At 49.6% G+C, this 142,858-nt stretch overlaps 2 protein-coding genes and 2 non-coding genes across 4 annotated transcripts in view; 1 reads left to right on the top strand and 3 right to left on the bottom strand.

Moving 5' to 3' along the window:
- Window positions 1-18, bottom strand: part of TRNAP-UGG (transfer RNA proline (anticodon UGG)) — a 72-nt gene extending 54 nt beyond the window's left edge. Inside the window, exon 1 of the tRNA in view lies at window positions 1-18. This exon is cut by the window's left edge and continues 54 nt beyond it. This is a non-coding gene — a tRNA (tRNA-Pro).
- Window positions 19-83: 65 nt separating this feature from the next.
- Window positions 84-155, bottom strand: TRNAP-UGG (transfer RNA proline (anticodon UGG)). The gene has a single exon. It is a non-coding gene; the product is annotated as a tRNA-Pro (tRNA).
- A 69,791-nt stretch (window positions 156-69,946) lies between these two features.
- Window positions 69,947-86,921, top strand: MYL2 (myosin light chain 2). The gene is made up of 7 exons (XM_060249209.1): window positions 69,947-69,993; window positions 74,889-74,978; window positions 76,826-76,901; window positions 78,016-78,120; window positions 79,341-79,416; window positions 81,483-81,531; window positions 86,593-86,921. Exons 1-7 carry the CDS (start codon window positions 69,991-69,993, stop codon window positions 86,689-86,691), a joined length of 498 nt encoding a protein of 165 aa, XP_060105192.1. The 5' UTR covers window positions 69,947-69,990; the 3' UTR covers window positions 86,692-86,921.
- A 2,485-nt stretch (window positions 86,922-89,406) lies between these two features.
- Window positions 89,407-137,984, bottom strand: CCDC63 (coiled-coil domain containing 63). The gene is made up of 12 exons (XM_060249405.1): window positions 137,882-137,984; window positions 132,908-132,990; window positions 128,956-129,122; window positions 125,418-125,607; window positions 121,103-121,222; window positions 117,669-117,850; window positions 113,417-113,598; window positions 108,904-109,121; window positions 102,520-102,594; window positions 100,418-100,610; window positions 95,180-95,377; window positions 89,407-89,690 (listed from the first exon to the last, which is right to left on the bottom strand). The coding sequence occupies exons 2-12, from the start codon at window positions 132,917-132,919 to the stop codon at window positions 89,554-89,556; spliced, it is 1,674 nt and encodes a 557-aa protein (XP_060105388.1). The 5' UTR covers window positions 132,920-132,990; window positions 137,882-137,984; the 3' UTR covers window positions 89,407-89,553.
- Window positions 137,985-142,858: the final 4,874 nt, after the last annotated feature.

Here is a 142,858-nt window from a genome sequence, read left to right as displayed (position 1 = left end):
CCACTGAGCCACAGCCCCATTCATGGCTCTCCAGGGTCTCAAGCTGAGGTTTTTCACGCCTACTTGCCTGGACCCTTTTTAGTTGGAGATGCCGGGGATTGAACCTGGGCCCTTCTGCTTCCAAAGCAGATGCTCTACCACTGAGCCACAGCCCCATTCATGGCTCTCCAGGGTCTCAAGCTGAGGTTTTTCACGCCTACTTGCCTGGACCCTTTTTAGTTGGAGATGCCGGGGATTGAACGTGGGACCTTCTGCTTCCCAAGCAGATTCTCTACCACTGAGCCACACAGCCCTTCCCCATGAAGCTGCCTTGTACTGAATCAGACTCTTGATCCATCAAAGTCAGTATTGTCTACTCAGACTGGCAGCCGCTCTCCAGGGTCTCAAGCTGAGGTTTTTCACACCTATTTGCCTGGACCCTTTTTAGTTGGAGATGCCAGGGATTGAACCTGGGACTTTCTGCTTACCAAGCAGATGCTCTACCATAGAGCCACCCTCCCTCCCCCCCCAAAATCTTTTCACTTAAAAAAAGATTAAAGTAAGATTCAAAGATGATGCTAGCGCACTGGTACATTCATATGGAAAGATCCAGTCCTCATGGTATTCTGATCTCAGGCCCAAGATCCAAAGGTAATAAGCAGATATTGAATTACACACAAGGTAGCTTCCCATTTGGAGAGGCACTGCGGCTCAGTAGAGAACAGCTACTTGCAAGCAGAAATAAACGCTATTAAACCGGTTTTTGGAAATTGTAACGATCCAGAACAGCCACCAGCCACTAAACAGCAGCAAGAAGCGGCAAACGGCGCAGAAATTTTAAAAAGCCATAGAGGGGGGGGAAAGAGGCATAAGGCCAACAGACTTTGAATAAAACCCTCTCAAGGAATGACAGACTCCAGGGCTTGGGACCCCCACTCTGTGCGCCTACCAATCTGACGCTCCCAGTCCAACTGGTTCCCATTTCACAGATGGAAAATCCTAAAGCTGTGAACTGGCCTGGCTGAATTGTGAGTCCGTGGCAGAAAATCGAGCTGAAATCCAAAACCTGGGGGTCTTTTTCATAGAAAAAGAGGTGCCGGAGCTCATCAGCAAAACTCATTTGCATATGACACCACCCAAAGGCAGACTAAATTATATCAACTCAGCATCTACCTTCTTATTTTTTGCTTGGATTATAATTGCCATCATAAAACCTTACCCCCGTCGTACTTTTTAAATTCCTTTCTCCTATGCGGCCACAGGGGCATGACGACGATTTCCATCTGTCTGCTGTATATGTTTGGGTTATTTTCCCATTTTTTGTGGGGGGAAATATTAGAAATATTCTGGTCACCGCACCTCAAAAAGGATATTATAGCATTGGAAAAAGTGCAGAAAAGGGCAACTAGAATGATTAAAGGATTGGAACACCTTCCTATAAAGAAAGGTTAAAACGCTTGGGGCTCTTTGGCTTGGAGAAACGCCGACTCCGGGGTGACATGATAGAGGTTTATAAGATTATGCATGGGATGGAGAAAGTAGAGAAAGAAATATTTTTCTCTCTTTCTCACAATACGAGAACTCGTGGGTATTCAATGAAATTGCTGAGCAGCCAGGTTAAAACGGATAAAAGAAAGTATTTCTTCACCCAAAGGGTGATTAACGTGTGGAATTCACTGCCACAGGAGGTGGTGGCGGCTACAAGCATAGCCAACTTTAAGAGGTCCATCAGTGGCTATTAGCCACAGTATATATATGTGTGTGTGTGTGTATATATATACACATATATTGGCCACTGTGTGACACAGAGTGTTGGACTGGATGGGCCATTGGCCTGATCCAACATGGCTTCTCTTATGTTCTTAAAGTTTGTCAAATCTTAGAGCTCAGCAAAATTCTCCAGAGGGTTTGAACAATGGAGCCCAAAGGCAAGGGTGGGGTTTTTTTTTGCGGGGGGGGGGGGGGTAAGAAGAAAAAAAGGCAAAGATAGTCCGCTGTGCAAGCACCAGTCGTTTCTGACTCTGGGGTGACGTTGCTTTCACAATGTTTTCATGGCAGACTTTTTATGGGGTGGTTTGCCATTGCCTTCCCCAGTCATCTACACTTTCCCCCCAGCAAGCTGGGGACTCATTTTACCGACCTCGGAAGGATGGAAGGCTGAGTCAACCTGGACCCGGTCAGGTCGTAAGCAGAGGGCTCTGACTGCAGTACTGCAGCTTTACCACCCTGCGCCACGGGACTCTTAAGAATGAAAGAGCACAATAAAATTTAGAGGTTCCGGAGCTCTGACTCCTGTGAGCTTCTACCCAAAAACGTGGCCTTCACAAGACCCAAGCCCAGCTTCCTGTCAAGCTGCTCCACATCTGAGGAGAAGCGTCCCTGAACCAGTGGCATCCACACATCATCCAAACAGTGGTCCTCTCCGCCCAGCCCTCCATGTTAAGGGCAGGGTCTCCCAAGTTTCCCCAAAGTTAACGGGACTGAGCGCTTATTTACTGCCGTCATCCCAGATAAAGCAGAATTTTGACACCTTGTTAAATGACAGCACGTTTAGGTAAGTCAAGCTGCCTTTGCGTTTAATGGATGCCTCAGCCAGCTGATATATATGTAAAATTTATGCACTCCAGCATATCGCACACCGAGAACGTTTTAATCAACATCCCATCTTTTTACCCCTCCCCCTTAAAATTCCGCACAATGAAAACATTCAGTCACGCCGTTACGCACTCCACAGCCCTCCAGTTGCCGAAGAGGCAAAACGTGCAGTCAGAAAGGGACATACAGACGCACAAACACCTTCCAAATTCTCTGAAAAAAGAATGCACGCAACCTCCGTTCGAGCCCAGAGCACTTCAGAGAAAGAGAAATGGAAGCTCTAGGTACAGAAGCAGTCTACCTCTGAACCACAGCTGGGGGCACAAAGCTCAGCAGAGGGATTTACAGGGGTCACTTGGTAGAAAAATAGGTGGTGGAGCTCATTAGCATAACTCATTAGCATATGCTACCCCCACACACAACAACCAAAAGCAACCCAATGCAAGAAAAGAGAGCCCCGGGCGAGCGAGGCCTGCTTGGGCTGGCTAGAAATCCTGTCAGCCCAAGCAGGCCTCGCTTACCTGGGGCTCTTCTGGGCCGCCCCCTGTACGGTAAAAAAGCCAGCAAGCCACCCCCCCACACCAAAAATCACATCAGAAGTAGAGTAAGGGTGGCATGGGCTTCTCCAGGGTTAATGAGGGCTGCCGGGGGTATGGCAAAGCCCCTGGTGGCTGGCTGGCTTCCCGCTCTCCTAATCCAGGGATTGTTATGCAGCTGCACCTACTATTCAATGCGGGGGGAGATACAGGGAGAAAAGCCAGCCCAGGGCCGCTAAAGGCATAGGGACCCATCGGCCAAAGCCTACTTGGTCTAATTGTTAATCTGGGCCTGGTTGGAAGGGACCTCCAGGGGTCATCTAGTCCAACCCCCTGCACAATGCAGGAAATTCACAAATAAGTTCCCTGCACACCCAGTTAATGCCTGCTCCATACCCAGAAGATGGCAAAAGCCTCCAGGACCCCCGGCCAATCTGGCTGGGAGAAAAATTGCTGCCCAAAGAGTCAATCAGCATTTCTCTGGGAGTGTAAGAAAGGGCCACGAGAACGCAGCACTGATGCGGCCCTTCCTGCCCTCCTTCTTGTGCGCTGCCTAATTCCCAGAATCAGCATTGCTGTCAGATGGCCGTCTCAGCCTCTGCTTAACAGGATGTTAAAACTGAGTTTAGCTCTAGACTTAACAGGATATCTTTTATAAGAAGACGACATTGGATTTATATTCCGCCCTCCATTCAAGAGTCTCAGAGCAGCTCACAATCTCCTTTATCTCCCTCCCCCACAACAGACACCCTGTGAGGTGGGTGGGGCTGAGAGGACTCTCACAGCAGCTGCCCTTTCGAGGACAACCTCTGCCAGAGCTATGGCTGACCTAAGGCCGTTCCAGCAGGTGCAAGTGGAGGAGTGGGGAATCAAACCTGGTTCTCCCAGATAAGAGTCCGCGCACTTAACCACTACACCAAACTGGCTCAAACTACAAAGCCAACCAGAATCTGTTCTGGGCACAGGTTTGCCTTGGCCACCTCCTAAAATTTTTTTTTGGGGGGACACCAGGGAAGGTGCAGACCACACTGGGGACCCCGGTCCACTGTCATCCAGATTACCAAAGAAGAAGGCTGACGACTGTAGATTTATACCGCCCTTCTCTCTGAATCAGAGTCCTCAGAGCGGTTTACAATCTCCTTTATCTTCTTCCCCCACAACAGATACCCTGTGAGGTGTGTGGGGCTGAGAGAGCTCTCCCAGAAGCTGCCCTTTCAAGAACAACTCTGCGAGATCTATGGCTGACCCAAGGCCGTTCCAGCAGCTGCAAGTGGAGGAGTGGGGAATCAAACCCGGTTCTCCCAGATAAGAGAGCTCTGGCTGACCCAAGGCCATCTCAGCAGCTGCAAGTGGAGGAGTGGGGAATCAAACCCAGTTCTCCCAGATAAGAATCCGCATACTTTACCCCTACACCAAACTGGCTCTCTTACCAGCTTTCGTTTTGTTTAAATTGTATTAACAGATGCAAGACAACCTTACAAATAAAGTAGTTCAAACAAGAAAAGGGAAAAACCCACTTAAATGCACAGCAGTATAACAAAAATAAACATTATATATCAGGGCTGGCCAAACTGTGGCTCTTTCACACATATTGTGTGACTCTCGAAGCCCCCACTCCTGTTTGGCTGGCTTGGAGAAGGCATTTAAAGTTAAAGTTGCTTTCTTTCCACCTCTCTCTCACCTATTTTCCTTCCTTCCTTCCTTCTCTCAAACATCTGACGTTCACGCCTTGCGGCTCTTAAACATCTGATGTTGATTCTATGTGGCTCTTACATTAAGCAAGTTTGGCAGGAAACTCACCAGCACCTCCCCCTAAATTCACAGGATCTTCATTGCTGTCAGATGCCATGTAGCCTCTGTTTAGAAAACTCCAAGGAAGGAGAGCCCGCCACCCTCCCAAGGAGGAAGCCTGTTCCACTGAGGAACCGCTCTAATGGTCAAGCAGTTCATAGAATCACAGAGTTGGAAGGGACCTCCAGGGTCATCTAGTCCAACCCCCTGTACAAGGCAGGAAACTCACAAATGCCTCCCCCTCAATTCACAGACTGCAGGTACCCCGTAAAAAAAAAGTCTGCCGTGAAAACGCTGCAAAAGCAACGTCACCCCAGAGTCGAAAACGACTGGTGCTTGCACAGGGAACTACCTTGACCTTTGAAGAGCCCCGTGGCGCACAGTGGGTAAAGCTGCAGTACTGCAGTCCTAAGCTCTGCTCACGACCTGAGTTCGATCCCCGGCAGAAGCTGGGTTTTCAGGTAGCCGGCTCAAGGCTGACTCAGCCTTCCATCCTTCCGAGGTCGGTCAAAGGAGTCCCCAGCTTGCTGTGGGGGAAGCGTAGATGACTGGGGAAGGCAATGGCAAACTACCCCATCAAAAGTCTGCTGTGAAAACGTTGCGGAAGCAACGTCACCCCAGAGTCGGAAACAACTGGTGCTTGCACAGGGGCCTACCTAGCTGAAGGACCGTCTCTCCCTATACGAGCCCCAAAGAGCACTGAGGTCAGCAGGGAAGAACAAGCTGACTGTCCCTGGGCCAAGGGAGGCAAAATTACAGAGCACGTGGGCACGGGCTTTTTCCATGGCAGCCCCATGCCTGTGGAATCAACTACCGGAGGAGGTGCGGGCCCTGCGGAGCTTAGACCAATTCCGCAGGCCCTGCAAGACCATCCTCTTTAGGCAGGCCTTCCTAGACTGCTGACAGAGGATGGCCGAATGGAGGATCCAACAAAATGACTCTTTAATGATTCTGCCATTATTTAAATATGTAAATGGATAAATAACGCCTGGAACACCTCTGCTGTTGTTAAGTTACAGACTATATATGCTGGACTAGCTTTAAGATATGTATTAACTATGTATAATTTTAATGTTGTTTAATTATTGTATTCTGTATAATGTTTTATTGAATGCTGTTAGCCGCCCTGAGCCTGCCTAGGCGGGGAGGGCGGGATACAAATAAAATTTAATAATAATAATAATAATAATACCTTGACCTTTTAAAATTCACAGGATCTTTATTGCTGTCAGATGGCCATTCAGATTCTGTTGAAAAAACCTCCAAGGAAGGAGAGCCCACCACCTCCCGAGGAAGCCTGTTCCACTAAGGAACAGCTCTAACGGCCAGGAAGTTCTTCCTAATGTTGAGGGGAAACTCTTTTGGTTTAATTTTAATTTAATTCATCGGATGTCTTATTATGCTATACTGTGTGACTTACATTTGCAGTCTGCCTTCCATCTCAATGAGAATTATAAATAACATAAATAAATGAATTACATTAATAAACGAAAGCTGACGATGCAGATATCCAAGTACACAAATTGTTATAATGCTATAGCCATGTCAAAGGTATTTTTTTAATTAAATGCTCAAGAAGGTCCCCTAGTGGTGAGGGGAAACAGCAGCTGCAGGGAGAGCGGAAGCCAAGAAAACCATGCCAACGTTGCCGAGCCCTACAAAAACGCACATCGTCCAGTCCCCAGAGCAGAGGTTCTCCAGGTTGACAGCAGTGTTCCCTCTAAGTTAGTGTGAGCTAGCTCACAGTTTATTAGCCTGCAGCTCACACCTTTTTGTTTTAGCTCAGGAAAAATGGCCCCGGAGCAAGCTAATTGATGCTGTCGCTTACAACTGTAATGCCAGGAGCTCGCAAAGTAGAATTTCTGCTCACAAGGCTCCACAGCTTAGAGGGAGCACCGGTGGTCAGGCAGATGGCTTTCTCATCCTGCCGGATCGATCCCGGTGGGCAGCCGTGTTGGTCTGAAGCAGCAGAACAAAGCAAGAGTCAAGTTGCACCTTTCAGACCACCAAAGTTTTATTCAGAATGGAAGCTTTCGCGTGCTAGAAGCAGATTTTATCAGACAATAGTATGGAACGGCAAGCGATCCTAAATATAAAGTGGGCAGTGAGTTAGTATGCAGAGTCATGGAAATGTTTTGGGCAGATTAAAAGAATCAAAAATTGGGGTCTGGAAGTTAGTGTCAGCTGGGCTGAAACAACAACAATTAACTTAATTGTCGCTGTTTTCAGCCCAATTAACATAAACTAACCAACACCAGACCCCAACTTGTGACTCTTTTAATCTGCTAAAAAAACATTTCCATGATTGCATACTAACTCACTGCCCGCTTTATATTTAGGACCGCTTGCCGTTCCATACTATTGTCTGACGAAGTGTGCTTTTAGCACACAAAAACTTACATTCTGAATAAAACATTGTTGGTCTTAAAGGTGACGCTTGACTCTTGCTTTGTTCTCCTGCCAGAGCTTAATCGGAGATGCCGGGGATTGAACCGGCGACCTTCTGCATGCCAAGCAGATGCTCTACCGCTGAGCCACCCTGTCCTCTCCCCCCAGCTAGCTAACTCAGAAGAAATTCATGCCAAGGGGAAGGGGGGGGGGAGAAACACAGAAGACACACTAGGTGAACCAGTGAAAACTCATAACAGCCAGCTGAAAATAAGGCTGTGAGGGGAGGCATCTCGAAGAGACCTTGAAGGAACCTACAAGCGCAGGATTCAGCAAGGGAAGGCCGGCCATGCTGGGGACGGTCCCCTATTAAACAATCTCACCGCCAAACCAAATAAACCGACCGTCATCCCAGCTACAATTTTTATCTGTCCTCATTGCCGAGAGCGCTGCCATGCTGCCGAAAAACCAGCCAACGCCGCGATCAAAGCGCTTACGGGGCTATCGCATGATCAGCATGTATTACAGGCGGCCTCCGTTTGTCAAGGTTGTCCAGACGGCGCCTTCCCCCAAATCCCTGCTTGATGGATTCTGCCAGGAATGCCCAAACGCAGGGGAGGCGGGCCCTAGCGCTCAGGCTAGGAAGACCCGCTGGAAGCATGGGGTAAACCCCATTCCCGGGTCAGAAGTCAAAAGGGCAGCTGGATTATGTAGCCCAGGGGTGAACAGAGACTCTTCTCTGGGCCCTCCGTAGCCGTAGCCGTCTCTTCCTTTGGCAAAGCCACGGCAAAGAGGACATGCTCCGGAAAGGAGAAAACTGCATAAGGCTTTTCGCGGGGCAGAATTATTGGCTGTCAATTGCCCAGAGACTTGCGCCGGTAGGGAATGGGCGGTTCATAAACCGAATATATAAATATAAATCAGGACCTTCTGCCGGGTTCAGAGGGTTTCTGCTTGTTTGATTTCGAAGGGCGGAAGAAAGCAGCCCTTACTCCCCGCGGCCTCGGCTGGAGCCGACTTGTCAGGGCCGTTTCCACTCCGCTTGGCTCCCCCCTCCACCGACGTTCCCAGCAATGCCCTGCAAAGGACATGAATGGGGAACGGGGAGCCCTTGCCCCAACCTGGGAGGATGTGGCCCCCCCAGCCTTGCTTTCCCCCAGAGCTGCTGCAATCCGGCAGCCCCATCCGGTCTTGCGGAGTTGAGCATAGCGCTACCCCTGGTGATCTCTGACTATTACAGTTTATTTAATTACTGTCCTGCTCTCCCAGCCGAAGGCAGGCTCAGGGCGGCTCACAATTTAAGGATCACATCATCGTATCGGTGTGACCAAATAAAATAAAACAACAATACAAACATAAAAACAATTACTAAATTGACTAATTACTAAGCTGCAGTGCTGCAGTCGGAGGCCTCTGCTCACGACCTGAGTTCGATCCCCGGCGGAAGCTGGGTTCAGGTAGCCGGCTCCAGGTTGACTCAGCCTTCTATCCTTCCGAGGTGGGTAAAATGAGTCCCCAGCTTGCTGGGGGGGGAAAGTGTCGATGACTGGGGAAGGCAAGGGCAAACCACCCCGTAAAAAAAGTCTGCCATGAAAACGTGAAAGAGCCCCATGGCACAGAGTGGTAAAGCTGCAGTACTGCAGTCCGTGCTCTCTGCTCACGAGCTGAGTTCGATCCCCGTCGGAAGCTGAGTTCAGGTAGCCGGCTCCAGGTTGATTCAGCCTTCCATCCTTCCGAGGTGGATAAAGGAATTATTAGGAAGGAAATTGAAAACAAATCAGCCAGGATCATAATGCCCCTGTGAAAATCGATGGTGCGGTCTCATTTGGAATACTTTGTGCAATTTTGGTCACCGCACCTCAAAAAGAATATTATAGCACTGGAAAAAGTGCAGAAAAGGGCAACTAGAATGATTAAAGGTTTGGAACACTTTCACTATGAAGAAAGGTTAAAAGGCTTGGGGCTCTTTAGCTTGGAGAAATGTCGACTCCAGGGTGACATGACAGAGGCTGACAAGATTAGGCATGGAATGGAGAAAGTAGAGAAAGAGGTCCTTTTCTCCCTTTCTCACACTACAAGAACTCGTGGGCATTCAATGAAATTGCTGAGCAGTCAGGTTAGAACGGATAAAAGGAAGTCCTTCTTCACCCAAAGGGTGATTAACATGTGGAATTCACTGCCACAGGAGGTGGCGGCGCTACAAGCATTATCAGCTTCAAGAGGAGATTGGATAAAAATATGGAGCAGAGATCCAACAGTGGCTATTAGCCACAGTATATTATTGGAACTGTCTGGGGCAGTGATGCTCTGTATTCTTGCTGCTTGGGGGGGGGGGGGCAAAGTGGAAGGGCTTCTAGACCCACTTGTGAACCTTCTGATGATACTTAGGGTTTTGTGGTTTTTTGGCTACTGTGTGACACAGAGTGTTGGTTTGGCTGGGCCATTGGCCTGATCCAACATGGCTTCTCTTATGTTCTTATATGCCACAGAGTGTTGGACTGGATGGGCCATTGGCCTGATCCAACATGGCTTCTCTGATGTTCTTATGTGACACAGAGTGTTGGTTTGGATGGGCCATTGGCCCGATCCAACATGGCTTCTCTTATGTTCTTATGTGACACAGAGTGTTGGACTGGATGGGCCAATGGCCGGATCCAATATGGCTTCTCTTATGTTCTTATGTGACACAGAGCGATGGACTGGATGGGCCATTGGCCTGATCCAACATGGCTTCTCTTATGTGACACAGAGTGTTGGACTGGATGGGCCAATGGCTGGATCCAATATGGCTTCTCTTATGTTCTTATGTGACACAGAGCGTTGGACTGGATGGGCCATTGGCCTGATCCAACATGGCTTCTCTTATGTGACACAGAGTGTTGGACTGGATGGGCCATTGGCCTGATCCAACATGGCTTCTCTTATATTCTTATGTGACACAGAACGTTGGACTGGATGGGCCATTGGCCTGATCCAACATGGCTTCTCTTATGTTCTTATGTGACACAGAGTGTTGGACTGGATGGGCCAATGGCCGGATCCAACATGGCTTCTCTTATGTGACACAGAGTGTTGGACTGGATGGGCCAATGGCCTGATCCAACATGGCTTCTCTTATGTGACACAGAGTGTTGGACTGGATGGGCCAATGGCTGGATCCAATATGGCTTCTCTTATGTTCTTATGTGACACAGAGCGTTGGACTGGATGGGCCATTGGCCTGATCCAACATGGCTTCTCTTATGTGACACAGAGTGTTGGACTGGATGGGCCAATGGCTGGATCCAATATGGCTTCTCTTATGTTCTTATGTGACACAGAGCGTTGGACTGGATGGGCCATTGGCCTGATCCAACATGGCTTCTCTTATGTGACACAGAGTGTTGGACTGGATGGGCCATTGGCCTGATCCAACATGGCTTCTCTTATATTCTTATGTGACACAGAACGTTGGACTGGATGGGCCATTGGCCTGATCCAACATGGCTTCTCTTATGTTCTTATGTGACACAGAGTGTTGGACTGGATGGGCCAATGGCCGGATCCAATATGGCTTCTCTTATGTTCTTATGTGACACAGAGCGATGGACTGGATGGGCCATTGGCCTGATCCAACATGGCTTCTCTTATGTGACACAGAGTGTTGGACTGGATGGGCCAATGGCCGGATCCAATATGGCTTCTCTTATGTTCTTATGTGACACAGAGCGATGGACTGGATGGGCCATTGGCCTGATCCAACATGGCTTCTCTTATGTGACACAGAGTGTTGGACTGGATGGGCCATTGGCCTGATCCAACATGGCTTCTCTTATGTTCTTATGTGACACAGAGTGTTGGACTGGATGGGCCAATGGCCGGATCCAATATGGCTTCTCTTATGTTCTTATGTGACACAGAGCGATGGACTGGATGGGCCATTGGCCTGATCCAACATGGCTTCTCTTATGTGACACAGAGTGTTGGACTGGATGGGCCAATGGCCGGATCCAATATGGCTTCTCTTATGTTCTTATGTGACACAGAGCGATGGACTGGATGGGCCATTGGCCTGATCCAACATGGCTTCTCTTATGTGACACAGAGTGTTGGACTGGATGGGCCAATGGCCTGATCCAACATGGCTTCTCTTATGTGACACAGAGTGTTGGACTGGATGGGCCATTGGCCTGATCCAACATGGCTTCTTGTATGTTCTTATGTTCCCCTGGAGAAAATGGCTGCTTTGGAGGGTGGACTCTGAGGCATCAGACCGCACCAAAGTCGCTCCCCTTCCCTCCCCTCCCGAAACCCCGCCCTGCCCAGGCTCCGCCCTCAGATTCTCCATGTATTTCCCATCCCAGAGCTGGCAACCCTAGTGGGGAAGCCCCCTTTGGCCAAATGTGGGGACTGCTGTGGCAGCCAGGAAGGCCCTGCAGACATGAGCAACCCCAGATGGCCTGGGGGGTCCAACAGATCCCTGGGTACAATGTCCTAGCCTGGAGGGTGGGGCTGCACCTCCTTCCGTCCTGCGTAATGGGTTACTTATGGCCTGAAGTGTCCAAAAGCCACGTGAGTAAATTGCAAGCATTATTCAACTGAGGGTTACACAAATGGAAAACTGGCCATTTCTTTTCCCACCAATGATGCCAAACGTTAAAGCATGGGTGTCAAACGTGGTCTGGGGGCCAAATCAGGCCCCCAGAGGACTCCTATAAAGCCCCCGAGAAACTGGCTGTCATCTGCTTCCTTCTCCCTCCCTCTTGTTCCCTTCTGCATCACAGCTTGCTTTGCGAGGCTTGCTCCATCGCACAGGAGCTACAGAGCAACACCTCATCTTTCTCCATTGGCTGAGGCTCCTCCCTGTACCAGCAAGCGGCAAACAACTTATGGCAACCTCTCTATGGTGTTTTCAAGGCAAGAGATATGCAGAGGCAGTCTGCCCTTACCTACCTAGAATCATAGAGTTGGAAGGGACTTCCAGGGTCATCTAGTCCAACCCCGTGCACAATGTAGGAAACTCACAAATACCTCCTCCCCCACAAGCATACACCCATGACCCCTACTCATGCCCAGAAGATGCCATAGAAACCCTGAACTTCCTTGGTGGTCTCCCATCCAAATAGTAACCAGGGTCGACCCTGCTTAATTTCTGAGATGTGAGGAGTTCACACTAGTCCAGGCCCCGCAGGTCCTTGCTTCATCAGGTACTAACTGCCTTGCTAGAAAAGAGAAAGACCAGAATCACAAATAGCACCCACTGGGCAAGCAAAGAAGAGCCCCGTGGCGCAGAGTGGTAAAGCCGCAGTACAGCAGTCAGAGCCCTCTGTTCACGGCCTTAGTTCAATCCCAACGGAAGCTGGGTTCAGGTAGCCGGCTCCAGGTTGACTCCGCCTTCCATCCTTCTGAGGTCAGTGAAATGAGTCCCCAGCTTGCTGGGGGAAAAGCGTAGAGGGCTGGGGAAGGCAATGGCAAACCACCCCGTAAAAGTCTGCCGTGTAAACGTTGTGAAAGCGGCGTCACCCCAGAGTCGAAAACGACTGGCGCTTGCACAGGGGACTACCTTGACCTTTTTATGCAAGCGAAGATCCCAGTGTAAATTAGACACACGCACACATACGCGGAAAACCACGGAAGCCCTTAGCAAGGCCCACCTTGAACATAACTCAGAAAGCCACTCCTCGTCTTTGCAGTCGAGCACACAGCGACCCATTCAGTCGGAACACTGGCAAATTAGAGCGGTGGTCTCATCCGCGACGGGGCACAACAGCTCTCTGGCCCAAGGTTTCACCAATGCCAAATCCCGCAACCGCCAGGAAACTTTTCAGCTCCTCCTAAACTAACAAACTGCCAGCACTCCCCCTTCAAAGTCGTGCACAGCAGTCTCTCTGGCACAAGGCTCCGAGAAACATCCCAAGGGTCCCGAAACAGGTATAATCCCCTTTCATCAGACCCCTCCCCCCCATGCTGGCAAGAGCCGGGCTGAGCCAACAGTTTCGTGCACCTGGGAAATGCTGAGGCCGGGCACCGCAGCTGTATCAGGTAAGCTCCTTAAGAGATGAACGGCATTAAAGCCTCACACAGCCGATTCATCCCACTACCGAAGCATCATAAAAACATCCCTAAATTCGCTCACTCCCCTGAGAAGCATGCTACATCTTAAAGCTATTTAACAGCCACAGAAATCGCACCCTCCTCTCTCAGCTAGCAGTGCTGCGCACCGGCTCCAGCGTAGCTCAGTCCAGCGATGCACCCTGCAAGGGAAGCTATTGTGTGACGGCAGCCGCTTTCGCTGGGACCAGCATGGGCCGAAACATTGGCTGCACCCTCTAGCTCAGGAGCCCCATGTGGCTCTTTCATACATATTGTGTGGCTCCTGAAGCCCCCACTGCCCCGTCAGCCGGCTTGGAGAAAGCATTTCTCTCTTTAAATCACTTCTCCAAGCCAAGCCAGCTAGTAGCTTGGAGAACACATTTAAAGTTAAAGCTGCTTTCTTTCCATCTCTCTCTTCCTCCCCCATCTATTTGCCTTCCTTCCTTCTCTCAAACATCTGATGTTCACGTCTTGTAGCTCTCAAACATCTGACATTTATTCTACGCAGCTCTTTTGTTAAGCAAGTTTGGCCACCTCAGTTCTATTGGGTCCCACGGAACACAAGACTTCTTAATTCCCTGTATGGTTTCTGTGCGTGATCAGATATACAAGCTCACGAGTGTGCTGGGTGCAACAAAACAAGTAGCCAGAGATGCACTATTACACCACACGCAGCCGTTCCACAACCTGCGTTAGTTTCCTTGGGTGAGTACAATGGTAACATGCCAACATCTGCACATGGTAGATTGGGCTTTGGGAAGTTTCGAACCAGATCTCTCTGCACTTTCAACAAAGTTATACAACGCTTGTAGATTAACTGTCCAGAGTACCACTTTTAAAAGACAAGCACAGAGACACATGAGATTACCAGGAGAGAACGTGACAGGAGAAAGAAAATTAACTGACAAAGGCTCCTATAAGTATAAGCATTCGTCCACCAAGGAGGCTGACTGTTGTATCTCTGCCTGAGCTACTGCTTTGGCTTTGCAGAACTGCCCACCTCCCATCGTGGGAGAGATTCTGGAGCAATCACTCCAAATGGAAGGAGGCAGCCAGCATGACCTCCCCTTAGAGGAGGTTGCCTGTCGTGGACCAACATGAGTCACTGCTCTGAGCTTTACCTCTTCCCAACCCTCCTTCACTGTCTGGGGGTGGGGTGAAGTACAATATTTATTTATTATTACATTAAAGTTATATCTCGCCCATTCTACAGAGACTCAAAGATAACATTTAGACGAATGATTCTTGATACATTTCTGCCCTGAGATGAGTGCCCGCCGCTTCTCTGAATGAGTCTATCTATCGGCACACCTGTGGAAACACAAGCATGTGAAACCTTCTCCCAGGAGGCAGCTCACATGTCCTATCAAGACAAGTCTTTCTCTCCCCCCCCCCCCCTCCAGGATACCAGTCAAGTGAGGCTCCTATTTCAATTAAAAAATTTGGGACAACACCTCTGTGAAATGAGTAACAACTCTCAGCCATCACACCTTTGCTGCATTCCGCGATTAGGGCAGTCCAGAATGTTGCAACTGCAGCAATTAACACCAAGAGTGGCCCTGGTGTTGCAGCTGACACAAAAAGCGGCCCCTTCCTGAACCGTTAACCCCTTTGAACACCCAGGGATCCCAAAACCCTGAGCAGGAGAAGACGCGCGAGGAGGGGCGCATGATGCGCCATGCAAAGCAGGGGGGTCTCTTCACACCAATCCCCACAATCCAAAAGAGGGGGGGGGCAGTCAGTGACCACCCAAAGACAAATAAGCGCGAAATACCTGCAGCTTTCGTCTTGCTTCTCTGGATCCGACGGGCACCAAAACTCACCGAGAGGCGGCCTGGCACGGCTGCGCCATGCCTCCTGCTCGGTACTCCTGTCATACCTCATGTCACGGTGCATCAATCATAACTAAAGAGGAGCGGGTGCCCTCCAAGCGCGTGGGTCTGCCTGGAAAACGCCAGCAGCCACTGCCCGGGGGGCAAATGCCCCGATGCCCACCCAGCGCAAGCAGTATGGAAGCCTGGCACAGGGAGGGGGCAGTGGGACACCCCCCAAAAAAAAAACCACACACACTGGCATTTGCACACTTGCACAGAAGTAAGCCCTGCCACTGGAGATGCTGGTGACAAGCGTGTCTGTAGAGGAGTGCAAGTTTCTCCTCTTAAGCACCCCCACGGGGCTTTTGGTAAAAGAACACAGGCAGAACTCCCCCCCCCCCAGCCCCACCACAGTGCCAGACTTCCTCTTCTCTTTCCTTCCAAGCAAAAGTCCTCTTGGGTTGGGCACCAACAACCCCCCCCCCCTCCAAGACACGCACCCAAGAGCTCCTTCGCACCCTGGTGGGGAGGGGGGGGTGCATTCTTGCCCAATCTGGTGCCAACCTCCGAAGCGCCCCCCCCCCCTTCCCTCTTTTACCTGCTTCTTGCGGGGGGGGCGGTCGGAGAGATGAGGGCAGGGAAGCGGCCACCCCCTTCCAAGGGAAACGCTGGCGAGGGGGGGGGGGTCCCCAATTGCACCGGTGGAGTCCACCTCCCCCCACCCCCCACCCCCAGCTTTGCGCACGGGGCAGAGGCCCGCCGGAGCCGCGCTTGGGGGGGGGCAGCTGCGGGCTCGGGGGTTCCGTAAGGCAGCGACTGCAAATCCCCCCCCCCCGGCCCCAGAGGGGGGAAGAGACAGACGAGAGCGCCGGCGAAGTTGCGGGGGGGGGGAAGGGCAGGGATCCGGGAGGGGAGCAAACTTCGCGGGGGGGGGGAGCGCGAGAGAGAGCAGGGGCATTTTCGGCGGTCCCGCCTCCCCCCCCCCGGGAGCAGACCCCCCCATGCCCCCCAACGTCCCCCTCCCCGTATCCCCCCCCCCCCCCCCAGCAGGCACCTTGGCAGCGCGGAGAAGTTGGGCGCCGCGGCGGGCGGCGGGGGCTGGCGGGGGCGGGCACTCCGGGTCCGGCGGCGGTGGATGCGGCTGCAGCCCGCGGCTGCCCGGCGGCGCGTCCATCCAGCCCAGCCCAGCCCAGCCCAGGCGGCGCCGCTCCTCCTCCTCCGCCTCCGCCGCCTGTGCGTGATCAATGAGCGAACGGAACAAAGAGCAGCGGCGCTGGGGATCGATCGCGGATACCTATCGATGGGGGGGAGGGGAAGAGGGGGGAGGGGGAGGAGAGAGGGGGAGGGGGAGGGAGCCGGCCCCCTCCTCCCCCCCGGAGCCCGCGGGCGCCCCCTGGCCGCTCCCCCCCCCCAGCCCAGCTCACCTGCAGGCGGCCCAGCTGCTCCAGCCGCTTCCAATATTGAGCCATCGATCCCGCATCGGCGGCCATCTTGGGGGCGAGCAAGGAGCCCCGGCGCCAGCTCCCCTCCCCTCCCGCACCTCCCGCACCCAGAGCCCGGCGAGCGGGCGAGGGCGCAGCAGGGCTGGGCGGCTGCCCCCGCGGGTAGGCGGGCGAGCCCCGGCCGGGCGCGGGAGGAGCTTGCACCGAGAGAGAGGGGAAGGCTGGCAAACTTCGGCCGGGGCGGAGTTCGAGTCCGGCGGGGGAATGGGAGGAGGAGGAAGGGGCGAGTTCGTTGCAACCCCGCCTGCGGCTCGGGGGACTTCGGGGCGAAACTTAGAAATCAGGGGGAGGGGTGTGTTGTTCTTGCAAACCGGGCGCCTCGTGGGTTCAGGAGCGGGGGGGGGGGTCCCAAAAACATATTTCTCCCCCCCCCTCCCCGGGTATCGGGTGGCTAAAAGTTCCGTTCAGGAGGGGGGGGGGAATTAGGGTTCCCAAGCCCGACACAAGAAATACCTGGGGACTTTGGGGATGGAGCCGGGAGACTTTGGGGGTGGAGCCGGGAGACTTTGGGGGTGGAGCCGGGAGCAAGGCTGTGGCAAGCACGATGGAACTCCACAGGGAGTTCCGGCTATCACATTGAAAGAGACCGCACTCCTTTTAAACGCCTTCCGTCCATTGGAAATAATGAAGGATAGGGGCACCTTCTTTGGGGGCTGGTAGAATTGGACCCCCGGTCCAATCTTTTTTTTGAAACTTGGGGGTTATTTTGAGGAGAGTCACCAGATGCTATGCTGCAAATCCGGTGCCTCTACCTCAAAAAACAACTCCCCTAGAGCCCCAGATACCCGCGGATCAATTTCCATTATACCCTATGGGAATCGATCTCCATAGGGAATAATGGAGCGCCCAGCAGACATTTCCCCTCTTGCGCTGTTTTCTGATGACCCTGGAGTGGGGGAGGGAGGGCCTCCGAGCCGGGGGATCCCCTGCCCCCATCTGGGGATTGAGCAACACACAAAGAGCAACGGGGATAATGGAGCAGGAATTAAAGGCCATAACCCTCCGCAAAACCCAGCCTCAAATGACCAAATATTAATAACCAATAAATACAAATACTAGAAATATATACTCAGTTGTGCAAAAGCACTCCATAGACAAATGACAATAAAGAACATAACCCTTCACCCAAAGTCATTTAGAGACAAATCAATGTCCAGGAAATTCCAAGGGATGGATGAAGGCAGAAATCCAAACTGGTCTAGTCTTTCACGAAGAGCAAGGCTTCCAGAAGAAGGGGGGAGGGGGGTTGCATTGAAGAATTAGAGAACGATGCTCCAAAGAACTTCTCCTTTTGTACAGCGAGGCACGTGAGTTATGGAACGCGACGCGGCAGTGCTTTGGTCCCACGTTTCGCACTCGCTTCTACAAGCTTCTACAACTCTACAAACTCATTCTTGATGCTGCTGCTTGCAACAAATCTCACAAGGCACGGTCAATTTGGGGTTCAAGGGTTCACTAGTATTTGCGTTTATCGGTTGTTAATATTTGGTCACTTGAGGCTGGGTTTTGCGGAGGGTTATGACCTTTCATTCCTGCCCCACCAGGGGATTGGCAACCGTAGGGGGGGGGATTAAGATTTTGGGGGGGGGGCAAAGTGCAATTGTTGTCCTAGTACACGAGATGACTGCCACAGTTTCTCAGAGGTTGGAATCAGCGCCCCCCACCCATCCACCCCCGGCCGCAAAACGGTGTTTCTAGTGGAGGGTCTGCTGACACAGACGTAACAGCCAGGCTCCGGTGATGCCCGGTGGTGGTCTCCCAAAGACGGGGGGACGCTGTGGGTACACCGGAGGCTGATTCACACGTGCAGGGATAGCCTGTGCTCTGCCCCTGCAATTCTTGCCAAGGTTTCTGCTGCTCTTTAAATATTTGTAGCGTCTTTCTCCAAAAAGACCAGGACCCAAGAAACTTCCCCTCCCTGGCAAGCATTATCTAGGAGGCAAAATGATGCCCAGTTTGAGGGATGGCAAAACCACCCCTTGCCAATTTGAGAGGGCCCGGCAAACCCCAAAGCTGATTCGAAGAAGGGAACTTTTAATCCCGTCACTGAGCGATGAACAGGGAGGCGTTCGCTCTGCATTTCTTCACCTTTGTAGTGATTTGGAAACGGTCCCGGCCCAAGTTCTGAGCTGGTTTAACAGGCCTGATTTAAAATGCAAAAAATCCTTTCCCCCACCCCTCCCAAAGGTTCTCGGTCTAATTTAAGATTCTTCAACGGGGAAAAAAAAATGTGGACTGGGTTGATAACGTTGCCACTGTGATAAGACATAAAAATAACCTAACCTAAATCACTCTTAAAATACCCTAGTTTGCGTGCTGTTTAATTTTAAATATAGCTCATGAGCCGTCTTATCAGGTCATAAATCTTGACTGGCCTACTAAAATCATCCCCCCCCCTCAGAAACAAATCCAAAACTAATTTTAAACAGGACAAGAAAAGGCTCACTGATCGCTGCAGAGGAATGCATTAATTGCCTAAAGCTGTACTAGATTAGACTACTGTAATGCCCTCCACATGGGGATGCCCATGGACATTGTTTAGAAACATTTCATACAAATAGTTGAGGTCAGGTTAATTTCCAAAGTAAGCCAATACCACATGTGTTGAAATGCTTTCGCTGGCTGCTGATACATTTCCAGGCCTAATTTGAGGAACAGGCTGGGGCAAGTACAACTTTAAGCCACCTGCTCCCGTAGACGGGTCATTTCGTAGAAAAAGAGATGCCAGAGCTCATTAGCAAAACTGATTTCACATGCCACACCCCCCCCCCCGGACATCACCAGAAAGTGTATGAAACTGTATCAGCTATCTTTTAAATTTTTCTTGAATTATAACCGTCATCATAAAACCTTACTCCCACCATACTCTTTAAAGTACTTTCTCCTGTGGCCACAGTTGCATGAGGAAGATTTTCATCTGTCTGCTTGATATGTTTTGGGTATTTCCCCATTTTTGGTGGGGGGAAATATTAGAAAGTTTTGTCAAATCTTAAAGAGTTCAGCGGAATTCTCACAGAAGGTTTGAACAAGGGAGCCCTGTGTCAAGCATGGTTGACTATTATTGTCAATTGATTGTTTTAGGGTCCTGCCTAAATCTGATCTGTGAATTGTCATGGAGGACCCAAGTCTATTTGTTTGTTATTCTTTCCCCTTTCCTTGTCCCGCTTTATGGCTGTTAATTTAGGGTAGTGTGAAGGGAACAAAGTAATCGGCACCTTCCCATATATCCTCCGGAGGGAGGATGAGACATCTGGCGAAAGCAAGGACAACGTCCTGATAAACGTCCTGGGAAAGTAGCCAGTCTGCTAGTTTAGGTGTGAACGCTTCCCCGCAACCCCCTCCCTTGGAATCCTTTTGAAGTATGCCTTAAAAATATTGTATCAATGTATCAGTTTCATTACTCTCAAGAAATGGCTTTGGCTAAAGTATCGGCCTATCAATAAACGTAGTCTTTGTATCAACTTCGACTTGTCATTGAACCCACATGCTTGACACCCTGAAACAATTATTGGGGGGGGTGTTTAAGAAAGAAAGAGCACAATATAATTTAGAGGTTCCAAAATGAGGCCTGCCTATAGAGAATATGGCAACAAAAAAAAAAATCTGAGGTCAGCAAGAAGGACCCTGAAGCTTCAGAGACGACCCTGTGCAACACCAGGATTCGCTCCAGAGACACTAGTTCAGGGGTGGCCAAACTGTGGCTCTTTCACACAAATTGTGTGGCTCTCGAAGCCCCCGTTGCCCAATTGGCCAGCACGGAGAAGGCATTTCTCTCTTTAAATCACTTCTCCAAGCCAAGACAGAATGCCTACCTTAGGGACCGTCTCTCCCCACGTTCCCCAGAGAGTGCTGAGATCAGGCTCTCAAAATCTGCTTGATATCCCCGGGCCAAAAGAGGCCCGTCTGAAATCCACCAGGGACAGGGTCTTCTCGGTAACGGCCCCTTGCTGGTGGAACCAGCTGCCGGAGGAGGTGAGGGCCCTGCGGGACCTTGGCCAGTTCCGCAGGGCCCGTAAGACAGCCCTTTTCCGGCTGGCCTATAACTAACTGGCATTGGAAACTCTATAGAAGATTGCAGTGTAGTATTCTGATAGATCGCTTGTTTTTATGTTTTACCATTTTACTGTTTTAACGGTGTAATTTGTTGTATTTTAAATCCAAAACCTATGTTAGTTCTTATGTGTTGTAAGCCGCCCTGAGCCACTTTGGTGGGAAGGGCGGGATATAAATTGAAATAAACTGAAACAGCTTGGAGAATGCATTTAAAGTTGCTTTCTTACCACCTCTCTCTCTCCCTCCCTCCCCCCGCCTATTTTCCTTCCTTCCTTCCCTCAAACGTCTGCTGTTCATATCTCGCAGCTCTCAAACATCTGATATTTATTCTAGGTGGCTCTTACATTAAGCAAGTTTCGCCACCTCTGTTTTGGCCTTCTTCGTCACTGCTCTGAAGTTATATAATCTGTCCCTCCCGCTGAGCGATTCGTCTGGGCCCGTCCCTGCTGGCATTCCATTGGCTGATGGGGATAGACTGCAAAAATGTCACGTCATAATAAAAAGTAAAAGGGGAGAAAGAAGGGAAATTATCATTCTTGGACCTCATTCATTGCATTCTGTCATACAAATCCTTCTGCATTTCAATACTAAAAACAACTTGAAAAGAACTTGAAAAGAACATAAAAGGGGGAAAGAAACCGCTTATTAGCAATTATGAATCAAGCATTATTAAATGACTGTTTTGCGCTTGACAGCTAACTTCCAAATAATCTTGCTGTTAAAGGATTATTTTCAGCCGAAAAGTCTTCCAATTAATTAATTAAAAAAAATAATTGATCACTGGGCACCAATTAATCAGTCGGCGGCTGTGTGACTTGCTCACGTAATTCTTAAATACACATCAATATTATTTTAGAACAAAAAGAAATCTTGTTCCCGTTTGGCCTTTGGCAGGTTGAAACCTGCCCCCCCCCCACCTGCTTTTATGGCCCTTCCGTGCTTTCACCCTTCACTTCTCCCACTCTTTGTAAGGGGGATCGCTTTAGTATTGTATTTAGTATTTAGTATTAGGCGGCCCCTGGTGCAGAGGTAAAGCAGCAGTACTGCAGTTCTGTGGTCTGAACTGTCTGCTTACGGCCTGAGTTCTATCCCAGAGAAAGCCGGTTCAGGTAGCCGGCCCTAGGTTGACTCAGCCTTCCATCCTTCCGAGGTCGATCAAATGAGTCCCCAGCTTGCTGGGGGCGAAGTGTAAAAAGACTGGGGAAGGCAAGGGCAAACCACCCTGTAAAAAGTCTGCCATGAAATCGTTGTGAAAGCCTTCAAAGGGTTTGGAAATTCAGGCCAACTAGGAGCTAATCTGTGTTAAAAGGCAGCCCAATAAATGCCCCAAGAAACATCCTCAGGAACACCTTTCTCAGAAGCCCCTTTGACTAAGCTGTGGGGGAGAGGCAAACTTGGCAATGATGCCAGCAGCAGCCGCACCAGGCAAGCCGGGCAAAGAGCGACTCAGTTGCTGGTTGTGCGTGCAGGCTGGGAGGGCTGCGAGTAATGGGGTGGTGGAGCCAGCCCAGGGTCCCTAAAGGCATGGGGGCTCATAGGGCAGCGCCTACTTGGCCTAATTGTTAATCCGGCTCTGCAAAAGTGGGATCAAAACCGCTTCAAATTAGCACGTGAATAAAATTTGCTGACTCCTAATGGAAGCTGAACCCCCAGCCCCAAGATTTTGACCTAACTTTCAAAGCTGTGCACAAAAGCCGTAAACCCTACGAAAAGTTCTTCTCAATACTAAAGGGAAGGGAAGGAACAGCATGGCTTCTCTTATGTTCTTATGTGACACAGACTGTTGGACTGGATGGGCCACTGGCCTGATCCAACATGGCTTCTCTTCTGTTCTTATGTGACACAGAGTGTTGGACTGGATGGGTCACTGGCCTGATCCAACATGGCTTCTCTGATGTTCTTATGTGACACAGAGTGTTGGACTGGATGGGCCACTGGCCTGATCCAACATGGCTTCTCTTCTGTTCTTATGTGACACAGAGTGTTGCCTGGATCGGCCACTGGCCTGATCCAACATGGCTTCTCTTCTGTTCTTATGTGACACAGAGTGTTGGACTGGATGGGCCACTGGCCTGATCCAACATGGCTTCTCTTCTGTTCTTATGTGACACAGAGTGTTGGACTGGATGGGCCACTGGCCTGATCCAACATGGCTTCTCTTCTGTTCTTATGTGACACAGAGTGTTGGACTGGATGGGCCACTGGCCTGATCCAACATGGCTTCTCTTCTGTTCTTATGTGACACAGAGTGTTGGACTGGATGGGCCATTGGCCTGATCCAGCGTGGCTTCTCTTATGTGACACAGAGTGTTGGACTGGATGGGCCACTGGCCTGATCCAACATGGCTTTTCTTCTGTTCGAAGGACAGGCAGAAAGACACACAGAGATAAACTGCTCAAGGCAAACGTGATGCCGGGAGAGGGGGGACCCCTTTCGAGAGGTGAGGGCCAGTATTTTTTGTAAGCTGAGTTAGCTCGAGCTAGCTCACGGTGTTTTTAGCTCCCGGCTCACACCTTTTTGTCGCAGCTCAGGAAGGATGACCCCAGAGCACACTAATGTACGCAGCAGCTCACAACTTGGACGGCAGAACAAAATAGGAATCAAGTGCAGCTTTAAGACCAGCTTAGTTTAAGACCAACTTTCACGGCAGTAGCTCATGAAGTCAAATTTTTGCTCCCAGCTTAGGGGGGGGGAGCATTGGTGAGGACTGAGAATCCCACGGGGGAGGGGGCTTATCGGCTCAGCCTAGAAGGAAGCAGCAAATAGTTCCCCCAGGGGGAGGTCACCCCAGAGCCAGCAGCCACCCAGGGGCAGAAGGAACCCAAACGGCCCTGTTAACATCTCTTGGGGTGGCTCCGAAGGGCAGAAGAGAGGAGGTAATCAGAACTTTGTGACCTAGGGAGGGGGGGGGTGGAAAGTAGATGGGAAAGAAATATTGTAATTGAAAAAAAATGAGAGAGAAGATTAGCATTCCTTCTCTCCCTCTTCCTCTGTGGCCACAGTGGCATGATGGAAGATTTCCAGTTTGGTGTAGCGGTGAAGTGTGCGGACTCCTATCTGGGAGAACCGCGTTTGATTCCCCACTCCTCTACATGCACCTGCTGGAATGGCCTTGGGTCAGCTGCAGCTCTCGCAGAGGTTGTCCTTGAAACGGCAGCTTCTGTAAGAGCTCACTCAGCCCCACCTACCTCACAGGAGGTCTCTCAGTCCCACCTACCCCACCTACCTCACTGTTGTGGGGGAGGAAGATAAAGGAGATTGTGAGGGACTCTGAGATTCAGAGTGGAGGGCGGAATATAAATCCAATGCCATTGTCCATCCAGTTTCTTTCCTTTTTTAAAGCCAGGGTTTTAGTGCATATATTTGCAATCTAGTGCAGAACTTGCCTTGAAGTTCCAGGCTCAACTCCTTCCATGCCTCAGAGCTCCAACCTTTGGAGTGCTGACACAAGACAGCGAGCCCAGCCACAAAACGGATGCCACCGAAGCCCAGAGGCAAGGAAAGGAAAGGAAAGGTCCCCTGTGCAAGCAGCAGTCGTTTCCGACTCTGGGGTGACGTTGCTTTCACAACGTTTTCACGGCAGACTTTTTACGGGGTGGTTTGCCATTGCCTTCCCCAGTTTTTTACACTTTCCCCCCAGCAAGTTGGGGACTCATTTGACCAACCTCGGAAGGATGGAAGGCTGAGTCAACCTGGAGCAGGCTACCTAAAAACCCAGCTTCCGCAGGGGATCGAACTCAGGTCGTGAGCACGGACTGCAGTACTGCAGCTTTAACACTCTGCACCACAGGGCTCTTGCAAAAGGAAAGGAAAGGTCCCCTGTACAAGCACCAGTCATTTCTGACTCTGGGGTGAAATTGCTTTCACAACGTTGTCATGGCAAAGCCAACTGCAAAATGTCAGGGTGGGAGGTTATATATAACCGCCACGGTAACTCTTCAGCTACTGCTTCACGGACACGCACCTCGTGTATTGTCTGCATCAGTGGCTCCAAGCAGAATCCACAGGGAGAGGCCGAGGGAGGGGTTTGTAGAAGGATGGCACATTCAGGAGGGAGGGAGGAGAGGCCGTGGCTCCGTGGTAGAGCCTCTGCTTGGCACGAAAAAGGCCCCAGGTTCACTCCTTGACATCTCCAGTTAAAAAGATGGGGTAACGGGTGATGTGGAAGACCCCTGCCTGAGACCCGGATGGCTGCTGCTGGTTGGACCATATTGAGCTTGATGGACCAAGGGCTGGTTCAGCGTAAGTCAGGGGTGGCCAACAGTAGCTCTCCAGATGTTTTCTTTGCCTACAACTCCCATCAGCCCCAGCCATCGGCCATGTTGGCTGGGGCTGATGGGAGTTGTAGGCAAAAGACATCTGGAGAGCTACCGTTGGCCACCCCTGGTGTAAGGCAACTTCAGGAGTTCGTGAGGAACTCCTCCAGTAGACTGGTCGCTTGGCTGAGCCCACTTTCTAGAGCAGGGGTGGCCAAAAAGTGACTTGGGAGGCACATGCGGCTCGTTCACACGTGTGGCTCTTGAAGCCCCCACTGCCCTGTTGGCTGGTTTGGAGAAGGCATTTCTCTCTTTAAATCTCTTCTCCAAGTCAAGGCAGTTGGTGGCTTGGAAAATGAACTTAAAATTAAAGTTGCTTTCTTTCCACCTCTCCCTTGCCCATCTATTTGCCTTCCTTTCCTTCCCTCCCTCCCTCCCTTAGACGTCTGATGTTCATATATTTCAGCTCTCAAACGTCTGACATTTATTCTATGTGGCTCTTACATTAAGCAAGTTTGGCCACTCCTGTTCTAGAGAGAACCAGCTCCAGGAACGCAGAGTATTGCTGCTGCCTCCACAGCTAAGGGCTGTAAGAATGCAGGAGACGGGGTCCCAAAGGAAGATGACAGTCAAGAGGACGGTCCCCACTTCCCTTCTTTTAATATTCGTTTTTATTTGTTTTATTTGTTTCAGTTCTCTGCTTTTTTGCAATTGGATCTGCTGCTTGGCTTGAAAGATGCATACCAAAGGGGAACCTTAGAAATCAACAAAACGTTCAAGGTAGAAGCTTTCAGAAGCCCACGCTCCCTTGGTCAGATACGAGAATTTACTTGGAACATCCTTGATCCACGTGCAATGTGTACAATGCACCAAATGTTGCTAATCAAATGCAACTGGAAACCCCCCAAAATGGCATAAAATAAGAAAAAGATCTGAGTCACGCAAGGGGGGGAAAAGTCTGAAATGGATATTTCAGGTCAAAAGAGGCGTATTTGGGAGACATCGTTCAAAGTTATCCCTCAGGAAGACAAACTGTGATTGTTCTCCCCCGTGGCTGTCTGGGCAAGTTCTGTGGTGGCAATCTCGGGCAGGGGGGGCCAAGCTGCAGCTTGAGAGCCACACACGGCTCTTTCACACATATTGTGTGGCTTTCAAAGCCCCCACTTGCTCCATTGGCCAGCTCCAAGAAGAAGAAGATGAAATTGGATTTATATCCCGCCCTCCACTCCGAAGAATCTCAGAGCGGCTCATGATCTGCTTTACCTTTCTCCCCCACAACAGACACCCTGTGAGGTAGATGAAGAGATTGGATTTATACCCTGCCCTCCACTCCAAAGAGTCTCAGAGCGGCTCACAATCTTTTTTACCTCCCCCCCCCCCACCACAACAGGCACCCTGTGAGGTAGATGAAGATATTGGATTTATATCCCGCCCTTCACTCCAAAGAGTCTCAGAGTGGCTCACAAGCTCCTTTCCCTTCCTCCCCCACAACAGACACCCTGTGAGGTAGATGAAGATATTGCATTTATATCCCGCCCTCCACTCTGAAGAGTCTCAGAGCGGCTCACAATCTCCTTTACCTTTCTCCCCCACAACAGACACCCTGTGAGGTAGATGAAGAGATTGGATTTATACCCCACCCTCCACTCCGAAGAATCTCAGAGCGGCTCACAATCTTTTTACCTCCCCCCCCACCACAACAGGCACCCTGTGAGGTAGATGAAGATATTGGATTTATATCCCGCCCTTCACTCCAAAGAGTCTCAGAGTGGCTCACAATCTCCTTTCTCTTCCTCCTCCACAACAGACACCCTGTGAGGTAGATGAAGAGATTGGATTTATATCCCGCCCTCCACTCCAAAGAGTCTCAGAGCGGCCTACAATCTCCTTTCCCTTCCTCCCCCACAACAGGCACCCTGTGAGGTAGATGAAGATATTGGATGTATATCCTGCCCTCCACTCCAAAGAGTCTCAGAGCGGCTCACAATCTCCTTTCCCTTCCTCCCCCACAACAGACACCCTGTGAGGTAGATGAAGATATTGCATTCATATTCTGTCCTCCACTCTGAAGAGTCTCAGAGCGGCCTACAATCTCCTTTCCCTTCCTCCCCCACAACAGGCACCCTGTGAGGTAGAGGAAGATATTGGATTTATATCCCGCCCTCCACTCTGAAGAGTCTCAGAGCGGCCTACAATCTCCTTTCCCTTCCTCCCCCACAACAGGCACCCTGTGAAGTAGATGAAGATATTGGATTTATATCCCGCCCTCCCCTCCGAAGAGTCTCAGAGCGGCTCACAATCTCCTTTCCCTTCCTCCCCCACAACATACACCCTGTGAGGTGGGTGGGGCTGAGAGGGTTCTTGCAGCAGCTGCCCTTTCAAGGACAAAGCGGCTCACAATCTCCTATATCTTCTCCCCCACAACAGACACCCTGTGAGGTGGGTGGGGCTGAGAGGGCTCTCACAGCAGCTGCCCTTTCAAGGACAACTCCTGCCAGAGCTATGGCTGACCCAAGGCCTTTCCAGCAGCTGCAAGTGGAGGAGTGGGGCATCGAACCGGGTTCTCCCAGATAAGAGTCTGCTCACTTAACCACTATACTAAACTGGCTCTCCTTGTCTCTCTAAATCACTTCTCTAAACCAAACCAGCCAGCAGTTTGGAGAATGCATTTAAAGTTGCTTTCTTTCCACCTCTCCCTCCCTCCCTTCCAAACATCTGACGTTCATGTCTTGTAGCTCTCAAACATCTGGCATTTATTCTATGCGGCTCTCATGTTAAGCAAGTTTGGCCACTCCTGGTTTCCCCTGTTCACAGGCTGTGGGGAAAGCAGGAAGGAGGAAAGTCACTCCCTGAAAGAACTGGAGAACTGCTAGCAGCCGCATTAGACAAGACCGAGAAAGGTCGACCAGACTGGACAACGCACCACTTGCAAGCTTTTGTGTGCGTGAGTTCCCCCAGCCCCCCGAAGATGACAGACGCCTTGGATTCCCATGGAGCAAGTCGTGCTTGGCCCCGGATCCCAGCCCCAGATGCAAACCCTCCTCCGCCCTGGACTTATGAGATGGTTTGGCGAGGGCTTTGCTTTTGTTGCTTCGGAATCTCCTGAATAATTGAAGTCGCTGCTTGTTAACATCTCGGCCTACTACGGCAGGTGATTTACGTTCGCTCTTTGGGCCCTCTGCTCACCTGGGCAAGGTGAGCTTCCTTGTCAAAGTGGCAGCTGCTGCCAGGGCTGGATCTGGGGGAGGGGGCAGAGGGGGGGGGGTTGCCCCGGGCGCCAACGGTGGAGGGGCGCCAAATTGGGTATGGAGTCCATTGTATTCTATGGGACCATAAGACAGAATGGCCCAAAAGGGGGCATCATTTTTTAATTTTGCCCCCCTCCCTCAAAAAACGTGGCTCCAGTCCTGGCTGCTGCCCACGCCTAACGGGAAGGATTCTCCAACCTGAGCTGCGCAGCAAAAACAAGTCAGTTGGCCAAAAGCGCCACCTGGTGGTGCCAGTGCAGGCCTGCAGGCTTCAAGGTAGCGAGAGCTCAGTGACATATATTAAAATGAGGCATTCGCATCTCAGCCCCCCATCGCCACCTGTGGGACACAAAAAGACCCCAAGCAGTAAGGGCTGTTCAGCAGGAAAGCATTGAGATGGGAGAGGGCAAGGCTGTAGCGTGGCAGAGTCCACATTCAACCACAGTCCACATTCAACAAGTGTCCTGGCCCCACTAATGGACCTCCTGATGGCACTTGGGGGGTTTTGGCCACTGTGTGACACAGCGTGTTGGACTGGATAGGCCATTGGCCTGACCCAACATGGCTTCTCTTATGTGACACAGAGTGTTGGACTTGATGGGCCATTGGCCTGACCCAACATGGCTTCTCTCTTGTTCTTATGTGACTCAGAGTGTTGGACTGGCTGGGCCACTGGCCTGATCCAACATGGCTTCTCTTATGTTCTTCTGTGACACAGAGTGTTGGACTGGATGAACTATTGGCCTGATCCAACATGGCTTTTCTTATGTGACACGGAATGTTGGACTGGATGGGCCATTGGTCTGATCCAACATGGCTTTTCTTATGTTCTTATTTGAAACAGAGCGTTGGACTGGATGAGCTATTGGCCTGATCCAACATGGCTTTTCTTATGTTCTTATGTGACACAGTGTTGGACTGGATGAGCTATTGGCCTGATCCAGCATGGCTTCTCTTATGTTCTTATGTGACACAGAGCGTTGGACTGGATAAGCCATTGGCCTGATCCAGCATAGCTTCTCTTATGTTCTTATGTGAAACAGAGCATTGGACTGGATAAGCCATTGGCCTGATCCAACATGACTTCTCTTATGTTCTTATGTGACACAGAGCGTTGGACTGGATGGGCCGTCGGCCTGACCCAACATGGCTTCTCTTATGTTCTTATGTCTGAGGCAAGTGATGCTCTGTATTCTTGGTGCTTGGGGGGGCAACAGTGGGAGGGCTTCTATTGTCCTGGCTCCATTGATGGATCTTCTGATGGCCCCTGGGTTTTTTGGCCATTGTGTGACACAGAGTGTTGGACTGGCTGGGCCACTGGTCTGATCCAGCATGGCTTCTCTTATGTTCTTATGTCTGGGGCAGTGATGCTCTGCATTTTTTGTGCTGGAGGGGCAACAGTGGGAGGGCTTCTAGTGTCCTGGCTCCACTGATGGACCTCCTGATAACCCCTGGGTTTTTTTTGCTACTGTGTGACACACAGTGTTGGACTGGATGGACCACTGACCAGATCCAACAAGGCTTCTCTGATGTTCTTAAGTTGCGGAACTCCCCGCCGCAAGATGTCCTGATAGCCAGCAGCTTTTTAAAGAGGACTTTACAGGGGGTGTAGACCAAGCAGTGGATCAGAGGTCTCTCAATGGCTATTAGCTTTAATTTTCAGAGGTAGTTGCTGGGGCAGGATGGGAGGGGGGACAACAAGGAGTCTTGGCCTTAGAGCCCCCGCTTGAAGGCACCATCTTGGACACTGTGAGTAACACGGGGCTGGATAGATGGACATCGCTCTGACCCAGCGAGGCTCTTCCTCCTGCCTTCAAAGGACCTTCTGCATTCCCATCATGCCCTAGTGTCACAGACCCCCTGCCCAGACCGCCGCAGCTGGGTCAAGAGGGCCGCGTTCAGCACCCAGACCCCTGGCAGTCTGCAGCGGCAGATGTCAAATTGTTTCCTCCCAGCTGCCTCGCTTTATTTCTGCCATCTTCTAGCAACAATTAGCGCGTGATCTTTAATTAGTTTTCCTATTTGGCTGCTTCGATGCCGTCCTCTTAGCCACGGAGCTCTTCGGCGTCGGATCTGTGAGATTCCAAATCTCCCCGCGGCCAGAGGTTGAGGTCTCGCACACCGTCAACAGGCTGCTCAGCCTTTGGGTTGTCACCCCTCAGACCACGGTGGAGGGGGGAATTGAACAACCCTCCATTTAATAACCCCTGCATGTTGAAATTGAGGTGGTCAAGGAAAAGCCTTCTTATCAAAGATTTCAGGTTTTCACAGCTGGCATCATCATTAGGGTTTGTAGAATCTTTCGGGCTCAAGTGGCGTGTTCTACTGGAGAAAGTTTTTCTTCCAGACATTTCGTTCTCAGCTGCGGAGAACATCCTCAGTGGCGTTGCAGCCGGAGCAGGCGCTCTGACCTTCTTGGCTGCTGTGCATTGAGTGAGGCCAGGGCTGCTGGAGAGCTGCTATTTCTAGGCTGGAGGGGGTGTGGTGAAAGGGCAATTGGTTTGCGGATGTGCCCATTGTTTGGTGGGGCTTCCTGGAAGGGTGGTGATAAGGAAACTGGCTGTTGAATGTGACCATTGTTCTGTGTTAATTGCTGGGAGGGTTGGAAGGGGTGTGAAGATAAGGAAGATGGTTGTTGATTGTGCTGATTGTTCTCTGGAATGTGCTGGTTGTTCTGTGACCTTCTGCAATTTGTAGTCTGTAGGGTGTTTTGCAGAGCTGGATACCAAGAATGGTGGATGGAAAAACCTTCTTGCCACAAGACCCCTTGAGAGATTGTAGATTCAGGTGAGAAGCCTTGTGGGTCTGAAGCACTAGAACAGGGGAGGCCAAAGTTGCTTAATGTAAGAGCCACACAGAATAAATGTCAGATGGTTGAGAGCCACAGGACAGAGAAAGAAGGAAGGCAAACAGCTGGGGGAGGGAGGGAGAAGTGGCAAGAAAGCAACTTTAAATGCATTCAAGTCTGCAGCTGGCTTTGGCTCAGAGAAGTGATCCAAAGAGACAAGTGCTTTCTCCAAACCAGCCGAAGGGGTCGGGGGGGCTTCAGGAGCTGCACAATATGTGTGAAAGAGTCACATGTGGCTTTCAACCCACTGTTTGCCCACCCCTGCACTAGAACAAGGTTTGAGTCCAGGGACACCTTTAAATCCAGCAAAGTCTTATTCTGGGTATAAGCTTTTGGAGCCAGTTTGGTGTCATGGTTAAGTGCACCGATTCTAATCTGGGAGAACCAGGTTTGATTCCCCATTCCTCCACATGCACCTGCTGATGTGACTTTGGGTCAGCCACAAATTCTCTCAAAGGCACCATAAATTTTAATCAAGACAGTGTAATGTCGAGGTCAGCGGTGTTCTGACCATGCTTGCACCTAGAATTTCAAATAGACAAGAGTATGTAGCAAAAAGACATTCACAGAAGACAGTTCAAAAACAGTCTTTCCACTCACAAAGAAGTAACAATATTCCAGTATTTGGTTCATAGAACTAAAAGAAGCCCTTCCAAAGACGTCTGTTCTAGATATCAAGACATTCCTTCCATCTTTCTTCGGTTTGGAGGCTTATTTATCACTGGAACCCAATCTTTACAATACATTCACAGAAGACCAACAAGGTTCAGAACACGTCTGTAAGATTTCCAGGTTCTTACGCAGCTGTACGCTCAGATCCTATAGTTTCGCTACAAATTCTCTCAAGGCTGTTCTGCTCAAGAACAGTTCTGTCAGGGCTCTCTCAGCCTCACCTACCTCACAGGATGTCTGTTGTGGGGAGGGGAAGGGAAAGGAGATTTGTAAGCCTCTCTCCTTTGGCTAGAAAAGGGCGGGGTATAAATCCAGTCTCTTCTTTGTCTTCTTCTAAAGGCTGGAGTAGATCTAGTGTCCCAGGAGTAGATTCCAGTGTCCAGGCCCCACTAGCAGACCTCCTGATGGCGCCTGAGTTTTCTGACCCGCTGTGTGACACAGAGTGTTCGACTGGATGGGCCACTGAACTGATCCAGCGTGGCTTCTCTTATGTTCTTATGTTAGATCTGCCTTTGTCACTTTATGGCCCCGCACCAAATACTCAGATATTCTCACTGACATTCAAAGGTACATTTCATCTTTGTGCCTTCTCACACCCACCCCACCCACCTGCCCACCAACCCCGAGAGAGGAAGAAACCCATTTTGAAGCAAGGCAGGGATTTCTTTGCAGGTTGCATAGCAAGCTGTGCAAACAATTCTTTTTATTACAAAGGGTGATGATACTCCTTTGCATGAAAATGGAACTCAGTCACGCATAGCTGTTAAATTAAGCCTGCCTTTGCCCCTCAGGTACAACCAGGAGGTGTTCAGACAGAAAAGCCACATGATGGAGGGAATAGCAAGGTGGGAAAGGATGCACCTCAGTGCACTCAGACCCTTTTGGGAGGAAAAAAGAGGCTAAAAGTGGCACTGTGTGACTGAGGAAGCAATTCTCTGGAAGTGCTTGCTCATGAAGAGAACGAGCATGGGTTGTGCCCCAGGCCTGTAGCTACAGGGGGGCCTGAGAGGGGCCAGGCCCATACTTTCACCCCCCACCCTTCCAACTACATGCTGGGAATTATTAGGAAGGGAATTGAAAACAAATCAGCCAGGATCATAATGCCCCTGTATAAATCAATGGTGCGGTCTCATTTGGAATACTGTGTGCAATTCTGGTCACCGCACCTCAAAAAGGATATTATAGCATTGGGAAAAGTGCAGAAAAGGGCAACTAGAATGATTAAAGATTTGGAACACTTTCCCTATGAAGGAAGGTTAAAACGCTTGGGGCTCTTTGGCTTGGAGAAACGTCGACTGCGGGGTGACATGAGAGAGGTTGACAAGATTCTGCATGGGATGGAGAAAGTAGAGAAAGAAGTCCTTTTCTCCCTTTCTCACAATACAAGAACTCATGGGCATTCAATGAAATTGCTGAGCTATCAGGTTAAAACGGATAAAAGGAAGTACTTCTTCACCCAAAGGGTGACTAACATGTGGAATTCACTGCCACAGGAGGTGGTGGCGGCTACAAGCATAGCCAGCTTTAAGAGGGAATTGGATAAAAATATGGAGCAAAGGTGCATCAGTGGCTATTAGCCACAGTATACATGTGTGTGTGTGTACACACACATATATTGGCCACTGTGTGACCCAGAATGTTGGACTGGATGGGCCATTGGCCTGATCCAACATGGCTTCTCTTATGTTCTTATGTGACGCAGAGTGTTGGACTGGATGAGTCACTGGCCTGATCCAACAAGGTCCAACACTCTGTGTCACATAAGAACATGAGAGAAGTCATGTTGGATCAGGCCAGTGGCCACCACCTCCTGTGGCAGTGAATTCCACACGTTAATCACCCTTTGGGTGAAGAAGTACTTCCTTTTATCCGTTTTAACCTGACTGCTCAGCAATTTCATTGAATGCCCACAAGTTCTTGTATTGTGAGAAATGGAGAAAAGTACTTCTTTCTCTACTTTCTCCATTCCATGCAGAATCATGTCACCCCGCAGTCAACGTTTCTCCAAGCTAAAGAGCCCCAAGCGTTTCAACCTTTCTTCATAGGGAATACAACTTCACTTACTAGCATGGCTAACTACATCTGATCTCTACATGGCTATGGTTTACAACCCTTCGTTAGACTGCTTCTTCTACCCAGAAACACTTTAGGCAGGAAATAGCACAATTTCAAGCTTGCATGCAAGATCAAAGCTTTTCACACCCAATATGCTGTCTGGCCAATGCAATGTTTCCGTGTTTCCCAGGGGTTAGAAGACTCGGTCCCTAATTGGGTTTAAGCTACAATACATCATTTCCTCTTTCAGGTAAACAAACAGGTAACTCTGTAAGGCAGGGGTGGGGAACCTTCGTCCCGAGGGCCATCTACGGCCCTCGAGGTCACTTGGTGTGGCCCTCGGGGATTGCTGGGCCGAACCGAGCCATGTGGCAGCCTCCCTGGGGCCTGGCTGGCCAGTGAGGATCGTGGGGCCCAGCCGCGCTGTGCAGCAGCCTCCCCAGGGCCAGGCAGGGATCACGGGGCCCAGATGTACTGTGCGGTAGCCTCCCCGGGGCCTGGCTGGCCAAGCAGAATTGAAAAGTTACTGTCACAGTTCAGTTTGCACTTGATTATCCCAGATGGTGTGGCCTAATGCTAATGAGTGTGTGGCCTAATATGCTAATATTAGGGGATGTGGTCTAATATGCTACTGAGTTCCTGTTGGGCTTTTTCTACAAAAAAGCCCTGGACCTATGCATTTGCCTAGGGTAGGGTTGCCAAGTCCAATTCAAGAAATATCTGGGGACTTTGTGGGTGGAGCCAGGAGACATTGGGGTGGAGCCAAGATCAAGGCTGTGACAAGCATAATTGAACTTCAAAGGGAGTTCTGGCCATCACATTTAAAGAGACGGCACACCTTTTCAATTCCTTCCTTCCATAGGAAATAATGAAGGATAGGGGCACCTTCTTTTGGGGCTCATAGAAATGGACCCCCTGGTCCAATCTTTTTGAAATTTGGTGGGTATTTTGGGGAGAGGCACTAGATGCTATATTGAAAATTTGGTGCCTCTACCCCCCAAAACAGCCCCCCCCAGATACCCACAGATCAATTCTTCATGATTTTCATTGGGAATAAATCTCCATAGGGAATAACAGAGTTCCCAGCAGACATTTCCCTACCCTCCCCCTGCTTTCTGACGACCCTGAAGCGGGGGGAGGGCTTCCAAACCGGGGGATCCCCTGCCCCCACCTGGGGATTGGCAACCCTAGCCTAGGGTGGTGGGCCATGTGTGTGTGCACACGCCAGATTAGGTTCTCCCGACATGACTTCAAACAGAAAAACAATTATTTGCATCAATTTTGCTGGCCTGAATCCTTTTCCCTCGGTGGAGCACTGTTTTTAAGTTGATCATTTTTTATGGCCCGTGAATGATGTTATAAATACCCATATGGCCCTCGGCAGAAAAAAGGTTCCCCGCCCCTGCTATAAAGTCTGGAATGTAAATAACTTGTATTCCAACAGCATGACTTGGAGTCCAGCAATGCGCAAGCAGAAACGTAAGTAGATTTAGTGCAGTTCCACTGGCTCGAGCTCTTCTGCAGTTCCTATTGCTTTCCTCCCTGTACCTTATTAATGCCCAGAAATTGCTTGCAAAAGGAAACGCAGTTTGGGATATGCTACGCTTAGTTTAGCACATGGTGCTAGCGTGAGGGGTATTCCCCCCCCCCTGCACTTCCATTTGGGCAAAGACTTGGTGGATCCAAGTCCCTGGAAACAATAAAACAATGCAAGTCAATAAAGATGCCCATGAAAACAGCAAATAAAAAGCATGTGAAATGGAGCAGTTTAAAATTATATTGATAAAACAATCCTCAGGTTAGGAGGAGACCATGAAACAGCTAAAAATAGACAGGGCCCTTAGAGTTCAAAGCCTGGATAAAGGGGAATAGTTCAGCCTCACACCTGCTTTGTTCCAGGAGGCCTCGCAGGATGGGGGGAGGACCTTCCAAAGGCAAGGGGCCACCACTGAAAGAGCCCCTGTTACCATCTGCCCAACCTCTGCAGGTGGAGCACACAAATCTGCTCATCTGAGATCTCCATACCTGGTTAATATCTCCAGATTTAACATCAGAACCTCCTGCACAGATCTTTGCTTTCAGACTATGCAAAGAACTGTTAACCGGTCGGTATTCTCACATCCCAACATAACAATGTTTTTGCATCTGCAGTTCGCCTATGATAGAGAACCTTCCCCCATTATATTCTATCCTCTCCACTCTACAATGCCCCCAGAATTAAATTTCTGCCTGGAATACTAACCACCATAAAAGCACATTCTGAAACTGAAAAAAAATATATATTTCTGTTTTCTGACAATGATGCTCATGTATCCTATAGAGTCTCTTTGTTTGACCCTTGCAGCTAAGAAGATAAGAGCAGGAGTGATATCAAACGGTGTAACATCTTGAGGTTGGCCTTTCTGGGGAACTTTTAAGGTGTTAATAGGAAACTTTGCTGTTCGTGTTCTGCTCTGTAACAGCCAATGGCTATACACAGTAAATCTTTGACTGACTGACTACCAGTTAGAACCAACACTTTGAGTTGTGCCTGGATTGGAACGAGGTAGGCGAACGGTACAGATTAGGGGTGACCAAACTGTGGCTCAGGAGTCACATGTGGCTCTTTCACACATATTATGTGGCTCTTGAAGCCTCTGCCACCCCACTGGCCATCTTGGAGAAGGCATTTAAATAACTTCTCCAAGCCAAGGCAGCCGGCAGCTTGGAGAATGCATTTAAAGTTAAAATTGCTTTCTTTCCTCCTTCCCTCCCCCATCTATTTGCTCTCCTTCCTTACTTCCTTGCAGCTCTCAAACATCTGACGTTTATTCTATGCGGCTCTTGCATTAAGCAAGTATGGCCACCCCTGGTGTATATCTTTCCACACAGGAGCTATGTGATGGGCCAGGGGTGGCCAAAGGTAGCTCTCCAGATGTTTTTTTCCTACAACTCCCATCCGTCCCAGCCAGCATGGCCAATGAACAGGTCCTCTTGTGGATCAAAAACTGGCTAATTAATAGGAAGCAGAGAGTGAGTATAAATGGGCAGTCTTCGCAGTGGAGGACGGTAAGCAGTGGAGTGCCACAGGGCTCAGTACTGGGTCCCATGCTCTTTAACTTGCTCATAAATGATTTGGAGTTGAGAGTAAGCAGTGAAGTGGCCAAGTTTGCAGATGACACTAAATTGTTCAGGGTGGTGAGAACCAGAGAGGATTGTGAGGAACTCCAAAGGGATCTGTTGAGGCTGGGTGAGTGGGCGTCAACGTGGCAGATGAGGTTCAATGTGGCCAAATGCAAAGTAATGCACATTGGGGCCAAGAATCCCAGCTACAAATACAAGTTGATGGGGTGTGAACTGGCAGAGACTGACCAAGAGAGAGATCTTGGGGTCGTGGTAGATAAACTCACTGAAAATGTCAAGACTGTGTGCGATTGCAATAAAAAAGGCCAACGCCACGCTGGGAATTATTAGGAAGAGAATTGAAAACAAATCAGCCAGGATCATAATGCCCCTGTATAAATCGATGCGGTCTCATTTGGAATACTGTGTGCAATTCTGGTCACCACACCTCAAAAAGGATATTATAGCATTGGAAAAAGTGCAGAAAAAGGCAACTAGAATGATTAAAGCTTTGGAACACTTTCTCTATGAAGAAAGGTTAAAACGCTTGGGGCTCTTTAGCTTGGAGAAACGTCAACTGCGGGGTGACATGATAGAGGTTTACAAGATTATGCATGGGATGGAGAAGGTAGACAAAGAATTCCTTTTCTCCCTTTCTCACAATACAAGAACTTGTGGGCATTCAATGAAATTGCTGAGCAGTCGGGTTAGAACCGATAAAAGGAGATACTTCTTCACCCAAAGGGTGATTAACATGTGGAATTCACTGCCACAGGAGGTGGTGGCGGCTACAAGCATAGCCAGGTTCAAGAGGGGGTTAGATAAAAATATGGAGCAGAGGTCCATCAGTGGCTATTAGCCACAGTCTGTGTGTGTGTAAATTTTGGCCACTGTGTTACACAGTGTTGGACGGGATGGGCCATTGGCCTGATCCAACATGGCTTCTCTTATGTTCTTATGGCTGGGGCTGATGGGAGTTGTAGGCAAAAAACATCTGGAGAGCTACCCTTGGCCACCCCTGTGATAGGCCACTGGCCTGCTCCAACATGGCTTCTCTTGTGTTCTTATGATCTCATATGAAACTGCCTTCTACTGAATCAGACCCTCTTTGGTCCATCAAAGTCAGTATTGTGTACTCAGACTGGCAGCAGCTCTCCAGGGTCTCAAGCTGAGGTTTTTCACTCCTACTTGCCTGGACCCTTTTCAGTTGGAGATGCTGGGGACTGAACCTGGGACCTTCTGCTTACCAACCAGATGTTCTACCACTGAGCCACTGTCCCTGGATCCTGTCCCTGACAGTCAACTAGCTCCTGCCTTTTATGAAGTTTCCAAGCAGTTTGCATAGAACAAATTACAGTAGTCTAACCCAGCTGCAATCATGGCAGAGCTCACCATGGCCAAATCCCACTTTCTGAGAAACAGCCATAACCGATGTATCAGCAGAAGGCCAGGGCCGAGCAGCACCTCCAGCTACCAAACCTGCTCCTTTAGGGAGAGTTCAGCCCCCTCCAGGACAGGCCGAACCCTCAGTCTTCCAGTGCCTCTCTCGTTGACCAATACAACCTCAGCCTTGTCTGGATGGAGCTTCAGTTGATTGGCCCTCATCCATTCCATCGCCTTCTCCATGTACTGATGCATTTCATACTTCCAGAACATCTTTACTCTGCTCTGGTAAGACCTCACCTGGAGTATTGTGCTCAGTTTTGGGCAACACAGTTTAAGAAGGATTTAGACAAGCTGGAATATGTCCAGAGGAGCGTGACAAAGATGGTGAGGGGTCTGGAGATCATGTCCTATGAGGGAACATTGAAGAAGCTGGGCATGTTTAGCCTGGAGAGGAGGCAGCTGAGAGGTGATATGATCACCATCTTCAAGTACTTGAAGGGCTGTCATCTAGAGAATGGTGCAGAGTTGTTTCCAGAAGGTAGGACCAGAACCAACAGGTTGAAGTTAAATCAAAAGAGTTTCTGGCTAAACATTAGGAAGAACTTCCTGACAGAGTGGTACCTCAGTGGAACAGGCTTCTTTGCGGGGGGGGGGGGGGGGAGGTTATGATATTGGATTTATATCCCACCCTATACTCTGAATCTCAAGAGTCTCAGAGCGGTTACAATCCTTTACCTTCCCTCCCCACAAAGACACCCTGTGAGGTGGGTGGGGCTGAGAGAGCTCTCCCAGAAGCCGCCCTTTCAAGGACAACTTTTGCCAGCACTATGGCTGACCCAAGGGCATTCCAGAAGGTGCAAGTGCAGGAGTGGGGAATCAAACCCAGATAAGAGTCTGTGCATTTCACCACTACACCAAACTGGCTCTCTGGGAGGTGGTGGGCTCTCCTTTCTTGGAGGTTCCTTGGACTGTGTAAATTAGGCAGATCATGAGAAGGAGGGCAGGAAGGGCTGCATCAGTGCTCATGGCCTTTTCTTACATGCCCAGGGAAATGCTGATTACCACCTGCGGGGTCAGGCAGCAATTTCTCTCCAGGCCAATTTGGCCTGGAGGTTTTTGCTGTCTTCTGGGCATGGAGCACAGGTCACTGGGGATGTATGTGTACGCGGGGGGCGGGGGGGGGGGGAGTAGATATCTGTGAATTTCCTGCATTGTGCAGGGAGTTGGACTAGATTACCCTGGAGGTCCCTTCCAACTCTTATGATTCTAGCCACATGGGTTATGGAATCTTGAATGCATTCTTCAAGAAGAAGAAGATATTGGATTTATATCCCGCCCTCCACTCCGAAGAGTCTCAGAGCGGCTCACAATCTCCTTTACCTTCCTCCCCCACAACAGACACCCTGTGAGGTGGGTGGGGCTGGAGAGGGCTCTCACAGCAGCTGCCCTTTCAAGGACAACCTCTGCCAGAGCTATGGCTTACCCAAGGCCATGCTAGCAGGTGCGAGTGGAGGAGTGGGGAATCAAACCCAGTTCTCCCAGATAAGAGTCCGCACACTTAACCACTACACCAAACTGGCTCTCTGCGCAGGTTCAGGGACCTGCTACAACCTGGGAATGTTCGTATTTAAAATGGGCCTGGGACCCATCAGGATGCAGAATCTATTTTGAAAATCCTTCCACGTCAATTGGATTCCCCCATAAATCAGGTGAAGGGCCCAAACTGCCTCCGTTCCCCAGTGGTGGTGGGGGGAAAGGTCATGTATAGCCACCTGTGAAGCTCATCCTCAGTGTGCAGTACCTTTTAAGAATCTATCTCTTAATGTTTTCATATCTCCCCCCGCCCAACAGAATAATCATTACCGGTAAACAAGCCGACTGCCTAATGTACATAAGCAGCAAATTAAGTAGCTTCTCAAATTTGTCACTTCCAGCTTGCCCCAATTGGGCACAGACGCCGCTATTTGGGCCAGTATTGATTTCAGCAGACATATATTATTTTACACTGTAAGTACCAGCGGTTTGTTGTCATTAATGCACGACAGTTAAATTTAAAATGCATTAGTTTAATAAAAATGCATAAAGTCGAATAGGACTGCATTAGCTGCCCTGCAAAATTCAATTTCATAAATATTAGCTCATGTTAAAATGCATTGATTTCCAGTGAAATTGGATCGGTCCGAAGGACGTTGTATTTGGGCAGAATGGGAATATATCCATTCTGTATTAGTTTAGGCAAATGCAGTTGCCCGTAAAACTCACACGTACGTTATTACATACAAACATCTACCTGGGAAAGTGAAATGGTTTGCAGAGCAGCTGGAAAAGAGGGGGCTGAGCAAACAGCCCCTTCAATACACTGGCTTGGAGGAGACCTTGTTACCAAGACAAAAAAATTGGCTCGCGAGAAGAAAGGCCTCTTCAAAGAAGATAAATACGCAGCAGAGGACAGAGAGTAGAGGACAGAGGACAGTTTTAGTTAGAAATTGCCAAGAGAAAGAGAGAGAGAGAGAATTTATCTTCCATCTCATGGGGTAACAGACTCCATGACAACTGCAAGATAGATTCCATTTAGACGTTGCAGCTATTGTGACAAACCACCCAATTCCCAAATGACCAATGATGGGGAATCTTTCTACTTTGCAGCAGAGAGCAAGAAAGAGAGAGAACAGATTGGAAGGTTCACCCCAGGGCTTTTTTGAGCAGGAACTCACAGGAACGCAGTTCTGGCTGGCTTGGTGGCAGGGGGTGCGGCCTAATATGCAAATGAGTTCCTGATGGGCTTTTCTACAAAAAAGCGCCCTGGTTCACCCCAATGTCCTGTTCAGGCTAAGCTGAAAAACCAAAAGATTAATGAGGAAGGGATGGGAAGACGAGCCTAGCATAGCCAGAGACCTACCTGTAGCTGGTAAAAGAGCACCCGGTTGGTATCCAGAAGACCCCTTGGATAAGCATATGGAGCAGAGGTCCATCAGTGGCTATTAGCCACAGCTTATCGTTGGAACCCTCTGTCTGGGGCAAGTGATGCTCTGTCTTCTGGGTGCTTGGGGAGGGGAGCAACAGTGGGAGGGCTTCTAGTGTCCTGGCCCCACTGGTGGACCTCCTGAAGGCACTTGGTTGTTTTGGCCACTGTGTGACACAGAGTGCTGGACTGGATGGGCCATTGGCCTGATCCAACATGGCTTCTCTTATGTGACACAAAGTGTTGGACTGGATGGGCCATTGGCCTGATCCAACATGGCTTCTCTTATGTTCTTATGTGACACGGAGTGTTGGACTGGATGGGCCATTGGCCTGATCCAACATGGCTTCTCTTATGTTCTTATGTGACACGGAGTGTTGGACTGGAGGGGCCACTGGCCTGATCCAACATGGCTTCTCTTATGTGACACAGAGTGTTGGGCTGGATGGGCCATTGGCCTGATCCAACATGGCTTCTCTTATGTTCTTATGTGACTCAGAGCGTTGGACTGGAGGGGCCACTGGCCTGATCCAACATGGCTTCTCTTATGTGACACAAAGTGTTGGACTGGATGGGCCATTGGCCTGATCCAACATGGTTTCTCTTATGTTCTTATGTGACACGGAGTGTTGGACTGGATGGGCCATTGGCCTGATCCAACATGGCTTCTCTTATGTGACACAGAGTGTTGGACTGGATGGGCCACTGGCCTGATCCAACATGGCTTCTCTTATGTTCTTATGTGACACAGAGTGTTGGACTGGAGGGGCCACTGGCCTGATCCAACATGGCTTCTCTTATGTTCTTATGTGACACAGAGTGTTGGACTGGATGGGCCATTGGCCTGATCCAACATGGCTTCTCTTATGTTCTTATGTGACACAGAGTGTTGGACTGGAGGGGCCACTGGCCTGATCCAGCATGGCTTCTCTGATGTTCTTATGTGACACAGAGTGTTGGACTGGATGGGCCACTGGCCTGATCCAACATGGCTTCTCTGATGTTCTTATGTGACACAGAGTGTTGGACTGGATGGGCCACTGGCCTGATCCAGCATGGCTTCTCTTATGTTCTTATGTGACACAGAGTGTTGGACTGGATGGGCCATTGGCTTGATCCAACATGGCTTCTCTTAGGTTCTTACGTTCCAGTCCCTGTTAGAGCAGGGGTGTCAAACTCATTTGTTATGAGGGCCTTGTCAGGCCATGTGTGTCATAAAATATAACACCAGGTAGCTTTATAAAGGACAGAAACAAACACAATGAAAGATTTTTTTAAAAAAAATTAAAATATGCTTAAAAGATTAGCACTCTTGCAAGATTTTGTTTCTTCAATAGTTTCTGATAACTGACACCTCTTGCGCCAAATTATTGCATCAAAATCTGGAGATGATGTCTGTGCTGTAGCAATCATGAGTATGCTGTTCAGGTGTTATTCAGGTATGCGTCTGCAAGTTGCAAACCTCCTCTTGATTTATTGACGTTCATTACAGAAATATCATGGTTAATGTCCTGAGCTTAAGACCCAGGGGGAAACATGAATGGCTGGGCATTGCACACTTTTGTACCTAAGCTGCTTCACATGCTGGTTAGTCAGTGGAGAAAACAAAGGCTTTGCTCTGTAACCCCTGTGTGACTAAACAAGCCTGGCAAAGCAAGCTGTGATGCAGAAGAAAGCAAGAGAGGGAGAAAAGGAAGCAGATGACAGCCAGTTGCTTGGGGGGTGGGGCTGATTGGAGCCCTCTGGGGGCCTGATCCGGCCCTCAGGCCGCACGTTTGACATTATTTATTTTGTATTTATTTATTTAAGTATAGTTCTATTCTGCCCATTCCCTGTAGGGCTCAGGACGGAGTACAACATACGACAAAACAATAAAATACAATGCAAACATTTTATAAACAAACAAGCTCAACAGCACTCAGAAAATTTTCCGTATCATCACCTATTGCCCAGCCTGACCGCCTCACATCATGATAAGATGCTAACCCGTAGAGATGGCAGATATTATTCCATGTTATAGCACAGGTGACAGTGCCGGCAGGGGAGGCCAACCTGCGTTGGAGTAGGCCAGGTACCAGGGCTGAAGAGATTTCTGCTTGAGACTGCTGCTGGTGAGACCTAAATCTGGGCTCCCCAAAACGGTGTCCACCAAGTGTTTTTGGAAAGTATGTCGGGCTCATGCCCAGCAGGGCTTCTGATTGGTCACCGGAGAACAGACTGAATGTGCACAAGCAAACGAAGTCGTCTCAGCGACAGCTGTCACAACAGTATTGGTTTCATTCTCTCTCACTCATCTTTCCCCGCCTGTTTTTAAAATCACCTCTCTTCCCCACCTTCAGCTATTTTGTCGTTGTGCCCACCACCCGGGGTCCAAATTCCAAAGGTAGCCCACAAGCCCAAAAAGGTCAAAGACCTTCTAGCCAATGTTCTCTCTTAAGCTATGAAGTCTTGTGAGCTAATATTTTACTTTATGAGCTACTGGCATTAAAGTTCTGAACTTAAGTTTGCTCTGGGGCCGTTTTTCCTGAGCTAAGACAAAAATGTGTGAGCCGGAGGCTAAGAAACTGTGTGGCTCACATACTGCGTGGCTCAGCTGAGAAGGCATTTCTCTCTTTAAATCACTGCATGTAAAGTTGAAGTTGCTTTCTTTCTACCTCTCCCTCCACCGTCCGTTTTCCTTCCTTCCCTCAAACACCTGACATTCATATCTTGTGGCTCTCAAACATCTGACATTTATTCTAGCTGGCTCTTATGTTAAGCAAGTTTGGCCACCCCTGGTATAGCGAGTTCCTGTGTTCAGGCAGCTGTAAAGAGCAGGTACAGCAAATTAATGGCATTCAGGACCAAGGACAGCTCCCAGGCACTGCAGGAGGTTCGACAGGAATCCCAGAAAGGGGTGATTGGGAACCTGGAGAAGGATTCTGTCCTATTCCTTATGTCAAAAGAGGGCAAGAAGAAACACCCACCAAGAAGAGGGAAGAGGAGGCCTGACCTGGAGAGCTCAGAAAGCCTGATCTCGTCAGATCTTGGAAGCTATGCAGGGTCAACCCTGGCAAGCGCTTGGATTGGGTGTCATGAGCCCTGAGAAGGGGGAACTGGAAGCGTTAACAGACCCGGAAGAACGGCCTTCCAACACCTCAGGCCTCAGCCGAAGAAGCGACAGCTGTCCCATCAATCACTCTCCCCACATTCCAGGCACCTGCGCCGGCTGTTGACAATCAGTCTCCTCCAAGCTCTCCCCCTCCCATCTCAAGAATATCGGAGCTGTCTTCGGAAAAGACTCTCAGAATGCAGACACGAGGCACACCAATGCTTCTGATCTCTTAGCCCCGAATACTAGGAGAACTACGGCCACCCAGGGAGCAGGCTCATTGAGCCTCCCATATAACCCACACCCGGGACTTGCAACTTTGCAGAAGCAACAAGTCGATTCCCTGACTTGCATCCATGTTCCTTCCTGATTCCAGTTCCTGACTGGTTTGAACTCCTTGGCACCCTGACCCTTTGGCTTTGGACACTGACTTCTGGTTTGCAATTTTGCTGTGGTGACTCGGCTCCTGTTTGATTTCCCAAACTTTGACCTCAGATCGGCTTTGGACTCCTGCCTGCTTGCGCCTTGAGAACGTGACAATGGGAGACCTCCAAGGAATACCAGGGCTGGGATGCAGAGGTAAGCAATAGTAAAAGAATTGCCAATCCCACACTGCAAGTTTCTTAATTATCTTAATCCCCAGGTGGGGCCAGGGGGGTCCCACGGTTTGGAGACCCTCCCCCTCCCCCTTGCTTCAGGATCATCAAAAAGCGGCAGCAGGGGGGGGGAATGGGGGTAATATTTCACACCCTCCCTGAGTTACCAGAAATGCAAACATTTCCCACCCCCACACACCCCTGGTCCTCACACCACCAAGAAAGGCATCATGACCCACAAAGATGGTTCTAGACCCTGTCAGTCTCTGCTTCTACATCTCTCATTGCCACTTCTCCCTATTTGGCGCTCCAAACAACTCAGGATCCCACGAGGCCTTAACAGCTGATGATACAGATGGAAGCAGAAGAGCTAAGAAACAAAACAGAAGGCAGCTGAGTTTCTAACAGCAGCTTCTTGTAGTCCAGGAGCTGGCTGCCATGGCCGCTGCAAATACCGCTAGGACCAAAAGGAGAATGTTCCTCTTCTAATTTGAATGCAAAACTATCAGGAGTCTCCAGCATGCTCCAGTCTGAAGGTAAAGGCCAAGAGCAGAGGCATTTGGCCAAGTTTAATTGTTATGAGCTTCCAACCTTTTGGAGCCTGCAGGACCGGTGGCATTCTGACACAGGGTGGTGGGCGCAATCACAAAATGGCTGCCACAGGAGGTGAAGCTTATCACAAAATGGCCGCTACAAGAGGTGGAGCTTATCCCAAAACGGCTGTCACAGGAATCACAACCAACCACACAGAGTGAGATTTTATATAACCAGGGCTTTTTTGTAGCAGGAACGCCTTTGCATATTAGGCCACTCCCCCTGATGCAGCCAATCCTGCAAGAGCTTACAGGGCTCTTAGTACAGGGCCTACTGTAAGCTCTTTGAGGATTGGCTACATCAGGGGTGCGTGACCTAATATGCAAAGGAGTTCTGCTACAAAAAAAGCCCTGTATGTAACTATTACTGTTCAACATTTTAGGCAGATGCTCTGTTTAACCGGATGCCTTTTAACAAGCATAACCAGAAGCCCTATGGCATACAAGTCCCCCTAAGCCCCACCCAATTCCTAAAAGCACTTGGTGGGCACCAGGAATGGGGCTCACCCTGTTGGGGAACCCTCCCCTAAAGAACCCTGTGAAGTGTCATTTTGCAATGAGACTGAGCTCTGCCTATTGAATCAGGAGGTCCTCACAGAATTCAAATGACGATGGAAGCAACCAATAAATAGGTCTGTGGAGCCCGGGGGATTAGGCAGCTGCCTGCAGAACAATTCCCTGTAGAAAAGACAAGACCCCGGAGACTTTCTCCAAACAGGAAGAACCATCAGAATGGAATTTGTAAGAGGTGAACAAGGCGCCACCTACCAACAGGAAGGGGAAGTGAAAATTTACAGCAGGGAGAGGCCAAAGCTACAGTTTTCCAGAGATGCAGTCATAAAATGTAATGCCAGGTAGTGGAGATATAAACTTTATAAAGGACACAGACAAACACAATTAAAGATTTTTTAAAAAAAACTTAAAATAAACCATGCTTAAAACGTTAGCACTTGTTGGTCTTAAAGGTGCTTTCTTTGTATCTGTCACATGCAACCCAGGCTCTCTCAATCACACAGCAGAGCTACTGAGCCAAGCCTCTCTTCCTTCTATTGGCTGAGGCTCCTCCCCCTCCTGGTCCCTTGGGGAAGGAAGGAAAGAGCCAGAGCTTCCTTGAAGCAAGCTGAGGCCAATGGAGAAAATGGAGGTTTTGCTCTGTAGCTCTTGTGCAATTGAGCAAGCTTGGCAAAGCAGGCTGTGATGCAGAAGGAGCCAAGAGAGAGGGAGAAGGAAGCAGACGACAGCCAGTTGCTCGAGGGCTTGATAGGAGCCCTCTAGGGGCCTGATTAGGCCCCCGAACTGCATGTTTGACACCCCTGCTTAGCATTATACCCCGTTGAAGTCCCTCCCCTCCCCAAAACCTGGCCTCCTCAGGCTCCACCCCCAAAATCTCCAGGTATTTCCACCCTAGAGATAGGCATATGTTAAAGAAAGAGATGACATTCCTTCTAACAGCATCTGCTCTGTGCAGTTTCCTGTACTCAGGGGGCACTTTCTGAAATCTGTAGGACTAGAGGTAGGGTTGCCAAGTCCAATTCAAGAAATATCTGGGGACTTTGGGGGTGGAGCCAGGAGACCCTGGGGGCGGAGCCAGGAGCAAGGGTGTGACAAGCATAATTGAACTCCAAGGGAGTTCTGGCCATCACATTTAAAGGGACAGCACACCTTTTAGAATGCCTTCCTTCCATAGAAAATAATGAAGGATAGGGACACCTTCTTTTGGGGCTCATAGAATTGGACCCCCTGGTCCAATCTTTTTTAAACTTGTGAGGTATTTTGGGGAGAGGCACTAGCTGCTATACTGAAAATTTGGCACTTCTACCTCAAAAAACAGCCCCCCCCCCAGAGCCCCTGACACCCGCGGATCAATTCCCCATCATTCCCTATGGGAATCGTTCCTGGAGGTGCATAATGGCTATGGGGGTGGAGCTTCCCCCGCCGGCCAGCTGGCTGGGGGAGGGGGGAAGCCTGTAAAACCAGGGGATCCCCCGCTGGGACCTGGGAATTGGGAAGCCTAGCTAGAGGCCTTTTCTCCCACCTCCAGCCAGTGGTTGCTCTCTAAGCCTTACCCAGCATTGTGCTGTGGAAAGGCACTGAACATTTCAAAGCCAAGAGCAGCACCCACACAGTGTGGCCGCACTGCTGGGAAGGCGTGTAACCCAACCATGGAAACAAGGCTCGAACAGCAGGAGAATCAAGTATCTGCTCTTCTTATCTGCAAAGGACGTCGTGTTTTACATGAAAAAAGACTTTCTAATTAATAGGCCAGCCCCTCTTGCGTTTGATAAAGAGAGGAAGGAAGAAAAGATTTGATTAACCCGAGCATCTTTTTTTTTTTTTCAATTTGCCGTGTTCTGCCTGAGCGCAGCGGCGGGAGGAGACGCTCCGTCTTTCTGGCGAGGGCCGATAACATTCTCTTCCTTTGCAAGGAAAAAAATATATATACATATAGCGCAATCCAACCCTCTCCACCGCAGAAGTGGGAATTCCGCACTGGAGTCCCAGCGCTGGAAAGGCAGGGAGGTTAATTAGCTCGCCTGATTGCGTGTCAATGTAGCCGCGTGGAAAGCAAGGCAGGAACAATGGCTTTGGGTTTCCTCTGGCGCTGGGGACGCCACAAGGAGGGGCCCAACCGAGCCGGAAGCCTGCAGTGAGAACCCAGAAACGCACAGGGAGGGAACTGCAGAACAATTGGGGACACGAACCGCAGAACGCAGACATTAGGATTGCCAAGTCCAATTCGAGAAATATCTGGTTATTTTGAGGGTGGAGCCAGGAGACATTGGGGGTGGAGCCAGGAGCAAGGTTATGACAAGCATAATTGAACTCCAAAGGGAATTCTGGCCATCACATTGAAAAGGACCGCACACCTTTTAAATGCCTTCCCTCCACTGGAAATCATGAAGAATAGGGGCAACTTCTTTTGGGGCTCATGGAATTGGACCCCTTGGTCCAATCCTTTTGAAACTTGGAGGGTATTTTGCAGAGAAGCACCGGATGCTATGCTGCAAATTTGGTGCCTCTACCTCAAAAAAGAGCCCCCCCCCGAGCCCCAGATATCTGGTGATCAATTCTCCATCCGTCTCCACAGGAAATAATGGAGTCTCCAGAAGACACAGACACACACACCGCTTTCTGATGACCCTGAAGCCGGGGCAGAACCTCCAAACTCCTGCCCGCACATGGCGATTGGCTACCCTAGCAGACATGGAGGCAGGGGCGGACAGGGGAACACAGAAAGCGGACTGCACCTCACCCTGAACCAGGGCTAGGGTTTTGTTTTGTAGCAGGAACTCCTTTGCATATTACGCCACACACCCCTGATGTAGCCAATCCTCCGGGAGCTTACAGTAGGCCCTCTACTAAGAGCCCTGTAAGTTCCAGGAGGATTGGCTACATCAGGGGTGTGTGGCATAATATGCAAAGGAGTACTTGCTACAAAAAAGCCCCGCCCGGGACTGCAGCAGCCAACCTCTAGGTGGCATCTGGAGATCTCCCAAATTACAACTGCTCTCCGGGCGACAGATTCCTTTGGAGCAAACGAAGGGTTGCCAGGTCCAACTCAAGAAATATCTGGAGACTTTGGGGGTGGAGCCAGGAGACTTTGGGGGTGGAGCCAGGAGCCAGGATGCGACAAGCACAATTGAACTCTGAAGGGAGTTCTGGCCATCACATTTCAAGGGACCGCACACCTTTTAAATGTCCTCCCTTCATTCAGAAACAGTGAATGATAGGAGCACATTTTGAGCCTCACAGAATTGGACCTCCTGGTCCAATGTTTTTGAAACTCGGCGGATATTTTGAGGAGAGGCACTGGATGCTATGCTGAAAATTTAGGGCCTCTACCTCAAAATCAGCCCCCCCCCCAGAGTCTCAGATAACCACAGATCCATTATACCCTATGAGAATCTGTCTCCATAGGGAACAATGGAAAGTCCAGCAGACATTTCCCCCACACACACTTTCTGGCATCCAGTGCCTCTCCCCAAAATACTCTCAGAGTTTCAAAAGGATTGTACCAATTGTACGAGCCCCAAAAGAAGGTGTCCCTATCCATGATTTCCAAATGGAGGGAAGGCGTTGAAAAAAGGTGTGCTGTCCCTTTAGAGGTGATGGCCGGAACTCCCTTAGGAGTTCGAATTACGCTTGTCACACCCTTGCTCCTGGCTCCACCCCTAGTGTCTCCTGGCTCCGCCCCCAAAGTCACCAGATATTTTGGGGTCAGGACCGACCTTGCTGGTCTGTTTGTTTTGGGCACAGGTTCCTTGCTGTTCTCTGGCCAGAGCAGACCCAGGAGTGGAACAACTCCTGCTCCCTTGATTCCTGGCCATGGCAGATGAGGGTCCAATTCTGACAGACCCTGGCTGGGCCCTCTTGGTGCAAACCTTCCTTAGCAATAAGACGCCAGGCTCTTTCGCTGATTCACATAAGTGGCTTTTGGGGGGGGGGAGGGGAGGTGTCTCTTCCCCACCCCCCTTCTTGCATTCCTCGCTTCCCTGGCAAACGCTGCCGCTCCCCCCCCCCCTCCTGCCACTTGCTCGAGATGCTGGGGATTACGCCTGGCAGCCTACTAGAAATAAGCAAGGCAGCAAATGCAAGAGCCTTCCAATTACCCGGGAATCATCCCCGCCATCTGCAGCCGGGGGCCAGCCAGGATTGTGTGTGTGTGTGTGTGCTGTGCTCACCATATGCAATCAGATGGTTGCCGCAGCTGAGCCAGGTGGATCGTGTCTTCCACTTCACTGCGTTGCATGAAAGCGCAATCCACCCCTTCCAATAGTAAGTAGTCAGTCGGTCGGTTTATTATTACAGTCATTGACCAGAACATGTAAGTCATTTAGAACAACCTTGACTTGAGGGTTATAACAATAAAAAACAATATAAAAGGTTATTATTTAATCCTTTAAACTTTTTAAAAAGTCACTTTAAAAGTTGTCAAAAGATTTACAGTTTGGCCTATTTGTCTCGCTTTTTGCATTCTTTATAAACCTGGGAACAGAACCTAGCCACCTGTCTTGTTGTCTGGTGGTTCCTACTAAATACTCAAACACACCCACACCCACACACACACAGAGGTTTTGATCCCCGAAAGCCCCCAAAAGCCTGCCTTCTTGGTGAGCAAAGAACTTTTCAGCCAACAGATCTTCCCTGGAGAGTTTGGGGAGGGGACCTGTTCACACACCCCACCCCCAAATATTAGGGGCAGGGAAGTGCCAAAATTCCACTCAGATGCATGAAATAGTTGAAAAAAGGAAAACTAAGATTTGCCTGCCACCCAAGTGCGGGGTTGCCAATCTCCAGGTGAGGGCTGGCAATTCCCCAGCATTTTAGAACATCTCTCCAGACTATATAAATGTTTCTTTATTCTTTATGTAAAAAAATTATTTGACTTCTCCTACATGGCCGCTTGGAGGGTAGACTTGATGGCATTATATCCTACTGGCTTCCCACCCCTCCTCCAACCCCACCCTCTCCAGACTCCACCCTCAAATTGTCAGGTATTTCCAAACCTGAAGCTGGCAGCCCTTTGTGCTCTCTGGCCAGCAGGGGTCGCTGTGTGGGAGAGCAAGGTGGAAAGAAAGCAACTTTCCCTTTAAATGCCTTCTCCAAGCTGCCAGCTTGGCTTGCAGAAGTGATTTAAAGAGACAAATGCCTTCTTCTCTGTGCTGGCCGATGGGCGGGGGGAGCTTCAAGACCCACACAATTTGTGTGGAAGAGCCGCGTGAGCCTCTCAAATCACAGTTGTCCATCCCTGCCCTAATGCAAGAGTTTGCGTTCTTTGCCACTGCAGCACACTGGGTTGGGATTTTCACTGAGCTGTCCACTAGGACCCCGAGATCTTTTCCCCTCTCAGACTTGAGGCAGGACCTCTGCCTCGCCCCTGAGGCTGTAGCCTTTCTCCTCTGCAGCTGCCCTGTTTCACGGGGGGACTCTCATGCCCCTCTCTCCTCCCACTTTGCCGCGCTGTGTTCAGCTACCTGTGGCGGGCTCAAAAGGAGAGCCGGGGGGGGGGGGGGGCGGTTCACCGAATGGCAGGTATGACAACTCCCATTAAGGAGTCGCATGTTCCTTCCCGACATGTATAGATTTTTGCCTAATGCTTGAAATTAAGGTAATTGCGCCCGGGGCCAATTAATTTCTCTGAACTCTGGAGGAGAGCAAGAGGCAGGCAGCCGAGCTTGATTAAAAGCGAAGGCTTTGGAGTCGGCTTCTGCCGGGCGGGCCTGCTCTCGCGATGCCCCCTTTAGCCCAGGACGGCTCTTCAAAAGGCTCTGTGAAGCCGCAACACACAGCAGTCTGCAGAGATCAGGCACCTAGACCAGGTGTGCAGACATTTTGCTTGGCTTGGAGAAGTGATTTAAAGAGACAAATGCCTTCTCCAAGCCAGCTGATAGGGTAGTCGGGGCTTCAAAAGCCACAGCTTATCCTTTGGACTCTCTGTCTGGGGGAAAAGATGTTCTGTATTCTTGCTGCTAGAGAGGGCAACAGTGGGAGGACTTCTAGTGTCCTGGCCCCACTGATGGACCTCCTGAGGGTGCCTGGTTTTTTTGGCCACTGTGTGACACAGAGTGTAGAACTAGATGGGCCATTGGCCTGATCCAACATGGCTTCTCTTCTGTTCTTATGTGACACAGAGTGTTGGACTGGATGGGCCACTGGCCTGATCCAACAGGGCTTCTCTTATGTGACACAGAGTGTTGGCCTGGATGGGCTATTGGCCTGATCCAACATGGCTTCTCTTCTGTTCTTATGTGACACAGAGTGTTGGACTGGATGGGCCACTGGCCTGATCCAACAGGGCTTCTCTTATGTGACACAGAGTGTTGGCCTGGATGGGCTATTGGCCTGATCCAACATGGCTTCTCTTATGTTCTTATGTGACACAGAGTGTTGGAATGGATGGGCCATTGGCCTGATCCAACATGGCTTCTCTTATGTTCTTTTGTGACACAGAGTGTTGGACTGGAGGGGCCATTGGCCTGATCCAACATGGCTTCTCTTCTGTTCTTATGTGACACAGAGTGTTGGACTGGATGGGCCATTTGAAACAATGAAGGCTAGGGGCACCTTTTTGGGGGGCTCATAGAACTGGACCCTCTGGTCCAATCATTTTGAAACTTTGCGGGGGGGGGGGGTGCTTTGAGGAGAAGAACCAAATGCTATGCTGCTCCCCCCCGGAAGCCCCAGGTAACCATGAACATATGAAGCTGCCTTCAACTGACCCTGGGTCCATCAAAGTCAGTAATGTCTACTCAGACTGGCAGCGGCTCTCCAGGGTCTCAAGCTGAGGTTTTTCACGCCTACTTGCCTGGACCCTTTTTAGTTGGAAAACCGGGGATTGAACCTGAGACCTTCTGCTTACCAAGCAGATGTTCTACCACTGAGCCACCGTCCCTCCCCAGAAACCCTTGAATCAATTCTACATTATACCCTATGGGAATCGGTCTCTATAGGGAACAATGGAGTGAACTTAAGAGAAGCCATGTTGGATCAGGCCAATGGCCCGTCCAGTCTAACACTGTATCACATAAGAACATAAGAGAAGCCATGTTGGATCAGGCCAATGGCCCGTCCAGTCCAACACTCTGTGTCACATAAGAACATAAGAGAAGCCATGTTGGATCAGGCCAATGGCCCATCCAGTCCAACACTCTGTGTCACACAGTGGCCAACCCCCCCCCAAGTTCCATCAGGAGGTCCATCAGTGGGACCAAGACATTGGGAAGCCCTCCCACTCTTTCTCTTGCTTTCTTCTGCATCACAGCTTGCTTTGCCAGGCTTGCTCCATCACACAGGAGCTACAGAGTAAAGCCTCTGTTTTCTCCATTGGCTGACCAGCACATGAAGCAACTTGTGTACAAGAGCTCACAATGCCCAGCCATTTCATATTTTCCCCGGGTCTTAGGCTCAAATCATTGACCATGGGATTTCTGTAATGAATGCCAATAAATCAAAAGTAGGTTTGTAACTTACAGACACGCACCTGGACAACACCTGAATGGCATATTCAGGACTGCTACCCCACAGACATTATCTCCAGGTTTTGGTGCAATGATTCAGAGCGAGAGGTGCCAGTTATCAGAAACTGTTAAATAAACAAAATATTGCAAGAGTGCTCATCTTTTAAGCATATTTTAAATTTAAAAGAAATCTTTAACTGTGTTTGTCTGAGGCCCAGCCCGACAAAATCTCATTTATGTCAGCTCCGGCCCTCATAACAAATGAGTTCGACACCCCCGGTCTGAGGGGTTTGAGCATTCTGGTTTCTTCCTGGCCCTCCCCCAACTGCTTATCAGTAGCACTCACCACTCCATGTTTTCTGGGCATGCTCAGTCTTTATCATGACATTTTGGATTCTTGTTTGAGTTTAGTTCTTTTTCTGCATATTTAGTGCATCCCCTAGCCTGTGTGAAGAGCCCTGTGGTGCAGAGTGTTAAAGTTGCAGTACTGCAGTTTTAAGCTCTGCTCACGACCCGAGTTCGATCCCTGGCGGAAGCTGGGTTTTCAGGTAGCCAGCTTGAGGTTGACTCAGCCTTCCATTCTTCCAAAAGTCAGTCAAATGAGTCCTCAACTTGCAAGGGGGAAAGTGCAGATGACTGGGGAAGGCAATGGCAAACCACCCCGTAAAAAGTCTGCCGTGAAAACGTTGTGAAAGCAACGTCACCCCAGAGTCGGAAACGACTGGTGCTTGCACAGGGGACCTTTCCTTGCCCCCCCCCAACGTAAACAGGCCTTGAATTCAGTAGGAGCTCACAGGAGCACAGCCCCTGAACCTTTCTGAGGGTTCCCCCTCCTCCTCCCCACCTACCTTGTCCATTGAATAGGAGGTGCAGCTGCATAACAATCCCTGGATTAGGAGAGCGGGCAGCCAGCCAGCCACCAGGGGCTTTGGCACATCCCCAGCAGCCCTCATTAACTCCTGGAGAAGCCCACCCCACCCTTTCTCCACTTCTTATGTGATTTTGGTGGCGGGTGGTTTGCTAGCCTTTTGACTGTGTGGGGGGAAGTGGCCAAGGAGAGCCCCAGGCGAGCAAGGCCTGCTTGGGCTGGCTGGATCTCTAAGCAGGGCTTGCTCACCTGGGGCTCTCCTTTCTTGCATTGGGTTGCTTTTGGCTGGTGGCGTATGCTAATGAGTTATGCTAATGAGCTCCACCACCTATTTTTCCTACAAAACGACCCCTGCCTGTAAACATCCCTCACTTTAGTTTTGATGCTTCCCTGTTTATACCAGAGGCCTGGCATATGTTGGTATTCGAAGGAGCGTTCAGACAGTTACTATTGTAGGCTTTCAAAGTAAAGTTAACACACACTTCAATAAGTAAGCAACATTTGTGCGAGGAACAGGGAGGTTCTTTCGCCTCTCTTACCAGCCCTTCCTTCCTTGAAGTCTTGGTGCTGTTCCCTACTATCACCAAGAGAGGGCAGCCAAAGCTTACCTGGTGAAGTCTTAGAACAAAATCGGAGTCAATTGTACCTTTAAGACCAATTTAGTTTTATTCAGAACGTTAGCTTTCGTGTGCATGCACACTACACCAGTTTGGTGTAGTGGTTAAGTGTGTGGACTCTTGTCTGGGAGAACTGGGTTTGATTCCCCACTCCTCCACTTGCACCTGCTGGAATGGCCTTGAGGCAGCCATAGCAATCTCAGGAGTTGTCCTTGAAAGGGCAGCTGCTGTGAGAGCCCTCTCAGCCTCACCCACCTCACAGGGTGTCTGTTGTGTGGGGAGAAGATATAGGAGATTGTAAGCCGCTCTGAGTCTCTGATTCAGAGAGAAGGGCGGGGTATAAATCTGCAATTCTTCTTCTTCTTCTTCTTCTTCTTCTTCTTCTTCTTCTTCTTCTTCTTCTTCGGACGAGGAATGAGGTACAGTAAGCAGAGCCACATATAGCTGGTGGGGTTTGGAATGCCAAGTGGTACAAAGTTAGAAGAAGAAGATGAAAAAGATGAAGATGATGATATTGGATTTATATCCCGCCCTCCACTCTGAAGAGTCTCAGAGTGGCTCACAGTCTCCTTTACTTTCCTCCCTCACAACAGACACCCTGTGAGGTGGGTGGGGCTGGAGAGGGCTCTCACAGCAGCTGCCCTTTCAAGGACAACCTCTGCCAGAGCTCTGGCTGACCCAGGCCATTCCAGCAGCTGCAAGTGGAGGAGTGGGGAATCAAACCCGGTTCTCCCAGATAAGAGTCCGCACACTTCACCACTACACGAAACTGGCTCTCAAGTTAAAAACCAACAGGAGAATAGTAAAATCAACAAATTCAGAAAACCTTTGATCTGGGTCGCATCAGCGTGGGAAACCACAAAATAGTAACATGTCAGAATGTGAGAATGCCTGTTAATTATTCTATTGCTAATAAACCTAGGTCAAAAAGAAGGCATTTCTTTCCCACATTCTGACATGTTACTATTATATGGCTTCCCACACTAATGCGACCCAGATCAAAGGTTTTCTGAATTTGTTGATTTTACTATTCTCCTGTTGGTTTTTAACTGTGCCAATTGGCATTCCAAACGCCATCAGCTATATGTGGCTCTGCTTACTGTACCTCATTCCTCGTCTGAAGAAGCGTGCGTGCACACGAAAGCTTGCGTTTCGTGTGGTCTTAAAGGTGCAGTCGACTCCTATTTTGTTCTACTACTTCAGACCAACACAGCTGCCTATTTGGATCTATCTGATAAAGAGGGGATTGGATAAAAATATGGAGCAGAGGTCCATCAGTGGCTATTAGCCACAGTGTGCACGTGTGTGTGTGTATATGCATGCCACTGTGTGATACAGAGCGTTGGACTGGATGGGCCACTGGCCTGATCCAACATGGCTTCTCTTATGTTCTTATGTGACACGGAGTGTTGAACTGGATGGGCCATTGGCCTGATCCCACATGGCTTCTCTTATGTTCTTATGTGACACAGAGTGTTGGACTGGAGGGGCCACTGGCCTGATCCAACATGGCTTATCTTATGTGACAGAGCGTTGGACTGGATGGGCCGTTGACCTGATCCAACATGGCATCTCTGATGTCCTTATGTGACATAGAGTGTTGGGACTGGATGGGCCATTGGCATGATCCAACATGGCTTCTCTGATGTCCTTATGTGACATAGAGTGTTGGACTGGATGGGCCCTTGGCCTGATCCAACATGGCTTCTCTTATGTTCTTTTGTGACACAAAGTGTTGGACTCGATGGGCCATTGGCCTGATCCAACATGGCTTCTCTTATGTTCTTATGTGACACAAAGTGTTGGACTGGATGGGCCACTGGCCTGATCCAACATGGCTTCTCTTATGTTCTTATGTGACACAGAGTGTTGGACTGGATGGGCCACTGGCCTGATCCAACAGGGCTTCTCTTATGTTCTTATGTGACACAAAGTGTTGGACTGGATGAGCCATTGGCCTGATCCAACATGGCTTCTCTTATGTTCTTATGTGACACAGAGTGTTGGACTGGATGGGCCATTGGCCTGATCCAACATGGCTTCTCTTATGTTCTTATGTGACACAGAGTGTTGGACTGGATGGGCCACTGGCCTGATCCAACATGGCTTCTCTTATGTTCTTATGTGACACAGAGTGTTGGACTGGATGGGCCACTGGCCTGATCCAACATGGCTTCTCTTATGTTCTTATGTGACAGAGCGTTGGACTGGATGGGCCGTTGACCTGATCCAACATGGCTTCTCTTATGTTCTTATGTGACACAGAGTGTTGGACTGGATGGGCCACTGGCCTGATCCAACAGGGCTTCTCTTATGTTCTTATGTGACACAGAGTGTTGGACTGTATGAGCCATTGGCCTGATCCAACATGGCTTCTCTTATGTTCTTATGTGACACAGAGTGTTGGACTGGATGGGCCACTGGCCTGATCCAACATGGCTTCTCTTATGTCTGCATGCACACGAAAACGTCTGCCCAGAATTAAACTTCGTTGGCCTTAAAAGGCGCAGCTGGACTCAAAACTTCTTCTGTTGCTTTGCAACCCACCTGAACAAAGCTTCTTTTTATTTGGGAAGACCAGAACCCAGATATGTTGCCAGTTTGCAAGTCGACATTAGGGAGAGATCCCTGCAGTATGGACATGTGGCAAAATAGGCACGCATTTAGGGTTGCCAAGTCCAATTCAAGAAATATCTGGGGACTTGGGGGTGGAGCCAGGAGCAAGGGTGTGACAAGCATCATTCAAAGGGAGTTCTGGCCATCACATTTAAAGGGACCACACACCTTTTAATTGCCTTCCCTCCATAGGAAATAATGAAGGATAGGGGCACCTTCTTTTGGGGCTCATAGAATTTGACTCCCTGGTCCAATCCTTTTTAAACTTGTAAGGTACTTTGGGGAGTGGCATTGGATGCTATGCTAAAAATTTGGTGCTTTTACCTCAAAAAACAGCCCCCCCCAGAGCCCCAGATATCTGTGGATCAATTCTCTATTATACCTGATGGGAATCGGCCTCCATAGGGAATAATGGAGTGCCCAGCAGACATTTCCCTCCCTCCCCAGCCACTTTCTGGTAACCCTAAAGCAAGGGGAGGGTCTCTGAACTGGCGGATTCCCTGCCCCAACCTTTGGATTAAGACAGCACAACCGAAGTTATAGTGACCGAATAACTAAGAATGTATTGAAACAAAATCATACAAATATGTTCAATAGAAGACTAAGCAGCAATAGCAATTCCCCCAACGTTTCACAGTCCCATCCAAGGAGTCCCAACGAACAGGAGGTCGACTTGATTCTTCCTGCTTCAAATCCCCTTCTGGCATAGGAGGCTCCAACCACAAGGCTCAACCAAAGGCAAAAGCTCAGGAAAAATATCAAAGCCTTTCTGATGCATCAATAAATTGCAAAAAGTTGCAAAACCCACAAGGCCTTGAGCCTTTCGGAGTTTGGTGCCGTTTTGAAATCTTACTGGAGACTTTCTGTCCCATTTGCCCATTGGGAATTCTATGTGCAGTCTTTGGACACACTGAAAAAGGATCTCGTCGACCAGGGGTGTCAAACTCATTTGTTAAGAGGGCCAGATCTGACAAAAATGAGACCCCGTTGAGCCGCGCCATGTTGGGTTGGGCTGGCTGAGCAAAGTGTGTACCTATTTAAGATTAGGTAGCAGAGATATAAATTTTATAAAGAAAACAGGCAAACACAAATATATATTTTTTAAAAACTTAAAACATGCTCAAAACGTTAGCACTCATTGGTTTTAAAGATGCTTTCTTTGTATCTCTCCCATGGGATCCAGGGAACTGGGCAAAGGAAGTTCTGGCTCTTCCCTTCCTTCCCCAGGGGACCGGGGCGGGGGGGAGCCTCAGCCAATAGAAAGAAGAGAGGCTTGGCTCAGTAGCTCTACTGTGCAATTGAGAGAGCCTGGCAAAGCAAATTATTCCTCCCCCCTTCCTCCCCAAGGGAGGAGCCTCAGCCAATGGAGAAAATAGAGACTTTGCTCTGTAGCTCCTGTGCAATTGAGCAAGTCTTGCAAAGCAAGCTGTGATGCAGAAGGAAGCAAGAGAGGAGAAGGAAGCAGATGACACCCAATTGCTTGCGGGCCTGATAGGAGCCCTCCAGGGGCCTGATTCGGCCCCCAAACTGCATGTTTGACACCCCTGTTGTAGACTGTTTGCTTATCTGTGTTTTGGCCAGTTAGTCAGGTGACTTCTTTTGTCCAGGTAGAGAGGTCAAGGAGACAATCTTCACCATTAGCCATGTGTCTTTCATTGAATGTAGATCTTAAGAGTTTGCTGTTTTTTTATCCCAGTTCCCCCATCCCTGTAGTAATAAAGTTATGATTTTGTTATCCTACAAAAGGCTCTCATTTCAATCTCATTTTGATCCAAAGATCCATCAAACCGTTTGAGCCATGAAAACTGAATTTCAAACAGAAATACCTTTAACAAATGCTTTAACATGATGGACCTCCTGATGACGCCTGGTTTTTTTGGGCCACTGTGTGACACAGAGTGCTGGACTGGATGGGCCTTTGGCCTGATCCAACATGGCTTCTCTTATGTTCTTATGTCTGGGGCAGTGATGCTCTGTTATTCTTGGTGCTTGAGGGGAGGGCACAGTGGGAGGGCTTCTAGTGTCCTGGCCCCACTGATGGACCTCCTGAAGGTGCCTGGTTTTTTTGGCCACTGTGTGACACAGAGTGTTGGTCTGAATGGCCCATTGGCCTGATCCAACATGGCTTCTCTTATGTTCTTATGTGACACAGAGTGTTGGACTGAATGGGCCACTGGCCTGACCCAACATGGCTTCTCTTATGTTCTTATGTGACACAGTGTAGGATAGGATGAGCCACGGGCCTGATCCAACATGGCTTCTCTTATGTTCTTATGTCTGGGGCGGTGATGCTCTGTATTCTTGGTGCTTGCGGTGGGGGGGGGCAACAGTGTGAGGGCTTCTAGTGTCCTGGCCTCACTGATGGACCTTCTGATGGCGCCTGGCTTTTTTGACCACTGTGTGACACAGAGTGTTGGACTGGAGGGGCCATTGGCCTGATCCAACATGGCTTCTCTTATGTTCTTATGTCTAGGGCAGTGATGTCCTTTCTTCTTAATGCTTGCGGGGGGCACAGTGGGAGGGCTTCTAGTGTCCTGGCCCCACTGATTGACCTCCTGATGGCACCTGGTATTTTTGGCCTCTGTGTAACACAGAGTGTTGAACTGGATGGGCCATTGGCCTGATCCAACATGGCTTCTCTTATGTTCTTATGTCTAGGGCAGTGATGTTCTTTCTTCTTAATGCTTGCGGGGGGCACAGTGGGAGGGCTTCTAGTGTCCTGGCCCCACTGATTGACCTCCTGATGGCACCTGGTATTTTTGGCCTCTGTGTGACACAGAGTGTTGAACTGGATGGGCCATTGGCCTGATCCAACATGGCTTCTCTCATGTTCTCATATCTCATCTCAAATCCATGAAGATGCACTCTGACAATTCACACACACACACACTGATCCGTCCAGCCAGCTCCTGGCTTTGGAATGAACAACGCAAATGCGGGGGTTTATTCTTATCCTTGGCTCTTTGTCTTCCCTGGCTTAGCTGCCCTTCTATTTAAATCCCTTTTAAAATGCCTGGGCTCTGGCCTTCGAATAGCTGGCATAGTCTCCCTCCCTCTTTTGTTTGGCCCCCTCGGCCTTCCTCCTGCTGGGAAGGTGACACACAGTCACGTCCTGCCCTCTGTCTCCCGTGGAAGGAGGCTCTGGCTGCCCTCCGGCTGCTCTCCCTGCCTGTTCCTCACCTCCGCACCCCCGTGGCAGCGGCAAGGAACCTGTGTCACCGGCCGCCACCTGCTCCCCTCCTGCCACCTCCTCCGTTCCAGCCCTGCCTGTCCAACGCCCAACAAGCCGCATCCCAGGATAGCTCGGATGGCTGGCGAGGCCTCCAAAGCCCCCGTGAAATCGCATCCAGCTGCGGAGGAATCTGTTCCAAAGGAAAGGCCCCTGGTCGGGATATTTTAAAAACTGTATTTAAGTAATGTAGGTGGATCCAGCTGTGGGCAGCCATGTTGGTCTGAAGGAATAGAAGAAAGTTGGAGTCTAGTGGCAGCTTTAGGGAGGAGCCTCGTGGCGCAGAGTGGAAAAGCTGCAGTACTGCAGTCCAAGCTCTGCTCACGACCTGAGTTCGATCCCAGCAGAAGCTGGGTTCAGGTAGCCGGCTCCAGGTTGACCCAGCCTTCCGTCCTTCCGAGGTCAGAGTCGGAAACAACTGGTGCTTGCACGGGGGGACTACCTTTACCTTTAAGCACCTTTAGACCAATAAAATTTGATTCAGAATGTAAGCTTTCGTGTGGGTGCATGTTTCGAAATGTTCAATTCACCTTCTTTTTGATCGCAAAAGAAGTCTGACGTCTCCATCAGGAGGGCAGGGCGGAGCGATGCTTTGAAGGCAGGCTTGAAGGGAGTGTGTGTGTCAGAGAGGGGCATTCCGCAAAAGAAAAGAGGCCACCAAAACACACACACAGTGGTCTTTTGTGCATATATCCAATTGTGGCCTAAGAGAGCTGCATTTTAAAAAAACCCACAGTGACTTAAAGGGGATTCTGATGTCCGACAGGCCTCCGGTGAAGAGGTTTGCTTTGGGTTTTTTGTTTTGTTATGCTTTTTGCAATCCTGCATAGGCTTTCGAAAGCCCGAGAGACACAAAAAAGGGCTGCAAATTGCTTGCTATGCTAAATAAGTTTTGAGCCCAGGTTAGGGTTGCCAAGTCCAATTCAAGAAATATCTGGGGACTTTGAGATGGAGCCAGGAGACTTTGGGGGTGGGGTCAGGAGACATTGGGGGTGGAGCCAGGAAAAAGGCTGTGACAGACATCATTGAACTCCAAAGGGAGTTTTGGCCATCACATTTAAAAGGACCGCACACACCTTTTAAATGCCTTCTCTCCGCTGGAAACAAAGGATAGGAGCACCTTCTTTGGAGGCTCATAGAATTGGACCCCCTGACCCAATCGTTTTGATACTTGGAGGGTATTTTGGGGGGAGGCTCTGGATGCTATGCTAAAATCTGGTGCTTCTAACTCAAAAAACAGGGGGCCCCCCCAGAGCCCTAGATACCCGCAAATCAATTTTCCATTATTTTCTATGGGAATACGTCTCCATAGGTAATCATAGAGTTCCCAGCAGACATTTCCCTCCCCTCCCCTTCTGATGACCCTGAAGTGGGGGGAGGGCCTCCAAACCAGGGGATCCCCTGCCCCTACCTGGGGATTGGCAACCCTAGCTACACTGGATTCCAATCAGAGGGAAATACAAATTCACAGCCTCTGTTTCCCATGTTAGGCAAATGCAAAGCTGAGCGGGCATTTTGCCAGAGAGAACAGCGCGGGGGGGGGGTGTCCCTTCCAATGCAGACATGTCCCCAAACCAGCCATTTGCCCTGCAGAAACTCTTGCTGAAGTCAATCTCTTTTCACCCTTTGCTAAATGACTAAGTAATGCTTCAGCATTTGCCTGAAGTCTGTTATGGGTACCACGGTGCTGTCCTACCTTACAAGGTTGTTGGAAGGATTACAGCAATCAGGCCCGTTTTCTTCTCCTTTAAAAGGGTTCCAGGTCTCTATCACAGATGAAAGTTTCCTTCTTTTCATGGAATCCTAGAGTCGGAAGGGTCTCCCCAGGGTCATCTTCTCCAATCCCCTGCACCAGGCAGGAAACTCACCAACACCTCCCCCCTAAATTCCAGGATCTTCATTGCTGTCAGATGGCCATCTAGCCTCTGTTGAAAAACCTCCAAGGAAGGGGAGCCCACCACCTCCTGAGGAAGCCCGTTCCACTGAGGAACCGCTCTAACGGTCAGGAAGTTCTTCCTCATGTTGAGCCAGAAACTCTTTTGATTAAATCTCAACCCACTGGTTCTGGCCCTACCTTCCGGGGCCACAGAAAACAATTCCACACCATCCACTATACAACAGCCCTTCAGGTACTTGAAGATGGGGATCCTATCACCTCTCAGTCACCTCCTCTCCAGGCTAAACATACCCAGCTCCTTCAGTCATCCTTCAACCTTTTAAGTCAAAGTACAGTTTATTGAAAAAAATTAAGTCCTGTTTCTCTCCCTGATTGCAACCAAGGCAATCATTCCAATTGCTCAAGACCACCCCAGTACCATTAGGACCAACACAGGATTGCGCGGATCTAGCAAATAAGAGGAGCTCAGTCCTCTTGGGGAGGCCTCGTGGCCCTTGCAATTTGGGATGGAGCCCTGGGATTTGCAAGCCTCATCATGGATCAGGCCCCCACATCCCCGGCCAGTTGCACCAGCTCACCCCTCATTGGATCCAGCAAGCTAAGTCCCAGAACAAGGGTTAATGACAAGCAGGTAGGAAAAAACTCTGAATGATTGTTCTAATCGTCTTCCTAACTAACGCAGTCCCTTGACTGCAGTCTCTCTTTGACAGCTGAACAGATCTGTCTGGTCCTCGGAAGCTTTTCAAACCAAATCCTTAAATGTTGTCCAACAAAACTGCAAAACTTTGGCCAGGGGGTATTCCACCCCAGTGAAACGATCTCCTATTGATGCGTGCTGCTGTCCGCTGTGCCAGAGGGGCTGCGGTTCGATTGTGACCTATTTACCCTGCTGGTGGGATTGCATCTCAGGACTTTTTGGAATAAAGATTCTATACTTCGTTAAAGACTTTACTGGTGTTACAGTCCCCAGGGCTTTCTTTTGTAGCAGGAACTCCTTTGCATATTAGACTACGCCCTCCTGATGTAGCCAGTCCTCCAAGAGCTTACATGGTTCTTCTTACAGGGCCTACTGTAAGCTCCAGGAGGATTGGCTACGTCAGGAGGGTGTGGCCTAATAGGCAAAGATGTTCCTGTTACAAAAAACGCCCTGACAGTCCCTGATAATCCTGTATTAATTTTACTCAATTATTAGAACTTTGTTTAACTATTTGTTTTAACTATTTTAATTGTTTTAATGTATTGATGGATTTTAGTGTAATCATGGTGTAAACCATGTCATGTGAGCTGCCCTGAGCCCGCTTCGGCGGGGGAGGGCGGGATATAAGAATAAATTTATTATTATTATTATTATTAACTGCTTCCTCAGCGGAAATGCTCAATAGTTCTGCTCCTTACTGCAGCTAAAATGGTGACAGCCCAAAGTTGGGGGGAAGAAGAAGAAGAAGAAGAAGAAGAAGAAGAAGAAGAAGAAGAAGAAGAAGAAGAAGAAGAAGAAGAAGAAGAAGAAGAAGAAGAAGAAGAAGAAGAAGAAGAAGAAGAAGAAGAAGAAGAAGAAGAAGAAGAAGAAGGTGATGATGAAGATTATACTGGATTTATATCCCACCCTCCACTCCGAATATCAGAACGGCTCACAATCTCCTTTGTCTTCTTCCCTCACAACAGACACCCTGTGAGGTGGGTGGGGCTGAGAGAGCACTCCCAGAAGCTGCCCTTTCAAGGACAACTCCTGCGAGAGCTCTGGCTGACCCAAGACCATTCCAGCAGGTGCAAGTGGAGGAGTGGGAATCAAACCCCGGTTCTCCCAGATAAGAATCCGCCCACTTAACCACTACACCATACTGGCTCTCTAAACCTCTGTCTGTGGATCTGTGGCTCTCCAAAATATGGGATCACTTGATCATGGACAAGGTTTCCTCAACTTTGGATCGCTTTGGCCCTGATAAATCATATCAACGCTTTGTTACCAAACTGTTCCCAGTACTAGAGAAAATGGATAAGGGACCGTTGAATAACCCTGGTTATTCAGACTCCAGGGACCAGCTTCTCAAGAGGAAACAACAGGTTCGCTACCTGATGAACTCCCTCCCATTCCTAACTACTCCACCCCCCCAGGCTTTGCCCCCCCCCCCAATCTCCTGGAATTTCCCACCCAGGAGTTGGCAGCCCCAGGTGGAAGAAAGCAACGGAGGGCTGTGCTGGATGCCTCCCGTCTGGAGGAGGAGAAGCCCCTTGGCTGTCCGGCTCCCCTCCTTGTGGGGAGGAAGGGCATGGGGAGCGGGGGGTGGGGCCACCGGCCGAGCAGCAGCTGTTGGCCGGCACGTTCGTCCCCATCATGCGCTGCTGAGACAGCTGCAAGCAAAGGATGGGACCCGAAGGGTATTGTTTTTGCCGCGGGTGTCACCTTCAGCCCCTTCTCCCGCCCCCTGGTCGAAATGTCTGGGGGAGCTAAAAATATAAGCAGAAGACAAAGATGGCCCGGCTCGGCGTTCCCCTGCTGTCCAGAACCACAACCTCCTAGTTTCAGCAAGGGCTGTGTCGTGTGCCCTCTCATGGCACCGAGGCAGAACAGAGCCCACCACCACCCCAAGCTCCTTCTCCCCTGCTAAAGTACCCCATTGCCTGCCTGTCTGAGCGTCCTGGGGGCACTTTGCTTTGGAGCAGCTGGCATGAGAACCGCTCTTTGGGCCATGAGGCAGCACACGTCCTCTCGAAGGGCAGAGTCCCCTGAATACGGGTGTGTGTGTGTGTGTGTGATATATATATTATATTTGGGGTTCACAGCTTTCAAACTCTCCTTAGTGTTTTGGGTTGAATTCATGGAATAAGGCAGGGGTGGCCAACGTTAGCACTCCAGATGTTTTTTGCCTACAACTCCCATCAGCCCCAGCCATCGGCCATGCTGGCTGGGGCTGATGGGAGTTGTAGGCAAAAAAACATCTGGAGAGCTACCGTCGGCCACCCCTGGAATAAGGAATGAATGAGGAACTGGGAATAAGGAACCAACTTCAGCCTCCTCTCTCCCCTTCAGCCTCACTGTGGCCCAGCAAAGCAGTGGAGAAAGTTGGGCCAGAATTACCCTGTCAGTTGGTGGATGGTTGCTGCCAAGGCAGCACACATCCGGGGTGCTGAATGACCCGGTTGGCTGCTGGGGTGACTGGTTGGCCCAGTGAATCAGGTCAGTTCTCACCATGCCTGGGAATGCCCAGGGCTTCTTTAGTAGCAGGAACTCCTTTGCGTATTAGGCCACACACCCCTGATGTAGCCAAACCTCCAGGAGCTTACAGTAGGCCCTGTAAGCTCTTGGAGGATTGGTTACATCAGGAGTGTGTGGCTTAATACACAAAGGAGTTCCTACTACAAAAAAAGCCCTGGGGACACCACTCACCCCACCCTCTACTACCCCCAACCTCACCACACACACACACCCCTCGTGTGGAGAGGAAGGGAAGGTGACTGGAAGCTGCTTTGAGACTCCTTCAGGTAGAGGAAAGGAAAGGTCCCCTGTGCAAGCACCAGTCGCTTCCGACTCTGGGGTGACGTTGCTTCCAAAACGTTTTTAAGGCAGACTGTTTTTTGATGGGGTGGTTTGCCATTGCCTTCCCCAGTCATCTACACTTCCCCCCCCCCCCCCCCAGCAAGCTGGGGACTCATTTTACTGACCTAAGGATGGAAGGCTGAGTCAACCTCGAGCCTGCTATCTGAAGTCATGAGCAGAGAGCCTCGTCCTCAGTACTGCAGCTTTACCACTCTGCGCCACGGGACTCATTTAAAGACTATAGGAAAGGTCACCTGTGCAAGCACCAGTCGTTTCCAGCTCTGGGGTGATGTTGCTTTCACGACGTTTTCACGGCAGACTTTTTTTTTTGACGGGGTGGTTTGCCATTGCCTTCCCCAGTCATCTATGCTTTCCCCTCAGCAAGCTGGGTACTCATTTTACCGACCTCGGAAGGATGGAAGGCTGAGTCAACCTCAAGCCGGCTACCTGAAAACCCAGCTTCTGCCAGGGATCGAACTCAGGTCGTGAGCAGGCTTAGAATTGCAGTACTGCAGCTTTAACACTCTGCGCCACAGGGCTCTTTTCAGGTAGAGAAAAGTGGGGTACAAAAACCAGCTCTTCTTCTTCTACAGATCACAAGCTATTTCTTTTGAGCCCTCCAGGAAACCCATGGGGGGTCCAAATTCAGCTGATGCCACATTCTCCCAGAATGCCAGCACAATAAACTTTGAGTTGTCGTCCCTCAAGACAGAATACAAACAGCTTTCGAGGTTGCCCCCCAGGCAGCCTGACAGCATGGAGGAAATGCTGCTAAAAACATACAGCCCAAAGGTGGCATGCAGTGTGCCCTCGAAGCTGAGTTAGTGTGAGCTAGCTCACCATTTTTTAGCCTCTGGCTCACACGCTTTTGTTTTAGCTCAGGAAAGATAGCCCCGGAGCAAACTAATTGATGCCGTAGCTCACAGCTTTCATGCCAGTAGCTCACGAAGCAGAACTTTGGCTCACAAGACTCCACACCTTAGAGGGAACACTGGTGGCGTGGTAGAGCCCCGGGCTTGTCAAAGATCTCATCAGCTAAGCCAGCGTGGTACTTGGATGGGAGACCACCAAGGGAGACTCTATAGAGGCAAAGAGCAAGAGTCCAGGAGCGCCTTAAAGACTAACAAAATTTGTGGCAGGGGCGGAGACCGAGGAAGGCAATGGCAAACCACCACTTCTTTTCATGTGCCTTGAAAGCCCCATGCTGGGGTCACCATAGGTCAGTTGCGACCGGGTGACACCTGTGCACCTGTAAAAGTCTCCTTCAGTGTACATAACTTGCATGGCTCTTTGGATTCAGCCGAAACATCAGCCGAATGGATCGATCCCTGCAACTCTTTTCATCATAACTATTCTCCAAAGAGCTCAGGGCAGAATACAGAGTCCTTCCCTCCCCCCCCCCCGCCACACACACACACACACAATTGTATAGCCTCAATTGTATAGCCTGGAGAGGAGGCGGCTGAGAGGTGATAGGATCACCATCTTCAAGTCCTTGAAGGGCTGTCCTATAGAGGATGAGGGGTCTGGAGACCAAGTCCTATGAGGAAAGGTTGAAGGAGCTGGGCATGTTTAGCCTGGAGAGGAGGCAGCTGAGAGGTGATAGGATCACCATTTTCAAGTCCTTGAAGGGCTGTCCTATAGAGGATGAGGGGTCTGGAGACCAAGTCCTATGAGGAAAGGTTGAAGGAGCTGGGCATGTTTAGCCTGGAGAGGAGGCGGCTGAGAGGTGATAGGATCCCCATCTTCAAGTCCTTGAAGGGCTGTCCTATAGAGGATGAGGGGTCTGGAGACCAAGTCCTATGAGGAAAGGTTGAAGGAGCTGGGCATGTTTCGCCTGTAGAGGAGGTGGCTGAGAGGTGATAGGATCCCCATCTTCAAGTCCTTGAAGGGCTGTCCTATAGAGGATGAGGGGTCTGGAGACCAAGTCCTATGAGGAAAGGTTGAAGGAGCTGGGCATGTTTAGCCTGGAGAGGAGGCGTCTGAGAGGTGATAGGATCCCCATCTTCAAGTCCTTGAAGGGCTGTCATGTTGTGGAATTGTTTTCTGTGACCCCAGAAGGTAGGACCAGAACTAATGGGTTGAAATTAAATCAAAAGAGTTTCCGGCTCAACATTAGGAAGAATTTCCTGACCAGTAGAGCGGTTCCTCAGTGGAACAGGCTTCCTCGGGAGGTGGTGGGCTCTCCTTCCTTGGAGGTTTTTAAGCAGAGGCTAGACGGCAGTGATGGCAAACCTTTTAGAGACTGAGTGCCCAAACTGCAACCCAAAACCCACTTATTTATCGCAAAGTGCCAACACGGCAATTTAGAAAACGGGCAGTGGGGAGAGTGGGAGAGGCGAAAACGGGGGACAGCATGCCTGCCCACAGAGAGGGCTCTGAGTGCCCCCTCTGCCACGCGTGCCATAGGTTCGCCACCACTGCTAGATGGCCATCTGACAGCAATGAGGATCCTGTGAATTTAGGGGGAGGTGTTGGTGAGTTTCCTGCCTTGTGCAGGGGGTTCGACTAGATGACTCTGGGGGGTCCCTTCCAACTCAGGAGGTGGTGGGCTCTCCTTCCTTGGAGGTTTTCCAACAGAGGCTAGATGGCCATCTGACAGCAATGAGGATCCTGTGAATTTAGGGGGAGGTGATTGTGAGTTTCCTGCCTTGTGCAGGGGGTTGGACTAGATGGCCCTGGAGGTCCCTTCCTACTCTTCTAGGTTTTTCAACAGAGGCTAGATGGCTATCTGACAGAAATGAGGATCCTGTGAATTTAGGGGGAGGTTTTGGTGAGTTTCCTGCCTTGTGCAGGGGGTTGGACTAGATGATGCTGGAGGTCCCTTCCAACTCTACGATTCTAGGATTCCCAGCAACCGTGCAAGGAAAAGCAACAGTGACTAACTATGCCAGCCGCCTTGGTTCCCCTCTGGAGAGAAACGGTGGGGTATTCATGACAAAGGAAATAAATAAATAAATCCTGGATGTTCCTCAGATGCTCCTTGTTATGCAACGTGTAGGAGAATAACTCTGCGACCATCAAGAGATGCCTCTCTCCCACAGCCAGGCCACCAAAGTTGGGGATGGAGAACACTCATCGAAGGAACAGCCGGTATCACTCCCCCCACACCCCGTAGGACCGACTAGAAACCAGTTATATGGAGCGAAGGGTTCTTTCTTCAGAGGAGGGCTTTGAAAAGCAAGATGGCTGCTCTCCACAGAGCCCCTCCCATTCATTTGCATAGCCCCACCCTGGGTTCTGTCTTTTGGTCACACAAGGGCGCGACGGAATGTTCAGACAGAACGCTGGAAACCGTTTAGGCCTATCCGCAAAGACACACCCACGCAAGAAGAGGTCATCCGATTTGCTTTGGGTCCGGTCGCCCCGTCCTCAACACACGTGCGGGGCAAACTGACACCCACAGGTGGCCGTCTATTCTTTGCCCGTTTCGCAGAAGACATTTGCCTCCACGACGTCTTCATTGGAGAGGCTTGCTGGCATGCCGGCGCTAAGTACCTTGGAGGCCTCCCGGGCTCACATGTCACCACATGACAATGGGCCGTTGTTATTTAAGAAGACAGAAAGGAGGGAGGGGAGAAGCTCACCTATTACAGCCAAAAGTGGACATGGGTTTATTTTTAAACGGGGAGAGGCTGTATTTATGGTCTGGGCTACTCGAGCCCCAGGGGCACCGGCTGCCGGATCCTTCTTGCAGAAAGATCGCGGGCCACGTATCTCGGGCTGAGCCATGGTGAGTGAGGGGATCCAAGGGAACTGGAGGAGGGGGGCACGCGCTGGATGGTGCGGGGCAGAAATCCCCAAAGAGGCCCTAGAAGTTGACTATTCCTATGTAAAGAAGCCCAGACATGGCCAGCCCAGGCTAGTCGGATCTCATCTGTGATGCCCTCTACATGGGGCTGCTCTTGACTCTGACTCGGAGACTGCAGCCAGTGCAGAACGCTGCAGCGTGGCTGTTAACGGGGCTACCTCGATTCAACCATTCAACCGGTGCTGAGAGAGCTGCACTGGCTGCCCGTTGCGTATCGAGTCCATTTCGATGTGCTGGTAATTGACCTTTAAAGCCCTATACCAGGGGTGGCCAACGGTAGCTCTCCGGATGGTTTTTTTTGCCTACAACTCCCATCAGCCCCAGCCGTCGGCCATGCTGGCTGGGGCTGATGGGAGTTGTAGGCAAAAAAACATCTGGAGAGCTACCGTTGGCCACCCCTGCCCTATACGGCCAAGGACCTGTCTATCTACGGGACCGCCTTTCCCCATGTGTTCCCCAGAGAGCACTGCGTTCAGGAGCACAAAATCTGCTCTCTAACCTCAGACCAAGGGAGGCCAGACTAAGCTCTACACAGACCAGGGCCTTCTCAGTGGCAGCACCAATGCTGTGGAATGCTCTCCCAGAGGCCCTAAGAGGCCTACGGGATCTCTCCCAATTCCGCAGGGCTTGTAAAACCGGACTTTTTGGAGAGGCCTGTAGTGACTAGTGGGAGAAGACTGCCTCTCCTATAACGCTGGGCGATTCCACCAGAAGGACCCCCAACAGATAAACAGAAGATCTAATAAAAAAAATCTGATCCGCCTAGACTTCAAGATGTTGTATAGCACCTAATACCTTGTTTTTAAATTGTTAATTGTTTTATGTTTCATTGTTTTAAACTTGTAGCTGAGATTGTTGGTTTTATGATGTCCGTGAGCCACCCTGAGCCCACTTTTGGAATGGGCGGGATATAAATCGAAGGTGAATAAATAAATCAATCAGAGCTCAGAAGGTCAAGTAGGGTCGATCCTGGTTCGTTCTTGGGTAGGAGATCACCAAGCTCTGTAGAAGTCCGCCATGGCAAGCCACCTCTGAATGTCTCTTACCTTGAAAACCCCATAGGGCAGGGGTGGCCAACGGTAGCTCTCCAGATGTTTTCTGCCTACAACTCCCATCAGCCCCAGCCAGCATGGCCAATGGCCGGGGCTGATGGGAGTTGTAGGCAAAAAACATCTGGAGAGCTACTGTTGGCCACTCCTGCCATAGGAGAGCCAGTTTGGTGTAGTGGTGAAGTGTGCGGACTCTTATCTGGGAGAACCGGGTTTGATTCCCCACTCCTCCACTTGCACCTGCTGGAATGGCCTTGGGTCAGCCATAGCTCTGGCAGAGGTTGTCCTTGAAAGAGCAGCTTCTGGGAGAGCCCTCTTACCCTCACCCACCTCACAGGGTGTCTGTTGTGGGGGAAGAAGGTAAAGGAGATTGTGAGCCCCTCCGTCCTTGAAAGGGCAGCTGCTGTGAGAGCCCTCTCCAGCCCCACCCACCTCACAGGGTGTCTGTTGTGAGGGAGGAAGGGAAAGGAGATTGTGAGCCGCTCTGAGACTCTTCGGAGTGGAGGGCGGGATATAAATCCAATATCTTCTTCTTCTTCCTGCCATAAGAGGTCACTATAAGCCAGGGGTGGCCAACCTGTGGCTCAGAAGCCACATGTGGCTCTTCCGCGCATATTGTGTGGCTTTTGAAGCCCTTCACCATCACCCCGTCGGCCAGGCATTTGTCTCTTTAAATCACTTCTCCAAGCCAGCTGCAAAGAGGTCTTGTCAGACTGAAGGGCTGGCTTCCCAGATCCATTGTACTGAGAGCCAATATCGGTGCAACGAGACAGGAATCCACTCCAGTCTGAATTCTGGCTGCAGCCTTCTGCATCAGTTGTAGATTCAGGACAGCCCCACGTAGATTGCATTTATCACAGAGGCATTTTCTTCCCAGTCAAGCATTTCAGTTCAAGTGTTGGTTCCTACTGGGACATGAAATTAGCAAGGGGTCTTTTGAAATGCTGTTAACTGGATGTACATCAAAACAAACACGTGGCATCACCCTCTATTTTGGAAACGTTACCAAAACATTTTCTAATTCACATTTTTCTGGGAAACCCACATTGCCGCTTTGAATTGTGTCCAGAAGTGAATTGACAGCCAGCCTTTTTTTTTTTGTTTTGTTTTTGCTGAAACTGGAGAGATGCTTTCCTTGTAGCTTGTGCCAGCTGGCAACCTGGCAACTGCATTTGGTGCCAACTGGCGCTCCTGAACAGTCTTCAATGGCAGCTCCCGCATACAGCATGTTGCAGTAATCTAGCCTGGCTGTGATCTGGGCATAGATAACTGTGGCCAGCTCTTGCCTTTGGAGGGAGGGCTGCACCACAGCTGGCCAAAGGGACTCCATGCAACAGGGGACGGCTGTCCCGATAACTGCAGCTTCACATCTAATAGCAGCTCCCCCCCCCCCCCCGCCCCCAACTGCAAACCCGCTGTCTTTAAGAGGTTATGGCTCTCATGTATCTTTATAACAATGTCTGGAAACTACAGGAGGTGACTTTGCATTCTAATAGTGAGTGATTAAATTTGTCCATTAAGTTGTAGGTGGCCTGAAATTTGCTTCAGTGTCTCACAAAAAGTAGCCCCGTGGCGCAGAGTGGTAAGCTGCAGTACTGCAGTCTAAGCAAGTTTGGTGTAGCGGTTAAGTGTGCGGACTCTTATCTGGGAGAACCGGGTTTGATTCCCCACTCCTCCACTTGCACCTGCTAGCACGGCCTTGGGTCAGCCATAGCTCTGGCAGCTGCTGTGAGAGCCCTCTCCAGCCCCACCCACCTCACAGGGTGTTTGTTGTGGAGGAGGAAGGGAAAGGAGATTGTGAGCCGCTCTGAGACTCTTCGGAGTGGAGGGCGGGATATAAATCCAATATCTTCTTAAGCTCTGCTCACGACCTGAGTTTGATCCCGGCGGAAGCTGGGTTCAGGTAGCTGGCTCAAGGTTGGTTCAGCCTTCCATCCTTCCGAGGTCAATAAAATGAGGACCCAGTTTGCTGAGGGGAAAGTGTAGATGTCCAGGGAAGGCAGTGGCAAACCACCCCCTAAAAAGTCTGCCAATGAAAACCTCCTGATGTGACGTCACTCCAGAGTCGGAAACGACTGGTGCTTCCACAGGGGACTATCTTTACCTTTACCTCACCAAATCCACGTGGAAAATATGCCAAAATATGAACCAGACAATGAGTTAAAATGTGGGTGATTAGTTGACTGCAAGGGACAAACGGATACAACGGGGGAGGGGGTAGGCCAACAAAAATGTGTTTGCACCAGTAGATGGTCTCTGGACCCTGTCCTATACAAAGCATGAGAAAATCAGCTGGTGTAGGCAACGTCACTCAAAAGGCCTGCACAGTCTCCATTTTGTCCTGGGTCCAATTCCAATGAGGAACATTCACAACCGTCATGCTGGATGAGGCCAAAAGCTCCTCTAATTCAGAACCTCTCTTGCAAGGCTGGCAGCCACCTTTGGACATTCACACGTAGGGCACACAGGTTACAGCCACTCCCTCCTTGTCCTCTGAATACCAGAGGCTGAGGTATACTGCCTCTATCCATGGATGTTCTGTTTAGCGCTCATGGCTAACAGCTGGGAATAGATACCTCTTCCATGAATTTGTCCAGCCCTGTAAGTCCCAAATGCTGCAGAGTTACTGAATACGCTGCTAAATGTTGCCTCTTCCAGAGACTTGTGGGGCGAAGAGGCAGCTACGACGGCAACGTAGGGAACAACCATCGGTGAGGAAGCTTTATGACAGCTGGCCTCTTCTCCCACCCGCCTTGATCAAAGGTGGAAAGGGAAGAGAATTCAAGGGCAGAACACCTGGTTTGTGCAAAGAAGGCCTTGGGGAAGGTCCTCATGACTAAGGTTGCCAGCCTCCAGGCGGGGCCTGGAGATCGCCTGGAATTACAACTGCTCTCCAGATTACAGAGCTCAAGTGCCCCGGAGAAAGTGGCAGCTTTAGAGACAGGGCCGGTCCCAGACTGCCTGGCACTTCTGGTGCCGCCCCCCCCCCCACTGATAACGTCACTGCGTCACAGGGTGTGTGTGCCCAATTTGGTACCCCCAGCAGGCCAGTGCCCTACGCAGTCACCTAGTTTGCCTAGTGGCAGGGCCAGCCCTGTTTGGAGGGAGAATTCCAGGGCTTTAGGAACTCCTTTGCATATTAGGCCACACACCCCACAATGTAGCCAATCCTCCTGGAGCTTACAATAGGCCCTGAACTGAGAGCCCTGTAAGCTCTTGGAGGATTGGCTACATTAGGGAGGTGTGGCCTAATATGCAAAGGAGTCCCTGCCACAAAAAAAGCCCTGGAGAATCCTATGGCATTTTACCCCACTGAGGTCCCTCCCCAAACCCCACCCTCCCCAGCCTTAGGGTTGCCACCTCTGGGTCAGGAAATACTGGAGGTTTTGGGGGTGGAGCCTGAGGGGGGTGGAGTTTGGGGAGGCGACGGACTTCAGTAGGGATAATGCCAAAGAGTCCACCCTCCAAAAGCGGCCATTTTCTCCAGGGAAACTGATCTCTGCTGCCAGTTGTAATAGCAGGACATCTCCAGCCATTCCCTGGAAGCTGGCAACCCTACCAGACTCCACACCCAAACTATCTGGGAACTTCGTAACCCAGAGTTGGCAGCCTGACCCAGGTCTCCAGCTCCAAGGATCTCTGGCAGCAGGCTGGATCCTGAGTTCTGAGACGCCAAGCGGGATGGGCTACCTGACCCCGTATAAGATGGCTGTGGGTATTAATGGGTTCAACCAAGAATAACAGCGTCCCGTTTGAATTTCCTCCAAGGCACCCAAGAAAGCGAAGAAGCGGGCGGAAGGAGCCAACTCCAACGTCTTCTCCATGTTTGAACAGGCTCAGATCCAGGAGTTTAAAGAGGTAAGTTGGGTCAACCAGAGCGTTCAAAGGCAAATGCGCTGCCCAAAGCAGGCCTGAAGTCTTAGAGAACTCTTCCACTGAAGTGGTCACAGCAAAAGCATTAAGAGCATCATTTGCAAACTGCTGAGAGACCCTGATGCAAATCGCCTCTACCACAAACAATAACAACAACTACTACTACTCCTACAATACTACTAATAATAATGCTTCCTCTTCTTCTACTACTACTACTACTATTAATTATCACCACCACTACTACTACTTGCTCTTCTTCTACTAATAATAATAATAATTATCACCACCACCATTACTACTTGCTCTTCTTCTTCTACTACTACTGCTACTACTAATTATCACCACCACCACTACTACTTGCTCTACTACTACTAATTATCACCACCACCACTACTACTTGCTCTATTACTACTACTACTTATCATTACCACCACTACTTGCTCTTCTTCTTCTTCTTCTTCTACTACTAATAATAATAATCACCACCACCACTACTTGCTCTACTACTACTACTACTACTTATCACCACCACCATTACTACTTGCTCTGCTACTACTACTACTAATTATCACCACCACCACTAATACTTGCTCTACTACCACTACTTATCACCACCACCACTACTTGCTCTACTACTACTATTATCACCACCACCACTACTACTTGCTCTTCTTCTACTACTACTACTGCTACTACTTATCACCACCACTTGCTCTACTACTACTATTAATTATCACCACCACCACCACCACTACTACTTGCTCTTCTACTACTACTACGATTTACTGAATTGCCCCATCCCAGCCGAAGCCAGGATCTGGGTGATGTACAACAAATAAAAACAATACATGTCACAACCTTGCTTCCACACACACACACACACACACACACACCCAAAATCTCCTGGCTCCACCCCCAAAGTCCCCAGATATTTCTTGAATTGGACCTGGCAACCCTACAGAGAAACAATGAAGAGGAGCGGTAGGAAGCGTGGAGAAAAAACACCCCAGGTTGGCAATCAAACTGTGGGAAATCCTTCCTGAGAAAAGACCCCAAGCCTCCAAGTCAAAATCCAGCACACCTCCAGTTCTCTGGTAGTGGAGACACACGAAAGGCAATCGGGCTCCACAGAGCCCCAGAGAAAGAAATCTGAGCAGCTTCTCTAATGTACTGCTGGGCACCAAGCCCAGGCTGATGCCGCATTCTGAGAGATTAAGGGTTCGAAAAGCCCATTAAAAGGGATTTTGTTTGGGCTTACCCTGAAGCCAGGGCTCAGCTCTGGAACCCGGGTCCAAATGCTTCTGAACTTCACACTGGAACAGCAGAGAAGCCAACTGCAATGGCTGACAAAGACCACCACAATAGCAGGCCGCATGCAAACCTAACTCACGCTTGCCATCTATAGAAATGGTGTACATCGGGAGCATTTGCCTGATTTTCTTTGTGCAAAGAAATGTTGTCGAAAAAATGGGACAATTTGTCTTGGTTTTGCTGCCCGTCTGCTTGGCCTCAGAACCCTGTTCCCGTGACGAGATCCAGAGACCTCACTTAGCCCGATCTCTGGCTTCTGAAATTTCATCATTAGAACATAAGAGAAGCCGTGTTGGATCAAGCCAATGGCCCATCCAGTTTAACATTCTGTCACACAATGGCCAAAAACCAGGTGCCTAACCCGTCCAAGGGTGGGTGGGAGAGAGAGAGTGTGTCGGTCATAAGGACTGGAAACTTACATTTAAAAAATAAATAAATCCAGAAATGAAACTTTGAATTCTGACACCTAAATACAAATGCAGCCCATTCCAACTGTATATTTATTACCTTCTCCTGCTTAGGCATTCACCATTATGGATCAGAACCGCGACGGCTTCATTGACAAAGCAGACCTGAGAGACACATTTGCTGCACTAGGTAAAGAGAAGCCTTTACAAAACACCTGAAAGCTGTTAAGGCAGATTTGGAGATTGGCTTGGAGAAGGCATTACTCTCTTTAAATCACTTCCCCAAGCCAAGCCAGCCAGCAGCTTGGAGAATGCATTTAAAGGTGAAGTTGCTTTCTTTCCACCTCTCCACCCTCCCCCATCTATTTCCCTTCCTTCCTTCCGCTCTCAAGCATCTGATGTTCACGTCCTGCAGCTCTCAAACGTCTGACGTTTATTCTATGTGGCTCTTACATTAAGCAAGACTGGCCGCCCCTGCTCTAAGAGGAGATAAATGCCTGCAAATATGAAGCTGCCTTCTACTGAATCGGACCCTCGGTCCATCAAAGTCAGTATCATCTACTCAGACTGGCAGCGGCTCTCCAGGGTCTCAAGCTGAGGTTTTTCATGCCTACTTGCCTGGACCCTTTTTAGTTGGAGATGCCGGGGATTGAACCTGGGACCTTCTGCTTACCAAGCAGATGCTCTACCACTGAGCCACAGCCCCACTTCATGGCTCCCCAGGGTCTCAAGCTGAGGTTTTTCACGCCTATTTGCCTGGACCCTTTTTAGTTGGAGATGCCGGGGATTGAACCTGGGACCTTCTGCTTACCAAGCAGAGGCTCTGCCACTGAGCCACCGTCCCTCCCCTGCAAGAGAATGGCGTGTTCTGCAAGAGAATGGCCTGTTCTGGAGTGGCCCCTGACCCATGGAACTCTTTGGGGCCATTCATTTGCCCTCTGCCTGCTCTTCCAAGGTTCAGCTGCTAGCGGAAGAAGATAATGAGTGTTTATTACACTGAATGTTACATCTACACACTAAACTAGTGCTTAGTGGGCTCTTTGCTTTCTCTGAGCTCTCACTTTTCATGCTGAACTGTTCAGAATTTTTTATTATTTTTAGCCTGCTTCGATTGCTACTTAACCACTCATCAGTCTGTCATTCGGATTCCTAGCGGTTTATAGTTTTGTCGCGTCTGTCGTCCCTTTATGCTTGAAAGCACTTGTAGGAGCTTCCTGGAGAACTTAAGGGGATGGTTTAAAAACCATCATTAAACAAATCAAAGCCGGTTGAGTTGTGCGACGTGGATCTTTCTCTTTTGGCAGGACGCTTGAATGTGAAAAACGAAGAACTGGACGATATGATAAAGGAAGCTCCCGGACCAATTAACTTCACCGTGTTCTTGACCATGTTTGGTGAGAAACTCAAAGGTGAGTAAAACCTGCTTCCCTTTGCAAGAGCTAAGCAGACCTTGCTTTGAAGGCCTACATCCGCTGGTGAAGAATTGCCTTAGTCTGACCTGGCTGGGAGATAAGAACATAAGAGAAGCCATGTTGGATCAGGCCAATGGCCCATCCAGTCCAACACTCTGTGTCACGCAGTGGCCAAAAAAAATTTATATATATATATACACACTGTGGCTAATAGCCACTGATGGACCTCTGCTCCATATTTTTATCTAAACCCCACTTGAAGGTGGCTATGCTTGTGGCAGCCACCACCTCCTGTGGCAGTGAATTCCACATGTTAATCACCCTTTGGGTGAAGAAGTACTTCCTTTTATCTGTTTTAACCTGTCTGCTCAGCAATTTCATCGAATGCCCACGAGTTCTTGTATTGTGAGAAAGGGAGAAAAGGACTTCTTTCTCTACTTTCTCCATCCCATGCATTATCTTGTAAACCTCTATCATGTCACCCTGCAGTTGACGTTTCTCCAAGCTAAAGAGTCCCAAGTGTTTCAACCTTTCTTCATAGGTTTGCCATAGGGTTGCCAAGTCCAATTCAAGAAATATCTGGGGACTTTGGGGGTGGAGCCAGGTGACTTTGGGGGTGGAGCCAGGAGACATTGGGGGTAGAGCCAGGAGCAAGGTTGTGACAAGCATAATTGAACTCCAAAGGGAATTCTGGCCATCACATCACATTTAAAGGGACCACATACCTTTTAAATGCTGTCCCTTCTTTGGAAATAAGGATGGGGCACCTTCTTTTGGGGCCCATAGAATTGGACCCTGAAGTCCAACCTTTTTGAAATTTGGAGGGTGTTTTGAGGAGAGGCATCAGATGCTATGCTAAAAATTTGGTGCCTCTACCTCAAAATACAGCCTCCCCCAGAGCTCGATTCCTGCGGATCAATTCTCCATTATTCCCTATTGGAATCGGTCTCCATAGAGAATAACGAGCGCCCAGCAGACATTTCCCTCCCCCACCCCCCGCTTTCTGATGACCCTGAAGCGGGGGGAGGGCCTCCAAATGGGGGGGATCCCCTGCCCCCACCTGGGAATTGGCAACCCAGTGGGAGAGAGCCAATCAGGGTGACCAACTTCCAGTTAGTGCCTGGAGAACTGGAATTCTCCCCCTTCCTGGATCTGGGGGAAGACTGGAGCAGCCTCTATCACATCTCCAACTTCCCAGGGTTCTGCTTAAATTCTAGGTGCTGATCCAGAAGAGACTATTCTGAACGCATTCAAAGTGTTCGACCCAGAGAGCAAGGGTTTGAAGGCAAACTAGTAAGTGTCTTGTGGAGACTCGAGTTCAGGGGATCTTGGGTTGCCATGGCAAATCTGTCCTGGGAAATTAGTGGCAATTTGAGGTGGTGTCTGGAGGGGGGTGGGGTTGGGGAAGGAGGTGAGCAGGGGTGTAATGCCATAGGATTTGTCTTCCAAAATTACTGTTTTTCTCCAGGGGAACTAGGCTTTGCCATCTGCCACTCTATGCCAGGGGTGGCCTAACTTGCTTAATGTAAGAGCCATGTAGAATAAATGTCAGATGTTTGAGAGCCGCAAGACATGAATGTCAGATGTTTGAGAGCCATACACTGTGCGTGAGAGTGCCACAGTTTGGACACCCCTGCATTGAACAGGGGGTTGGACTAGATGGGCCCCTTCCCGGAGAGAGCCAGTTTGGTGTAGTGGTTAAGTGTGCGGACTCTTATCTGGGAAAACCGGGTTTGATTCCCCACTCCTCCACTTGCACCTGCTGGAATGGCCTTGGGTCAGCCATAGCTCTGGCAGAGGTTGTCCTTAAAAGGGCAGCTGCTGTGAGAGCCCTCTCCAGCCCCACCCACCTCACAGGGTGTCTGTTGTGGGGGAAGAAGGTAAAGGAGATTGTGAGCCGCTCTGAGACTCTTCGGAGTGGAGGGCGGGATATAAATCCAATATCTTCTTCTTCTTCTTCCAACTCTGTGATTCTGTGCTTCTATGAGATAGTTGTCATTCCAGGAGAACTTCAGGCCCACCTGGAGGTTGGCAACCAGGTGACTGGCGAAGTAGACACAAGTCACAGTATTCAGCGTAGCTCTGTGTAACTCTGTTGAGCTGAGTAACCAGGGTAAAGAAGATATTGAAGAAGAAGATATTGGATTTATATCCCGCCCTCCACTCCGAAGAGTCTCAGAGCGGCTCACAATCTCCTTTCCCTTCCTCCCCCACAACAGACACCCTGTGAGGTGGGTGGGGCTGGAGAGGGCTCTCCCAGCAGCTGCCCTTTCAAGGACAACCTCTGCCAGAGTAAAGTGATGCTCCTGACTTTGTAGCTTTATTGAAGCACTCTGCTAGCTAGTGGGAACTGGCCTAATGATACCAGTCAATCAATTTATTTAATTTATATCCCGCCCTCCTTGCCAAAGGCGGGCTCAGGGCGGCTCACAAACCGAGGATCGACACAAGCACATTAGTGTGACCGGTAAAATAAACCACAGTAAAGACATAAAAACATACAACAATTGGTTAAAACTTTTTGCATGTGCTACTGGAATAGTTTCAGGCAGCGATTGAATTCTGGTGGTTAGCTGTACTCAGAGGTCTCAGCCGGATCGCCGTAGCGTGATAAGATAGGCCAGTTTGGTGTAGTGGTTAAGTGTGCAGACTCTTATCTGGGAGAACCGGGTTTGATTCCCCACTCCTCCACTTGCAGCTGCTGGAATGGCCTTGAGTCAGCCATAGCTCTTGCAGAGGTTGTCCTTGAAAGGGCAGCTGCTGTGAGAGCTCTCTCCAGCCCCACCCACCTCACAGGGTGTCTGTTGTGGGGGAGGAAGGGAAAGGAGATTGTGAGCTGCTCTGAGACTCTTTGGAGGGCGGGATATAAATCCAATATCTTCTTCTTCTTCATTGGTGGTGTTCTTATGGACCAGTCCTTCTGTGCTTCTATGCTTCTATGAGATGCTGCAGATGTTACCATCATGTAAATGCCTGGCAGAAGAGTGCCATTTGGCCGACCCTGTGGAACTGTAAAAGCTCTCGCAGGGCCCTAACCTCCTCTGGCAACTCATTCCACCAGCTAGGGGCAGCAACGGAAAAGGCCCTGCCTCTTGTTGTTTTGAGCCTCGCTTCTTTGATGCTGGGGACTGTTAAAAAAGGCTTTGAGACCCTGACCGAAGTGCTCGCTGAGGCACGTGCAGGGAAAGGCGGTCCCTAAGGTACGCAGGACCCTGGCCGTATAGGACTTTATCCCAACCGTTTCTACTCGTCAGTCAGTCTGTACCTTTATTGGCAGAAACAATTTCAACTACTCTGCAAGCATCCAGAAGCAGAGGAGGGGACGGTTCCTCATCTCATCCCCTGTGCTTTGTTTGCAGCATTAAAGAGATGCTCATGACGCAAGGAGAACGGTTTTCACAGGAGGAGGTAAGCAGCATCCTTTCCTGCCAAGGGCACAGCTGCATTTCAGGTACCGGACAGGTTTAAATTAGTCCCTCCCTCTTCCTCCACGGAACTGTGGGACATGTAGTTTTGTGACTGGCAGGGCCGGCCCTAGACTGTCTGTCAACCTAGGCAAAGCTAACTTCTGATGCCCACCCCTGCACTGAGAACATACGGGGGGGGGGTACCCAATTTGGTGCCCCCAGAAGGCTGGCACCCTAGGCAATAGCCTAGTTTTCGTAGTGGTAGGGCCAGCCCCAGTGGCAGGGGGCTGAGGCTCTCTCCCCCGGGGAGACTTCTGAGAAGCCTCACTGAATTTCAGTTCTCAGGACTCCTTTAGACAAGCCCTGACAGTTAAAAGCCTACAACAGATATCCCACTTAGGAGTGTAGGAATCATCACTTTGTTCCCAGCATGCTTCTAAAAGTAAAGGTAGTTCCCTTTGCAAGCACCAGTCGTTTCCGACTCTGGGGTGACGTTGCATCATGACGTTTTCACAGCAGCCTTGTTTCAACGGGGTAGTTTGCCATTGCCTTCCCCAGTCATCTACACTTTCCCCCCAGCAAGCTGGGGACTCCTTTTACTGACCTCGGAAGGATGGAAGGCTGAGTCAACCTCGAGCTGGCTACCTGAAAACCCAGCTTCCGCCAGGGATCGAACTCAGGTCGTGAGCAGGGAGCTCAGACTGCAGTACTGTAGCTTTACCACTCTGCACCACACGGGGTTCTTTAGCATGGCCACATATCAAACATTGACTTTTCTTGCTACAGGACAATTCTTCACAGGAAATTGTATTTGTGTAGCAATTTGAACAAAGCGGTAGACAAGTGGCACCTTTAAGACCAACGAAGTTTTAGTCAGAACGTCAGCTTTCGTATGCTCTTGAGCAGACTTTGTCAGACAAAGTGGGAATGGCAAGCAGCCATACTTAATATAAGTGGGCAGTGTGGAATCATGGGAACGTTTTTAGCAGATTAAAAGACTCACAGGTATCAACTGGTTTCTATTATGCACAGACGGACTACACTTACGGTCCACCTGTACTTCATGTTATTTTAATGATTTTTAATTGCTTTGTAAATGCTTTCAATCATAAATAAACTTCTTTTAAAGGGGGGGAAAAGCAGAAATTCACCAGGCACAGTAACTTCCCCGGCACTGAATGTCCTGGATAGGAAAAGCTTCTCTTGTGTGAGCCGCCTTGAGAAAAGTCATGATTGGGGGTTAGACATCTTCTCTAAATCAATAGTTTGGATGACGATTGGGCGCTGCTTCCCAGTCCTGCCTCCTCCACCCCTTCCTCTTAAGTTTACGCTCGGCAAACTGTTTTGCACATGGACAATATTCATTGCAATATTTAACAACGGTCTATCAGAGTGCTCTCAGCATTTAAGTTTAAAAGAAAACAAAAACCCTGTCACGCTTGAAGCTCTCAGCACGTTAAATGAAAGTAATAAAACGGAAAGAAACTAAATAGGAAGCAAGGCAGATCTCTCTAGGCCAGGGGTGGCCAAACTGTGGCTCGGGAGCCACATGAGCCTCTTTCACACACATAGTGTGGCTCTTGAAGCCGCCACCACCCCGTCAGCCAGCTTGGAGAAGGCATTTCTCTCTTTAAATCACTTCTCCAAGCCAAGCCAGCCAGCAGGCTTGAAGAATGCATTTAAAGTTAAAGTTGCTTTCTCTCTACCTCCCCTCCCTCCCCATCTATTTTCCTTCCTTCCTTCCCTCCCTCTTTACCGAGGCAGTTTGGTGTAGTGGTTAAGTGTGAGGACTCTTATCTGGGAGAACCTAGTTTGATTCCCCACTCCTCCACTTGCATCTGCTGGAATGGCCTTGGGTCAGCCATAGCTCTGGCAGAGGTTGTCCTTGAAAGGGCAGCTTCTGGGAGAGCTCTCTCAGCCCCACCCACCTCGCATGGTGTCTGTTGTGGGGGAGGGAGATAAAGGAGATTGTGAGCCACTCTGAGACTTGAGATTCGGGCAGGATATAAATCCAATATCTTCTTCGTCTCCCTCCCACAAACATCTGATGTTTGCGTCTTGCAGCTCTCAAACGTCCGATGTTTATTCTATGCGGCTCTTACGTTAAGCAAGTTTGGCCATCCCTGCTCTAGGCTGATTAGCATCTGATATAAATCCAGGCAGGGTCACTGGAGAACTGGCTCACTGGTGCAGGGGATCTCCAAGGGAGAAACCTCATCACCACCAGTTAGTTAATGGGTGTTTTTACATTCAGTTTGATCCAGAGTTTTAGAGTCTTCGAATCGCCTGCCACTCTTCCGCTTTAATTATTTTCCTTTTACATTTAAGCGTTTCAGTTTGGGGGGGGGGGGTGTCCCTGATCAGAGGGCAGCCGGAATACCAGTGCTTAGTTAAATGTATACGATTGCTTGGAAATCGTGTCGACACTGCAAAAACAATACAAATTGAAATTACAAGATGAGGCAAGCAATGATATGTAAAAATTTCAAGTGCCGTCAGTTCTCATGCAAATTACTGCACTTTGTGGTGGCTTTTGGAGGAGTCTCTTAAAACGCATGAAAACTTCTACAAGTTTGAAACGCCTGTAGAGAAAAGACCAGATCAAAACTAGTGTGGAGAAAAACGTTGCAGCAGCAGCTCCGAAACTCATCTCACCGAAACAAATGTAGATGCTTCGGGCAGCAACGATGCAAAACAGTTACGAGAACGATAGGTAATGTAAAAGGTGAGTTTCTAATGCGGTGACAGAGAGTCACAAACTGCCAGTGTAAAAACACCCAATGAGTCCTGGGAACAAGAGAAGGTGTTTCAAAGGTTCTTGACCCAGTAAGGAAACTCACCAGTCAGAGGTAGCGCGTGCAAAGAAAGGGAGACCCCCTGGGGAACATGGAAAAAGGTTTTGACTAAAACTGTGGAGTCCAAGTAGGTAAGAGAAAATTCTCCCAGTGAACCTGAATACCCAGATCGTTAGTGGTAAGAACAAATTCCGGGATGCTGCTGAGAAGTTCTGCCTTCACATATCAGTAAAGACAGCATAGGGTTGCCTAATCCAATTCAAGAAATATCTGGGGACTTTGGGGGTGGAGCCAGGAGATTTTGAGGGTGGAGCCAGGAGCAAGCACAGTTGAACTCCAAAGGGAGTTCTGGCCATCACATTTAAAGGGACAGCACACTTTTTAAATGCCTTCCCTCCATTGGAAATCATGAAGGATAGGGGCACCTTCTTTTGGGGCTCCTAGTATTGGACCCCCTGGTCCAATCCTTTTGAAACCTGGAGGGTGCTTTGAGGAGAGGCACTAGATGCTATGCTGAAAATCTGGTGACTCTACCTCAAAGAACAGCCCCCCCCCCAGAGCCCCAGATACCTAAGGATCAATTCTCCATTATTCCCTATGGGAATTGGTCTCCATAGAGAATAACAGAGTGCCCAGCAGACATACCCCTCCCATCCCCTGATGACCCTGAAGCGGGGGGAGGGCCTTCAAACCGGGGGGATCCCCTGCTTCCACCTTGGGATTGGCAACTCTAAAACAGCCTGAAGCTAGAAGGTAGATAGGAAGGTGGGAGAAGGCTTGGAGCTATTGTGAAAATGAAATCTGGCCAACCAAAGGCCTCCAGAGAGAGGAAAGGCCACCTTGACTGTTTCTTTGTGCATCCCCCGTTTGAAAAACAAAAAAAGAGCCCAGGCTCTTGGTCCCTCTAGCTCAGTATTGTCGCCTCTGACTGGCAAAGCTCTTGGAAGTCTTTACACCTATTATCAATTAGATAATGGGGAAGGGCTATGGCTCAGTGGCAGAGCCTATGCTTGGCATGCAGAAGGTCCACGACATCTCCAGTTAAGAAGATCAAGTAGCAGGTGATGGGAAAGACTTCTATGCCTGAGACCCTGGAGAGCCGCTGCCAGTCTGAGTAGACAATACTGACCTTGATGGACCCAGTGGTCTGATTCAGTAGAGGGCAGCTTCACAGAATGGGAGGGAACTGTGGTTCAGTGGTAGAGCATACACCTGGCCTGCAGAAGGTCTCAGGTTCGATCCCTGGCATCTCCAGTTGAAAAGGATCAGGTAATATGTGATGTAGAGTTCCACCTGAGACCTTGGAGAGCTGCTGCCAGTCTGAGTAGACAAGACTGACCTAGATGGACCCAGTGGTCTGATTCAGTGGAGGGCAGCTTCACAGAATGGGAGGGGACCGTGGTTCAGTCGTAGAGCACGCACCTGGCCTGCAGAAGGTCTCAGGTTCGATCCCTGGCATCTCCAGTTGAAAAGGATCAGGTAATACGTGATGTGGAGTTCTATCTGAGACCTTGGAGAGCTGTTGCCAGTCTGAGTAGACCTAGATGGACCGATGGCCTGATTCAGTATGAGACAGCTTGGAATAGATGGGGGCCGTGGTTCAGTGGCAGAGCCTCTGCTTGGCATGCAGAAGGTCCCAGGTTCAATCCCCAGTATCTCCAGTTAAGAAGATTAAGTAGCAGGTGATGTGAAAGACCTCCATGCCTGAGACCCTGGAGAACTACTGCCAGTCCAAATAGACAATACTGACTTTGATGGACCAAGGGGGGGGTCTGATAAGGCAGTTCCGTGCATGTTCAATATGCTAGAGATTGAATCTGGGATTTTTTCTAGACAAAATGCATGGACAGCTGATTAATCACAGGCCTTCTTTGAATCTCCTGGCACCTTCAAAGTGAGTGTATTTACCACAGCAGAAGTTTCCCTGGGTGAGAACTTGAGATGGGGATTTTAGGACACAAAAGCATTGGCTGCAATGAACCTTCCCGATGCTCCAAGAGTCCCTTGTTGCTGAGACAGACCCTTCCTTTGGAGTCTAGTGCTCCTTATGAGATCACAACAGAAGCAAAACCATCTCAGAGGCAAAGGTAAACAAGTACGCCCTCAGCTCCGCCCTATTAGAATGGGTCCCATTGACCAATCAGCTAAAAACGTGTCGTTTCAATGCATGCCTTGGACCAGTTCTCAGTTAGCAGTTCTAGCAACAGCCAATACAATGCAATAAAACGCAAGAGAATTCCACCCCGTCCATCTCTCTCACACAACAGGTAGAACAAATGTTTGCCGCTTTCCCTCCGGACGTCGCTGGAAACCTGGACTACAAGAACCTGGTCCACATCATCACCCACGGGGAAGAGAAGGACTAAAGCGGGAGGGCATTGAAGTCCGTACAGTGAGAGGACCGCTCCTTGTTGGCTGGGGTCACTTCTGCAGCCCCTCTCTAGGCCGACTTGGGCCGTTTGCTACGTGAACGTCGTCAATGTTCTAGTGTCCTCTGTCTGTTTCCTTTATAGAGGAAACCTGCCTGTAACTGCAGAAATGTGTTTCTGACACCGCAGCTGTATTAAAGTACTTTTCAGTTGGCGCGAGAGAGAAATCCAGGCATCCTAAATTGCGATTGGCTGAGCTAGGCTTTGCAGGCAGGCCAAATGAACGTGTGATGCAATCCCGGCTGAATCTGGCCAGGCCACCAAGGTGGGCTGAGCAGGAGAGACAAGCGTCCTCTTCGTGGATCAGCGCCGGGATCCACCGTATCCAGCGATGCGCATGCAGCAAGACCAAGGCTTTTAAAAAAATTTTTGCAGAAACTCATTTTCACATTAGGCCACACCCCCTGACATCCCCGTTGTTTTACAAAGGGCTTTTAAAACAGAAAAGGCCCAGCAGGTGCTCATTTGCATGTTAGGCCACACCCCCTGAGGCAAAACCAGCTGGAGCTGCTTTCCTGCGCGTTCCCGTTCAAATAAAAAGCCCCAAGCAAGGCACAATGCCAGATAGGATGAGGTGCTGGGACAGCCCCCCCTCGAAGAAGACCTTTGATTTTCCTTTTTGGTATTTCTGGCACAGAAAAAAAAACCCCACTAAAAGAAGACCGTAGATTTATACCCCACCTCCATCTCTGAATCAGAGTCTCAGAGTGGCTTACAATCTCCTTTACCTTCCTCCCCCACAACAGACACCCTGTGAGGAGGGTGGGGCTGAGAGAGCTCTCCCAGAAGTTGCCCTTTCGAGGACAACTCTGCAAGAGCTCTGGCTGACCCAAGGCCATTCCAGCAGCTGCAAGTGGAGGAGTGGGGAATGAAACCTGGTTCTCCCAAATAAGAGTCCACGCACTTCACCCCCACACCAAACTGGCACCTCAAAAGTAGGCTCATGATCTCTTAAAGATTGCTAGCGGTGAAAAGTTACATCAAGAGACATTTAGAGGTGGTTTGCCACAGCCTGCCTCTGTGTTGTGACCCTGGACTTTCTCGGAGGTCTCCCATCCAAGTACTAGTCGGGGTCGACCTTGCTTATCTTCTGAGAATCTGATGAGATCAGGCTAGCGAGGTCATCCAGGTCAGGGTATCTTAAAGACCAAGGGCGGCCAACCTTGTTTAACATAAGAGCCACAGAGAATAAACGGCAGATGTTTGAGAGCCACAAGACATGAGCATCACATGTTTGAGAGCCACGAGGGCGGGAGGGAGGAAGGAAAACAGATGGTGGAGGGAGAGGTGGAAAGAAAGCAATTTTAGCTTTACATGCTTTTTTTCAAGCCACCGACAAATGCCTTTTCCAAGCCAGCCAATGGGGAAGTGGGGGCTTCGAGAGCCACACAACAGGTGTGAAAGAGCCACGTGGGGCTCCTGAGCCACAGTTTGTCCACCCCTGTTAAAGACTTTACAGACCTTTATTCCAGGATAAACTTTGGTGTCCACAAAAACGTACGCTGGCATTAAATGTTTCGTCTTTAAAGCGCCACAGGGCTCCTCTTAATTCTACGGAACATGTTTTTAAAAAGACACTAAAGTCAAGCATTGCCTGAATTTCTGGTAAAACCAAAAGCCATCTTTTGCCAGCGGCACCCTGGCTATACGAGCAGGGTGATGTTACTCTGTCCTTTGACATCTCTGTGGTGAGACCCAAATTTCTTCACTGTAGAGCGAGAAAAAATTTAGACTTGGGGAAATCATACCTTTCTCTAGTATATTCCCATGTTTATCCTTCGTGACCTCTGGGGGCCATTTTGTCGCTCCAGGAAGAACGTTGAGGTTGCCAGGCAACGGCAGGCCCGGGTGTGCGATCCAGTCTGAGGAGCCTGCGTCCTGCCGCCATCGTGAACAGCTCTGGAAAGAATCTGGTGCCAGCTGCTACCATCTTGCTTCACGATGCGCTGTACAAGGTTGCCAGCTTTGGGTTAGGAAATTCCTGGAGATTTTGTGGGTGGAGTCTGGGGAGGGCAGGACTTCACCAGAGAATAATGCCCTAGAATAAAGCAGCCGTTTTCCCCAGGGCAGCTGATCTCTGTCACCTGAAGAAGGGTTGTAATTCTGAAAGATCTCCAGGCATCACCTGCAGGTTGGCAACCTGAGTGCTGCAGCTCCCAACAGATCACTTTCTTTCTCGTTGTTGTTAAAGTAGCAAGGGGAAACACCACCATCGCTTCAGGCTCTGACCAGCGTTCCCTCTAAGCTGAGTTAGTGTGAGCTAGCTCAGTTTTTTTAGCCTCCGGCGGACACACATACACATCAGGGGGGGAATCTCGTGACTGTGCAAAGACCTATGCAGTGGGGGGGGGGGGGGGGGCGGGAATCAATATCTATTTCAGACACTAAAAAAATCAAGGTGTAAATCCACGTTTGCGCACAGCCGGAGGCAAGAATCTCGCCCCTCCTTCCAGCTTCCCAGCTCACCTTGGAACCTTCAAAGAATCTTTTTTGTTGAAGGAGACATTAGAAATGCATTAAAGAACATTTCCTCTTCCCCAAAGAGATAACCTTTCTCCTCAGTCGGTAGAAACTGGTGCAATTATGATTTTTTTTAAAAAAAAAAACCCACCGTTGCAAAAAGAAGCTTTCAGCGGCAGCGAGCAGCATTCGTACAAGAGAACAACAATACTCTTTTATTAGTAACGCTTAAGGAATCGGGAGTCCACGGGGGAACCCGCTCCCGTCGGACAGAAAAATAAGAAGGGGGTTAAACGCGAACACAAACTCACAGACTTCATAGCCAAGAGATCTTTGCTCCTACATCGTGGAGCTTTTCTTCTTCTCCCGCATGGTGGAGTCTACTCTCTCCATGGAGCACCTGGACTTCTCTTTCTCCTTCTCCTGGTTCTCTAAGATCAGGCTGTGCAAGTTTGTGTGGTCCAACGGTCCCTCCACTGTTAAAAAAAAATAAAGAAGACGGGAGAAATTCCACACAGCTCAGCTAGAAATGAGCAACTAGAAATCAGCAAGGGGGAAGGAATAGATTGCTGATGATGTCAGCTCCCCACACCCCCAAAAACACTAGGAGGGGTGGCCAATTCACATATTTTTATTTGTTTTGTTTATTTATTTATTTTTATGATTTATATCCCGCCCTTCCCAACAAGTGGCTCAGGGCGGCTCACAGCATAAAAATTTGACATAAATAGAATTTAAGCATAAAAACAGTTAAAATAATTAATACATTTAAAATTTTAAGACGTTTAAACCATTTAAAACATTAGGGACAGCAGACATCTAGTATAACTACACTTGGTTTCTTCTACCAGCTAGTCATAGGCCGGCCGGAAGAGGGTTGTCTTATAGGCCCTGCGGAACTGAGCAAGGTCCCGCAGGGCCCTCACCTCTTCCGGCAGCTGGTTCCGCCAGGAGGGGGCCGTAACAGAAAAGGCCCGGTCCCTGGTAGATTTTAAGCGGGCTTCTTTTGGCCCGGGGATAACTAGGAGATTTTGAGTTCCCGATCTCAGTACTCTCTGGGGAACATGTGTGGCTCTTGGAGTCCCCACCAACCCATTGGCCAGCTTGGAGAAGGAATTGTTCTCTTTAAATCCTTTCTCCAAGTCAAGCCAGCCAGCAGCTTGGTGAATGCATTTAAAGTTAAAGTTGCTTTCTTTCCACCTCTCTCTCCCTCCTCCATCTATTTTCCTTCCTTCCTTCCTTCCTTCCTTCCTTCCTTCCTTCCTTCCTTCCTTCCTTCCTTCCTTCCTTCCTTCCCTCCCTCCCTCCTTCCTTCCTTCCTTCCTTCCTCTCAAACATGGCTTGTGGCTCTCGAAGATCTAACGTTTATTCTATGTGGCTCTTACGTTAAGCGAGTTTGGCCACTCCCGCGTTAAGTAATTTTACTCAATTTGGCTTCTATGGACCCTGCACCTAACGCATCATGTAAAATCCCTCTCCAGCTATGCTGGCGTTGGAGGATGATTTGACAGATACGCTGGGCCGCCAAAAAAGCCAAATCAGTGAGTTCTAGACCAAATCCAGCCTGGCCTCTCCCTGGAAGCTGAGACGACCAAACTGAATTGGTTGCACTTTGATCCCATTACGAGAAGTCAAGACTTGCTGGAAAAGACAATCGTGCCACGAGAAGCTGAAGGCAGCATGGAAAAAGTAAGAGCCGACACGAGATGGATCGGCTCTGTCAAGAAAGCCACAGCCCTCTGTTTGCCAGACCTGAACAACCAGACATTCCGAAGGGCATTAATCCACAGGGTCCATAGAAGCCAGAAGCACTTAACGACACAAACGCACTGATGCGAAGGCTGCCCCCCTTTTCTCCTGCTTTCTGCTTCGCAAGGACCCCTCAGTCCCTATGAGTGACGAAAGGCATTCGATCAACTGCTGACTTTGATGTTCTCAAAGGAAAGTGCACATTCACTGCATTTCTTTTGACTCCTCTATCCTTCGGTGCAGCTTAAAGCCCGTTGTGACCCAGAAACACCAAATCCTATTAAGTTCTCCACGCACCCCTTTATTCCTTTTCAAGCTGCTACGCGCTGGAAGTCCTGAAGCTTTTCTCCATCCTGCCCATCAGCATCTTTGGCTCCTTCCAATCTCCCCCCCTTCCCCGTTTGCTTTTTTGGGATTTGAACACCCTGCCTGACTCCTGCGAAACTCAAAAGGTTGCATACTGTTTTGTGAGACTGCAGCTGGCCCTAAGAACAAGCTATTGCACAACTGGGTTGTGCTGTTGTTTTCAAATTTGCTACGTGAGCTAGATACAATCTAGGTACGATCCCAGGCTAGCCAGCGCTTGTCAGAGCTCGGAAGCTAAGCGGGCGCTGGTTAGTGCTTGGATGAGAGATCCCCAAGGAAGTCCAGGGCTGCTACGCAGAAGCCTCTGAACATCTCTGGCCTTGACCTGGAGGGTCCAACGTAGCCAAGTCTTGTCAGATCTTGGGAGCTAAGCAAGGTCAGTCCTTGGGAGACCACCAAGGAAGTCCAGTGTTGTGACACAGAGACAGGCAATGACCAACAATCTCCAAGCATCTCCTTCCTTCCTTCCTTCCTTCCTTCCTTCCTTCCTTCCTTCCTTCCTTCCTTCCTTCCTTCCTTCCTTCCTTCCTTCCTTCCTTCCTTCCTTCCTTCCTTCCTCCCTTCCTTCTCCTTCCTTCCTTCCTTCCTCCCTGTCTTGGGGCTCTCAAACATCTGACATTTATTCTATGTGGCTATTACTTTAAATAAATTTGGCTATTCCTGATCTAGGGCTTCTTTTTTACCATTTTCAGAGATGACAGAATTTTGCAATCTGGTCCCACTTTAAGTTACTATATGCTTTTCCCACACTATACTATATGCTTTTTAGGGGAGGGACGGTGGCTCGGTGGGTAGAGCATCTGCTTGGTAAGCAGAAAGTCCCAGGTTCAACCCCTGGCATCTCCAAAAAAGGCTCCAGGCAAATAGGTGTGAAGAAACCTCAGCTTGAGACCCTGGAGAGCCGCTGCCAGTCTGAGTAGACAAGACTGTGAGGGGAGGGACAGTGGCTCAGTGGTGGAGGATCTGCTTGGGAAGCAGAAGGTCCCAGGTTCAATCCCTGGCATCCCCAAAAAAGGGTCCAGGCAAATAGGTGTGAAAAACCTCAGCTTGAGGCCCTGGAGAGCCGCTGCCAGTCTGAGAAGACAATACTGTGAGGGGAGGGACAGTGGCTCAGTGGTGGAGCATCTGCTTGGGAAGCAGAAGGTCCCAGGTTCAATCCCCGGCATCTCCAACTAAGAAGGGTCCAGGCAAATAGGTATGAAAAACCTCAGCTTGAGACCCTGGAGAGCCGCTGCCAGTCTGAGAAGACAATACTGACTTTGATGGACCGAGGGTCTGATTCAGTAGAAGGCAGCTTCAGATGTCCATATGTCCACACAGCATCCTGTTTTAAGACACGGTGGGTCTTGAGATGGCCCTGGGAGGGGTATCAGGCAGGGGTTTCGCCAGTTGCCTGGGCAAAAGAGGGACCAGGGGGAGACTGAAGGTCCAGCTGCGCAATGAATGGATCTTGCAGCCCCCCACTCACCATGTTCTTGTCAACCACGCATGCGCTAGGAGCTCCCTGTTGAAACTTAACTCACAGGCGAACGACAGCCCAGTCCAGACTGGAACCAGAGCCACGGGAAGAACAGGCTTCAGCCACTCCCCCGTGGACTTTTTGCAATCTCAACCAGCCCCAGGGAGTGGCTATCTACCCCACTGAGAAAACAGAGATATACCCCGTCAGTATATCTAAGTCTGTCCCGGAGGAAACAATAGCTTCCCAGGACAGTTTGTTGCATTTCTTGTATTGAGAGCCAGTTTGGTGTAGTGGTGAAGTGTGCGGACTCTTATCTGGGAGAACCAGTTTTGATTCCCCACTCCTCCACTTGCACCTGCTGGGATGGCCTTGGGTCAGCCATAGCTCTGGCAGAGGTTGTCCTTGAAAGGGCAGCTGCTGGGAGAGCCCTCTCCAGCCCCACCCACCTCACAGGGTGTCTGTCTCCTGAGAGCCAGTTTGGTGTAGTGGTGAAGTGTGCGGACTCTTATCTGGGAGAACCGGGTTTGATTCCCCACTCCTCCACTTGCACCTGCTGGAATGGCCTTGGGTCAGCCAGAGCTCTCTTATCTGGGAGAACTGAGTTTGATTCCCCACTCCTCCACTTGCAGCTGCTGGAATGGCCTTGGGTCAGCCATAGCTCTCTTATCTGGGAGAACAGGGTTTGATTCCCCACTCCTCCACTTGCAGCTGCTGGAATGGCCTTGGGTCAGCCAGAGCTCTCTTATCTGGCAGAACTGAGTTTGATTCCCCACTCCTCCACTTGCACCTGCTGGAATGGCCTTGGGTCAGTCAAGGCACTCTTATCTGGGAGAACCGGGTTTGATTCCCCACTCCTCCACTTGCAGCTGCTGGAATGGCCTTGGGTCAGCCATGGCTCTCTTATCTGGGAGAACTGGGTTTGATTCCCCACTCCTCCACTTGCAGCTGCTGGAATGGCCTTAGGTCAGCCATAGCTCTCTTATCTGGGAGAACAGGGTTTGATTCCCCACTCCTCCACTTGCACCTGCTGGAATGGCCTTGGGTCAGCCAGAGCTCTCTTATCTGGGAGAACTGAGTTTGATTCCCCACTCCTCCACTTGCAGCTGCTGGAATGGCCTTGGGTCAGCCATGACGCTCTTATCTGGCAGAACTGAGTTTGATTCCCCACTCCTCCACTTGCACCTGCTGGAATGGCCTTGGGTCAGTCAAGGCACTCTTATCTGGGAGAACCGGGTTTGATTCCCCACTCCTCCACTTGCAGCTGCTGGAATGGCCTTGGGTCAGCCATGGCTCTCTTATCTGGGAGAACTGGGTTTGATTCCCCACTCCTCCACTTGCAGCTGCTGGAATGGCCTTAGGTCAGCCATAGCTCTCTTATCTGGGAGAACCGGGTTTGATTCCCCACTCCTCCACTTGCACCTGCTGGAATGGCCTTGGGTCAGCCAGAGCTCTCTTATCTGGGAGAACCGGGTTGAATTCCCCACTCCTCCACTTGCAGCTGCTGGAATGGCCTTGGGGCAACCATAGCTCTTGTAGGAGTTGTCCTTGAAAGGGCAGCTGCTGTGAGAACCCTCTCAGCCTCACCCACCTCACAGGGTGTCTGTTGTGGGGGGAGAAGTTATAGGAGATTGTAAGCCGCTCTGAGTCTCTGATTGAGAGAGAAGGGCGGGGTCTAAATCTGCAGTCTTCTTCTTTCCAGCCTGACTTTCTCCCCAAAGGGGACCCACAGCAGCTAACATCATCCGCCTCTCCTGCATTTTTCCCTCCCAACAACAACCCTGCAAGATAGGTTGGACTGAGAGAGGGTGACTTGCCCAAGGTCACCCAGCAAGCTTCTATGGCACAAGTCAGAATTCAAACCTCCATCTTCCAGATTTGGTTCGACACTCTTACCCATCACGCCACCCTGGGTCTAAGGGTTCAGGTCAGAAAAACCATCAGGAGGAGGGCTTAAGCACCCCCCCCCTCTCTGCATTATGATCCCAAACCAAAATGAGCCCAACGAGGGCTTTTTTGTAGCAGGAACTCCTTTGCATATTAGGCCACACCCCACTGATGGAGCCAATCTTCCTGGAGCTTACAGTAGGCCCTGTACGAAGAGCCCTGTAAGCTCTTGGAGGATTGGCTACATCAGCGGGGCGTGGCCTAAAAGGCAAAGGAGTTCCTGCTACAAAAAGAGCCCTGAGCCCAAAGAAGTCTGGGGGTTGAGTTCTGAGTACGAAACTCCCTGCATCTGTCTGGTCAACAGGACCAGGGCAGACATCTGTTGGGGAAGGAGCAAGCAGAGAGTGATGGGTCTGGCCTCTTTGTGCCAGGATCCAGAGACATCCCATCTGGCCAGCTTTCCCCCGGCTCTTGCCCTGTCCTGCAGGCACTGTGGCTACTTACGAGGCTCCAAGAGGTCCGCAAAGGGATGCGCGGCAGCAGACGGTGGGGTTATTTTGACGGCCTCCAGCTTTTTCAGTAAGGCAGAGCCGCCCAGAAACGGGTTCAAGAGGGGGACTGTGTCCAGCTCTCCCTCGACCTCCTTGTAGCGCAAGAAGGATTCGATCAGCAAAAGGTCGTTGCTCTTCTTCTCGACGATGCCTGCCCGGAGGAAAGAGCAGGAATGCCTTAGAGGTCACTATAAAGGCAAAGGGAGTCCCCAGTGCAAGCACCAGTCGTTTCCGAGTCTGGGGTGACATCACATCATGACATTTTCACGGCAGACTTTTAACGGGGTGGTTTACCATTGCCTTCCCCAGTCTTTTACACTTTCCCCCCAGCAAGCTGGGTGCTCATTTGACCAACCTCGGAAGGAGGGAAGGCTGAGTCAACCTGGAGCCGGCTACCTGAAAACCCAGCTTCCGCCGGGATCAAACTTAGGTCATGAGCAGAGAGTTTGCAGTGCTGCAGCTTTACTACTCTGCACCACGGGGCTCACTAGAGGTCACTAGATGGTTCCTATTAAGACTACTGAATGCCGCCGGCTTATTTATTTATTTGATTTATATCCCGCCCTCCCCACCAAGGCGGGCTCAGGGTGGCTTGCAACATAAAAGCATAAAACAATAAAATTAATAGGTATTAAAATACATATTCAATAATTTACAGCCATTAAAACAATTAAGACCATTAAGAACATAAGAGAAGCCATGTTAGATCAGGCCAATGGCCCATCCAGTCCAACACTCTGTGTCACATAAGAACATCAGAGAAGCCATGTTGGATCAGGCCAATGGCCCATCCAGTCCAACACTCTGTGTCACATAAGAACATAAGAGAAGCCATGCTGGATCAGGCCAATGGCCCATCTAGTCCAGCACTCTGTGTCACATAAGAGAAGCCATGTTGGATCAGGCCAGTGGCCCATCCAGTCCAACACTCTGTGTCACATAAGAGAAGCCATGTTGGATCAGGCCAATGGCCCATTCAGTCCAACACTCTGTGTCACATAAGAACATAAGAGAAGCCATGTTGGATCAGGCCAATGGCCCATCCAGTCCAACACTCTGTGTCACATAAGAACATAAGAGAAGCCATGTTGGATCAGGCCAATGGCCCATCCAGTCCAACACTCTGTGTCACATAAGAACATAAGAGAAGCCAAGTTGGATCAGGCCAATGGCCCATCCAGTCCAACACTCTGTGTCACACAGTGGCAAAAATTTATATATATACACACACACACACACACACACACCGTGGCTTATAGCCACTGATGGACCTCTGCTCCATATTTTTATCTAACCCCCTCTTGAAGCCGGCTATGCTTGTGGCCGCCACCACCGGCAGTGAATTCCACATGTTAATCACCCTTTGGGTGAAGAAGGACTTCCTTTTATCCATTCTAACCCGACTGCTCAGCAATTTCATCGAATGCCCACGAGTTCTTGTATTGTGAGAAAGGGAGAAAAGGACTTCTTTCTCTACTTTCTCCATCCCATGCATAAGCTTGTAAACCTCTATCATGTCACCCCGCGGTCGACGTTTTTCCAAGCTAAAGAGTCCCAAGCGTTTCAGTTAAGACAGTTAAGACAAAGGAATAGAAACAGTCTATTAATTTGGTGTTAATCTGATGGTGATGGGCTTCCTCCGAAGTTCTCAAGTGCCAGTTAGTTGTATGCTAACCAGAAGAGGACAGTCTTGCAGGCCTTGCGGAACTGTCCGAGGTTAATTTGTACTGTAATAGCACCTGATTGCTGCCTAACGTTTTTATATTGATGTTTTCATCACTATGAACTGGGGGCCACCCTGAGCCTACTTTGGTGGGGAAGGAGGGATATAAATTGAACTAAACTAAACTAAACTAAACTCAATGCTGGGTGACCTCCTGGTGAGGCCTGGAGACCTCCTGGAATCATAGCTGATCCCCAGACTACAATGATCAGCTCCTCTGGAGAAAAAGGACTACTTTGGAGGGTGGACACGATGACGTTATACTCTACTATGGTCCCTCCTCTCCCCAAACTTCACCCTCTCCAGGCTCCACCCCCCCTCCCAGATCTCCAGGAATTTCTCAACCCGGAGTTGGCAACCCTACCTGATGCCTCCCCTTCCTCAGACTGAGCACCCAACGCTGCCTGAAACTTGGGACCGCCTGCCCACACTAGCAGTTGCTTCCCTGGGTCCCAAGCAGAAAAAGACCCTTCCCGGCCCCTGCCTCCTGCATATCTCATTTGAGATGCCAGGAATTGAACCTAGGACCTTTGGCCTGCAAATCACGTGCCCCACCAGAGAGCCACAGCCCTGTGCCCTTTCCATCAGGGGTTGCCAGTTCCCAGGGGACTGGGGAGGGACGGTGGCTCAGTGGTAGAGCATCTGCTTGGGAATCAGAAGGTCCCAGGTTCAATCCCTGGCATCTCCAAAAAAAGGGTCCAGGCAAATTGGTGTGAAAAACCTCAGCTTGAGACCCTGGAGAGCAACTGCTAGTTAGGGGAGGGACGGTGGCTCAGTGGTAGAGCATCTGCTTGGTAAGCAGAAGGTCCCAGGTTCAATCCCTGGCATCTCCAAAAAAGGGTCCAGGCAAGTAGGTGTGAAAAAACCTCAGCTTGAGACCCTGGAGAGCCACTGCCAGTTAGGGGAGGGACAGTGGCTCAGTAGTAGAGCATCTGCTTGGTAAGCAGAAGGTCCCAGGTTCAATCCCTGGCATCTCCAAAAAAGGGTCCAGGCAAGTAGGTGTGAAAAAACCTCAGCTTGAGACCCTGGAGAGCCACTGCCAGTTAGGGGAGGGACAGTGGCTCAGTGGTAGAGCATCTGCTTGGTAAGCAGAAGGTCCCAGGTTCAATCCCTGGCATCTCCAAAAAAGGGTCCAGGCAAATAGGTGTGAAAAACCTCAGCTTGAGACCCTGGAGAGCCGCTGCCAGTCTGAGAAGACAATACTGACTTTGATGGACCAAAGGTCTGATTCAGTATAAGGCAACTTCATATGTTCATATGTTCAGGTGGGTGAATGAAAAGCCTAGAGTTCCACAGAAAATGACTCAACCAACAACAACAAAACCTGTGGAAAAATAACGAAAAATAAATGAAAAATATTTCAAAATGGTAATAGATAATTGAACACTTCCGCTTCACACAGTATTACATGTAATTACATATTACAGCATACTATCAAAAATACAAAATATAAAGTACAAGGAATAAATATTCAAAAGTGCTCGCAGTTAATCATGTCCATATCCAGCTTGAAATACTTGAAGACTATGCACCCGACTCCGGGGGACAATTAAAGTGCCAGCGTCAAATGTGTTGCGATTGCAGATAATTCTTGTTCTTCAGCAAAGAATTTATGATGTCAAGACGTTGCTTTAAACTTCCTTTCTTTAAAGACGTTTAATATATAGTGGATAGTCATAAGCCTCTGACAGTAAAGGTGGTGAGAACCAGAGAGGATTGTGAGGAACTCCAAAGGGATCTGTTGAGGCTGGGTGAGTGGGCGTCAACGTGGCAGATGCGGTTCAATGTGGCCAAGTGCAAAGTAATGCACATTGGGGCCAAGAATCCCAGCTACAAATACAAGTTGATGGGGTGTGAACTGGCAGAGACTGACCAAGAGAGAGATCTTGGGGTCATGGGAGATAACTCACTGAAAATGTCAAGACAGTGTGCGATTGCAATAAAAAAGGCCAACGCCATGCTGGGAATTATTAGGAAGGGAATTGAAAACAAATCAGCCAGTATCATAATGCCCCTGTATAAATCGATGGTGCGGTCTCATTTGGAGTACTGTGTGCAGTTCTGGTTGCCGCACCTAAAAAAGGATATTATAGCATTGGAGAAAGTCCAGAAAAGGGCAACTAGAATGATTAAAGGGCTGGAGCACTTTCCCTATGAAGAAAGGTTGAAACGCTTGGGGCTCTTTAGCTTGGAGAAACGTCGACTGCGGGGTGACATGATAAAGGTTTACAAGATAATGCATGGGATGGAGAAAGTAATAATAATAAATAATAATAAATTTTATTTGTACCCCGCCCTCCCCTGCCGAAGCAGGCTCAGTAGAGAAAGAAGTACTTTTCTCCCTTTCTCACAATACAAGAATTCGTGGGCATTCGATGAAATTGCTGAGCAGACAGGTTAAAACGGATAAAAGGAGGTATTTCTTCACCCAAAGGGTGATTAACATGTGGAATTCACTGCCACAGGAGGTGGTGGCAGCTACAAGCATAGCCACCTTCAAGAGGGGTTTAGATAAAAATATGGAGCAGAGGTCCATCAGTGGCTATTAGCCACAGTGTGTGTGTGTGTGTGTGTACGTGTGTATATATATTCAGCTGGTCGAGGATCTTGCTGCTCTCTTTTAATATATATATTAAAAAAAAAATTGCCACTGTGTGACACAGAATGTTGGACTGGATGGGCCATTGGCCTGATCTAACATGGCTTCTCTTATGTTCTTATGTTCTTAAAGCCTGTAATACTGTTTCAAATGTCTTCGTCTGAGAGACATGTTCCACTTATCAACTTCCAGCATACCGCATTCCTGTGACATTAGCTCTGGAGAAAACCTCAAAAGATCTTCCCTCACAGTCTGCTTTTCTCCAGGTGGGGGGAGGGGATCCCCCGGTTTGGAGGCCCTCTCCCCACTTCAAGGTCATCAGAGAGTGGGGTGGGTGGGTGGGTGGAGGGAAATGTCTGTGGGGCACTCCATCATTCCCGATTTCCATAGGGTATAATGGAGATGGTGGAAGACAGGAGGGCCTGGCGTGACTTTGCCCATGGGGTCGCAAAGAGTTGGACTGACTGACAACAAATAATGGAGAACTGATCTGAGGGTATCTGGGGCTCTACGGGGGCTGTTTGTTGAGGTAGAGGCACCAAATTTGCTGCATGGCATCTGATGCCTCTCCCCAAAACACTTCCCAAGTTTCAAAAGGTGCCCCTAGTCATCGTTATTTCGAATGGAAGGAAGGCATTGAGAAGGTGTGCGGTCCCTTTAAATGTGATGGCCAGAACTTCCTTTGGCGTTCTACTGTGCTTGTTCAACTTGCTACTGGCTCCACTCCCAGTGTCTCCTGGCTCTACCCCCAAAGACCCCAGATGTTTCCTGAATTGGAGCTGGCAACCCTATTTCCATCCCATGCAAAGCCCCACCTCTGGGGTCCCGAGAGACCAGCGAAGCCGGGCAGTGCCTGCTGGGCTACTCACTGAAATATTGCATCAGATTCTGGTCGGTGATCTCTCCGGTCTCGCCCAGGTGCTCCTTGATCTTGGTCGCGTCGCAGCCCGTTTGCTCGAAGAGGAAGCCCACGGCCGATTTCAGCTGGTCGAGGATCTTGCTGCTCTCTTTCAGCTTGTACTCGTACATGTTGGCATCTTCCTGGGTCTTCTGCAACTTGTCCTGTTGGGCGGAGGAGAAACGTCAAGGCAATCTGGACCACGTGGTGTGTAGTCAAGATGGGAGCCTCTCAAGTAGGGTTGCCTACTCCGGGTTGGGAAATTCCTGGAGATTTGGGGATAGAACCTGAAGAGGGGCTGCGGCTCAGTGGCAGAGCATCTGCTTGATGTGCAGAAGGCCCCAGCTTCAATCCCCGGCATCTCCACTTAAAAGTATCAGACAGGAGGTGATGGGAAAGACCTCTGTCTGGGACCCTGGAGAGCCATTGCTGGTCTTGGTGGACCGAGGGTATGGTTCATGTGAGTGTGTGTGGAGGGCAGAATTCGGGGAGCCCAGTGGAAATATTATTCCATGCAGTCCATTTCCCAAAGTTGCCATTTCCTCCAGGGTGAAGGCTGATCTCCGTAGAAGAAGAAGAAGGAATTGCAGATTTATACCGCAACCTTCTCTCTGAATCAGAGACTCAGAGCAGCTTGCAATCTCCTTTATCTCCTCCCCCCACAATAGACACCCTGTGAGGTGGGTGGGGCTGAGAGAGCTCTGACAAAAGCTGTCCTTTCAGGGACAACCTCTGCCAGAGCTCTGGCTGACCCAAGGCCATTCCAGCAGCTGCAAGTGGAGGAGCAGGGAATCAAACCCGGTTCTCCCAGATAAGAGTCTGTGCACTTAACCACTACACCAAACTGGTACCCTGGAGTTCAGTTCTAATAAATACGAGAAATAAAAAAATAATTCGTTTTCTATGATTTTACTGAATTACAAGGAAAAATCATGGGAAACTGTGAAGAAAGGAAGTTAGAATCATAGAGTTGGAAGGGACCCCTAGGGTCAAAATGTTAATTTACATACAGATTATAATTATTTATATTACTATGATTACATATCTCCATTACGATCTATAAAAATGCTACCATTGTAATATTGGAAAAGTTGCATGCAATTCTAACACTCTATCCTATCCTTATACTTTAATACGTGCTGTTTACTAACTGTGACTTTCTAAGATCAAATTTACTATATTCTTGCAAGAAGTCTAACAATATATCCACTTCTGTTGTTTCCAGGGTTTTCTCTATAAATTCTTCTTTTGTGGACATGTTTATCTTCTGACGCTATCGGCATATACAATTCTAGCAACAATAACGATAGAAAAATTCAAGTGTCCAGCTTTTTAATCCGTTCAAACAGACATCAAAAGTCTTTTTAAAAAAGGGAGGAAAAATCTAGATTTTAAAAATGTTCGTATTAAAAACATTTTTTCCAAGGGAAAAAAAAAACAACATTTCCTGTATCGTTTCCCAGTAGATCATAGCCTTTTAACAATGTCAGGAAGACTAATAAAAGATCAGTTCTAATTCCAGCCCCAAAACCCTGCGGAGGCCCCTAGGAAGATGAAATCTTGGGGGGGGGGGGGGGCCTCACAAATTATCTTAGCATCTGAGTGCCCACCCCACTGCCCACGTCCCCTGCTGCAGCCTGAGCCCCTTCTCAAAAGCCCCTTTGACAAAGCTGCGGGGAAGAGGCAGAGAGAGGCAAACTTGGTGACAACGCCAGCAGCAGCCGCACCAGGCAAGTCTGGCAAAGAGCGGCTCAGTCGCTGGCTGTGTGTGCAGGCTGGAAGGGCTGCAAGCAGGGGGGAAACTGGGGGGGAGCCAACTGTGGCCCGTAAAGGCATGGGGGCCCATAGGCCAGTGCCTACTTGGCCTAATTGTTAATCCGGCTCTGCTGCAGTCCAACCCACAAGGCAGCTTTTGAATAAGCACTGTCATTTGCCCTTGGGGCACTGAGGGACGATTCCTTCCAGCACCCACACTCCAGTCTGGCTGAGCCATGTAGGCCAAAGATAGAGCCTGAAACTCAGCTTCCGCCTTGGGGGAAAAAGATGACAAAGGAAGCCCTTCCCTCTCCTCACCTCCACCACCTTCATGGAGCTACGAAGGATGTCATCGGCCTTCTTGTGTTGGGCTTTCAGCTCAGAGATTTCGTTCTACGCAAAACAGAAGAGCACACAGAGGAAGGTTGGAGGTCTAGGCAGGCACCCTCGCAACTTTTAGAGTCTCCTAGCCGGCTATGTGACCAAAATGCCTTCAGGGGAATATTGTGGCTTGAAAGGACAATGGCTGTGTTGAATTATACTGATGCACCTTATAGAATCATAGAGTTGGAAGGGACCTCTATGGTCATCCAGTCCAACCCCCCGCACAATGCAGGAAACTCACAAACACCTCCCCCTAAATTCACAAGATCTTCATTGCTGTCCGATGGCCATCTCGCCTCTCTTTACAAACCTCCAAGGAAGGAGAGCCCAGCACCTCCTGAGCAAGCCTGTTCCACTGAGGAACCCCTCTAACAGTCAGGAAGTTCTTCCTAACCTTGATGACGTATGTTTCCAAGATGGCACGCCAGCCAACCACTGGGCTTGCAGGGTTCAATGGCTGATGAGTTACGTAATAGCAACTGCATTGGATCAGACCTCCCTTGGGGGCCGGGCTGGTGCATGGGAATAGGCAAAGTAGGCTCCCACCTAGGGTGCCACCTGACCTAGGGCCGCTGCTGGACACCCCCTCCCTGATGTGCAACTCTGGCTCCTGACTGCTGCCGCCTCGCCCTCTCCCACCACCAAGCTATTCTTGGCGAAGCCAAGCTGCCCTCCTCTCCCCGACATGCACCTTGGGCTGCCATCTCATCCTCTCCTGCCACCCGCCCTTCTGGCCTGGCCAGCAAGCACTTCATCTCGCAATTTGTAATAACTTTTTTAGTTTAAAAGTTAATTATTAAGTTTCTATAGAAAAGGGAAGGGGGAGAAAGGAACAGAAAGCAGATAGAAATAAAAATACATAAAGAAATGCTGCATTCCGCATATCAAAATACCAATGAAGCGATAACGAAGATTCAATCGTTCAAAGGACATTAAACATAACAAATACTATATGGCAGGGTGGCCAGTGGTAGCTCTCCAGATGTTTTTGGCCTACAACTCCCATCAGCCCCAGCCATTGGCCATGCTGGCTGGGGCTGACGGGAGTTGTAGGCCAAAAACATCTGGAGAGCTACCCTTGGCCACCCCTGCTATATAGATACTGTAAGTTCTAGCTCAGGAGTGGCCAAGGGTAGCTCTCCAGATGTTTTTGGCCTACAACTCCCATCAGCCCCAGCCTGACTGGGGCTGATGGGAATTGTAGGCAAAAACATCTGGAGAGCTACCGTTGGCCACCCCTGTTCTAGCTTATACATATCTTGATTAGGTCTTTATACTAGTATATACGATAGCAAACAGTAGCATTTATCACCAGATATCAGCATTTAGGAAATCAACCAGGAGTGTCAAGCCAAATATATAAGAAGAAGAAGAAGAAGATATTGGATTTATATCCCGCCCTCCACTCCGAAGAGTCTCAGAGCGGCTCACAATCTCCTTTACCTTCCTCCCGCACAACAGACACCCTGTGAGGTAGATGAAGATATTGGATTTATATCCCGCCCTCCACTCCGAAGAGTCTCAGAGCGGCTCACAATCTCCTTTACCTTCCTCCCCCACAACAAACACCCTGCTCTCACAGCAGCTGCCCTTTCAAGGACAACCTCTGTGATAACTATGGCTGACCCAAGGCCATTCCAGCAGGTGCAAGTGGAGGAGTGGGGAATCAAACCCGGTTCTCCCAGATAAGAGTCCGCACACTTAACCACTACACCAAACTGGCTCTCCATATAATAGCTCCCAAAGTTTTTTTAGCTTCCTCCTTAGATTTGCCACCAAGTAAGGAAGATAGACAGTCCGTCTCAGCTGTCTCCAGAATTTTCCCGATCAGTTCCTACTTTGTAGGCAGTCCCCAGTGTTTCCATTTTTGCACAAACAATATTCTCACTGCTGTATGCAATTTTTTTATAACTTATCACATTTTTTTAAACATAATTAAAATTAAGTATCAGGAAATTAAAAAATGCGAAAATTTTCAAGTTTGGTGCTCTTCATTTTTGCTACAATTTTGTTTTATAATCCCAGGGGGTGGGGGAGGGGTTGCTAGTGGGTGACTTACCTAAAAGGTAAAGGTAGTCCCCTGTGCAAGCACCAGTCGTTTCTGACTCTGGAGTGACGTTGCTTTCACAACGTTTTCACGGCAGAATTTTTACGGGGTGGTTTGCCATTGCCTTCCCTAGTCATCTCCACTTCCCCCCCAGCAAGCTGGGGACTCATTTGACCGACCTCAGAAGGATGGAAGGCTGTCAACCAGCTACCAGAAACCAGCTTCTGCTGGGATTGAACTCAGGTCGTGAACAGAGCTTAGGACTGCAGTATTGCAGCTTTAACACTCTGCGCCACGGGGCTCTTCAAAAGGAAAGGTCCCCTGTGCAAGCACCAGTCGTTTCTGACTCTGGAGTGACGTTGCTTTCACGTTTTAACGGCAGAATTTTTACGGGGTGGTTTGCCATTGCCTTCCCCAGTCATCTACGCTTTCCCCCCAGCAAGCTGGGGACTCATTTGACCGACCACGGAAGGATGGAAGGCTGAGTCAACCTGAGCCAGCTACCGGAAACCAGCTTCCGCTGGGGTCGAACTCAGGTCGTGAGCAGAGCTTAGGACTGCAGTATTGCAGCTTTAACACTCTGCGCCACGGGGCTCTTCAAAAGGAAAGGTCCCCTGTGAAAGCACCAGTCGTTTCCGACTCTGGGGTGACGTTGCTTTCGCAACTTTTTCACGGCAGACTTTTTATCGGATGGTTTGCCATTGCCTTCCCCAGTCATCTCCACTTTCCCCCCAGCAAGCTGAGGAATCCTTTGACCGACTTCGGAAGGATGGAAGGCTGAGTCAACCTGGAGCTGGCTACCTGAACCCAGCTTCCACCGGGATCGAACTCAGGTCGTGAGCAGAGAGCTCTAACTGCAGTACTGCCCTCTTAGGACACCAGAAAATCAAGCACCAGCCCTGTCTGGGGGGAAGCCCTGCGGCTCAGTGGCAGAGCATTTGCTTGGCACGCAGAAAGTCCCAAGTTCACTGTTTTTGCTGGGACTTCAGTTTTTCCATGATCTTTTCATTCTTCTGGCCTTTCTTTAAAAAAGCTGTTTATGTGACTTTTATTACCTATAAATCACTTTGGGAGCTAATCCTTGCCGGCATCCCATCTATGGCACTCGGCTGAAAGATCTGACATTCAGCTGACGTATCACACAAACCCAGGGCTTATTTTAAATGCGGGTTGTTTATGAAACCAAAGCATGCAATCACTCAAAATCGGGTGGGTTGCCGTGTTGGTCTGACGCAGCAGAACAAGGTTTGAGTCCAGGGGCACCCTGAAGACCAATGAAGTTGAATTCGGGGCACGCGCACAAAACTTACGCCCGGAATAAAACTTTGTTGGTCTTAACGGTGCCACTGGACTCTGTTCTGCTCAAATCCTGGTTTGCCCTGAAAAATGCTGACTCTCCAGCCTTCGATCACACCAGGTATCTCTGCAGCTGCGCTGAAACTGGGTCTGGGAGAGCAGGCAAAGATGGCAGCGCTAAGCACTCGCAAGCCCCTAAAGGGACCGAGCCCCGGAACCTGGTTACCCAACTGCCAGTTCCAGCCTCGGTAGCTCACAGCCCTGCATCCAGAAGCCCCTGCTTCGGGAGCAGTCATTCTGATCCATTTACCAACCCATTCTCACGCACATCCCCTTCCATGTGCTAAACGGGCCAAGGCAACAGGATATGATGTCATCGTGACATCATCTGTTTGGCAACACCGCGGTCCCATTCATGCATTGGTGGCAAAACTTCGGCAGCTGTTTCTGGATTGGTTGTGGACCGGACTCTGCGATGGAGTCCAGAGTTTCCGAGTGGACTCTGTGGGGGGGGAATTTCCACCTGGGCCGTTTCCCAGTGGAATTCAAACAACTCATTTGCACCCAAGCTCAACAACAGCTGGGCGAACTATCCGTTCCTAAACACCCACCGTTGTCTTGCAATCTCTCCGCTGGCCGCACGGTGGCAGCAATGAGGCACATTCGTCTATTAAAATGGTCTAGGAGGCAATCTGTATTATGTATTATAGAGGAAATGTTATGCCTTTCAATACCATTTACAATGGAGTCAGTACTATCAAAGATTTCAGGTTTTCACGGCTGGCAACATCATTAGGGTTTGTAGACTCTTTCGGGCTCAAGTGCCGTGTTCTACTGGAGAAAAACTTTCTCCAGTAGAACACGGAGTCAGTACTGTTAAACTTCTGGCCTCATTTGAAGTTGTCACAGAACAAAAAGGGAACTTCTTTCCTTCTTGCTATCAGCAGCCTAAATGCAGATTGCTCAACATTGGGAAAAAACGAAAAAGTACCAGCTCATGCTCATGATGCTCAGATCAAAGGTTTGCTCCATTTGTTAATTTTACTGTTCTGTCCTTGTACCATTTTACATTCTAAACCACTGCCTACAAGATAATTTTACTTCACTGTCATTGGTTCTTAAATCTGTCCATGTTGCAGTCTGGGCCACTGCCTACCAGCTATGAATGGCTCTGCTCAGCTCTGTATGGCTTTGCTCACTGTGCCGGATTCCTCGTCTGATGAAGTGTGCTGAAGAGCGCACGAAAGCTGACATTCTCAATAAAAATGGGTTGGTCTTAAAGGTGGCCCTTGACTCCTGCTTTGTTCAACAATATTACAGTGGTTGACAAGAATCCGGGAAGTAGCTGCCATGTACAAACTAGCTACACAAGTCTATATAAACGAGGTACCAAAGAAAGAAAATAATTTTGTTGAGAAATGGTTTCCCTTTTTAAATTATGCTCCAGGGTGGAATTCCAGCAGGTGCTCCTTTGCATATTAGGCCACACACCCCTGATGTAGCCAATCCTCCAAGAGCTTACAAAAAAGAGCCTTGTAACCTCTTGAAGGATTGGCTACATCAGGGTATGTGGCCTAATATGCAAAGGAGCTCCTGCTAGAATTCCACCCGATTATGCTGCTTTGCATGAAGACGTATATGGTGGAATTCCTAAACAGTATATAAAGTTTGCATTTTATTGACGACAGTTGACTTGCATAACTAAATTAAATTGTGTCAGCTGAAGGTGATGGTAATTATCTGCTTAATATATTTGAAGAAGTAAGAAGAAGACTGCAGATTTATACCCCGCCCTTCTCTCTGAATCAGACTCAGAGTGGCTTACAATCTCCTATGTCTTCTCCCCCCACAACAGACACCATGGGAGGTGGGTGGGGCTGAGAGGGCTCTCACAGAAGCTGCCCTTTCAAGGACAACTCCTGCGAGAGCTATGGCTGACCCAAGGCCATTCCAGCAGCTGCATGTGGAGGAATGGGGAACCAAACCCGGTTCTGCCAGATAAGAGTCCGCCCACTTCACCACTACACCAAACTGGCTCTCTTTGTAGATTGATAGTGCTATACTGGTTTTATTGTTGTTGCTGTTATGTTTGTTATAACTAATTTTTATTTATCTGGTTGTTTTGTTATTTTATTGTTGCTATATATAAAATTAATAAATTGTAAGTATTAAAAAAATGCTCTGGGATCATTTTTTGAAAAACTGTCACTGGTGTTCCACGGAAAGCTTGGCCAGTTCGAGGGAGGGCTGGCAACCAGAGGCCTAGCGTGGGCAGCAGCAGCAGCAGGGCACAAGAAACAGGATAGCCCTGGAGGTTCCCAACCTGCCTGCCCACATTGGGTCGGCAGGGGGAACCTCCCCCTATGTTGCTGGCGTGATGATGTCACTTGCGGGTGATGTCATCATGGCAGCGACATCACACACAGCAGCTCTAGGTGTTTCCAGGAAAAAACTATGGTTTTCCTGGGTGCTATAGCAATCTGGGAGGACAAAACTGTATGGTACACACATCCCCTCTCTATGGTACCTATTGTACCGTAGAGTTTTCTGTTTACCATAGAAACTTCTGTTTCATGAGCTACTGGCACTAAAGCTACTGCCAATGTTCCCTCTAAGTTGAATCAGTGTGAGCTAGCCCACAGTTTTTTAGCTGAGAGAGAGTGACTGGCCCAAGGTCACCTAGCATGTTTCCATGGCAGAGTAGAGATTCGAACCTGGATCTTGTATACCCAACCCTCTAACCAACACACCATGTTGGGTATCCTAGGCCTAACGCTTCTGCTTAATTTCCTATCGTACCATAGAGTTTTCACCTCCCAAATTGCTAGAGCATCCGGGGAAACCATAGCATTTCCCCGGAATCGCCTAGAGCGGCCGCACGCGGCACTGCCACTGTGATGACGCCAATTCCGGGTGATGTCGTGTCTCCCGCCGGAGGACACCGGGGACTTGGCAGCCCTCAAACAGGCTCTGACCTGGATGTCCTCAATTTTCTTCTGCAGCCGCTCCATGTCGTTGTTCAGCTCCGTGACGTAGCTGAAGTAGGCAAAGTTCTTCTCCTCCTTCTCCACGAACTCCTCCACCAGCTGGTCGATGTCGCCGTTCTCGGTCAGCTTCAGCAAGCGCATGTAGGCCACCTCGTAGCTCTCGAAGCTCTCGCCTTTGGTCTTGGCGCGCTTCCGAGCCTTGAGGGCTGCAAGAGAGGCGAGAGGGCAGGTGGCAGAGCCCCACAATGAGGAAGCTCACCAACCGCCTTTGTGGAAAGGTAAAGAGAAATGGCATTTGACCCAACCAATGCTCCCTCTAAGCCAGGGGTGGCCAACGGGAGCTCTCCAGATGCTTTCTGCCTAACTCCCATCAGCCCCAGCCATTGGCCATGCTGGCTGGGGCTGATGGGAGTTGTAGGCAAAAAAACATCTGGAGAGCAACCGTTGGCCACCCCTGGTATAAGCTGTGGAGTCTTCTGCTTCATGAGCTACTGGCATTAAAGTTGTGAGCAAGCCATTTGGCTACTGCCAGTGTTCCCTCTAAGTTGAATTAGTGCGAGCTAGCACACTAATGGAACCTGGGTTTTTTGGCCACTGTGTGACACAGAGTGTTGGACTGGATGGGCCACTGGCCTGATCCAACATGGCTTCTCTTACGTTCTTATGACTGGAGCTGTGATGCTCTGCATTCTTGGTACTTGGGGGGCAGGGGCACAGTGGGAGAACTTCTAGTGTCCTGGCCCCACTGATGGATCTCCTGATGGCACCTGGGTTTTGGCTGCTGTGCGACACAAGAGTGTTGGACTGAATGGGCCACTGGCCTGATCCAACATGGCTTCTCTTATGTTCTTATGTCTGGAACTGTGATGCTCTGTATTCTTGGTGCTTGGGGAGGTACAGTGGGAGGGCTTCTAGTGTCCTGGCCCCACTGATGGATCTCCTGATGGCACCTGGGTTTTGGCTGCTGTGTGACACAGAGTGTTGGACTGAATGGGCCACTGGCCTGATCCAACATGGCTTCTCTTATGTTGTTATGTCTGGAACTGTGATGCTCTTCATTCTTGGTACTTGGGGGGGCACAGTGGGAGGGCTTCTAGTGTCCTGGCCCCACTGATGGATCTCCTGATGGCACCTGGGTTTTGGCCACTGTGTGACACAGAGGGTTGGACTGGATGGGCCACTGGCCTGATCCAACATGGCTTCTCTTAGGTTCTTATGTGACACAGAGTGTTGGACTGGATGGGCCACTGGCCTGATCCAACATGGCTTCTCTTAGGTTCTTATGTGACACAGAGTGTTGGACTGGATGGGCCATGGGCCTGATCCAACATGGCTTCTCTTAGGTTCTTATGTGACACAGAGTGTTGGACTGGATGGGCCACTGGCCTGATCCAACATGGCTTCTCTTATGTTCTTATGTGACATGGAGTGTTGGACTGGATGGGCCACTGGCCTGATCCAACATGGCTTCTCTTATGTTCTTATGTGACATGGAGTGTTGGACTGGATGGGCCACTGGCCTGATCCAACATGGCTTCTCTTATGTTCTTATGAGACCCAGAGTGTTGGACTGGATGGGCCACTGGCCTGATCCAACAGGGCTTCTCTTATGTTCTTAAGTGACACAGAGTGTTGGACTGGATGGGCCACTGGCCTGATCCAACAGGGCTTCTCTTAGGTTCTTATATGACACGGAGTGTTGGACTGGATGGGCCACTGGCCTGATCCAATAGGGCTTCTCTTATGTTCTTATGTGACACAGAATGTTGGACTGGAAGGGCCACTGGCCTGATCCAAGAGGGCTTCTCTTATGTTCTTATGTGACACAGAGTGTTGGACTGGATGGGCCACTGGCCTGATCCAACAGGGCTTCTCTTATGTTCTTATGTGACACAGAGTGTTGGACTGGATGGGCCACTGGCCTGATCCAACAGGGCTTCTCTTATGTTCTTATGTGACACAGAATGTTGGACTGGAAGGGCCACTGGCCTGATCCAACAGGGCTTCTCTTATGTTCTTATGTGACACAGAATGTTGGACTGAAAGGGCCATGGGCCTGATCCAAGAGGGCTTCTCTTATGTTCTTATGTGACACAGAGTGTTGGACTGGATGGGCCACTGGCCTGATCCAAGAGGGCTTCTCTTATGTTCTTATGTGACACAGAGTGTTGGACTGGAGGGGCCACTGGCCTGATCCAACAGGGCTTCTCTTATGTTCTTATGTGACACAGAGTGTTGGACTGGAGGGGCCGTTGGCCTGATCCAACAGGGCTTCTCTTATGTTCTTATGTGACACAGAGTGTTGGACTGGAGGGGCCGTTGGCCTGATCCAACATGGCTTCTCTTCTGTTCTTATGTGACACAGAGTGTTGGACTGGATGGGCCATTGGCCTGATCCAACAGGGCTTCTCTTAGGTTCTTCTGTGACCCAGAGAGTTGGACTGGATGGGCCACTGGCCTGATCCAACATGGCTTCTCTTGTGTTCTTATGTGATACAGAGTGTTGGACTGGAGGGGCCGTTGGCCTGATCCAACAGGGCTTCTCTTATGTTCTTATGTGACACAGAGTGTTGGACTGGAGGGGCCGTTGGGCTGATCCAACATGGCTTCTCTTATGTTCTTATGTGACACAGAGTGTTGGACTGGATGGGCCATTGGCCTGATCCAACAGGGCTTCTCTTAGGTTCTTCTGTGACCCAGAGTGTTGGACTGGATGGGCCACTGGCCTGATCCAACATGGCTTCTCTTGTGTTCTTATGTGACACAGAGTGTTGGACTGGAAGGGCCGTTGGCCTGATCCAACATGGCTTCTCTTATGTTCTTATGTGACACAGAGTGTTGGACTGGAAGGGCCACTGGCCTGATCCAACATGGCTTCTCTTGTGTTCTTATGTGACACAGAGTGTTGGACTGGAAGGGCCACTGGCCTGATCCAACATGGCTTCTCTTATGTTCTTATGTGACACAGAGTGTTGGACTGGAGGGGCCACTGGCCTGATCCAACATGGCTTCTCTTGTGTTCTTATGTGACACAGAGTGTTGGACTGGAGGGGCCACTGGCCTGATCCAACATGGCTTCTCTTGTGTTCTTATGTGACACAGAGTGGAGGGGCCACTGGAGTGGAGGGGCCACTGGCCTGATCCAACAGGGCTTCTCTTAAGTTCTTATGCTGGAACACAGATAGCCCAGGCTAGCCTGATCTCTTCAGTTCTCGGAAGCTAAGCAGGGCCGGCCTTGGCTAGTATTCAGAAGGGTGGCCTCCAAGGCCTACCAGGGTTGTGACGCAGAGGCAGGCTATGGCAAACCACCTCTGAAATGTCTCTTGCCTTAAAAATAAGTCGCCAATACTCCCTCAAAGCCGTGGAGCCTTCTGAGCAAAAATTCTACTTTGATGAACTCCCGGCATTCAAGTTGTGAGCGACTGCATCGCTTATTGTGCTTTGGGGCCATTTTTCCGGAACGAAGACAAAAATGTGTGAGCCGGAGGCTAAAAAAACTGTGAGCTAGCTCACACTAACTCAGCTTAGAGGGAACACTGCTCACCACCTAGTGGTGTATAATGCTAAAAGAGCTAGAACTGCAGGCTGCTGGACTATCTTAGGTTCTCTTGGCTACTCTGCACACGACAATTAATTCACCCCTCCTCTAAAAAGCATCAAGGTGACAAAGTTCTGATGCTCAACACTGATTGATGTTCGATGTGTTGCCATGTTAACCCAGCCCATCTTCCAAAAGCAAAGATGGCGTACAAGACCCTGTGCTCCCTCCTTTTAATCGCAAAACAGCTCTGTGAAATAGGTTACATTGATAGGCAGTGACGGCTCATGGGCCATCGATCCACCTCAAGGGCTGAGCGAGGATTTGAATCTGGGCCTCGTCAGATATTCTTACTCACTACAGTGAGAGTCATCAGGGGCGAGCTATGCCTAGGACGTGCTGGGCTTTGATGATTTGCATGTGAAGAAGATATCGGATTTATATCCCGCCCTCCACTCCGAATTTCAGAGTCTCAGAGTGGCTCACAATCTCCTTTCCCTTCCTCCCCAACAACAGACACCCTGTGAGGTGGGAGGGGCTGAGAGGGCTCTCACAGCAGCTGCCCTTTCAAGAACAGAATCTCAGAGCGGCTCACAATCTCCTTTACCTTCCTCCCCCACAACAGACACCCTGTGAGGTGGGTGGGGCTGATAGGGCTCTCACAGAAGCTGTCCTTTCAAGAACAGAGTCTCAGAGCGGCTCACAATCTCCTTTACCTTCCTCCCCCACAACAGACACCCTGTGAGGTGGGTGGGGCTGAGAGGGCTCTCACAGCAGCTGCCCTTTCAAGGACAACCTCTGCCAGAGCTATGGCTGACCCAAGGCCATTCCAGCAGCTGCAAGTGGAGGAGTGGGGAATCAAACCTGGCTCTCCCAGTTAAGAGTCTGCACACTTAACCACTACACCAAACTGTACACCAAATGTGGCTAAGGAGTCCAACGCAGATCAGAAAGCCCCTTTACCTTCTTCTTTCTTGGCCTGTTCTTCAAACTCCGAGCGATCCACCAGCTTGATAAACATAAACGCCTTCAGTTTGGTCTCGTGGTTGTAGACCCTTTCCAGCTCCCGGTACTCTATGTTGAACTGCGCAATGTCCTTGCAGCGCCTTTCCTTCATGGCGGAAATCCTAGCGAGGGCTTCCACCCTACATGCGGGCGAGAGGTTAGAGGCTGAGAAAGGTCTTGCATCGTGAGAAGGGTGCTAGGCCCTCCTCCTCTTACCTGCAGGGTGTTTGCGTTGGGATATTTGGGTAACAAAGCAGAGCTTTGCCCAGTCACGGAAACACAATATCGTGCTTTAAATAAATCCCCCAAGAAGTATCTTGCAAAAAATAAAAAGTTAGCTTACGTTTATTCAATGTAGATTCAGTCCACACTCAGGTTGCCATGAAGAGAAGAGAGAGAAGCCTTTCCCTATCCCAAATGGCCAGCTTGTCTGAAATCATGTGCATGGGGATATGAGGACATTTATTGTCTCTACAGGAGACCTGTGTCTCCGTGGAAGGCCATGTTGAGAAATGGAGAGGACAAAGCGACAAAGCAAAAGAGAGAGAGGAGAGGTCAGAGAACAGCTCCCAGGTTAAGATAAAGAGAAGTATCCCATTCAAGAAGGCAATTCACCGATACAGACATAAAAGAGTGACGTAATGCCCCCTCCCCACGATGTCCCAGAATGCTGAGACTCACTCCTGTATTCTATATGGATGCATGCTTTTTACATTTTGCAATTGTTGCAATTTTTGTGATTGTTGCAATTTCTGTTGGATCGTAAGGATGTCTCTTTAAGAAGCATGTGGAGACATGCAACTCAAGACTAATGATTTATAGCAGCAATAATTTGTGAAGTGTGATAAGTATGCACGTTGGAGTGAGAGTGGAATGCACACTGGAGTTTAATTTATTTGAATTATTTGTATTTTTATTTATCTGTTCTGGATATGCGTGTATATTTCTTTAATGAACTGCGGGGGGGGGGGGGGGACATGTCACAACCGTTGCCAATTGAATCCTATTTAGTCTCAGGCTAAAAACTTGAAACCGCTGCATAATTATAGCCAGGAGGTCCAGGAAATAACATGATTGGTGGTTTCTGAGCAATCTGAAGACGCCAGCCTTGTTGCAAGACTCGGAAGTGAGTTTTTGACTCCATTAATTGGTAAGTAATAGCAACCTGTATCAACCTTGTTTGTTCATATAAAGTTTTGCTATTTATTGACAGTCCCAGAATTACGCGCCTGATGAAGCCCTGTTGGGAAACAGCTTGGTATTGCCAGCTATCCATCATGCCTCTTTATATCAGGACTACCGGACTGAACTTTTGAGACTTCACATGAGCAAGGAGAAAAGAACTTCACTTCCATTTGTCATGAGTAGTCTATGTATGGACTTTCAATTTTCGGCTTTTCAAGTCTGCCTAGAGTGTGCTTAGGCTGTCTGCGTATAGCTCGTGTTTAAATATTTTTGCAAGAACTTTGCATAGAAGAAGAAGACTGCAGATTTATACCCCGCCCTTCTCTCTGAATCAGAGACTCAGAATGGCTTACAATCTCCTCTATCTTCTCCCCCCACAACAGACACCCTGTGAGGTGGGTGGGGCTGAGAGAGCTCTCACCGCAGCTGCCCTTTGAAGGACAACTCCTGCGATAGCTACGGCTGACCCAAGGCCATTCCATCAGTTGCATGTGGAGGAGTGGGGAATCAAACCCGATTCTCCCAGGTAAGAGTCCCGATGCAAGAAAGGAGAGCCCCGGGTGAGCAAGGCCTGCTTGGACTAGCTAGAGATCCAGCCAGCTCAATTACGCCTCACTCTCCTGGGGCCCTCCTGGGCCGCCCCCCTTCCCCAGTCAAAAGGCAAGCAAGCCAAAATCACATCAGAAGTGGAGAAAGGGTGGCGTGGGCTTCTCCAGGGGTTAATGAGGGCTGCTGGGGGTGCGGCAAAGCCCCTGGTGGCTGGCTGGCTGCCCGCTCTCCTAATCCAGGGATTGTTATGCAGCTGCACCTCCTATTCAATGGACAAGGTAGGTGGGGAGGAGGAGGGGGAACCCTCAGAAAGGTTCAGGAGCTGGGCTCCTGTGAGCTCCTGCTGAATGTGAGGCCTGGATAGGAGACCACCAGAAAGTCCAGAGTTGCTACGCAGAAGCAAGGAATGGTCAAACACCTCTGAACATCTCTTGCCTCGGAAACCCTCCGGGGTCGCCTGTCAGTAGAGCATGTGCAGAGTGCAGGGAGCAGCGAAAAGCCACCGGGTCGTCGCGAGTTAAAATATGAGCTACACACCAGCACCTAGTGTTAAATAGTGTATTATACAACTATATACAAGGGCATTCACAGAGGTGGTGCAGTGGAGCAAATATACAGCTCTGTGGATCAAAGTGCTTCGCCAGTAAATCATTGGAGTAAGAGAGAGTTTGTCTGGCACTGTTCAGCATATATACATTTGGTCAGCCAATTACATCAGCCCATGAAAGGTGCTGGCTCACAGCAGGTGCTTTCCAGGCACAATCCTGCTCCAACCTGTTTTCTGCCAAGGTTGCATCAGGCTGACCTGTCAAGAGTTGTCAGGATAGATGCTCCAGCTCTAATCATGCTTTGCACTATGGACTTTATACCAACAATTGGTATATATCAATTAGCTGCAATCGGACAGCATCCTCCTCCACAAAGAGGTCAGCTCGACACAAGTTTAAAAAGAACAGCGAAGAGAAAGGGTGTAGCCCAACATACTTCTTGCTGAGCGGGTTTTATAGATGCTGTTGGAAAGGGCAATGTCTGCTGCACAAAGAAGAAGAGAAGAAAACCCTGCAGGGGCAACGAGAAGACAATTAGGATCGTGAGGCCAGTGGCTTCTCTCCTGAGGTCAACACCTCGTTCCTTGTCTGCCTCTGGATTGCTCCTCTAAGGGCAATTCCCCCCTTCTTCTCGGAAGTGCCACACTCCGTCCTACCCTTTTTCTCAGCTAGAGATGCAGATAGATTCAAGTGTATTTCGCTTTTAGAATAGTGTATCAGAACAATGTTTTTTGTATTGACGTACTCAAATAGGGATGTTGGCTGTTTAACTCATTACATATACTAACCCATCTTCCACTATATTTTAATGTATTTTTTTTTTCTAACGGCAAACTAGAATTAGGTTTATGTGTGTGTTACATGCTTAAATCAAACCTCTGAGAAAGAACCCAGAGCTCACGTTACAACAGACTCTCATTTCTTGCACTTCACACCCAGGCTACTTAATGGGTTTAGCACATGGGCATCAATCTGCTATTCCAACTTAATTACCCTTCGTTGTTGTTTCAGCCCAGTTGACATAAACTAACAAACACCAGACCCCAACTTGTGACTCTTTTAGTCTGCTAAAAAAACATTTCATGACTCTGCATACTAACTCACTGCCCACTTTATATTTAGGACCGCTTGCCGTTCCATACTATGGTCTGATAAAATGTGCTTCTAGCACACGAAAGCTTCCATTCTGAATAAAACTTTGTTGGTCTGAAAGCTGCTACTTGACTCCTGCTTTGTTCTAGAGATGAAGTGAGGAACCTCTCTTTGTCTCTCCTCTGTCCTATCAAGTATGTTGATTCCAAAATAAACCTTTTTCTACTCTTTAATCAGGTTGTGCCCCATTGCTGTGTTACTTGCTCTGCCAACTTATGCAAGGACCTGCCGGACCCGGACTACAGGCCATGCTTGTGAGGCAGAGTTTGCCATTTTAGTCTCTGCTCTGTAATTTTAGATTTTATATATATTTTAACTGGTTTTTAACGGTTGTCTTTTATGATGTAACCTGCTCTGATCCTGTTCTGGGGGAAGAGCGGGCTAAAAGTCAAATAAAAATAAAATAAATAGAAAGGAGGAGGCTGCTGTTTTTTACAGAGGAGGTGAGTAGGAAATGTAACCTTCCATTCATTCCAAACTGGGACAGCCCCCTTCTGTCCAGAATAAGGAGGAGGAAGAAGAAGAAGAAGAAATGGGATTTATACCCCACCCTTCACTGCCTGAAGGAGCCTTAGAGCAGCTTACAATCTCTTTCCCCTCCCCATAACAGACACCCTCATGAGGTCACTGGAGCTGAGAGAGCTCTGACATAAACTGCTCTTGAGAGGAACAGCTCTGTAAGAACTTGTGACTGACTCAAGATCACATCAGCAGGTGCCTGTGGAGGAGTGGGGAATCAAAGCCAGCCACACAGCTCTTCCTCTCTCCCGCAGTACCTTTGCTCATAGGCGACAGTGGACTGTTCAATGGACACATCCATCGTCTTCTTCTGCTGCTCCAGTTGCTTGTGGAGCCGGGAGTAGATGGTATCGAAAATAGATTTCTGGCACAGCAGGTTGGAGATCTCTTCTCGGAGCTTGCCGTTGGTGGTCAGGATGGTGTCGAAATAAACCGTGACCTGGAGGGACCGAGGACCAAATACTAAGTCAGCATCGCGTCCAGGAATTCACAATAAGAAACATGAACACCAGCGGTCCCTCAAAGTCCATTGGTGGTTCTTTGGGATCTCAGGCAGAGAAAGAGACACACACAGAGAGAAAGAGACAGAGAGAGAGACAGAGGCACAGAGAGAGAGAGAGATAGGCACACAGAGAGAGACAGAGAGAGAGACAGAGGCACACAGAGAGAGACAGAGAGAGAGAGAGAGAGAGAGAGACAGAGGCACAGAGAGAGAGAGACAGGCACACAGAGAGAGAGAGAGAGACAGAGAGAGAGATCCTTCTGCCTGGCAGAGCCCAATTACATGATAACATTTTCTTCACCTTGGTGGTGATGGATAGGACCATCAAATCACAGACAACTTATGGTGACCCCACAGGGTTTTTAAGAAAGGAAACATTCAGAGGTAGCTTGCCACTGTCTTCCTCTGCATAGCAACCTTGGGACTTCCGTGGTGGTCTCCCATCCCAGTCCTAACCAGGGTTGACCCTGCTTAGCTGCTGAGATCTGATAAGACTGGCCTAGTCTGGGCCATCCAGCTCAGGGCAAGAGACTAACAGAGGAGGTTTTCCATTGCCTGCCTCTGCGTAGCAACCCTGGACTTCCCTGGGGGGTCTCCCCTCCCAGCACTAACCAGGGCAGACCCTGCTTAGCTGCTGAGATCTGATGAGTCCTGGCTAGCCTGAGCTGTCCGGGTCACACCTTATCCCTCAGGGTCCCGCGTGCTGCAGGTTCCATGCTCAGAATTCAGTTCCCAGGTACATAAGGGGGCAAAAGTCTGGAGCAGGATCGCGGCATGTCGGCAGATGTCGCTCAAGGCTTTCCTCTGCACCGTCTTCCTGAAAAATTCCCCCAAGGGGGAGGCACTATTTATTTGGGGAAGGTAAGGGCTGAAGATAAGTTTCCCCAGCAGAACTAACCAGGGCTTTATTTTTGTAGCAGGGACTCCTTTGCCTAGTAGGCCACACCCCCGTGATGTAGCCAGTCCTCCAAGAGCTTACGGGGCTCTTCGAACAGGGTCTACTGTAAGCTCCAGGTGGACTGGCTACATCAGGGGTGTGTGTGGCCTAATATGCAAAGGAGTCCCTGCTACAAAAATAAAGCCCTGGAACTAACAGCACTCACCCGCCCCACTGCTGTTTAAGGTCAGAATGGGGAGGGGATGACTAAGTCCCCCCCACACACACACACACACACATGCTGTGTTCTCAATCTGATTGGCCCACATTGTCTGGGAACTGAGCAGGGAACTGAGGGAAGGAAAAAGGAAAGGAAAGGTCCCCTGTGCAAGCACCAATCGTTTCCGACTCCGGGGTGACGTTGCTTTCACATTTTCATGGCAGACTTTCTGATGGGGTGGTTTGCCATTGCCTTCCCCAGTCATCTACACTTTCCCCCCAGCAAGCTGGGGACTCATTTGACCGACCTCGGAAGGATGGAAGGCTGAGTCAACCTGGAGCCGGCTACCTGAAAACCCAGCTTCTGCCAGGGATTGAACTCAGATCGTGAGCAGAGCTTAGGACTGCAGTACTGCAGCTTTAACACTCTGCGCCATGGGGCTCAAGAGGTCAGGCAAACCCAAGGTGCATTTAGCCTCCGAGATTCCCTAACGGGAGATCCCAGAGTCCTACCCAGAACGTTCTTCCTGCCCAACAGGGGCTCTACGGGTGGACAGAGTGTTACTGCCTGGAGATTTGGGGTTTGAGCCTAGGAAGTGTGGGGTTTGGGGAGGGGAGGGGGCCCAGCAGGGAAAGAAAGCAACTTTAAATACATTCTCCCAGCTGCCAGTTGGCTTGGCTTGGAGAAGTGAATTTAAAGAGACAAATGCTTTCTCCAAGCCAGCCAACGGGGTGATGGGAAAGAACAGTGGCAGCACAATAGATAGAATGCAAAAATATCAAAAATATTGTGTAAAAACACACACCCTTGACTAGTATATACAATATTAAGTAAATTATACTATATCATATAATGAACAGCCTACAAAAGTAGGCATACATTCATACAATAGAAATTAAAGACAAACAAGAGTCTCCAAAAACAGTATAACAGGGAGGACCCCACACAGTCTCTTAGTTTTCCAAACAGAGTACTAAGATTAGGGTTTGTAGAATCTTTCGGGCTCAAGTGCCGTGTTCTACTGGAGAAAGTTTTCCTTCCAGACGTTTTGTTCTCAGCTGCGGAGAACATCCTCAGTGGTGTTGCAGCCGGAGCAGGCGCTCTGACCTTCTTGGCTGCTGTGCATTGAACGCCTGCTCTGGCTGCAACGCCACTGAGGATGTTCTCCGCAGCTGAGAACGAAATGTCTGGAAGGAAAACTTTCTCCAGTAGAACACGGCACTTGAGCCCGAAAGATTCTACAAACCCTAATGATGTTACCAGCCGTGAAAACCTGAAATCTTAGAGTACTAAGACTTAATAATAAAGTTCCACAGGAGTCCCTCTGTTGCTTGTTGACTTCTGAAGGAGAAATTCTTGCCTTCACGCAAACTCCGGCTTTGATTGCATTCCGCTGCTCCTGCAGCTTCCTCGTAAGCCAACTGAAAGTTCCAGCCAAGTTCTCTCTCAAACGCCCATTTTGGTATCAAGCCGCTAATTAAGATACCGAAATGGAAAACTCAGAGACTGTGTGGGGTCCTTCCTGTTATACTGTTTTTTGGAGACTCTTGTTTGTCTTTAATTTCTATTGTATGAATGTATGCCTACTTTTGTAGGCTGTTCGTTATATGATATAATATAATTTACTTAATTTTGTATATACTAGTCAAGAGTGTGTGTTTTTGCACAATATTTTTGATATTTTTGTAACAGGGTGATGGGGGCTTGGAGAGCTACACGATATGTGCGAAAGAGACACGTGCGACTCCTGAGTTGCAGTCCGGCCCCACCCCTGTGATAAATGAACTGTTCACTTCCATTTCTATGAATCTGAGGAAGTGTGTTTGCACACAAAAGCTCAGCTCTCGAATAAAACTCTGTTGGTCTTAAAGACGTCACTCTGACTTGGCGTGACCTTTTTATCTGGGGTGGCTAGACAGGGTGGGGGGGCTTGTGTTTGGGACGATAACATTTCAGCAGTTTTCACTGAGTTTTTAACAAGTCGCTGTTTTCCCTCGCCACCTCTGGAAGGGGACAGACAGCTGCTCCCGGGAGAGGAGAAAGGTGCCAAGCTCAGCCCGAGCTTGGGAGGCAGAGAGACGGAGAGACTCACGTGGTTGAGACGGTTCTCCAGCAAGTAGATCTGCCTCTGCAACCATCTCCCGTCAAACTCATGCCTTAGCTTGAGGATGATCACCTTCTGCTTCTGGAGCTTTTTTTCCATCTCGCTTATCTTTTGAAAAGAAAGAAGAAAGGAACGTACCAATGCCCCCATTTTCAGAGTGGGAGGTTGATCTGTTTTTCTAAGGAAAGGAGGAGGAGATGAAGGAACCGTTCCCAAGACCAAGAGTGGCAGCAAAGAACTTTGAGGTGATGACCCTGAGGGCCAAAATACATGAGAAGAGCCCTGCTGAATCTGACCAGGGATGGTCCATCTAGTCCAGCCTCCTGTCTCACCCAGTGGCCAACCAATTCCTCTGGAGGGCCAACAACAGGGCACAGATGCCAAGGCCTTCTCCTGATGCTAAGAACATCAAAAGGAGCCCTGCTGGATCAGACTAGTGAGGATCCATCTAGTCCAGCCTCGGGTCTCACACAGTGGCCAGCCAGTTCCCCTGGAGGGCCAACAACAGGGCAGAGAGGCCAAGGCCTTCATAAGAACATCAGAAGAGCCCTGCTGGATCAGACCAATAATGGTCCATTTAGTCCACACCCTGTCTCACACAGTGGCCAACCAGTTCCTCTATGGGGGAGGGCCAACAACAGGGCAGAGAGTCTGCGGCCTTCCCCTCAGAAGAGCCCTGCTGTGTCAGACCAATGAGGGACCATCTAGTCCAGCATCCCGTCTCACACAGTGGCCAATCAAGTTCCTCTGGAGGACCAACTACAAGGCATAAAGGCCATGGCCTTCATAAGAACCTCAGAAGAGCCCTGCTGGGTCAGACTAGTGAGGGTCCATCTAGTCCAGCCTCCCGTCTCACACAGGGGCCAACCAGTTCCTCTGGAAGGCCAACAACAGGGCAGAGAGGCTGAGGCCTTCCCCTGAGAAGAACCTCAGAAGAGCCCTGCTGGGTCAGACTAGTGAGGGTCCATCTAGTCCAGCCTATCTTACACAGGGGCCAACCAGTTCCTCTGGAAGGCCAACAACAGGGCAGAGAGGCTGAAGCCTTCCCCTGTGAAGAACCTCAGAAGGGCCCTGCTGGATCAGACCAGTGAGGGTGCATCTAGTCCAGCCTCCTGTCTTGCACAGTGGCCAACCAGTTCCTCTGAGGCTCCACAACAGGGCACAGAGGCTGAGGCCTTCCCCTGAGAAGAACCTCAGAAGAGCCCTGCTGGGTCAGACTAGTGAGGGTCCATCTAGTCCAGCCTGCCTTACACAGGGGCCAACCAGTTCCTCTGGAAGGCCAACAACAGGGCAGAGAGGCTGAAGCCTTCCCCTGTGAAGAACCTCAGAAGGGCCCTGCTGGATCAGACCAGTGAGGGTGCATCTAGTCCAGCCTCCTGTCTTGCACAGTGGCCAACCAGTTCCTCTGAGGCTCCACAACAGGGCAGAGAGGCTGAGGCCTTCCCCTGAGAAGAACCTCAGAAGAGCCCTGCTGGGTCAGACTAGTGAGGGTCCATCTAGTCCAGCCTGCCTTACACAGGGGCCAACCAGTTCCTCTGGAAGGCCAACAACAGGGCAGAGAGGCTGAAGCCTTCCCCTGTGAAGAACCTCAGAAGGGCCCTGCTGGATCAGACCAGTGAGGGTGCATCTAGTCCAGCCTCCTGTCTTGCACAGTGGCCAACCAGTTCCTCTGAGGCTCCACAACAGGGCACAGAGGCTGAGGCCTTCCCCTGAGAAGAACCTCAGAAGAGCCCTGCTGGGTCAGACTAGTGAGGGTCCATCTAGTCCAGCCTGCCTTACACAGGGGCCAACCAGTTCCTCTGGAAGGCCAACAACAGGGCAGAGAGGCTGAAGCCTTCCCCTGTGAAGAACCTCAGAAGGGCCCTGCTGGATCAGACCAGTGAGGGTGCATCTAGTCCAGCCTCCTGTCTTGCACAGTGGCCAACCAGTTCCTCTGAGGCTCCACAACAGGGCACAGAGGCTGAGGCCTTCCCCTGGTGTGGCCTCCGCCTCCTGCCTCTGGGATCCAGAGGATTAGTGCCTCTAAATGTGGAGGTTCCCCTCAGTCACCGAGGCTAGTAGCTGTTGGATAGACCTATCCTCCAGGAATCTATCCAATCCCCTTTTAAATCCGCTTATTCCTTTAGCAGTGAATTCTACATTTTAATCCCTCAGAGGAACAGAGGCCACTGGCTGCTGACGCCATTTTAAAATAATTTGGAGTTCTTAAAAAAAAATTTGCTGGGAGACCCCCCACACACACCCAGATCAGGCCCAGCCCAGCGGCTGTAGCAGTTCTGATTGTGCCCCACTGGTGACTTTTCAGGTGTAGAAATAGTCAATTCTGCACCTGAAAAGAACATAAGGCAGTAGGGTTGCCAAGTCCAATTCAAGAAATATCTGGGGACTTTGAGGGTGGAGCCAGGAGACTTTGGGGGGTGGAGCCAGGAGACATTAGGGGTGGAGCCAAGATCAAGGCTGTGACAAGCATAATTGAACTCCAAAGGGAGTTCTGGCCATCACATTTAAAGGGATGGCACACCTTTTCAATTCCTTCCTTCCATAGGAAATAATGAAGGATAGGGGCACCTTCTTTTGGGGCTCATAAAATTGGACCCTCTGGTCCAATCTTTTTGAAACTTGGGGGGTATTTTGGGGAGAGGCACTAGATACTATACTGAAAATTTGGTGCATCTAACCAAAAAAACAGCCGCCCCAGAGCCCCAGATACCCACGGATCAATTCTCCATGATTTTCTATGGGAATAAATCTCCATAAGGAAAAATAGAGTTCCCAGCAGACATTTCCCTCCCCTCCCCCCACTTTCTGATGACCCTGAAGCAGGGAGAGGGTCTCCAAACCGGGGGATCCCCTGCCCCCAGCTGGGGATTGGCAACCCTATAAGGCAGGCACCCGTCTATCTTTCAAGCCAGAGATTACTATTTCTTTCCTTTTTGCAGTCAAACTGACTTTTAGTTCTTTCTTTCTTTTTTATTATTATTATAATTGTTCAATTATGATTCAAGCAACAAAGATGAATGAGCAATTGCTTTGGCTTAAAGGAAGGGTGGAGTAATTCGAGCCCCACCCAGAGAAGAAATGGTCCTTTAGAACCCACTGAAGAACATTGCAGCTAATGACAGTGAACAGGAAGGAGCCAATGAAGCGGGGGAGTGGTAACTGTTGCAAAACCAAAGAACAAAATTTAAAGGGACAGAAGCCTTGAGAAACCTTCCGGTTCCAGACCGATTCTGCAACTCTATTTCCAGTTTTTAAAAAGCCACAAACAAGATCTTTTAAAAGACAGGAGAACAACAGGAAAGACAGCAGAATGCTGCAGGTTGGCACCCATATCTTTTGTATAAACCGACTAAGCAACTGCTGTCCATCCCAGCCTGGTTAACCAGCTAGTAAGGAGGCAACTGTGGCTGAATTAATTATCCTGCTTCTGGAAAATGACCCACTTAAAACTTTCTGCACCCCGGTCTAACGGGAAAGGTCAAAAATTGCTGCAAATCCCCCGCCTTCTTTAGATATTGCCCTGTCGGGCTCTTTTTGAGCAGGAACGCACAGGGACCCAGTTCCGGCTGGCTTGGTATCATGGGGTGTGGCCTAAAATGCAAATGAGTTCCTACTGGGCCTTTTCTACATAAAAGCCCTGCATGAAACAATGGTGACATCAGGGTGTGTGGCCTACTATGCAAATAAGTTCCTACAAAAATGTTTATTTGTCTAATATTGTTGAATTGTTTTATATTGTTGAATTGTACACTATTAATTTATTGTTGTATTTTAACTGTTTTTACGCCTGTAATCCTCCCTGAGCCCATATGGGAAAGGGCGGGATATAAATCCGCTAACTAAATAAATAAAAAAGCCCAGTCCCTGTGAATGACACAGAGCCTATTTATTTATTATTTATTACATTAAATTTCTATCCCGCCCTCTCCGCAAGCGGACTCAGGGCGGCTAATAACATTCATTTTCACAAGTTAAAAACCAATAAAATATGATTACAGTTTTTAAATTTTCTTAAAAGATCATTTCATGGTGCTGTATCGCTACAATATACAATGTAGGCGAATTCTTCTTTTCAGACGGTGATCACCTAGTACTCTATATAATGTCTGAAGAGACTTCCATCCTAAAGAGACTATATAAGCCTAAAGAGACTCCCATCCTGAGGAGAAGCAAACTAGAAAGCCCAGAAAACTGCGATGAACTCATGGAGTGGGGAGGGAGAGAGGAGGCTGGCTGGAATGACTATTTTTGAAGCGTGGCTGCCACCCTTCGCACCTCTCCAGCAAAGTCTCGCACCCTCTACCTTGTCATCCAGTTCCGCGATCAGGGTTTTGGTGGCTTGGATGAGAGCATCGTACTCGTCTTTGGTCTGCAGGAGAAACTTCAGCTCCATGCAGTTGTGGTCGTCCATGAAAATGTTCCGGGGGGACTTGCAGAGACTCAGGAGCAAATTGATCTCCTCGTTTTCTTGTTTCAGGCCATGGATTTGTTTCCTGAGGAAGAGAGGCGAGAAAGAGACTTCAGGCCACAGCCGCACGCTTGCAAAGCTGTTTTTAAATTTCAATTTGCGTGTAAGGGGATGAGAACAACACCAGCCTACACATGAACACATGAAATTGCCTTCTACTGAGACCCTCAGTCCATCAAAGTCAGTCTTGTCTACTCAGACTGGCAGCGGCTCCCCAGGGTCTCGAGCTGAGGTTTTTCACGCCTACTTGCCTGGACCCTTTTTAGTTGGAGATGCCGTGGATTGAACCTGGGACCTTCTGCTTACCAAGCAGATGCTCTACCACTGAGCCACAGCCCCATTCATGGCTCTCCAGGGTCTCAAGCTGAGATTCTTCATGCCTACTTGCCTGGACCCTTTTTTGTTGGAGATGCCAGGGATTGAACCTGGGACCTTCTGCTTACCAAGCAGATGCTCTGCCACTGAGCCACAGCCCCATTCATGGCTCTCCAGGGTCTCAAGCTGAGATTCTTCACGCCTACTTGCCTGTATCCTTTTTAGTTGGAGATGCCGTGGATTGAACCTGGGACCTTCTACTAACCAAGCAGATGCTCTACCACTGAGCCACAGCCCCATTCATGGCTCTCCAGGGTCTCAAGCTGAGATTCTTCATGCTTACTTGCCTGGACCCTTTTTAGTTGGAGATGCCAGGGATTGAACCTGGGACCTTCTGCTTACCAAGCAGATGCTCTGCCACTGAGCCGCAGCCCCATTCATGGCTCTCCAGGGTCTCAAGCTGAGGTTCTTCACGCCTACTTGCCTGGACCCTTTTTAGTTGGGAGATGCTGGAGATTGAACCTGGGACCTTCTGCTTACCAAGCAGATGCTCTACCACTGAGCCGCAGCCCCATTCATGGCTCTCCAGGGTCTCAAGCTGAGATTCTTCACGTCTACTTGCCTGGACCCTTTTTAGTTGGAGATGCCGGGGATTGAACCTGGGACCTTCTGCTTACCAAGCAGATGCTCTACCACTGAGCCACAGCCCCATTCATGGCTCTCCTTGGTCTCAAGCTGAGATTCTTCACACCTACTTGCCTGGACCCTTTTTAGTTGGAGATGCCGGGGATTGAACCTGGGACCTTCTGCTTACCAGGCAGATGCTCTACCACTGAGCCACAGCCCCATTCATGGCTCTCTACTACTGAGCCACTGTCTCTCCCCTTCAGTAGTAGCCTACCTTCAGTAGCATACCTTCAGGGTCACTCACGTGCAAATATTACGCTGAGAACGTGTGTCAAGAGCTTGGAACACCAAAAGCATTACGTGATTGCAAAGTATTATTATCAGGCCTTGAATTCCCAGGAGCTCACAGGAGTCTCGAATAAGTGTTGGAAGCGCCAAAAATCGAAAGGATAATTTTATCATATGTGGTGGTTCTGTGACTCAGCGAAATGTTATTGGAAACAAATTCACAGTTGTCTGCAGAAAATTTTAAAGACTAATTTGCAGCATAAACCTGAGATGTACTTGTTGAATATTTGCCAAGATTCGCTTCCCAAACCGATAACCAAATTCTTGATTCATGCAGTAACCGTGGCAAGAATAATATACGCAAAACAGTGGAAAACACGAGAAATAGCTAAGCAAGAGGATTTTGTTCAGAAACTTTTAGAAACGGCTGAAATGGACTTGCTTTCTGCAAAATGACGAGAAGGAAATATACACAACAATAAGAAGACTTGGCAACCACTGTATGATTGGCTGGGTGCAGTATAGGTGTGGAAACTGAGATAACTAAGAAGTAACATATTTGTACATAAAGAATATATAAGATGTGAGTACGGTATAATATACAAAATAAGATGAAGCAGCCAAGGATAGCCCCGGGTAAGCGAGGCCTGCTTGGGTTGGCTGGATCTCTAGCTAGCCCAAGCAGGCCTCGCTCATCCGGGGCTCTCCTTTCATGCATTGGGTTGCTTTTGGCTGGGGGGAGGGGGGGCAGCATATGCTAATAAGTTATGCTAATGAGCTCCACCACCTATTTGTCTACAAAACGACCCGATGATTATAATGATAGATGTAATAAAACAATTCCAAAGGCTACATACCCCAAAATCTACACGGTTCAGGCTTCCAAAGAACGACTTGCCTGGTCACCTGTGGTGAGTAAGAACCACCAGCAGGCTACCAAACAGGGAAATGTTGGTAGCCTGGAAGGCAAGCGAGTCTTTTCCACCTTCCAACATCTAAAATAATTTTTTGTACCTTTTCTAGGGCTTCCAGGTCTGTGTTGGAAAATACCTGGAGACTTTGGGGGTGGATCTGGGAGAGGGTGGGGTTTGGGGAAAGGAGGGGCCACAGTACGGGACAACGCCATATATCCCACGCTTCCAAGCAGCCATTTTCTCCAGGGAAGCTGATCTCTGCCGGCTGGAGATGAGTGGTAAAAGCAGGAGATCTCCAGGCCCCACCTGGAGGCTGGCAACCTAAAGTCCTTTTCTGGGATGCTAAAGCACAGAACACCAAGATCTTCCTCCAGTTCTCCACCCCTTTCACACCACACATCAAAGGAAAACAGATCACATGAAAACAGAGGCTAGAAGGCCATCTGACAGCAATGAAGTTCCTGTGAATTTGTTGTTTTTCAGTCGCACAGTCGAGTCCGACTCTTTGCGACCCCATGGACAAAGTCACGCCAGGCCCTCCTGTCTTCCACCCTCCTCCGAACTCTTCTCAATTTAGGGGGAGGTGTTTGTGAGTTTCCTGCCTTGTGCAGGGGGTTGGACTAGATAACCCTGGTGGTCCCTTCCAAATCTAGGATTCTATGACTTGCGGTTCTACAGGCTCCCAAGGTGATCAGGACCCCAGGAATTCTGTCTCCCTTGCCCCGTAGCCCTGCCAAAAAAGAACCAAAAGAGATGTGTGTCTGGACTGGCAGGCCAGTAACAATCGTCAGGGCCTAGAATCTGATTTACGAGGCTGACTTGTGGGAAGCTCTTCTTCACACACCCATCACATCTGCTGTCATGAGGTGTGTGGCGAGTCTAGATTTCAAGAGAAGGATTCGACAAATGCATGGAAGAAAGCTCAGTTAAGGGGTGTGTGGCATTTAAAAAAAACAAAAAACAGCCACCAATCAAATCTTTTAAAAGACCGGGAGGGCAACAGGGAAACCACTGGAATGCAACATGAAAGCAGAACAGAACGTCCATGTAGAGAGGAAAAACAGGAACACGCAATAGATTTTTCATTCCCCCCCCCCAAAGAGGCGTCCGGCTGGCCACAGGTGAAATGTTGGGCAAGAAGGACTTACGGCCCGATTCAGCAAGGCAATTTGTGTGCGGCTGACCTTACACAGGGCAGCCCCCTCCCCTCAGAGTCCTGCCTCACTTACTGCTGCTGGAAGAGATGCTGTTGAGTCTTGACCCCAAAAGACTTCCGGCCTTCCACCATGATGCGAAACTGTTGCTGCAGCTTCCTCAACTCAATCTCGGCCATCACCTCTTTCTCCTTCTCGGTATACTCGGAATTCTCATTCCCGGAGCCAGATCCGCGATGGCGCTATAGGGCAGGGATAGGAGGGCGAGTCGTGTGACTTCAAGATCTTAAAGCTGTTCTGTGGGATTTCTGATTACTTTCTGTCAACACAACCCACAAGGACATAGCAGGGGGTGGGCGAATAATATAGTAAGACCATAAGAGAAGCCATGTTGCATCAGGCCAATGGCCCATCCACTCCAACACTCTGTGTCACATAAGAACATAAGAGAAGCAATGTTGAGTAAGGCCAATGGCCCATCCAGACCAACACTCTGTGTCACATAAGAACATAAGAGAAGCCATGTTGGATCAGGCCAATGGCCCATCCAGTCCAACACTCTGTGTCACATAAGAACATAAGAGAAGCCAAGCTGGATCAGGCCAGTGCCCCATCCAGTCCAACACTGTGTCACATAAGAACATAAGAGAAGCCATGTTGGATCAGGCCAATGGGCCATCCAGTCAAACACTCTGTGTCACATAAGAACATAAGAGAAGCCATGTTGGATCAGGCCAGTGGCCCATCCAGTCCAACACTCTGTGTCACATAAGAACATAAGAGAAGCCCTGTTGGATCAGGTGAATGGCCCATCCAGCCCAACACTCTGTGTCACATAAGAACATCAGAGAAGCCATATTGAGGCAGGCCAATGGGCCATCCAGTCAAACACTCTGTTTCACATAAGAACATAAGAGAAGCCATGTTGGATCAGGCCAGTGGCCCATCCAGTCCAACTCTCTGTGTCACATAAGAACATAACAGAAGCCATGTTGGATCAAGCCAATGGCCCATCCAGCCCAACACTCTGTGTCGCATAAGAACATAAAAGAAGCCATGTTGGATCAGGCCAATGGCCCATCCAGTCAAACACTCTGTGTCACATAAGAACATAAGAGAAGCCATGTTGGATCAGGCCAGTGGCCCATCCAGTCCAACACTCTGTGTCCCAGAAGAACATAAGAGAAGCCATGTTGGATCAGGCCAGTGGCCCATCCAGTCCAACACTCTGTGTCACATAAGAACATAAGAGAAGCCACGTTGGATCAGACCAATGGCCCATCCAGTTCAACACTCTGTTGTCACATAAGAGAAGCCATGTTGGATCAGGCCAATGGCCCATCCAGTCCAACTTCTGTGTCACATAAGAACATAAGAGAAGCCATGTTGGATCAGGCCAATGGCCCATCCAGTCCAACTCTCTGTGTTACATAAGAACATAAGAGAAGCCATGTTGGATCAGGCCAATGGCCCATCCAGTCCAACACTCTGTGTCACATAAGAACATAAGAGAAGCCATGTTGGATCAGGCCAATGGCCCATCCAGTCCAACATTCTGAGTCACATAAGAGAAGCCATGTTGGATCAGGCCAATGGCCCATCCAGTCCAACACTCTGTTGTCACACAGTGGGGGTCTTTCCAGGCTGCACACTCTTCTTTTCCAGCTGCAGCTAAAAAACATGACCGCTGTTTGCCTCTCTTGTCCCGGAGGGTCGGAGAGTGGCACGGTTGAGAGACAAGAGCAACCCACGCTTTGAGCAAGTGTGGAATCAGTGGCCCTGGTTTCATCTTTTCCATTCTCTCCAGAGAGTCACAAGGCAGGCTCCTTCCTGAAAACCAGGATTCCAGACTTTGGAACCTTTTCCGAGTGCTGGTTTACAGGGAAGATGGAAAAACAGATCTGACGGTTTAGACCAGGCGTCCCCACCCTTTTGGAGCCTGTGGACACATCTGGAATTCAGGCACAAGGTAGGGGGTGCAATCCCCACGTGATCGTCATGGGTGGAGAAGCCAACCACAAAATGGCAGCCAGGAGAGGCGGGGCTACACACGAAGGAAGTCCATGTGCAGGGGAGAACAGGCATAATTTAAAAAAAAAAATACCCTGGGAAAGAACACCAAGAAAGAGACTAAAACCGATACTATTGTGGTGGCTGTCAGTGAAACAGGATGTTAATTTGCATGACCGTGCAGATCTGCAACAGCCAATCAGAAGCCTTGCTGAGCAGGAGCCCCACCTGGCCACTCCCACTTTGGAAAAAAACCACTTGGTTAGTGCCAGGGAGGGTGTCACCAGGTGCTACGGATGCGTTGCCCCGGCGATGATCTTGAGCGCACCTGGGGGGCGGCATAGGAGCCCCCAGGCCCCAGCGTGGTTTTATCCGCTGATCAGCTGATCGGCGGGGGTGGGGAGGTCGGCCTTTAGAGAGCCCGGGAGCATGGCGCTTCACCGCCATTCCTGGGCATTAAAACTGTGACAAAGGGACGAGGGAAGAAGCGGGGGGAGGGGGCAGCAAGGCTGCCTGGGGCGCTATATTCACTAGACATTGACGACATACAGTAAAGCTCCTCTCTGCAAGCTCAGCGACTAGAAACTTCCTTAGTTTCAATATTTGTAAGTATTTTCTATGCAGGAAAAGATTAATATGCACTTTTATTTTCTATCCCCCCTTATTCTTTATTCCCAATTTCTTGAAACTAATAAAACTTTTAAAATCTGAAACTTCCGTAATTATTTCTATGCTGAAAGCTGAGGTCATCGGAATGCTAAATTTGCACAGCTTTGACTGAACCTGCGAGCTATTAACCTTTGCATATGGCTTCTTTTATTTAAAAAAAATCACCTGTTTATTTATTTGCAAAGAATGTACATCCCGTTGCAACCGTTGCTTGCAAAGTGGTGTACAAAGTAAATTTTGAAAGGAAAGGTCCCCTGTGCAAGCACCAATCGTTTCCGACTCTGGCAAAAGATGGAAGGATGAGTCCACCTTGAGCCGCTACCTGAAAACAAGCTTCTGCCAGGATCGAACTCAGGTCATGAGCAGACAGCTTGGACTGCAGTACTGCAGCTTTACCACTCTGCACCACGGGGCTCCTACTTCAACAGCTCCATGAAAAGTCCATGCAAGGGCTCCTGGTTATTTAAGGGCAGCCAAGGGAAAGGAAAGGTCCCCTGTGCAAGCACCAGTCGTTTCCGACTCCGGGGTGATGTTGCTTTCGCGACGTTTTCACGGCAGACTTTTTACGGGGTGGTTTGCCATTGCCTTTCCCAGTCATCTACACTTCCCCTCCAGCAAGCTGGGGATTCATTTGACCGACCTTGGAAGGATGGAAGGCTGAATAAACCTTGGGCCAGTTAGCTGAACCAGCTTTCACTGGTATCGAACTCAGGTCGTGAGCAGAGAGTTCAGATCACAGTACTGCAGTACTGCTGCTTTACCACTCTGCGCCACGGGGCTGCTAAATTTTAAAAAGCATTTGATAAAACAATTGAAGCACCCCTCCCGATGTCAATTTGGTTTTAAAACAGCAGCAGCCACAGATCGGTCATTCAGACGAGGAGGCGGGGAAGGATTTACTCCCCCAAAGCCCGGCGGAAGGAGGCTGCCATTGTTTGTCTTCAGAACATGAAGAGGAAGAGAAGCTGACATCTTCTGGAAGAATACTGCAGAGTCCTGGGGCTGTCACCAAAAATACCCTGCTTTTGTGGAACACCTGGAACCTCAGAGAAGGCGTCATGGAAGCTGCCCTTAGGTTCCTAGAAGGTTTATACAGGCAGAAGTGCTCTGAGACAAATAGGACTTCAGCTGAAGGCAAGACCACTTTCCTCTGGCACAGAAACAACCAACACAGCTGATCCCACACAGACAGGTGCAATAACTAAGCTGACTTCTGCCCATCAATCACCAGGTCCTGGCCTTTGGGATCAGTTTCTGAACCACTTTCAAGTGCTGCCACACACAAGAGCGCATTGCGCTCATCTAATCGAGAAGCTGTCAAGATATGTATAACAGTAGCCTTTTTTACCAGCGCCTTCATGCTTCACAGTTGTCTAAAGACACTTCCGCCGAGCAAATGTGGTTAATCTTTCTCAAAGCAAAGCCCCGGTCCTGAAAGGAAAAAGAAACCAATGGTTGCCTGCATCAACAAACTATCAATCCCCCGTCCAAAGCTACAGTCTACCCATCTTCCCATCCCGCAAAAATTCTCACTTCCAGTTTGGTGTAGAGGTTAAGTGTGTAGGCTCTTATCTGGAAGAACTGGGTTTGATTCCCCACTCCTGCACCTGCACCTGTTGTTGTGACCCTGAGCCAGTCACAAGTTCTCACAGAGCTGTTCCTCTCAAAAGCAGTTTCTGTCAGAGCTCTCTCATCCCCACCTATCTCATAGGGCAGGGGTGGCCAACGGTAGCTCTCCAGATGTTTTTTGCCTACAACTTCCATCAGAGCCAGTTTGGTGTAGTGGTTAAGTATGTGGACTCTTATCTGAGAGAACCGGGTTTGATTCCGCACTTCTCCACTTGCACCTGCTGGGATGGCCTTGGGTCAGCCATAGCTCTGGCAGAGTTTGTCCTTGAAAGGGCAGCTGCTGTGAGAGCCCTCTCCAGCCGCACCCACCTCACAGGGTGTCTATTGCGGGGGAGGAAGGTAAAGGAGATTGTGAGCCGCTCTGAGACTCTTCGGAGTGGAGGGCGGGATATAAATCCAATATCTTCTTCTTCATCTTCTTCAGCCCCAGCCATTGGCCATGCTGGCTGGGGCTGATGGGAGTTGTAGGCAAAAACATCTGGAGAGCTACCGTTGGCCACCCCGTCATAGGGTGTTTGTTATGGGAAGGGGAAGGGAAAGGAGATTTGTAAGCTGCTGAGACTCCTTTGAGTAGTGAAGGGCGAGATATAAATCCAATCTCTTCTTCTTCTACTAGATCTGTGAAAAGCCATTCCAGATGGTTGCCCCACCCCCAGTGTATTCAGGAGGAGAGCCTGAGTATGGTGTTGCCACGATCCACATTCCCCTTCTCTGATTTCTAATTAGGGGATGGAACAGATGGTTCAATCTCTACCCATTCAGAACTAGAGTTTCCATAGAAATAATGAAAGGGCGCATGCTGGTGCCTTGCTCACCATTTCTATGGAAACGCATGCGCCCAACGGGTTGGACCAGATTCGGTAGGTCTAGGCATGAAGACATCGCAACGGGGTTGGCTTGGCTTGCTTTTCGTGGTGGAATTACCACAGAAAGAAACCCTGGCCACCAGCAAGCCAACATGGTGTGATTCCATTTGTCTGGCAGCAAAATCGCTTCCACGCTAAACATCGACTGGTGGAATTCCGAGCATCTGCCACAGAACAACTCAGGCACTGCATGTTCTAGGAGTAGGCCTCGGTGGACCCACCTGCTGCTGCCACCTGGTGGTGATGGTCTGAGCTCTCGTTACTGCTGAGTGCACGGAGGCCGTTACCGTGGCAACAGCAGCCACACAGCAGTTTCCCCTGCATCAGGTTCAACTGAGACCTCCCACATGCACCATCCTCACCCGTACCAAAGAGCTTTCTCGGGCTTCTGGTTTTTAAGCTTTAAGTGGTTTCTCAATCGCATTTAGCAATGGACTGTTCAATGCAGCTTGAAATCAATTTAGCTGAGGTACTGCCATAGCCTAATCCTGGCATGTCAACTGCTTTGTTTCTAAGCCCAGAGAGGAGGAGGAGGAGGAGGAGGAGGAGAGGAGGGGGGGAGGAGGGGAAGAGGAGGAGGAGGAGAGAAGGAGAAGAGGGGGAAGAGGAGAAGAGGAGGAGGGGGAGAAGGGGTAAGAGGAGGAGAAGGAGAGGGGGAAGAGGAGGAGGAGAAGAGGAGGAGGAGGTAAAGAGGAGGAGGAGGAGGAGGAGAAAGATTTATACTCCGCCCGTCTATCTGAATCAGAGTTTCAGAGTGGCTCACAATCTCCTTTATCTTCCTCTCCCGCAACAGACACCCTGTGAGGTGGTTGGAGCTGAGAGAGTTTTTACAGCAGCTGCCCTTTCAAGGACACCTCTGTCAGAGCCACGGCTGACCCAAGGCCATTCCAGCAGCTGCAAGTGGAGGAGTGGGGAATCAAACCCGGTTCCCCCAGATAAGAGAGCTCTGGCTGACCCAAGGCCATTCCAGCAGGTGCAAGTGGAGTAGTGGGGAATCAAACCTGGTTCTCCCAGATAAGAGAGCTATGGCTGACCCAAGGCCGTTCCAGTAGGTGCAAGTGGAGGAGTGGGGAATCAAACCCGGTTCTCCCAGATAAGAGAGCTATGGCTGACCCAAGGCCATTCCAGCAGGTGCAAGTGGAGGAGTGGGGAATCAAACCCGGTTCTCCCAGATAAGAGAGCTATGGCTGACCCAAGGCCATTCCAGCAGCTGCAAGTGGAGGAGTGGGGAATCAAACCCGGTTCCCCAGATAAGAGTCTGCACACTGAACTGCTACACCAAACTGGCTCTGAAGGGAGACCAGAGGTGCTGGAGCAAGGAAAATGGCACCAATCTCAGTGGGACCTTCAACAAGGCACACCTTTCCATGTGCATGTATTGACTGTGATCTTTCCCCGAAGAGTGTAGGAAACCAGGTCTCGGAAAGACTGGAGCAAAAGAGGAGCAGCATAGATAGCGGACAGTCAGGGAATGAGGTCGTGTGAATACTAAAAAAACCCCAGCTCCTGTTGGAATGCCAAACCAGAACATAAAGACTTCATATGGAAGCAACCACTATCTCACATCAGAATCAGGGCAACGTTCTCAGATTGCCCTGTGACTTAAGAAAAGGTCAACGAGTGAGCAAACTGCCTTTCACCTTGCCTGCCACTTCTAGTCCTTATTGAGAAGCCTCTGATAATGGGGCCAAACCAGAGGAGGCTCTGTTCTGAGACCAGATTTCCAGCCCCGTGTTTGTCAACCCTGGCTGTGGGAAAGGAATGTTGTACCCCTTTTCTCATTCTTCTGCCCTCACACTGGGTTCCAGAGCTACACTTGAAATGTTCTGAATAGACTCAAAGAGCCAGTGACAAGGCCCAGGTGGAGCAGTGTGGCGCAGTGGTTAGAGCGTTGGATTAGGATCTCGGAGACCCAAGTTCAGATCCCTTTTCTGCCACAAATCTTGCTGGGCAACCTTGGACCAGTCACTCTGTCTCACCCCTGGCCCACCTCACAGGGTCACTGTGAGCAGGGCTTATTTTTGAGCAGGAACGCACAGGAACGCAATTACGGCTGGCTTGGTGTCACAGGGTGTGGCCTAATATGCAAATGAATTTATGTTGGGCTTTTCCCATAAAAAAAGCCCTATGCGAAACAATGGTGACATCAGAGGTGTGTGGCCTAGTATGCAAATGAGTTCCTGTTGGGCTTTTTCCTACCAAAAAAGCCCTGTGAGGATAAAATGGAGGAGGGGAAAAGAACAAGGGCCAACCTAATCTTCTTGGAGGATGGATGGGGTAAAAAGCAGCCAGGAAACGGGGAGGGCCATAAACAACAGAGGACTTGCTATCTCACCTTCTAGCTCTAACTGCCCCTCCCAGCGGCAAATCTCTCTTCCCCACACATGCCTCCATCAGCGTAGCAGCCCGACCCACCCCCATCTCACCCCAGACCCCTCTCTCCTCTGCAAAGGCCTGCGGGTCCATGCCGCTGTCTTTGGGGGACCACCAGATAACTCCCTTGCTCAATGGAAACTAGACAGAGAGCGCAAAACGATCGAAAAATGATCAATCTATATTGCAAAAGAAAACAATTTTTTAAAAAAAGATCAATCTACATTGCAAGAGAAGACAATTTTTTTTAAAAAAACCTTGTCTTCTTTTGCAATGTAGATTGATTATTTTTCTGTAATGTTATGCTCCTTGTATAGTTTTCATTGAGCAAGAGAGTTATCTGGTGCTCCCATCCCTCTGGAGAGCCAGTTTGGTGTGGTGGTGAAGTGCGCGGACTCTTATCTGGGAGAACCGGGTTTGATTCCCCACTCCTCCACTTGCAGCTGCTGGAATGGCCTTGGGTCAGCCAGAGCTCTCGCAGGAGTTGTCCTTGAAAGGGCAGCTGCTGTGGGAGCCCTCTCATCCCCACCCACCTCACAGGGTGTCTGTTGTGGGGAAGGAAAATAAAAGAGATTGTGAGCCGCTCTGAGACTCTGAGATTCGGCGTGGAGGGCGGGACCCAAATCCAATCTCTTCGACTTCTTCTCTGTTCTTGGGGGCAGCAAGTCGGGGAGGGGGGGGGAGAGAGATCCGATAAGCTGAAGGGGATGCCGATTGGAGGACCTCCTTCCAGTATCTGCTCCTCACCACACACCCCACACACCCCCACAATATCCAAGGGGAAGCTGAAGTCCTTCGAAAGACATAGGGTTCCCACTGGCAGGGGGAGAGAAGGGTTGAGTTGCCATATCCCAGTTGGGAAACTCCTGGAGATGTGGAGATGGTGCCTGAGAAGACAGAGACCACAGTAGGGTCTCTGGGTCCAAGGGGGGAGGGGGCAGAGAGAGGCTGGCCAGCTTAGGGTCACCGGCAGAAAATGAGAGAGGGGGAGAGGCAGGGTTGCACCATCTCAGTTGGGAAAGTCCTGCAGATTTGGAGAGGGAGCCTGAGGGAGACAGAGACCACACTGGGATCCAATGCCATTGAGTAGCGTTGCCAGATCCCCCCCTTGCCACCAGCGCGGGGGGGGGGGCCGGAGATAGAGCCGTCAGGTCCAGGTTGGGAAACTCCTGGCAATTTGGGGCTGGAGGCTGGAGACGCCAGGGACCTCAGTGGGTGACCAACGCCCCAGAGAGTCCCCCCCCCCCTCCAAAGCAGCCCTTCTCTCGCAAGGGAATTGTCCGGAGAGGAGCTGCGTTTCCGGGGGATCCCCCGGGCCCACCTGGGGGCTGGCATCCCTCGGCCGACGGAAAGAGTCCAACATCCCCGCCTGACCCAACCCCGCCCAGCTCCCCGGGCTCGCCTTTCCTGCCTGCCCCCCCCACCCCCAGCCACCCTCCGGCCCCCCCACCCACCGCTCCCGGCCGCGCAACTGGGTCCCCCAACTCCGCAAGAGGGGCAGCGGCGCGCCTCCCTCGGCCAGCAGCGAGCTCCGGGCGGGCTGCGGAACTAGAACGCGGAGCGCGCGGAATTCCGCGCACAATGGGGCCGCCCTTTGTGAGCAGGCCGCCTCCCATTGGCTGGCCCGCTGGGCGTTCCGGGGAGCGGCGCGGGAGGGCGCCCCTAGCGGCAGCCCGGCCGAACTGCTGCTCCTGCTGCCCCGCCTCTCTCTCTGGCCTCCCCCCTCCCCGACTTGACCCAGGGCAAGGAAACGCGTAGGGAGAGGGGCTCGAAGCATGTGCAGAGTGCCGGTGGGGAGCCAGTCCTCCCACATCCATTTGGGACTGGTCATGGGAAGAGCATAACGCAGCTTCATGGGCCCGGAGTGGGGCTAGCTGGGGCAACACTGCAGCCCCCACACCGTTCATGGGGGGTTGCCCTGTCCAGTTCAAGAAATATCGGGGGACTTTGGGGGTGGAGCCAGGAGACTTTGGGGTGGAGCCAAGAGACATGGAGGTGGAGCCAGGAGACTTTGGGGGTGGAGCCAAGAGACATTGGAGGTGGAGCCAGGAGCAAGGGTGTAAGGAAACTGAACTCCAAAGGGAGTTCTGGCCGTCACGTTTAAAGGGACCACAAACCTTTTTAAATGCCTTCCCTCCACTGGAAATAATGAAGGATAGGGGCACCTTCTTTTGGGGCTCATAGAATTGGATCCTTTGGTCCAATCTTTTTTGAAACTTGGAGGGTGTTTTGAGGAGAGGCATCGGGTGTTGTGCTGAGATTTTGGTGCCTCTACCTCAAAAAAACAGCCCTCCCCTCCAGACAGGGCTGGCGGCATGTGGGAGTAGGTGGGGTAGGCGCCTTACACTCTTCGGAGGCTTCTTGGCCATATCCCAGTTGGAAACCTCCCAAGAGTGCGCCGTTTTAGCACTGCCCTGTCGCCTTCAACTCAAAAGCGGCAGGGCGCTGCTAAAACGCTGCACTCTTTGGAGAGCGTGGCATTTTAGTGGCTCCCTGCCGCTTTCAGGAGGAAAGCAGTCCAGTGGTGCCTTCGTGGAGAGTGCAGCGTTTAAGTGGCACCCCGCCGCTTTGGGGATGAAAGCAGCACAACAGCACCTTTCCATGAAGGCGCCGCTCGGCCGCTTCCATCTCGAAAGCATCAGATCAGGGGCACTGCTAGAATGCCTAGAAGAGACAGGTCACCCTGCGCGATGATGTCACTTTGTGATGTCATTGTGGCGTGTGCACGTTTGGCGCGTGTGCAAAATGACGGGGGGGGGAGCACGGCGTGGGAGTCTGCCTCCAGCAGCAGAACCCCTAGTGCCGGTCCTGCCCCCAGAGCCCCAGATACCCACGGATCAATTTTCCATTATACCCTAAGGGAATTGGTCTCCGTAGGGAATAATGGAGCTCCCAGGAACAGTAATTTATATGAAATGATATGATAAGCCCCTGTATAAATTGATGGCGTGGTCTCATTTGGAATACTGTGTACAATTCTGGTCACCGCACCTCAAAAAGGATATAGCATTGGAAAAAGTGCAGAAAAGGGCAGCTAGAATGATTAAAGGATTGGAACACTTTCCCTATGAAGAAAGGTTCGAGCGCTTGGGGCTCTTTAGCTTGGAGAAACGTCGACTGCGGGGTGACATGCTAGAGGTTGACAAGATTATGCATGGGATGGAGAAAGTAGAGAAAGAAGTCCTTTTCTCCCTTTCTCATAATACAAGAACTCGTGGGCATTCGATGAAATTGCTGAGCAGCCAGGTTAAAACGGATAAAAGGAAGTACTTCTTCACCCAAAGGATGATTAACATGTGGAATTCACTGCCACAGGAGGTGGTGGCGGTTACAAGCATAGCCAGCCTTAAGAGGGGATTGGATAAAAATATGGAACAGAGGTCCATCAGTGACTATTAGCCACAGTATATATATGTGTGTGTGTGTATACACACACACACACACACACATATATTGGCCACTGTGTGACACAGAGTGTTGGACTGGATGGGCCATTGGCCTGATCCAACACGGCTTCTCTTATGTTCTTCTGTGACACAGAGTGTTGGACTGGATGGGCCATTGGCCTGATCCAACACGGCTTCTCTTATGTTCTTCTGTGACACAGAGTGTTGGACTGGATGGGCCATTGGCCTGATCCAACATGGCTGCTCTTATGTTCTTATGTGACACAGAGTGTTGGACTGGATGGGCCACTGGCTTGATCCAACATGGCTTCTCTTATGTTCTTCTGTGACACAGAGTGTTGGACTAGATGGGCCATTGGCCTGATCCAACATGGCTTCTCTTATGTTCTTCTGTGACACAGAGTGTTGGACTGGATGGGCCACTGGCTTGATCCAACATGGCTTCTCTTATGTTCTTATGAAAGACCTCTATGACTGATACCCTAGAGAGCCATCGCCGGTCTCAGTAAACAATGCTGACTTTGATGGACCAAAGGTCTGACTCTGTACAAGGCAGGTTCATGTGGCGTTCAGTTCTGCAAGCTAGGGAAGGAAGGAAGGAGGAGGAAGAGATTGGATTTATACCCCGCCTAGGGCCTTTTTTTGTAGCAGGAACGCCTTTGCATATTAGAGGACAACCCCTGATATAGGCAATCCCCCTAGAGCTTACAGCGCTGTAAACTCTTGGAGAACTGGCTACATAATGAGGTGTGCCCTAATATGCAAATGAGTTCCTGCTACAAAAAAAGGCCCTGACCCCGCCCTTCACTATCCAAAGAAGTCTCATGGTGTGTTCACACTACACTAAATAATGTTTTAATGTCTGAATTTTTACTGTGTAAGAATAATAAAAATCCAGATATAAAACACATTATTTAGTGTAGTGTGAACGCACCATCAGAGTGGCTTACAATCTCATAGAATCATAAAGTTGGAAGGGACCTCTAGGATCACCTAGTCCAACCCACTGGAGTCTGCAGGAAACTCACAAACACTCCCCCCTAAATTCACAGGATCTTCATTGCTGTCAGATGGCCATCTAGCCTTTGTTGGAAAACCTCCAAGAAAGGAGAGCCCAGCACCTCCCGAGGAGGAAGCCTGTTCCACTGAGGAATCGCTCTAAAGGTCAGGAAGTTCTTCCTAATGTTGAGCCGGAAACTCTTTTGATTTAATTTCAACCCATTGGTTCTGGTCCTACCTTCCGGGGCCACAGAAAACAATTCCATCCCATCCTCTATAGGACAGCCCTTCAGGTACTTGAAGATGGTGATCATATCACCTCTCAGACGCCTCCTTTCCAGGATAAACATCCCCAGCTCCTTCAACCTTTCCTCATAGGACTTGGTCTCCAGACCCCTCACCATCTTCCTCGCCCTCCTCTGGACCCCTTCCAGCTTGTCTGTATCCTTCTTAAAATGTGGTGCCCAAAACTGAACACAATAGTCCATTTGAGGTCTTACCAGAGCAGAGTTAAGCGATACCATCACATCACGCGATCTGGACACTATACTTCTGTTGATACAGCCCAAAATTGCATTTGCCTTTTTAGCTACCGCATCACACTGTTGACTCATGTTCAGTATGATCCACTAAGACCCCTAGATCCTTTTCGCACATACTACTGCTAAGACAAGTCTCCCCCATCCTATAACCATGCATTGGATTTTTTCTACCTAAATGCAGAACTTTACATTTATCTCTGTTAAAATTCATTTTATTTATCTCTTTTCCCTTCCCACCAATGTTCCCTCTAAGCTGCAGAGTCTTGTGAACAAAAAATTTACTTTGTGAGCTACTGGCATTAAAATTGTGAGCTACTGCATAAATTAGTGTGCTCTGGGCTCATACTTTCTGAGCTAAGACAAAAATGTGTGAGCTGGAGGCTAAAAATCTGTGAGCTAGCTCATGCTAACTCAGCTTAGAGGGAACACTGCTCTCCACAACAGGCACCCTGTGTGGTAGGTAGGGCCGAGAGAGCTCTGACAGAAACTGCTCTTGAGAGGAACAGCTCGGTAAGAACTTGTGACTAACTCAAGGTCACATCAGCAGCTGCAAGTGGAGGAGTGGGGAATCAAATCCAGTTCTCCCAGCTAAGAGTCAGTGCACTTAACCACTACACCAAACTGACTCTCAATTCCAAATAGGTGGGTAAAATTGTCATGAGGGTAAAATGGAGTTCAGTCAATTGACTTCAGTTTGTCAAGATTATTTTTGAGTACTGGGCGGATTTAGTATCTGCTTTTTTTTCTTGCAATCTGCCTTTGATTACTCATTCAAGTCCAAATCACTGCGAATTCTCAAGGGGTAGCCGTATTTGCCAGCCAAACTAACAAAGAGTCTTTGTGGCACTGTATAGACTAAACAATTTATTGTAGCAAAAGCCCAGAGCCTCCTGCTAATATTTCTTTGGCCCTGAAATTCCAAATACTCTTGTCAGCATGCATTGGTTTGGGTTTTCTTCCTCCCCCTTGACTGTTCTTTGTGGCTAAGCTCTATAGACCCTATTCTCAATTGTTGATGAGCTGTGAACGAAACGGTCAATGAAAACTGCCGGGAAATGAACTGATTTGGACGAGTCTCTCTTTGTCCCTGTCTCCCCGCTACAGAAACATTTACTGTTACCAAAAAGGGCCCTTTTTCTTCCTCCCAAACAGTGCAGAATTGTGAGACGGGGCTGGGAAGATGTGTGACATCATTGCACCCTCAAGGGTTGCCAGGTCCAATTCAAGAAATATCTGGGGACTCTGGGGGTAGAGCCAGGAGACATTGGGGGTGGAGCCAGGAGACTCTGGGGGTGGAGCCAGGAGACTTTGGGGGTGGAGCCAGGAGCAAGGTTGTGACAAGCATCATTGAACTCCAAAGGGAGTTCTGGCCATTGCATTTCAAGGGACCGCACACCCTTTAAATACCTTCCCTCCATTGGAAATAATGGATAGGGGCACTTTCTTTTGGGGCTCATAGAATTGGACCCCCTGGTCCAATCTT

Source organism: Heteronotia binoei, chromosome 11 (genome assembly GCF_032191835.1).
Source record: "Heteronotia binoei isolate CCM8104 ecotype False Entrance Well chromosome 11, APGP_CSIRO_Hbin_v1, whole genome shotgun sequence".
In the NCBI taxonomy this organism is placed as follows: Eukaryota; Metazoa; Chordata; class Lepidosauria; order Squamata; family Gekkonidae; genus Heteronotia; species Heteronotia binoei.
The sequence above is the reverse complement of the archived record's forward strand: the minus strand, read 5'-3'. Positions and strand labels throughout refer to the sequence as shown.

What these genes read in the sequence shown, in the direction of transcription:
- MYL2 (XM_060249209.1), top strand. An exon ending in AGATCCAGGAGTTTAAAGAG is followed by an intron (nt 74,979 to 76,825) that starts GTAAGTTGGGTC and finishes TCTCCTGCTTAG; the next exon opens with GCATTCACCATTATGGATCA. An exon ending in AGACACATTTGCTGCACTAG is followed by an intron (nt 76,902 to 78,015) that starts GTAAAGAGAAGC and finishes CTCTTTTGGCAG; the next exon opens with GACGCTTGAATGTGAAAAAC.
- CCDC63 (XM_060249405.1), bottom strand. An exon ending in CAGCATCTCTTCCAGCAGCA is followed by an intron (nt 125,608 to 128,955) that starts GTAAGTGAGGCA and finishes TCTCTTCCTCAG; the next exon opens with GAAACAAATCCATGGCCTGA. An exon ending in TCGCGGAACTGGATGACAAG is followed by an intron (nt 121,223 to 125,417) that starts GTAGAGGGTGCG and finishes TCTTTTCAAAAG; the next exon opens with ATAAGCGAGATGGAAAAAAA.